The sequence below is a fragment of the Oculina patagonica genome, chromosome 12, assembly GCF_052425735.1.
Source record: "Oculina patagonica isolate OP01 chromosome 12, crgOcupat, whole genome shotgun sequence".
NCBI lineage: Eukaryota > Metazoa > Cnidaria > Anthozoa > Scleractinia > Oculinidae > Oculina > Oculina patagonica.
The window spans coordinates 19489826-19616369 of NC_135769.1; the positions used below are offsets into that span (position 1 = coordinate 19489826).

General features: G+C 40.1%; 7 protein-coding genes and 1 long non-coding RNA gene across 11 annotated transcripts in view; 4 read left to right on the forward strand and 4 right to left on the reverse strand.

Annotated features, from left to right (window-relative positions):
• Nucleotides 1–16916: 16916 nt before the first annotated feature.
• Nucleotides 16917–21945, reverse strand: LOC144631679 (uncharacterized). 2 transcript variants are annotated; one of them, XM_078490173.1, is made up of 3 exons: nt 19660–21945; nt 18645–18703; nt 16917–17379 (listed from the first exon to the last, which is right to left on the reverse strand). In XM_078490173.1, the coding sequence occupies exon 1, from the start codon at nt 21922–21924 to the stop codon at nt 19939–19941; it is 1986 nt and encodes a 661-aa protein (XP_078346299.1). In that variant the 5' UTR covers nt 21925–21945; the 3' UTR covers nt 16917–17379; nt 18645–18703; nt 19660–19938. The 2 variants fall into 2 exon arrangements, with proteins under 2 accessions (XP_078346299.1, XP_078346298.1); XM_078490172.1 differs by lacking the exons at nt 16917–17379; nt 18645–18703 and adding an exon at nt 19532–19588.
• Nucleotides 21946–32805: 10860 nt separating this feature from the next.
• Nucleotides 32806–69730, reverse strand: LOC144633472 (TNF receptor-associated factor 6-like). Its single transcript, XM_078492334.1, has 9 exons — nt 69433–69730; nt 61504–61555; nt 59948–60055; nt 54899–55060; nt 40988–41062; nt 36506–36577; nt 35303–35619; nt 34931–34937; nt 32806–34617 (listed from the first exon to the last, which is right to left on the reverse strand). The coding sequence occupies exons 1-9, from the start codon at nt 69642–69644 to the stop codon at nt 34129–34131; spliced, it is 1494 nt and encodes a 497-aa protein (XP_078348460.1). The 5' UTR covers nt 69645–69730; the 3' UTR covers nt 32806–34128.
• A 12230-nt stretch (nt 69731–81960) lies between these two features.
• On the reverse strand, nt 81961–89876 carry LOC144631666 (uncharacterized). Its single transcript, XM_078490150.1, has 9 exons — nt 89838–89876; nt 87560–87689; nt 86196–86538; nt 86049–86090; nt 85403–85543; nt 84906–85052; nt 84201–84353; nt 83143–83312; nt 81961–82723 (listed from the first exon to the last, which is right to left on the reverse strand). The coding sequence occupies exons 2-9, from the start codon at nt 87671–87673 to the stop codon at nt 82556–82558; spliced, it is 1278 nt and encodes a 425-aa protein (XP_078346276.1). The 5' UTR covers nt 87674–87689; nt 89838–89876; the 3' UTR covers nt 81961–82555.
• Nucleotides 89877–91565: 1689 nt separating this feature from the next.
• On the reverse strand, nt 91566–95496 carry LOC144631668 (evolutionarily conserved signaling intermediate in Toll pathway, mitochondrial-like). The gene is made up of 3 exons (XM_078490151.1): nt 94530–95496; nt 92972–93164; nt 91566–91798 (listed from the first exon to the last, which is right to left on the reverse strand). Exons 1-3 carry the CDS (start codon nt 95379–95381, stop codon nt 91659–91661), a joined length of 1185 nt encoding a protein of 394 aa, XP_078346277.1. The 5' UTR covers nt 95382–95496; the 3' UTR covers nt 91566–91658.
• A 121-nt stretch (nt 95497–95617) lies between these two features.
• Nucleotides 95618–105568, forward strand: LOC144631670 (small ribosomal subunit protein uS2-like). 2 transcript variants are annotated; one of them, XM_078490153.1, is made up of 8 exons: nt 95618–95672; nt 97856–98027; nt 99018–99136; nt 100735–100878; nt 101531–101761; nt 102667–102795; nt 103400–103426; nt 105262–105568. In XM_078490153.1, the coding sequence occupies exons 2-8, from the start codon at nt 97895–97897 to the stop codon at nt 105487–105489; spliced, it is 1011 nt and encodes a 336-aa protein (XP_078346279.1). In that variant the 5' UTR covers nt 95618–95672; nt 97856–97894; the 3' UTR covers nt 105490–105568. The 2 variants fall into 2 exon arrangements, with proteins under 2 accessions (XP_078346279.1, XP_078346280.1); XM_078490154.1 differs by lacking the exon at nt 103400–103426.
• A 7620-nt stretch (nt 105569–113188) lies between these two features.
• Nucleotides 113189–115723, forward strand: LOC144633634 (uncharacterized). The gene is made up of 2 exons (XM_078492474.1): nt 113189–113233; nt 113758–115723. Exon 2 carries the CDS (start codon nt 113950–113952, stop codon nt 115708–115710), a length of 1761 nt encoding a protein of 586 aa, XP_078348600.1. The 5' UTR covers nt 113189–113233; nt 113758–113949; the 3' UTR covers nt 115711–115723.
• A 3005-nt stretch (nt 115724–118728) lies between these two features.
• LOC144631662 (uncharacterized) overlaps nt 118729–126544 on the forward strand; it is a 55503-nt gene continuing 47687 nt past the window's right edge. Inside the window, exons 1-2 of the mRNA XM_078490146.1 lie at nt 118729–118774; nt 120118–120842. Coding sequence (XP_078346272.1) covers nt 120140–120842 — 703 coding nt within the window. The 5' untranslated portion in view covers nt 118729–118774; nt 120118–120139. The remainder of the gene's footprint in view (nt 118775–120117; nt 120843–126544) is intronic.
• LOC144631675 (uncharacterized) lies at nt 121343–125470 on the forward strand. Of its 2 annotated transcripts, XR_013566790.1 has the most exons (3): nt 121343–121806; nt 122112–122238; nt 123492–125470. It is a non-coding gene; the product is annotated as an uncharacterized LOC144631675 (long non-coding RNA). The 2 variants fall into 2 exon arrangements; XR_013566789.1 differs by having other exon boundaries at nt 121343–122238.

The following is a 126544-nucleotide window of genomic DNA, read 5'->3' on the forward strand; positions in this document are numbered from 1 at the left end:
TGCCTACAATCCGTTGAGATCTCACTCGTGGATAAGGCTGGTCAAGTGAGTCCACCTCATGTTGTATTACCGTTGACGGTTGAGCTTACGAAGCCTAGATTGTGCCATGATGCGCTGTACTTACGACTCGTGGATGCTGGAGAAGCCTTTCTCCTTGGATAGGGTAATGGACTTGCCTGGTATGTCTTCCTGGACTCTTATAAGACCGTCCTCGACAACAAGTCAGGTTACGACAACCTCTTGCTGCCTAAAGATAGCTGCACTTATTTCGGAATCCAGTTGGGCGGTTGGTTCTTTACCTACAGTACATTACCATTTGCTTTTGGATGGAAAATTTCTCTTTATGTAGATCACTCGACAGTCCTTATGGCATCGAATTTTCTGCGCTCCGAGAGTATTCCGTGCACGGCCTGTTGTGTGTTGATGACGGTCACAATGGATGGAAAAACCTAGGTCCACCGTAATAATTGTAAGTACATTGGCGAAAGGGAAGATATGTCGGTTGTACCGGTAGACTCTACGTGGTAAGCTACGAGCCTTTTTCCACTCTCTCGGATGAGATGGCGAGTGGAACAAGCGTCTAGGCCTAGCCAACCAGCGACCGACATAACGGTGAAGGATTTTCTTGAGGCTGAACTGGTAACTGCGGAACAGTTATAGGCAGGCAGGCTGGCTGCCCCGTTCTTTGTTGATAAGCTGACGTAATTACGTTTACACTTGGATGGAAAATTGCGAGACTCCAGGAAAGCGATTGACGGATTCGTGATAGCTCGCGATCAAGAATATTTTCAACTAGCCTTCTATAGGGGGGTGGGGGGGGGGGGGAGGGGTCGACCAGGAGACGCGACACATTAAAAGGCCTGAAATGCTCCGATTTCCCAATGATGACAGGTTTCTTTTCAACCACATTTTGGGGAAGACGTTGTGGAATGGGGACGAGAATGTGTGGTAAGGAGAAAAGCGGAAGCAGCAATCTTCCCTATTCGAGAGGCATCGAGCGCTATATCAGTCGGGAGAATACACCTTATTCATAAATAGCGGAACGCGCGGAAGAGTTTGGGTCGAGTGCATGAAAGCGAGGCGAGTGAGGCTTCGGCTTAGAACCAAAACAAAGAAAAGTATGGCGTATTTGATAATTCTTGAAATATCTCGTCGGTAAGAAAGCGATTCTTGGGTTTTGATGACTGCCATTGGAATCCCTGATTTGAAAACTGCATAAACGGTCGTATGGATGCGAAGTCAACACAAATCATGGAAACATTTCGTCGCAAAACCGCATCGATCTTCTTATAATCTCTTTACTGCCTTGTGTACAGTTGTTATCCGTATTACTATAGTATCGTTTTAATGGAAGACTTTGGGAGCTTGAAAAATATAGATATTATAGACACTATAGCGATTTTGCACGTCTCTGGATATGGAAAGTAAAAAAATCGCCAACATTGTGCGACTAGCGACTACGCAAACAGGTTAAAAATATTTCTGTTCAGTCTATCGTTTTACAAAACTTTCACCCACTAACCTCGGCATTCGAACCCGAGCATTCAAATGTATACACAATTTAAGAATCACAAATGGATCGGTATATATGGCATCAAAGGAGTGCTTAAAATTCTGAATTCAGCAAATGTATCGGAATATTTAAAATTGCAAGAATCTTACCGCTGTTAAATTTATTTCAATCTGAAAAGTTTAAAATTTGAAAGCTCGCTCTTTATACCCTATTTCTACTTTCCTTGGCTTTACTTCTTCTTCAATTGAAAGATTTGATACAAATATGGTCTATAAAGAATGATCAACCGTTGTGAACAACATTTTAGCTTATTAATGTGTTCGAAGACAAAATACTCAAGAAACCTTGTGTCTTTACATAATCGCGATTTTTGCTTACCGTATCGAGAGTACAGTGGAACCTCGATTTAACGAACCTCTATATAACGAAGTCCTCGATATAACGAACGATATTTTTCGTCCCAGTAATAGCAAAATATATGGAAAAGAACCTCGATATAACGAAACCTCGATATAGCGAACACATTTTGCCAGTCCCTTGGCCCTTCGTTATATCGAGGTTCCACTGTAGTGTTAAATTTTTTTTAACAGGCTGCATAGTCTTTTATATCGTGTTTCTTTCCTCTGCCTTCCTGCAAGCTTCTAGGGTCTTCCATAAAAAGGAAACTTGAAAGTAGTCTGGATTACAATTGTACACGAGCTGGCAGTGAAGAGACTGAGAGGATCGATGCGGTTTTCCGACGAAATTTTTTCCATGATTTGTGTTGAATTCGAAACCATACGGCCATATCTGCAGTTTACAAACCAGAGATTTCAATGACAGTCATCAAAACGTAAGAATCGCTTTCTAACTGACGATATATTTCAAGAATTATCAAATACTACTTCAATTCGCCATACTTTTCTTTGTTTTGGTTCGAAGCCGAAGCCTCACTCGCCTCGCTTTCATGTACTCGACCCAAACTCTTCCGCGCGTCCCGCCATTTATGAATAAGGTGTATAACTGCTGGTTTTGGCAAATCTTCGTTGAAGCACTCGAAGAATTTCCGAATTATTAAATCCAATCAAAAACTAGCACGAGCGTTAACGAGTACTCCGAAAGCAATCGCGCGTACAAATACGTCATGTTGCTGGGACGAAAACCGCGGGCTCAGTCACTTCCCGGAGAAGTGATGTCGCCATCTTGGCACTTGTTCCCCCGACTGATATGAGGGTTGCGCGCGAGATAAGGGTCACATCAGATCTGGGCATTAAGGACGCGATTAAAGAGTTACCTAAACGAAATGAAGGCAGATAGCGGCGAGACTCTCCATGGCTTTTGCTCTGGCTGTGCGATCACCTTAGCTCTAACAGGTGCGGATCTGGCCGAGGTTGTGGACCATGTTGACTGGACACGGCGAAACACAGCCCTATACTACATACAATGAGCCAAGATCTTAAAACCCAGCTGGGCTTCGGTACCGAGTCGACTAGTACATGGAAAGAAAAACCAATTGAAACGGTTTGTGTGTGTGTTCCCTGCGTAAAGCCATGGGAAGAGGTCGCATGAGGAGGGGCGTCTGGTGGCATGGTGGACAATATCCCCTACAAGCGTAAAAGGGTTCGGTCTCAGTTTTGTTTGGGGCGTTATGACTTGGCTTGTGGGTAGATTCCTTGAACAGCCTAGCGATGGCCTCCTTAGGAAGTTATTAACTGCGCTGCGCAGTTCTTGCTCTGCACGGGGTTTATTAACTGCGCTGCGCAGTTCTTGCTCTGCACGGGGTTTATTATTAACTGCGCTGCGCAGTTCTTGCTCTGCACGGGGTTTATTAACTGCGCTGCGCAGTTCTTGCTCAGCACGGGGTTTATTATTATTAACTGCGCTGCGCAGTTCTTGCTCTGCACAGGGTTTTTTTTGTCGGTGAGTAGACTGATGACCCCGCTCGGCCAATCCTCGAGTCACGCAACGTCACGAAGCTTTGGAAATTTTACGAAAATAAGGTCTTTACTTAGCATGTTTAATGTAAAATGTTCGATTTTTAAGTGTTTGACTCAACGAAAATACTAAATTTTCATGCTATGAAAGAAAAATATATTTTAGCGGACTTGATACTGTGCCTAAATACCATTACGTTCGTGTCAAAGAATGTGCTGACATGACAACTTTCACTTTTACAAGGCCTTGCTTGTGATCGGCCAGTCACGCAATGTTTTAAAGCTGTTATTCAGCTACTTATGTAAAATTTATGAATCCTTTGGTCTTCATTTAGCACGTTTAGTGTGAAATATTCAATTTGAAAGCGAAATGTATTTTTCTTTCTTCACTCTGCTAAAAACGGCTCAAGTGTTCTTCTCAAATTTGATTTAAATCTTTGCTTTAATATTCCATTCTAGGAACGATTGTTCAGTGTTTAAACATTAATTCAATACAACACTGGATGGATTAAAATAAATCGTCTGGCTTCACGGATCAGGATCGTGGGAATCTGGCTAGCATTAGCATACAAGAAAAATAATAAATTGCAGATGGAACTAGTCAACCATGAAATGTCACACAAGGTGTTCTCTTACCATCTGTTTGTCAGTCGCAACATTTTTTGAAAGAGAAATATAATTCAGCGGGCCAGAATCTGTAATGAAATACCATTACGTTGGCGTCAAAGAATGTGCTGACATGACAAGTTTCACTTTCGATCGGCTAGATCTTGAGTCACGTAATGTTTCAAAGCTGTTACCAGCTACCTTTTAAATCTTTGCGAATCCTTTGGTCTTTACTAAACAAATTAATTGCGAAGTATTTCTCTTTTAAGGGTAATCTTTTTTTTTGCCTGTGTCATTGAAAGGATTTTAAAGATATCAAGAAAAATTCCCTTCACAAACATGCCCTGACTTGTACCGCTTACGTCATTCGGTATGCTAGGGAATTACCCTCTGTGCTAGAAACAGCTTGGGAATTCGGCCAGAATTTGCCTATACTGTCGAAATTCTCACGGATACTTTCGTTCCTAACGTGAAGCCAGACGTACTTATGAATTGATCTTGCAGACCCAGGGGCAGTTGTTGTAAACTTTCGCCCGAAAAATCCCGTTATCCAGTTAAGCGATTTTTTGGTTTCTCGGATAAGGATCGTGGGTATTAAATTTGGCCAGCATTAGCAAATAAGAAAAATAATTAATTGCGGATGGAACTAGTCAACCATGAAATGTCACACAAGGTGTTTTCTAAACATTTTGTTTTTCAGTCGCGACATTGTTTGACGCGGGTATAGAGGATGGGTGGTGCATTTTTTATTCCCCCCACATGGCTCCCCAAGGGTGGTCACGTGACCAGCGCAGTTTTAAGCCCAGAGCTTCTTGTTATTATTATTTTGTTTTGTTTTGTCGGTGACCAGACGCAGACCTCCACTCGGTCGAGGTTATGTCACGCGATGTTTAGAAGCTATAAATCAGTAACAAATGGAAACAAATGGTTATTCTTTGTCTTTACAAAGAATGTTTAGTGTGAAATATTCGAATTTGAAGCCTTTGACTCATGAAAAATACTAAATTTCCACGCTTTCAAAGAGAAATATAATTCAGCGGGCCAGAATCTGTGAATAGATACCATTACGTTGGTGTCAAAGAATGTGCTGACATGACAAGTTTCACTTTCGATCTTCTAGACCTCGAGTCACGTAATTTTTCAAAGCTATTAATCAGCTACCTTTCAAATCTTTGCGAATCCTTTGGTCTTTACTAAACAAATTTATTGCAAAGTATTTCTCTTTTAAGCGTAATCTATTTTTAGGCTGTGTTATTGAAAGGATTTTAAAGATATGAAGAAAAATTCCCTTCACAAACATGCCCTGACTTGTACCGCTTACGTCATTTGGTAGGCTAGGGGAATACCCTCTGTGCTAAAAACGGCTTCAGCGTCCACGCGTGGGAATTCGGTCAGAATTTGCATAAAAGAAAAATAAATATAAAAACGCGTCTGGAACTAGTCAACCATGAAATGTCACACAAGGTGTCTTTTTTTATCATCATGTTTGTCACTCGCTACATTTTAACAACCGCCTATTGTAATACAGAAAGAGGGGCAAAAAATTTTGAATTGTTAAAGAGATTCAAAAATAATACTAACAGTCTAGAAACTAGATTGGGAAACATTGTCATTGAGCAAAATTTCAGTTCTGTGCATAATCTCGTTCCCACATCTCGCAGGTAGACAAGCCGGAAGGCGAGATCTGGCCAAGTAAGAAAATTCAATTTTTTTGATTGGCTGTTTCAAAGCATGGCTGTCACAGCGCTAAATTTGAACGTGCGATGCGGCCCCAAGGGAATTCAATGTCTGTTTTTTATGCAAATTATAGATCATGCACGCAATCATAATATATTCGTTTTTGAGACGTTTCGTTGTTTACAGTCGGCCTCAAAAGACAAGAAGATTTCGTTTTAGTTGTTTGTAGCATTATAAAGCTATTTCTGACGAATAACGATGTTTAAAAACAGAGAATCCGCCGTAAGAATATTTATGTTTGATTACGTGACCGGATCTAATTTGCATAAAATCTAGACATGTCTCGCCGCCAAATGAACATTTTTTTTAAATCAAATAAATATTTTTACCCGACCTAAAGCTTTCATGATTGCCTTCTGCTTAATTCTTTAGTAAAATACTCTGCTAGACATTATTCCATGAAAGACGAGAATGGTAAAGCATTCGTTATTCATTTGGTTGAGGATTGGATATTCATTTGATTGCCATTTTCTTACAATTGTCTAGGGCATGCGCAATTGACTCGCCTGCCACATTCCTGACAAGCAATCACGTGGTGCAAATCGGATTTGACCAGATCTCGCCTTCGGCTTCGCCCACGAGATCTGGGAACGAGATTATTCTGTGCAAAGAGAGAATACTATCGAAATTCTCACGGATACTTACGTTCCTGGCGTGAAGCCAGACGCCAGACGTAATGAAATCAATATTCGGGGTTTGTTTCGAAAGCGGGTGTTTTTTTTAGGGCGACCATAATTTGTTTGAGGCGGGTTAGGGTAGGGGGGGGGGGGTCAACTTTTATGGCAAAGGCTTTTTTTTCCACTGTCAGGATGTGGAATTTTTTATTTATTTATTTATTTATTTTATTTTTTCCCCATTTCACTTCAAGTTGTTCAATATTTTTTAGTTATCTTTTTTTCATTCCCCCGCCATGGCTCCCTTAGGGTGGTCACGTGACCAGCGCAGTTTTAAGCTCTAAGAGCTTCTTGTTATTTTTCGTTTTGTCGGTGACCTGTCCCAGACCTCCACTCGGTCGAGCTTGAAGTCACGAGATGTTTAGAAGCTACTGTACAAATCAGTAACAAATGGAAAAAGGTTCTCTTTTTTTGTCTATATAAAGTATGTTTATTGTAAACTATTCCATTTTGAGGCGTTTGGTTCATGGAAAACACTAAATTTCCACGCTTTCAAAGAGAAATATAATTTAGCGGGCCAGAATCTGTGAATAAATACCATTACGTTGGTGTAAAAGAATGTGCTGACATGACAAGTTTCACTTTCGATTGGCTAGAACTCAAGTCACGTAATGTTTTAAAGCTATTATAAGCTACCTATCAAATCTTTGCGAATTCTTTGGTCTTTACTAAACAAATTTATTGCAAAGTATTTCTCTTTTAAGGGTAATCTATTTTTTTGGGCCTGTGTCATTGAAAGGATTTTAGAGATAAAAAGAAAAATTCCCTTCACAAACATGCCCTGACTTGTACCGCTTACGTCATTCGGTATGGTACTGGGAAATACCCTCTGTTCTAAAAGCAGCTTCAGCGTCCGCACGCGGGAATTCGGCCAGAATTTGCATATAAGAAAAATTATAAATCGCAGCTAGAACAAGTCAACCATGAAATGTTACACAAAGTTTGTCAGACGCTGCATTTTTACAACCGCCTATTGTAATACGAAAACCGAAACAGGGTCAAATAAATTTTGAACTGTTGAAGAGGTTCAAAAATAGTACTAACTTTTCAGAAACTGCGAAACATTGTCATTGGGCCAGTTTTCAGTTTTATGTAAATAAGGAATACTGTCGAAATTCTCGCGGATACTTACGTTCCTGGCGAGAAGCCAAACGTTCTTAATTATGAACTGATCTTGCAGACCCAGGGGCAGTAGTTGTAAACTTTCGCCCAAAAAATCCCGTCGTCCCGATAAGCGATTTTTTGGTTTCACGGATCAGGATCGTGGGAATTAAATTTGGCCAGCATATAGATTAGCATATAAGAAAAATATTTAATTGCCGATGGAACTAGTCAACCATGAAATGTCACACAAGGTGTTTTCTTACCATTTTGTTTGTCAGTCGCAACATTATTAGACGCAGGCAAAGGGGATGGGGGGGGGTGCATTTTTTGTTCCCCCCCCCACATGGCTCCCCTAAAGTTCTTGCTCTGCACGTCCTTTTTTTTTTTTTTTTTTTTCTCAGCGACCAGACTGATGCCCCCGCTCGGCCAGGCTGGGGTCACGCAAGGTTTAAAAGCTAGAAAACACTTACTAATGGGAAATTTTCAAATGCTTTGGTCTTAATAAGCATGTTTAGCGTGAGATGTCCGATTTTGAAGCGTTTTATTCAAACAAAATTCTAAATTTTCATGCGTCGAAAGAAAAATATATTTCAGCGGGCCAGAATCTGTGAATAAATACCATTACGTTGGTGTTAAAGAATGTGCTGACATGACAAGTTTCACTTTCGATCGGCTAGACATCGAGTCACGTAATGTAAAGGGAATCCTTTGGTCTTTACTTAACAAATATATTGTGAAGTATTTCTCTCTTAAGTGTAATCTATTTTTTGGCTGTACCATTGAAAGGATTTTAGAGATATGAAGAAAAATTCCCTTCACAAACATGCCCTGACTTGTAACTCTTACGTCATTCGGTAGGCTAGGGAAATTCCCAATACCATTACGTTGTTGTCAAAGAATGTGCTAGCTGACATGACAACTCTCACTTTGACAACTTTGCGTATCCTCTGATCTTTTTCTCCTTTTTTGTCTTTCCAAAGACTGTTAAGTGTGAATTATTCGTTTTTGAAGCGTTTGACTCATGGAAAATGATAAATTTCCACGCTTTCAAAGAGAAATATAATTTAGCGGGACAGAATCTGTGAATAACTACAAATACGTTGGTGTAAAAGAATGTGCTGATATGACAAGTTTCACTTTCGAACGGCTAGACATCGAGTCACGTAATTTTTCATAGCTATTATTAGCTACCTTTCTTATCTTTGCGAATCCTTTAGTCTTTACTTAAAAAATTAAGTGTGAAGTATTTTGAAGCGTTTGAATCAAAGAAAATACTAAAATTTCATGCTTTAAAAGAAAAATTCGCTTTAGCGGGCAAGAATTTACATTTATTTACATTACGTTTGTGTCTTGGAATGTGCTGGCGTTAGCAAATTTTTACTTTTACAAGGCACTGATCGGCAAGAATCACGCAATGCTCGGAAAGGTTTAAATCTGCTACAAACGGAAACTAAACAAATCCTCTGGTCTAAACTTAGCATGTTAAGTGTGAAGTTTTCGACTTTTTAGCGTTATTTATTTTTGAAGCTGTGTCATCTAGAGGATTTCTGAAATCTGATGGAAAACCACTGAGACAAACATGCCCTAACTTGCAAGATTTACGTCATTGGTAAATTAATTCCCCGGGGAATTCCCATTCAGCAAAACACCGGTCTAGTGTTTTTCTCAAATTTGATTTAATTATTGGCTCCAATATTCCATTTTCGGAGCTGGTTATTCAATCTTTAAACGGTAATTCAAGACAACACTGGATGCTGATTTAAAAGATTTTTTTGTTTCACGGATCAGGATCGTGGGAATTTTAAAATTTGGCCAGCATTAGCATATAAGAAAAATATTTAATTTCGGATGGAACTAGTCAACCATGAAATGTCACGCAAGGTGTTTTCCTACCATCTTGTTTGTCAGTCGCAACATTGTTCGACGCAGGTAAAGGGGATAAGGGGGGGAGGGGTGCATTTTTTGTTCCCCCCCACATGGCTCCCCTAAAGTGCTCACGAGACCAGCGCAGTTGTAAGCTCTATGAGCTCTTGTTTTATCTCAGTGACCAGACTGATGCCCCCGCTCGGCCAGGCTGGGGTCACGCAAGGTTTAAAAGCTAGAAAACACTTACTAATGGGAAATTTTCAAATGCTTTGGTCTTAATAAGCATGTTTAGCGTGAGATGTCCGATTTTGAAGCGTTTTATTCAAACAAAATTCTAAATTTTCATGCCTCGAAAGAAAAATATATTTCAGCGGGCCAGAATCTGTGAATAAATACCATTACGTTGGTGTTAAAGAATGTGCTGACATGACAAGTTTCACTTTCGATCGGCTAGACATCGAGTCACGTAATGTAAAGGGAATCCTTTGGTCTTTACTTAACAAATATATTGTGAAGTATTTCTCTCTTAAGTGTAATCTATTTTTTGGCTGTACCATTGAAAGGATTTTAGAGATATGAAGAAAAATTCCCTTCACAAACATGCCCTGACTTGTAACGCTTACGTCATTCGGTAGGCTAGGGAAATTCCCAATACCATTACGTTGTTGTCAAAGAATGTGCTAGCTGACATGACAACTCTCACTTTGACAACTTTGCGTATCCTCTGATCTTTTTCTCCTTTTTTGTCTTTACAAAGACTGTTAAGTGTGAATTATTCGATTTTGAAGCGTTTGACTCATGGAAAATGATAACTTTCCACGCTTTCAAAGAGAAATATAATTTAGCGGGACAGAATCTGTGAATAACTACAAACACGTTGGTGTTAAAGAATGTGCTGATATGACAAGTTTCACTTTTGATCGGCTAGACATCGAGTCACGTAATTTTTCATAGCTATTATTAGCTACCTTTCTTATCTTTGCGAATCCTTTAGTCTTTACTTAAAAAATTAAGTGTGAAGTATTTTGAAGCGTTTGAATCAAAGAAAATACTAAAATTTCAAAAGAAAAATACGCTTTAGCGGGCAAGAATTTACATTTATTTACATTACGGTTGTGTCCTGGAATGTGCTGGCGTTAGCAAATTTTTAATTTCACAAGGCACTGATCGGCAAGAATCACGCAATGCTCCGAAAGGTTTAAATCTACTACAAACGGAAACTAAACAAATCCTCTGGTCTAAACTTAGCATGTTAAGTGTAAAATGTTCGACTTTTTAGCTTTACAAATTTTTGGAGCTGTGTCATCTAGAGGATTTCTGAAATCTGAAGGAAGACCACTAAGACAAACATGTCCTGACTTGCAAGATTTACGTCATTGGTAAATTAATTCTCCGGGGAATTCCCATTCAGCAAAACACAGGTCTATAGTGTTCTTCTCAAATTTGATTTAATTATTTGCTCCAATGTTCCATTTTCGGAGCTGGTTATTCAATCTTTAAACGGTAATTCAAGACAACACTGGATGCTGATTTAAAAGATTTTTTTGTTTCACGGATCAGGATCGTGGGAATTAAATTTGGCCACCATTAGCATATAAGAAAAATATTTAATTTCGGGTGGAACTAGTCAACCATGAAATGTCACGCAAGGTGTTTTGTTACCATCTTGTTTGTCAGTCGCAACATTGTTCGACGCACGTAAAGGGAATAAGGGGTGGGGGGTGCATTTTTTGTTCCCCCCACATGGCTCCCCTAAAGTGCTCACGAGACCAGCGCAGTTGTAAGCTCTAAGAGCTCTTGTTTTTTTTCTCAGTGACCAGACTGATGCCCCGCTCGGCCGGGCTCGGGTCACGCAAGGTTTAAAAGCTAGAAAAAACTTACCAATGGGAAATTTTCAAATGCTTTGGTCTTAATAAGCATGTTTAGCATGAAATGTCCGATTTTGAAGCGTTTTACTCAAAGAAATTTCTAAATTTTCATGCGTCAAAAGAAAAATATATTTCAGCGGGCCAGAATCTGTGAATAAATACCATTACGTTGGTGTAAAAGAATGTGCTAACATGACAAGTTTCACTTTCGATCGGCTAGACCTCGAGTCACGTAATTTTTCAAAGCTATTATCAGCTTCCTTTCAAATCTTTGCGAAGCCATTAATCTTTCCTTACAAAATTCAGTGTGAAGTATTTTGAAAAGTTTGAATCGAAGAAAATACTAAAATTTCACGCTTTAAACAAATACGCTTTAGCGGGCAAGAATTTACATTTATTTACATTACGTTTGTGTCCTGGAATGTGCTGGCGTTAGCAAATTTTTACTTTCACAAGGCACTGATCGGCAAGAATCACACAATGCTCTGAAAGGTTTAAATCTGCCACAAACGGAAACTAAACAAATCCTCTGGTCTAAACTTAGCATTTAAGTGTGAAATGTTTGACTTTTTAGCGTTATTTTTTTTTGGAGCTGTGTCATCTGGAGGATTTCTGAAATCTGATGGAAAACCACTGAGACAAACCCTGACTTGCAAGGGTTACGTCATTGCTAAATTAATTCCCCGGGAAATTCCTATTCAGCAAAACACAGGTCTAGTGTTTTTCTAAAATTTGATTTAATTATTTGCTCCAATATTCCATTTTCGGAGCTGGTTATTCAATCTTTAAACGGTAATTCAAGACAACACTGGATGCTGATTTAAAAGATTTTTTTGTTTCACGGATCAGGATCGTGGGAATTAAATTTGGCCAGCATTAGCATATAAGAAAAATATTTAATTTCGGATGGAACTAGTCAACCATGAAATGTCGCGCAAGGTGTTTTCCTACCATCTTGTTTGTCAGTCGCAACATTGTTCGACGCAGGTAAAGGGGATAAGGGGGGCGGCGCATTCTTTGTTCCCCCCACATGGCTCCCCTAAAGTGCTCACGAGACCAGCGCAGTTGTAAGCTCTAAGAGCTCTTGTTATTATTATTATTATTTTTTTTTTAGTTTTGTCGGTGACCAGACGCAGACCTCCACTCGGTCGAGGTTATGACACGCGATGTTTAGAAGCTATAAATCAGTAACAAATGGAAACAAATGGTTATTCTTTGTCTTTACAAAGAATGTTTAGTGTGAAATATTCGAATTTGAAGCCTTTGACTCATGAAAAATACTAAATTTCCACGCTTTCAAAGAGAAATGTAATTCAGCGGGCCAGAATCTGTGAATAGATACCATTACGTTGGTGTAAAAGAATGTGTGGCATGACAAGTTTCACTTTCGATTGGCTAGAACTCAAGTCACGTAATGTTTTAAAGCTATTATAAGCTACCTATCAAATCTTTGCGAATTCTTTGGTCTTTACTAAACAAATTTATTGCAAAGTATTTCTCTTTTAAGGGTAATCTATTTTTTTGGGCCTGTGTCATTGAAAGGATTTTAGAGATAAAAAGAAAAATTCCCTTCACAAACATGCCCTGACTTGTACCGCTTACGTCATTCGGTTGCTAGGGAAATACCCTCTGTTCTAAAAACAGCTTCAGCGTCCGCACGCGGGAATTCGACCAGAATTTGCATATAAGAAAAATTATAAATCGCAACTAGAACAAGTCAACCATGAAATGTCACACAAAGTTTGTCAGACGCTGCACTTTTACAACCGCCTATTGTAATACGAAAACCGAAACAGGGTCAAATAAATTTTGAACTGTTGATGAGGTTCAAAAATAGTACTAACTTTTTACAAACTGCGAAACATTGTCATTGGGCCAGTTTTCAGTTTTATGTAAATAAGGAATACTGTCGAAATTCTCGCGGATACTTACGTTCCTGGCGTGAAGCCAAGCGTTCTTATGAACTGATCTTGCAGACCCAGGGGCAGTAGTTGTAAACTTTCGCCCGAAAAATCCCGTCGTCCCGATAAGCGATTTTTTGGTTTCACGGATCAGGATCGTGGGAATTAAATTTGGCCAGCATATAGATTAGCATATAAGAAAAATATTTAATTGCCGATGGAACTAGTCAACCATGAAATGTCACACAAGGTGTTTTCTTACCATTTTGTTTGCAGTCGCAACATTATTAGACGCAGGCAAAGGGGATAAGGGGGGGGGGGGGTGCATTTTTTGTCCCCCCCCCCACATGGCTCCCCTAAAGTGCTCACGAGACCAGCGCAGTTGTAAGCTCTAAGAGCTCTTGTGTTTCTTCGTAGTTTTGTCGGTGACCAGACGCAGACCTCCACTCGGTCAAGCTTGAAGTCACGCGATGTTTAGTAGCTACAAATCAGTAACAAATGGAAACATTTTCTTTTTTTTTGCCTTTACAAAGAATGTTTTGTGTGAGATATTCGACTCTGAAGCGTTTGACTCATGGAAAATACTTAATTTCCACGCATCAAAGAGAAATATAATTCAGCGGGCCAGAATCTGTGAATAAATACCATTACGTTGGTGTAAAAGAATGTGCTGACATGACAAGTTTCACTTTCGATCGGCTAGAGCTCTAGTCACGCATTGTTTTAGAGCTATTATAAGCTACCTTTCAAATCTTTGCGAATCCTTTGGTCTTTACTAGACAAATTTATTGCGAAGTATTTCTTTTTTAAGGGTAATCTATTTTTTGGGCCTGTGTCATCTAAAGGATTTTAGAGATATGACAAAAATTCCTTTCACAAACATGCCCTGACTTGTATCCAGGGGGGGGGGGGGGAAGCAACTTCCCATACATTCTCTTATATGAAATCTGAGCGATGCTCTCACAACTTGCAAAGCAATCATCGGGGCGGTAGTCAGCGGATGTCTCTAAGGCGCATGAGCAGCTCCTTTCTTTGTGAACTTGCCAAAACAAAAACATGGGACCAGTGAGAGAGTTCGATTTTTTTTATATATGTAGTAATAAAAAAGACTTTCTAAGTTTTGACTTTAAAGCGGCGAAAATTTCTCCGGAAAGGTTCTTGGTGTCAATATGTGGTGTTTGTTATGAAATAAAACCATCACGGGAATGGTAATGAAAACGTGGCGATCGAATATTCCCGCGCTGGTCGGAGCTATTGTTCTTGCTCTATTGTTTGAGGTTGTTTGTTGACTTGGTCTTTCTTTGTTTTACTTCATTTACAATCCCCATGTGGGCCAGTTGAAAATCGTGGTACAAAAATGTCAAACATTTGCATTTCAGCACTGAAAAGTAGCACGGCATCACAAAATTCTGCGTTCTTAAAACTACACGACGATGACGAAATTTTCGGATTTAAACACGCTGCTTTTAGATTTTTAGTTAAGAAAATTGAACCCCTTTATAATAAGTGATTCCACGACATAGCAGCTTCCATTTCGCGGGAAAAGATTGCCTGTTGCATCATCGTCCAAAAACCGCTGACTACATCGTGAATTGATCGCTTTGCAAGTTGTGAGAGCATCGCTACTCGGTCCCAGACCTCGTTTCTTCCCCCCCCCCCCCTTCCTGCTTGTATCGCTTACGTCATTCGGTATGCTAGGGAAATTACCCTCTGTGCTAAAAACAGCTTCAGCGTCCGCGCGTGGGAATTCGGCCAGAATTTGCATATATGAAAAATTAGGAATAGCGGCTGGAACAAGTCAACCATGAAATGTCACACAAAGTTTGTCAGTCGCTGCATTTTTACAACCGCCTATTGTAATACGAAAACCAAATAGGGGCAAAAATAATACTAACAGTATAGAAACTACAAAACATTGTCATTGGGTCAGTTTTCAAAGAGAAATATAATTCAGTGGGCCAGAATCTGTAAATAAATGCCATTACGTTGCTGTCAAAGAATGTGCTGACATGACAAGTTTCACTTTCGATCGGCTCAAGTCACGTAATTTTTCAAAGCTATCCAGCCTCCTTTGAAATCTTTGCGAATCCTTTGGTCTTTACTTAAAGTCTGTGAAGTATTTTGAAGCGTTTGAATCAAAGAAAATACTAAAATTTGATGCTTTAGCGGGCAAGAATTTACATTTATTTACATTACGTCTGTGTCCTGGAATGTGCTGGCGTTAGCAAATTTCTACTTTCACAGGGTATCGATCGGCAAGAATCACGCAATGCTCTGAAAGGTTTAAATCTGCTACAAACGGAAACTAAACAAATCCTCTGGTCTAAATTTAGCATGTTAAGTGTGAAATATTTGACTTTTTAGCGTTATTTATTTTTGGAGCTGTGTCAGCTATAGGATTTCTGAAATCTGATGGAAAACCACTGAGACAAACATGCCCTGACTTGCAAGGGTTACGTCTTTGGTAAATTAATTCCCCGGGGAATTCCCATTCAGCAAAACACAGGTCTAGTGTTCTTCTCAAATTTGATTTAATTATTTGCTCCAATATTCCATTTTCGGAGCTGGTTATTAATCGGGCGGGGCCTGGGCCCGATTCATAATCTGCACGGAATTTTTTTTTTTTTTTTTTGTCGGTAAATCGATCCAGACCTACGCGGCCCAGCCGGCTCTTCTGTCACGGTCACGCAAGATTTAATATTTAATAGTGATCAGCTGATCACTCGCGTTTAACATGAACACTCTGCTCTCTGAAATGTATAATTTTGTTTCATTCCATATTTTACAAGAAGAAAAGGCTGAACATAATCACATAGCGAAAACAAAGACCGCTTGGACATGTCCAAGCTATTTAAAACTACCACTACGTCGGACCCATGTCACGCTATCTCTCGCTTGTAGCTATAAATAATCATTCACCTATTTTCTGTTTGAATACTCTGCGCTCTGCTTGTGTGAAATATTTATTATTGTGTGTCAAGCGAGTACAAGTCGTACAATTTACCCGGAACGTGTTAAATATTGCAAAACGACGACTTATTTTCTGGATATCCCAATTTTTGTTTTGAGTTTACGGCATTTTGAGAATCAAAATGTTATCGAAACGCTATCGAAACGTAAGTTGCAAGCTCAGCAAGAATGTGTCAAAGCACGGGATACACGTCATCGCACCAGGGGAATTACCAAAAGCTTGTCGGAAGACGCTAAACGGAGAAACACAATGGGATGGCCTTAATCTACTCTTTATTTTGGGTTTATTTTATTGAACATTCGGAACAAAATAAATATTTGCATGCGTAAGCAGGCATTTTTCCGGCTAGGCATGTGGTTTTAAAAAGCAAAAGATGACGTGGTAAGGAAATTCATGTCGCGTTCACTCCGTGACTAACGCAAACACGACTTGTGTGTTTCTCAAGTGACTGCTTTTCTAAAGATTTTACTGTGCGGCACCGTGCCTTTAAGCCAAAGCACTGAAATAGGTCAGGTGGTCAAACCCGCACGATTATAAACTGCTTGCAGTTCTTGTTCAATCTTTAAACGGTAATTCAAGACAACACTGGATGCTGATTTAAAATATTTTTTTGTTTCACGGATCAGGATCGTGGGAATTAAATTTGGCCATCATTAGCATATAAGAAAAATGTTTAATTTCGATTGGAACTAGTCAACCATGAAATGTCACGCAAGGTCTTTTCTTTTTTCTTTTCGCAACATTGTTCGACGCAGGTAAAGGGGATAAGTGGATAGGGGTGCATTTTTTGTTCCCCCCACATGGCTCCCCTAAAGTGCTTACGAGACCAGCGCAGTTGTAAGCTCTAAGAGCTCTTGTTAGTATTGGGGGAGACTGGTAGACAGAAAGGCACTGACTGACACTAAGGAACGGGAGCCAAATTTATCCCAAATCTGATTGCGATGCAACAATGGATGCCCTCCAAACTTGCCAGGAATCGCAATTTTTTTAGACTTTCGTAAAGCTTTTGACACTATAGAATGGAACTACTTATCTTCCGCAATCAAACTCTTCAATTTCGGCCCGGATATCCAAAGATGGATAGAAGGTATCTACCACAACGTGTCTAGTTGTGTCCTGAACAACGGCCACGCTTCGCCCTTTTTCCAACTACAGCGAGGCGTCAGGCAAGGATGCCCATTATCAGGTCTTCTCTTCGTGATCGGTATTGAGCTTTTGGCGAAAGCCTTGAAAAACAACAAAGACATTAAAGGGATTACTATTGGTGGAAAGGAAATAAAGGTGACTCAATTTGCAGATGACACAACAGTATTTGTAAGTGACAATCGCTCCGTAACCAATCTATTGAAACTTCTACACAAATTTAAACTCGCCTCTGGTTTAGAAATTAAACACGAGCAAAACAGAAGCAATGTGGCTCGGGACTTGGAGAAACAGGACCGATACGCCATATATAATTTTAAATGGCCGCAAGAACCGATTCAAGCCCTCGGCATTTTCTTTTCCTATGACTCTGAAGCGGCAAATAACCTGACAAAATTAGCAAGCTAGAAAACACCCTTAAAAGTTGGAAAAGAAGGAAGCTCACCCTCCACGGCAGAATCAAAATAGTAAAAACTCTTGGTTTGTCAAAGCTAATTTATAACACCTCTGTGCTCGAAATTCCGGATTTTTATGTGAAAGAGATTAACAAAATTTCGTTTAATTTTATATGGAAAGGAAAACCGCCAAAAATAAAAAGAAAGACAATAATAGGAGACATAAGTCACGGAGGCCTTAGAATGTTGGATTTTGAACTAATGGACAAAGCACTCAAAATAGCTTGGATTAAGAGACTAACCGACGACGATGACCCCGCATGGAAAGTAATTCCAGAATTCGCCACTGCCCACTACGGGGGTTTGTCTTTCCTGACAAAATGCCAGTACGACACTAAGTATCTCAACCTAAATAACCTCCCCCCTTTTTATCACACTTAACTTAAGAATTGGCAGGAATATAATTCTTTTAAATTTGCAGAAGACCGTCATATCCAAGGCGAAATTATATGGAACAACCGTCGCATCCTGATTGGAGGTCAGCCAATTTTTAACAAACCCTTATTTCAAGCTCGGATCACACGGATTAAAGATCTTCTAAAAGACGATAATACATTCCTTTCACTAGAAGAAATCAAACGCAAAGTGAACAATAAAATCCCGTTCACACTCTATCACGGCCTCATCGCTGCTATTCCATCAGAATGGAAGCAAAAATTGAAACAAAACAACTTACCCCAAACCACCCCTCCCCAAGACCTTCCATCAACACGAACGGCCTACGCCACACCCCTTAGCAACAATGTAGATCCACCGACTTCAGAGAATAGAATCCTAAATTATGGTTTCACCAAAGAAAGCATCCACAATGTGTACTCATTGCCTTTCCTAATAACTAGAGATTCTAAATTAATTGCTTTCCAGTATAAAATAATTCACCATATTTTACCTACCAGATCCAGCCTTTTTCGAGCTGGCATTGTTGAAAGCGATATTTGTACTTTATGCGAAACTGAAAAACAAACAATAAGCCACTTACTGTACCAATGCACTGTATCTAAAGCTTACTGGAATAGATTCACGTGCTGGTGGCACTCGAAATTTAAACAGACTATCACTCTGACTGAATCCGCTGTCCTATACGGTTGGCTTCAGGACATCCAAAACAAATAGGCACTTAATGTCACCCTTCTTATTGCCAAATACCACATTTTTGCGACGAGTTCATGTGTCGGCAACTTATGTTTTGAAAGCTTTCTTCTCCGCCTCCAAGACAAACTCGACATTTTAAAACAAAGTCATATCGCCCAAAAGAAGTTGCACTTGTTTTTGAAAATATGGGGAAAACTGATTTGAATCAAATCTATAGATCGAAAAAACAAAACAAAAGCAATTTTAGTTATCTATTTAAAAATACCTATGAAATGAACTATATTTAAAGCCTAATTTATTTTTTGCTTAGTTTACTGTAAGTTTAGTTCTCTTTTGTATTTGCAAGTCTTTTTAGTTCTGTAATACCTATTTTTTTCTTTATAACGTCTGCGTTGCAACCGGTTTTTTTCATCCACTGTAAGTTTTGTTCACTCTAGTACTGTAAATCTTGTAATTTTGTAATACCTACTATTTCTTCTTTTGTAACGTCCGCTTTGCTACCGTTAAGTTAACTGTTTAATTAAGTTTTGTTCTCTTTTTGAATTGTAACTTTTGTAATTGTAGTGTGAAGTCATGTAACCTTTGTGTGAGCAATAATAATAAAAAAAAAAATAAAAAAACAATGGATGCCCTGTGGAATCACTCTGCATATTGTTTCCTCTGCCGCAGATAAAGTGACCAGCCAAAGTTTTCAAAGGACTCTCTGTTTATTCATCAGTGTCGGTAACACAAAGTCTTTCGAAACCTGACAGTAACGATAGTTAGATGGTTAATGATTAGCTTACAATTATTCAATACATTCACAAAGATAGTTACCCGATGGCTTCACTACGAGCTTTAACGGCAGGAAAAGCGTCTGAGCCGGAGTTTGATCTTTCCGTTTGGATCTTAATTAACGACTATGACGTAAGCGAGTTAATTAGTGATTATGATGTTAATAAATGCACTTAATTTCGTTCACCGACGAAACACTCCCCCCTCTCTTGTTATAGTCTTTAGGCTAAGTCGCCCACTATCATTAAAAGGTAAAGTCATTGTAAGTCTATCGAGTTATTTGTAAAGTCATTGTAAGTTTATCGAGTTCTTTGATTTGCTTTATTTTGTCTCGTCCTTATTGTTCGCTTGGGCGTGGTCCACCGGAACGACGATTACAAGACGTTGAACAGGCCGTTCCACGGTTACGAATCCCCGACCAGCGTATGTCCTCACCGGTTCATTTGGCTTTGGGTTCTTGTACTGAACTTCAACTTTTCGTACTTTCCCATCTTTGCTTTCATGAGCTTTGGTGACTCGTCCAAGTTTCCAGTTTCCCCGGATCTGGTTTGAATCCTGTATCAAGACGATGTCTCCAACTTTCACGTTGCGATGTGAGGTGTGCCACTTTTGGCGGACTAGTAAGCTGGGGAAGAAGTCGCGCGTCCATCTTTTCCAAAACCCATTGACAATGTTTTGCACGAATTCGAAACGATGACGAGGATTTGCACTCTCTCTGAATGGGCCGCTTGGCACTCTTGGGGTGGATCTCCCGAGCAAAAGGTCGTTTGGGCACAGGTATGCTCCGTCATCAGTCGTCGTGGGGTGCCTTCCTATAGGTCTTTCGTTAACGAGATTAGCGGCTTCAAAGCATATAGTTTGAAGCTCGGAAAAAGTAAGCACGTTTTCTCCGATTGCTAACGTTATAGCTCTTTTGATGGATTTGATCAATGCTTCTGATATCCCGTTTTGCCAAGGGGCATCGGCGGGGATGAACTCCCACTGGAAACCCTCAGTTACTCCAAATTCGTTAAGATCTTGCCAGTTCCAGCTCTTGGTCATCATCTGCAATTCCTGATTAGCCGCTACCAGCTGCGGTCCGTTATCAGAGTAAAGTTTAGCTGGATAACCTCTCAGTGATACGAATCTTCGTAAAACAAGCAGAAATTTCTCCGTACTGTAGTCAGGAGCCAGATCCACGTGTACCGCTCTTGTGCTCATACAGTTAAACAACACTCCATAGCATTTTCCTGTGGTCCGCTTCTTTACTTCATCTCGTATCTTGAAGGGTCCAAACAAATCTATAGCGGTGTTGTGCCAAGGTGGAGATGGCTTAAGTCTCTCTAGGGGTAGGTTTCCCATTGCTTGCTCGCTCGGCTTAGCATCTAGTATCCTGCATGTCATACAATTGAACTTGATGGATTTTACCATGTTGTGTACCTTGGGTATCCAGAAGCGGGTGCGAATTTTACTGACTGTCGTCGCTACTCCGTGATGTCCTCTACGGTGTATGTATTCCGCGTAGAGTCGCGTAAAATGGTGTCCATAGCGTAGTAGGATTATTTCGCTTTTATCGTAGCTCATCTCAACCCATTCTCGAGCTCGGTTTCCGACCACGATTGTTCCATCTTCTCGCATCCTTGGGCTGAGCCGTTTGAATCTCCCCTTTTGGATGGCTGGATGAATAAGTTTCTGACAGTCTTGAATCCAAAATCTTTCCGCGTCACTTATGTCAGAAGGAGTTAATGGTCGGACTGCGCTTTTAAGTGATGGCTTAGGATCGTGCTTATACATGGCAAGCACTCTTCCTGTCACCCGCAACAATCTTGTATAGCCGGAATACTTGTGGATATTCATCCTTCCTGCTAGGGTGTCTACGATCTTAGCATCTGCCACCATCGTCGTTTTCAGTTTATCAGGTAACTCCTGCGTTATGGACACTTTGCTGATTGGCCATTGAGATTCCGGTAGCTGTAGAAAGCTAGGGCCTCTCTGCCTAGCACTGTCGTGGTCAATTTCTTTCGACGTCTTTCCGCGAGTTATCCAGTCAGCGATATTATGTTTACTCTCAATCCAATACCAATCTTTAGGGTCCGTCCCCTCTTGGATTTCTCCTACACGTGTGGCGGCGAAGGAGTTAAAGCCATACGATTGCTTCTGGATCATGCCGTATACTATCTGCGAATCGACGATGTGGTAGAATTTTGAGAACTGGTATCGAGATTCTCTTTGGAGGAAATTCTTAAGCCTTTTGCTCAAGACTGCAGCACACAGCTCAACTCGATCTATCGATACTTTCTTGTTCGGGGCAAGGCGATTCTTTGACATTATCAATCTGCTGTCATATTTCCCTTCTGGTAGGCTCCACCGCGCGTATGCGCAGGCGCCATACTAGTTGTCCGACCCGTCGCTAAAGATTATGAGCACTGGTTGATGCGAAGCTACATTCGATGGCTTTAGGCATCTTGGGAACATTACTCTATCCATCCCGCGGAGGTCTCTGAAAAACGTAATCCATTCGCGCATATATTTCTCGGGGATGGGGTCGTCCCAGTCTAGTTTCTCTTCACTTGTCCACAATTGTCTCATCAGGATCTTGGCCCTAACCGTAAAGGGGGCGGCGAGTCCCATTGGATCATATACTCTATTTATTTGCGACAATATCATTCTCTTGGTTAGTTTTGTCGGCATTTTATCGTCTTGCAGGGCAGGATTTTTTCCGTCCGGTGTCTTTGTGGAAAATGTTAGGTTGACTTTGAATTGGAGTTGGTCTTTAATTGGGCTCCAGATAACTCCTAGTACCTTTTCTGTGGACGTAGCGATTTCATCGAGTGACAGGGATTTCTCACACGTCATGGGGTCGTTTGACAACGACCAACCTTTAATCTTGAATCCGCCTTTATTTAGCAACTTTTCGATCTCGCTGGTAACTCGATTCGCTTCGCTTTCGTCTTTAACACTGTCTATGATGTCGTCCATGTACGAGTTATGGATTATGATCTTTGCGGCTTGGGGATGAGCAAACAATAAGGCAAAGGCTGAAAGACTTCACGGCACCCCGTTGGAGCTCACCCTTGTTAAGGTTGGCGCGGATGAGGAGAAGATATCATCCAGAAAATACCAGCTCCCATTAATTGACGTCCAAGGAAAACGAATCCTTTTCGAAGTATACGGGATCGAGAAAATAACATCTAATATTCAAAGCGTCAACGTGGACAACATATCGCATCTCTTCAGCGTCCCCAGCGACGACATTCAGAGACCTACGGGAACTGTCGATGTCTTAATTGGATATGAATATGCAGGATTCCATCCGGAGAAAGAACAGAGCGCAGAACATCTTTTACTATTAAGGAATCGGTTTGGACGCTGCATCGGGGGAACCCACCCTTCCATCAGAGAAATGACGGAACGACCTAAACTTGACAAGGTTCATCATACCAGAAATGTTAAGATAGACGACTTCTACAACGTAGAGCAGTTGGGAGTCGAGTGCACGCCACGATGTGGAGGATGTAAATGCGGAAAGTGTCCGCCCGGCGGGAAGGATTACACCCTCAAAGAAGAAAGGGAGTTGCAGTTGATCGAAGGAAAACTTCAATTCAGTGAGCAAGAGAATGCTTGGGTAACAGAGTACCCTTGGATCAAAGATCCGTACTTGCTACCAAACAACAGAAGGGCCGCGTTTGGAAGACTCGTCTCCACTGAGCGACGGCTCGGGCGGAATCCCCAGCATGCGAAAGTTTATCAACAGCAGATAGAAGACATGATTGAAAGAGGAGTCGCCAGAAAGTTAACAAAGGAGAACTTGACTCATATGAGGGTCCGATCCATTACATCTCTCACCATGATGTTTTAAAACCAGATTCAAAATCTACCCCAGTAAGGATTGTATTCAACAGCAGCGCGAATTACATGGGTCATGTGTTGAACGACTACTGGGCAAAGGGACCAGACCTCTTGAACAATCTTCTAGGGATCCTTATAAGGTTCCGAGAGAATGAAGTAGCCTTTATCGGTGACGTCAGGAAGATGTACCATACTGTTAAAACGAAGACCGTAGAACAGCATACGCACCGCTTTCTCTGGCGAGACATGGATTGTTTCAGAGACCCTGATACCTATGTTATACAACGCGTCTCGTTTGGGGACAAACCATCAGGTACGATAGCAACTGTTGCAATGAGAAAAACAGCTGAGATGGGAAGTAACGATTATCCCCAAGCCGCAAAGATCATAATCCATAACTCGTACATGGACGACATCATAGACAGTGTTAAAGACGAAAGCGAAGCGAATCGAGTTACCAGCGAGATCGAAATTTCGTCAGCATCGATGTGATTCTCCAGTTGTTCTACAAGTTCGTTGTATTTGCCTTGAACGATTGCAATCCATTTTATTTCCGTTTCTGCTGATTGCCTGTCCAACAATTCAAGTAGCTTGTCATGGGCCATTTTGCATTGGCTAAATGTATCCCCCAATTGGCTCTGGAGCTTCTTCATGAGCGAAACCGAGATCCTTTCGCCCTCTAAGGTATGTGCAGTACTATCACATAAAGTGTCGAATATCGCGCGCGCAGTTTCTCTCTTCACAAAGGCTTGTTCCGCCGCCCTTTGTATCTGCTCGCGCTCCTTTCTGTTCGATTCTTCGCGATTCTCTTCGGCGCGCGCTCTGGCTTCTGAAACCCTGATATCATTTACGTAGTCTATTTTCAAGGCGGTTGCCTGGACGAACAGGTCTTGAAGTTCGGTGATCCAGCTGTCTGTGGCTTCTGCCTCTTCATCTGTGAGATGCATTACGTAAATGTCGTGCTTACCTTCTAGAATGGCCCACGCCTCGGTAAGCTGAGCGTAGTTGAGTTCTACGACTTCGATACCTCTTCTGTCAGCGGTCGACTTCAGAAGTTCGTTCCGTTTGCGTGTGAATCGTGCTTTCGCCGATCGTCTGATACTCTTGGCTTCTTCTGCCATCCTGGTCCGGGCGATGAAGTATGCGGGTTTCGAATGTTTCCTCTGCCGCAGATAAAGTGACCAGCCAAAGTTTTCAAAGGACTCTTTGTTTATTCATCAGTGTCGGTAACACAAAGTCTTTCGAAACCTGACAGTAACGATAGTTAGATGGTTAATGATTAGCTTACAATTATTCAATACATTCACAAAGATAGTTACCCGATGGCTTCACTACGAGCTTTAACGGCAGGAAAAGCGTCTGAGCCGGCGTTTGATCTTTCCGGTTGGATCTTAATTAACGACTATGACGTAAGCGAGTTAATTAGTGATTATGATGTTAATAAATGCACTTAATTTCGTTCACCGACGAAACACATATGTTAAACCAAAGCATATTAGATTCGTACATATGAATAAATTATTACTTTGGCTCAACTGCAGTGTGGCGGGGGATCGTGCGGGTTTGGGGTGATGTAGTCCAGTCTCTGAACTCTCTCTTCCGCGCGCCCTTTATAAGGGGTTCAACCCCTATAATAGGGGCGCGCAAGAGAAGAATTCAGGGACTGGACTAAGGGTGATGGGGTATTAACGGGCAAGTCCTTGGAAATGGATGGAGTGTGGAATAGTTTTCTTTTGCTGTAAAAATCCGCCTCTGCCACTTCGAAATAAAGAAACATTGAAATTTAGTTTTGAACGTTTATTTTAGTGCTTCATGTCAATTTTCATTCATACTTTGACGTAGCCGTAACCACATTTCAATCAAATAATAAATCTTAAATCTGAAAATGATAAAATAATCAATTTAAAATTTGTTTGACGGAGGAAACAGGTGAGGCCAATTCAGTGCAACAAATGCATCTTTAGCCAATCAGGAGAAAGAAATCAAAGCAAAATGCCCTTTGTCTAAACCAATCATCATTTTCTTTTGAGTGATTTTGTCGTCTATGTGATGAGACTGTAATAGTCTAACTCTTTCTGTTAAAATCATTAAGTGCTACCGACTGGAATTTTCGAGAAAAAAATTTCAAAACTCCTAATTCGCACTTCTTCATATTCAGTCAAAAGAAACCCTTTGGTGAACTATTTACGAAAATGACATTTAAAATTTTCAAAGGGTTTTTATATTTGAGAAAATCGGCAAAAGGTTAAAAGGCCGTTTTCGCGTCCCCGCCGCCATAAATTTTGTCGAATTTTTGTGGGTATTCAAAACACTCGTACGGAAAGAAGGTTGAACGTATGAAATTTATCTTTGGCAGGTATGCGGGGCATCCAATATACTATACAGAAACCTAAAAATATTGCAAAACGATGCAATTAAACAGATCTTTTTTAAAGCCCGAAAATTGGTATTTTGAGCACTTTGGTAAACACTTGAAACAAGGGTAACTTTGGTGGCAAAAATCGTGTCCTGGTACATCGAAATAGATGGGCGTCAACTACTATTATGGTGCTGTAACATATAAAAAATCCAGCCCGGGTATGCCTGCCCATATGTAGCAATATTTAATCCTTGTTTATTTACATTAAATTTAAACTTCCTTTCCTTTAAATTTAAACTTCATGTCCAAAATTTATTTCAATTTAAACCAAATTCATATTTAAACTTAATATATTTGATTTAATACTGTAGTGAAATCTATTCAATCCTAATTTGAATTATCGTTTAAACTTTTTACATTTTAATTTAATCTTTTTTCATTTAAATTTAAACTTTTAGAATATTTCTTTAAACTGCTAAAAGTTTGATTTAATCCTTGTTGTTGTTTTTTTTTTTTTCATTTCAATTTAAACTTTTGAAATTTTATGTAAACTTACGAATGATTCTATTTAATCTTCCTGGGGCGAGCTCGGCCACTGGCGGCCATTTTGTTTTGTTTTGGCGCGCTTTAGATTTATCGTCGATCGTCAGTAAATATGGACGAAGGCACCAAAGGAAGAGTGTCCGAATTGCTGAGCGAAGCATCCAGGGTTTTGTCTTCGTCCTCCAGCTCTGCTGCTACGAACCCTGCTGTGAATTTGAGTCGTAACGCAGGCGACGATCAGTGAAACTCTCAAGCGTGTTCAGAGAATAGGACTGCGGACTACGGACTACGGACTGGGTATAAAAACGGACTGAAGTATAAAATACGGACTCAAACTACGGACTAGGTATAAAATACGGACGACGGTATAAAATGCGGACTAAGCATATAAAATGCGTCTAAAAGCAAACCACGGCTAGAAATAAGGAAATCTCTTCAAGGATGTATACTTGAGCAAAAAATTATTATTGTTCGCGCCAAAACTGTGCGGCTCGTAGCCGAAAACAACAAAATGATTTTTCTCAAGAGTAAATTATTTGGTCTAGGAATTTGATTTTTTTTCAACATCACATTCTCGAAATTTATTATTCCTTGTTAAAACGGCAGCTCGATATCGCGATTCAAAACTCCGGTTTCAAACTCGAATGTTGAGTGGATTATCGTCTGGATTCACGCAACAGACACGTCCGAATTTTGCCAAAATTTGCTTGTTTTCGCTACACTAACACACGGTCACGTTTCGCCATCCGCTTATTTTAACGCCCCTCAGACTCCTGTAATACCAGGTAGGTACGAAATTTCAGGTACTGAACAGGCTAAAAAATTCTACTGGCAGAAGAGAAACATACGGGGAAAAAACGTTTGTCATGCAAATTAAGGTTGTTTGTCAAATTCTCACGTGCCTGCCGCTTGAGGCTGGCCAGATATACAGTTGAATAACGGTAACTCGAATCATAAAGGGAGATCAAAAAAGGTTTGAGATATCGGGAGTGCGAGTTAGCGAGGGTAATAAATACCTGGAGGAGAATCGGAGAAGGTTCGAGTTTAGCTAGACTGTCCACAGCCCTCTATTTTTTCGTGTTTTTCGATCGATGAGCGCGCGGTAAGAACGGCGAGAGAACTGGACGCCAGCGCAAAACGGAAGAAGCAAGAGGGTGGGGGGCGGGGAGCGAAAAAAATATTTTTCCTTCGCTCGCTTCCCGCCCCCCTCGCCCCGCTTCGTTTGCTTTTTTGCGTTGAAAAATCGAGAGGCTGTGGACAGTCTAGAGTTTAGCAGGAGGTTCGAGTTATCTTAATGAAATCGACATTATATAAAGTTTTGAGTCGAGTCTCTACTGCAACCCGATCCAAGAATCGAAGACAAAAGCGAAGGAAACAAAAACAAATTTTAAGTTCCTCACAATTGGAGGAATTCAAAGGTGTTTTGACAGTACTTTGTCGTAACCTACGAGCAGGCTTTCTGCAGGAAAAAGGCTATAACTTTATTGAGGTGAGACAACTTTGATGATTACAGACTTGCTTCTAGTTATTTTTAAAATCAGGTCACGTTTGCAAGCATTTTGCATGCTTAGTCCGCATTTTATACCGTAGTCCGTGTACAACAGCGCAATACGAGCCGACAACGATTACAAAGGTCACAAAAGCCGTTTTGGCGCGAACAATAATAATTTTTTGCTCAAGTATACATCCTTGAAGAGATTTCCTTATTTCTAGCCGTGGTTTGCTTTTAGACGCATTTTATATGCTTAGTCCGCATTTTATACCGTCGTCCGTATTTTATACCTAGTCCGTAATTTGAGTCCGTATTTTATACTTCAGTCCGTTTTTATACCCAGTCCGTAGTCCGTAGTCCGTAGTCCGTAGTTCGTAGTCCGCAGTCCGATTCCCTGAACACGCTTGAGAGTTTCACTGATCGTCGCCTGCGTTACGACTCAAATTCACAGCAGGGTTCGTAGCAGCAGAGCTGGAGGACGAAGACAAAACCCTGGATGCTTCGCTCAGCAATTCGGACACTCTTCCTTTGGTGCCTTCGTCCATATTTACTGACGATCGACGATAAATCTAAAGCGCGCCAAAACAAAACAAAATGGCCGCCAGTGGCCGAGCTCGCCCCAGGAAGATTAAATAGAATCATTCGTAAGTTTACATAAAATTTCAAAAGTTTAAATTGAAATGAAAAAAAAAAAACAACAACAAGGATTAAATCAAACTTTTAGCAGTTTAAAGAAATATTCTTAAAGTTTAAATTTAAATGAAAAAAAGATTAAATAAAAATGTAAAAAGTTTAAACGATAATTCAAATTAGGATTGAATAGATTTCACTACAGTATTAAATCAAATATATTAAGTTTAAATATGAATTTGGTTTAAATTGAAATAAATTTTGGACATGAAGTTTAAATTTAAAGGAAAGGAAGTTTAAATTTAATGTAAATAAACAAGGATTAAATATTGCTACATATGGGCAGGCATAGCAGCGTCCGAAAGTAAACCTTAGGAAGCTAAGTTAAGACAAAAGGCAAGTAATTTAATTCATATGTTTAGAAACCGAAAGGCTAGACTTATGTTCATATGTTATTGCATATATGGTTATTGTAAGTACTGTATGTAGCGCATAATACTATATTAGTAGGGTAAATAATGTAAGTATTTGTAATGTAATGTAATATAATGTATTGTAAAGAATGTAAGAACCTGTACGTTAAGTAATGTAACTGTCATGTAAGTAATGTAAGTAGTGTAAGTAGTAAGTAGTATAAATAAATGTCACGTAAAGTAATGTACGTAGTGCAAGGGGTGTAAAGAATGTAAGTAATTATTTAATTGTACATTAAGTCACGTAGTAGTGTATGTAATTGTTCTGTGAGTAGGCTTTCTTATTTTGTGTGTGTTGCAATAAAAAAAAAAAAAAAAAAAAAAATTATCTGACCGCAAAAATACAAAGGTCAAGTTTCGTGTCATATTTACCGACTTTGCCGCTCACACTGTGTAACTCGCACTGTGAAAGAAATAAAACAATTCAAAGCGAAATGTCTTCACAAAGTAGTCTCGAAGCGTGTCATATTTTATCCTGGTGGTTCTGTTTCATTAAATTACTAACTATTTAACACTGGTAAAAGTTATTTTTAGTTCCGGCTGTATCGATTCTGTAAAGTTTTTCGAATACCTCAGTCTGTGTGTCAACAACATGAATTTTGCAAATACAGTATGTGTTCATAACCAAGATGATGATCTTATCGACAAGCGTATCTATAGGAGAACATCGAAAAATGAAGTAACTGTGTTCAACTGCTTGTATATTTTCCTTTTTAGAGTGCGGGTCCTCGACTTGATATTATACGCCAGAACTGATACATGTACATGTTTACCAAGAACTGCAAGAACTGGAATTAGATGTCTGTCTGAATGTCTGTTGATTTCCTGTCTAACAATAACAATAAAAAAAAAACACTCTTGGCTATAAAGCAAAAGATACTATACCACCACCAGCAGCTTACCATACATGTCCAAACGTAATAAGTAACGATTCTCGGCTGGTTGAGCAAATACCAAACACATTCGAAAAGGCGAACTCCACAGCCGTTGTCAGCCGTCGTCACGCTCTCCCCTTCGCTCCACTGTTCCCAAGCTGTCTGCCTTTCTCCCGTTTGCAATTTTTACACAGGTTCTCTGACTTTTTACCGCATTCACAACCAATCTCGACTCACTCTTTGTACCTCCAGACTCTTAAAATCAAATTCCATCCTTTGGACAGCGGGGAAAGGGAAGGTTTTATGCGGGTGTTGGGTGGGGGGGGGGGCGGGGGGTAGGGGGTCAAGGTTTTTTTTGTGATTGATCTTATTGTCCTACGAAGTGACTGACCAGATTACCTGGTGTAATCAGTTATCCTAAGGTTTAAGATGGTAGTAATTTTAGCGATTTTTTTGAGCAAGATTTAGCGACAATGTAATTTAGCGATTTTCAGATTTTTTTAAAAAAAAAAACAGCAGGAGGGGTATCAAATGGTCTTTGCGAGCATTTGCGAGCACAGCGTTTTTCTTTGCGAGCACGAGCACTGACAAAAATTAGCCTTGCGAGCAACGAACACGTTTCAAAAAGCTACCCCACTAAAAACCGAGCATGCGAGCACTTGTAAAAATGTGCGAGCACGAGCATACGAGCACCCACTAAAATTTTGCGAGCATTCCGAGCAAAAGCCTAATTTTGCGAGCACTGCGACATTTTGAGGGACCATTCATGACCCCTAGCAGGCCCTAGAAAAAAAGATACCCAGTGTAAACCAGTATTTCATAAAGTAATAGCTAAGATGGAAATAAATGTTCAGTAAAAGAACAGAATCACTAGACGGCATTACCTGAAATTAGCTCTTGAAGATGATTTTTCTTGGTCCCGTGGGCCTCGGTTTAGCCTAAAAATAATGGGGATCAGGGCCCAATGGCTTCTCCCCTTGATCCGCCACTGTTTTTAATAGTTGCAGACGCAACAGAACACAGAGCATTTTAACTTGGTCCCGCATTCATGCAACTACATTCCTGGACAAGTTCTTGCAACAGGACCACATAAAGAGCCCTTTTCCTCACTTGTGGAACAGGAACAGCTAGTCCAAGTTCATTGCAAAAGAATTGTAGCTGCTACAGTTTTTGCTTCGAAAGAGAGTTTGCCTAGACCATTTCCCACACAAGGGCCTGGCCTAAAAAAACACATTCTGAAATCGCTAAATTAAATAGCCACTAAATCTTGCTCAGAAAAATGGCTTAAATAAGTAGCCGCTAAAAATAGCAACCTTAAGGTAACGATTACTTCTGCAATTCTGGTAATCTGGTCAGTCACTTTGTGGGACAATAAGATCAATGACAAAATAATCCTTGACCCCCTACCCCCCCCCCCCCCTACCCCCACCCAACACCCGTATAAAACCTTCTCTTTCCCCGCTATCCAAAGGATGGAATTTGATTTTAAGAGTCTGGAGGTACAGAGTGATTCGAGATTGGTTGTGAATGCCGTAGTAAAAAGACAGAGAACCTGTGTAAAAATTGCAAACGGGAGAAAGGCAGACAGCTTGGGAACAGTGGAGCGAAGGGGAGAGCGTGACGACGGCTGACAACGGCTGTGGAGTTCGCCTTTTCGAATGTGTTTGGTATTTGCTCAACCAGCCGAGAATCGTTACTTGTTACGTTTGGACATGTATGGTAAGCTGCTGGTGGTGGTATAGTATCTTTTGCTTTATAGCCAAGAGTGTTTTTTTTTTATTGTTATTGTTAAACAGGAAATTAACAGACATTCAGACAGACATCTAATTCCAGTTCTAGCAGTTCTTGGTAAACGTGTACATGTATCAGTTCTGGCGTATAAAATCAAGTCGAGGACCCGCACTCTTAAAAGGAAAATATACAAGCAGTTGAACACAGTTACTTCATTTTTCGATGCTCTCCTATAGATACGCTTGTCGATAAGATCATCATCTTGTTTATGAACACATACTGTATTTGCAAAATTCATGTTGTTGACACACAGACTGAGGTATTCAAAAAACTTTACAGAATCGATACAGCCGGAACTAAAAATAACTTTTACCAGTGTTAAATAGTTAGTAATTTAATGAAACAGAACCACCAGGATAAAATATGACACGCTTCGAGACTACTTTGTGAAGACATTTCGCTTTGAATTGTTTTATTTCTTTCACAGTGCGAGTTACACAGTGTGAGCGGCAAAGTCGGTAAATATGACACGAAACTTGATCTTTGTATTTTTGCGGTCAGATCAATTATCCCATCCAGGTCGAAATGTGTTTACTAGTGTTGCGTGACCGTGACAATTTTTGTAGTCAATACATGAAATATTCACTATGCGTTTACTTCTCTCAACGGGTGGTTTTTCAATTGCCCGGGCTGGATTTTTTATATGTTACAGTACCATAATAGTAGTTGACGCCGATCTATTTTTTATTCCAAATTTCGATGTACCAGGACACGATTTTTGCCACCAAAGTTACCCTTGTTTCAAGTGTTTACCAAAGTGCTCAAAATACCAATTTTCGGGCTTTAAAAAAGATCTGTTTAATTGCATCGTTTTGCAATATTTTTAGGTTTCTGTGTAGTATATTGGATGCCCCGCATACCTGCCAAAGATAAATTTCATACGTTCAACCTTCTTTCCGTACGAGTGTTTTGAATACCCACAAAAATTCGACAAAATTTTATGGCGGCGGGGACGCGAAAACGGCCTTTTAACCTTTTGCCGATTTTCTCAAATATAAAAACCCTTTGAAAATTTTAAATGTCATTTTCGTAAATAGTTCACCAAAGGGTTTCTTTTGACTGAATATGAAGAAATGCGAATTAGGAGTTTTGAAATTTTATTCTCGAAAATTCCAGTCGGTAGCACTTAAGTCAACATACCTAAAAGCATGCATTTCTAAGAAAATTGTTATTAAAATGTACTGGGATATGTATAAATAAATAAAATAAATCAACTTTGTTTAACGAGGGTTGCACATAACAGTCTTTCGACTGACAAACCTGTGGCCCTCGGATTCCCGATCGAATTGGAATTTAGAGGTGTTGGTTTTTGTGGAGGGAGGAAAACCGGAGAACCCGGAGAAAAACCCTCGGAGCAAGGACGAGAACCAACAACAAACTCAACCCACATATGACGCCGGGTCCGGGAATCGAACCCGGGCCACATTGGTGGGAGGCGAGCGCTCTCACCACTGCGCTATCCCTGCTCCCCAATAATAATAATAAACACCTCTACACGGTAGCTTTACAGTTACCTAGACCTCTATATACAACACAATATACTAAATACTATACACAATACTATACTCGAAGCTAGCCTATATTAATTATAGTAGATAAGGTGGCTTACTACAGTTTTGAGGGGGTAAAACAACCCAACTTTCGACTCATTTGTAAAATGTTCAGAAATGCTTAAACTTTCTCTTAGTACTGTTTGTTACAGACTACAACCATCTAATGCGACATTTGAACGATAAAAATGCCAATAGACAATCGATAAACAGTGAAATATGCACGACCGAGTGCTAAAGAGAGGACTGGGAATGAGTAGTTTCAACGGCGTTTTTCTCAAAATCTGCCCGTATGACCCTACCTCAAAATTTCATAAATCAGAAATTGGCTCTGATTAAACATTCATGCAAAATAAAATTAAAATCTGTATTACAGATTTTTTTAGGAAATAGGAAAATGTGATATTTTGGCTATTTAAAAAATAGTTCAAAATCTGTCTTGCAGCTATTTTTTTTAATTTTGGCTGTGGACGCGACTCAGCCCTATAAAGTAATGATGAAAGTTTCATCATAGGTTTTACGGTAGGTTTTTGAGAAATTTTCGGTCAAAAACGGGCTTTTACAACCTTGGACGAGAATCAAATTGCACATGCCTTCTTATTTGAGCGCACTTATCTGACGTCATGAGTTTTCGTGCGATAGGAAAGACCAAAATTGGAACTCCTTTGCTGGTTATTCATCTCTTTTTCTTTCCCCTTTTTTCTGTCCTAGGTTTAAACAAATGTCTGAAAGCATTTTCAAATTTTGAAACTTGTTTTCGTTTTTTTTAGAGTTGCTAGCGCATTTTTTATCCGCAATATTGACGTCAAGCAGAAAATCGTGGTGCGCATTCTTGAGTCTCGTAAAAACTGTAGTAAGCCACCTTAACTTAAACGTGTCTGTCATTCTTTGTAAATTCCTGATCAGGGCTATAAGCTTTTAGCTAGAATGTTTTGAACATCCTACGCCCCGACCATCAGGCAGTCCTGGACTAATGATTCATCTCAAATTTCACCAGCAGTGTATTGTTCTTTATATACCGCGGCTCACAGATTTCTTCAAGGGAAGCAAACTCTTCGTAGCCATAACCAAATGTGTTGTATGGTGCTGTTGGTCGTTGAAATGAGTGTAGATTGGGATCAGCATTAACAGTTTTGCTTATGTGGCGACGTGATGAAACATCATCAGATTGATCTAAAATGGATAGGGTGAACTTTCCAGTAAAGGGCCAATCCAAGGTATCATCGTAATCACCTTGCACCATGTGGACATAAAGTGCCACATTTTTACCCACTCCGCTGTCGACACCATTCAAGTTGATCCGCATACACAGCTTGTATCCATTGGGTCTGGTGTAAAAGACCAGGCTGTACTTTTTTGTCATCACTCCAGTGATAGCCTCTTCACGACTCTGTGCGTAATTTTCTATTCTCCAAATGTATGTTCCATTACATAAAAAGGTCTCTCGTTTTCGGATGACCTGCAATGTCAGGAAAATAGTTGGGACACGAACATCAGGACTACAACACGATCGCCCCTAAGAACGACTGCGCGGGAGGCTACATCAGGACCTGACAATGGAGGGGAGGGGGATCTCTTCCCATTTGTACCACCGCCATGCAGAGTAAAACCTGCACATTTCTTGTTTGTTTTTTTTTTTTTATCTGACAACGTTAATTTGTTGATTGAAGAAAAACTGAAAATCGTGCTACATCAAGTTTTGGTTTAATGGTATCTCAAATAGAGAACTTTTGATGTAGCAGCTTGCTAAACTCTTACCAGATGCTGCTGACCGAAATCCTGAAAGGGTTAAAGTTAAGTTTATTGTAATTAACACTTAAAGGGGGTGAACCTTCTATGCAATTGCAAATAGGGACATTGTAAGTTAACAGCTGAGTTACACGTCTAGTTATGTTTTTTAAAACTTCCTTTTAATCCAGTATTCCTTAACTGGGGCTTGATTTGCTAGTTGGTAATATCCTCCACCACATTCGCTGAAGGGAATAAGTTGAAATGAAGTTGGCATGCTCCAACAACAACAAAAATGTAAACTATTTTCTCTTGGGAATTTTTGTTCTCCTTGCTAGACGTACTAAAACAGTGGGACCGTCCGCAGTCTACGTACGTATTCCCCACCAATCTTTTGATGGGTCCTACAACATTACCTGATGCTCAGTTCTTGCAATGGTCTGTCTTGCCTTGCACGTGACTCCTCTTGCTGCCGCTCGAGATGACGTACTGTATTAGAAAGACTCTCCATAACTCGCCTCATTTCGTCAATCTCATTACGCTGTTGCTGGGTTCTGGTTGACAACTCATTCCAACATCCTTCCTGGCTGGCCTGTTCCTGGGGAAGAGATTCATTCTGACGCACCTCTTTGTCAGCAAAAGCTGATATTAAGCTGTTTAGTGATTTTGCTAAATCCACAACATGGTTGGGCAGCTGCTCCTTAATATGGTGATCCATGTGACGTCGAAAACCCTTTTAAGAAAGATGTAATATTTATTTAGTCAGCAACAACCCCTAAAAGTCTTAATAACTGTATTAAAACTCAGATAGGTAACAACCAGCTGTTAACCCTTTGACTCCCAAATTTTCCTCAAAAAACGCGTTTTTTTAGCCGCTAAACTGAAATTTTGGTGCTATGGTCTGGAATTTACCTCAACTTTGCTAAAGAAGCACTTTTTTACACTTCAGCAACATTTTCATAAAGATTCTGTGTAAAAATGTACAATATTTTACTTTGGTACATGCGCATTTTTTTTTTTTTTTTTTGCTGAACCGTTCCAAATTTTTTTTTTTGCCCCTTTTGCTTCCTTTTTTTCTCGCTTTCTTATTCTCGTTACTTTCTACTCTTCATATCCTATCTTTTGGCCAAAAAAGTTTTGACATTATCAATGGAAAACCCTGAAAAGGGGACCTTGACCAATTACAGGTGTACTGGCCTGTTTAACAACGATTTTGCACCAAAAATGGATTTTGTTTTTCTTTGATTAGCTCTGTCAGAATGCAACTGATATTCAAAATGAACAGTCCTGTAGAAAGGTCGATTCAAGCTCTATCAGATTCTTATCACGAAATTCCACTGACGTGCTAATTAATGACGTCACAAGTGAATCAATGACTGCACCTCCAAATAGCGCCTGAATGCGCGTTTAGGAGTGAAAGGGTTAACAGAACTTACAGTACTCAGTGTTTCTGAGCTCTCTAATGTAAAGGTCGTTTAAAAACAAATCATAACCTCATTTCTTTCGATGATATATCTTAACCTTTGAGTAATTGAGAGAGACTTCTTCAGACATAACAACAATGCTTCCTGACCAGGTCACGCAGAGCTATTAAATCTACATCAATTTTGTTCCCTTACCTCAAATGTACATCCCACTATTGGACATTTGATCGTTACATTAGGGCAGTGCCGCTCCAAGTGGAATTCCACCTAATAATTATCAAGGAACACAATGTAATTGATAACACTGGTACAAGTCGGGGACACTCACTTGTGTATGCCTGCCCATATGTAGCAATATTTTATCCTTGTTGATTTATATTTGATTTAAACTTACTTTCTTTTAAATTTGAACCGTGTACAAAATCTATTTGAATTTAAAAATAATTCCTATTTTAACTTCAAATTTGATTTAATCTTTTTATCCATTTAAATTTAAACTTTTAAAATGTCTTTTCGACCTTTCTTTAAGTTTGATTTAATCCGTATTATTCATTTATATTTATACTTTTAAAATGTTATGCAAACTTACGAAAATTCTATTTAATCTTCCTGGGGCGAGCTCGGGCAGTGTAAAACACGGACTGCGGACTACGGACTGGGTATAAAACACGGACTGAGTTATAAAACGTGGGCTAAGGACTGCGGACTAGGTTTAAAATACTGACTAGGGTATAAAATGCGGACTAAGTATACAAACTGCTTACAGACGTGAACTGAGGAAAAAATAACTAGAAGCATGGCTATAAGCATAAAAGTTGATTGACCTCGACAAAGTTAGCCTTTTTTCCGCCGAAAGACTGCTCGTTGGCTACAACAAAGTATTTTGCTGTAAAAACAGATCACGTTTCGTCCAAGTGTGAGGAACTTACACCTTCGCTTTCAGTGTCTTTTATTCTTGGAGTTGAGGTAGAGACTCGACTGAAACTCAAAATGTTGTTGATTTAATTATGCCTGGCTTCTAGTAGCCTTCCATGCAGTCGTTTTTAGGGACAACAGTGAAACACGATCGCCTCTAAAAATGACTGCGTGGGAGGCTAGGGGTGCGTTCCTTTGGGAAAATCCAAAATTGGATCATTGATCTCAGATCACGCGGATACGTTGCTGCCAAGGAAACGAAGAATCCGAAAATGGATTTTTTGCCATGACAACCTTGTAAACACATTTCGCACAGAACATAAAATATCAGCACAAATTTATTTTACTTTGAATGAATCCTAGCTAAAATCATTTCAGCATACAAAATCATTCACAAAAATCATATACGTCGAAATAGTTCTTTTTTAGCCACAAGCACAATGGCGAAAACGCATCTGAGAGCGAAGAATTTTTGCGAAATGATCATGCAAACTTTACTCGCGACAATTTCAAAAGGATACAACTTCCGTAACTAGCACACAGTGGCTGTTCTAGAAAACCTGCATCCAGTTTCAAATGACACATCATACTGATCAAGCTACCGTTTCCTTTTATCGTGAATTATTTTTTGTATTTTGATCGAAATAAGCGCCAGGGGGTATGACATTGTTTACAAAGAGCGAACCCGTATTTTCACAGCAAAGAACGCTGGCCCAATGTACCTTTTTCGAATCCTTTCCCAAAGAAACGCACGAATCATGAATCTTAAAAATCCGGATTTAGATATGATCTGATGTATCCACTCGGAGTGCAGATTCTTCAGACCATTGATCCGAGATTAATCCATTTTCGGATATAGCTAAAGGAACGCAAAATCCGTTTTTGGATACAAGAACCGGATTTGGATTTTCCCAAAGAAACGCACCATAGGCTTCTAGCGGCAGGAACGTGAGAATTTGAGAAACATCCCTAGTTTGCACAAAATAAAAATAGGGCCCCAATGGGTCCATGTGTTTTGCTGCTAGAGCAAAGTCTTAGGGAACATGTTGATGAAAGACAAGTGAGTCGAGATTGAAATCCAACGTCTTTTATTGTCTGTCACTTGTGTGCAGGTTAATAATTGCACTATATTGTAGTCACTTTGTGTTAATTCAATCCTGATAATTTTACTGATCAAAATTCAGAAATTATAAATAATCGCACGCGCACCGGCGTACAACAACAGAAAGACGGCGTTGAACGTAACGCAAAGTTCATTTTGAAAGCGAAAGTTTACAAATAATTATTATCATTCGTCAGTCATCCCTTCACGCATGAACACTCGTCGAATTTCAGTGTCTTCACAACAAGATCGGAAGATCGATAAGGACCAATTTTTGATTCTGCGAAAGTTCGTTTTCTTAAAGTTTTAGAAATTTGTGAAGTTGGAGGATTCACTGAGGACTGCGTAGCCGAAGATGCAGTGGCTCGCTGGACATCAAATTCTATTTTTCACGGCGTTTAATTAATCTTCACAAAATAAACATGTGGCGCCAGCGCGTCTGGCAGTCAAAAATTCATTTTTCAAAAAACTTTCCCTTTCCAGCTATTTTAGCGGGGCTTATACTATAGTACCTACCTGTCAGTCGTAGAAAAGCTGAAATTTAAGGATGAACTGTTTATTAAATGAAGACCGTATTATTTTTTAATAACTAGTAAACAAACTGGTCGCCACGCATTTAAACACGAACTGACGAATGTTGCATCTGATGCAGTGAATCTGGTGAATGAGAACTTCCTTTAATATTTCTTTGTTTTCGACGGTGTGCACCACTGAATAAGTTTCTTTCCCATTGTGATGTTACTAGTATTAATTCGTTTCTAGCTGTCTTTTATATAGCTCGAATACAGCTACAATTAGCGGTGCAGCCTACCAGCATGGTATATTCCTTTCCAGCTGTCTTTGCGTGACAAGTTACACGTTCATACATTTTATTTTAAAATATGAAGTTCCGAGTTAATACAGTACTAGTATGCTGTAGACAGTGTAGACAAGGTGAGGGTAAGTTTATTTTCAAAGCGAAAGTTTACAAACTGTGCACTAACCGGTCCTTTGGAGAAAATATTTATGACCTTCGGCGAGGTTCCAAGTCTTCGCTCTTTTCGTAAATGATGAAAACTGCAGAATAATTTTCTCATAAAACTGGAGTGGTCGCGCCACAGTTTGTTTTCTTTCCCAATGCGATATACTTTTAAATCGGTTTTCTGTTTTCCAACGTGTCCAACGTGGTTTGCGTTCGAATACTTTGGCCCGTAACTTCGAATGCGATCAGCGCTACGGTTCATTGGTTTCGATTTTGTTTGTTCATGGATTTGATTGACATCGGTAGTTCAGATTTCTCCTCTGTTACGGCACTTACACCTTACGGACCTTACGGCACAAACTTCAGCTCTCAATGTGTTTTGCTTGCAGCCATTGCGGCTGCAGCAAAACACAAAAAGATTAAATCAAATTTGAAGTTTAAGTAGGAATTTGTATTAAATTTAAATAGATTTTGTACACGAAGTTTAAATTTAAAAGAAACTAAGTTTTAATTAAATATAAATCAACAAGGATTAAATATTGCTACTTATGAGCAGGCATACTTGTGTCATTTTGAGTCAATTTATTAAAGTAAGCTTTAAATTTGTTTCTCTGACCTATAAAACCAGTGGAGCAATGCACATTTGTAAATTGTAATGATGTAGCGATTTAGTAATTAGATGGCAATTTTTTGTCTTTCCAAGTCAGTGCATTGTTTTGAGTTTATTTTTCTTCTAAATTAGCTTTACCAGGAGGTAAGCCAATACATGCACATCAGAATTGTTTTCAAAACAAATGTGACATCCAAATTTCAATGAACAAAATTCCTGTCCAGTATTACCTTTTTTTAACTAACTAATCTCATCAGGTGTTTTGAGTTGGTGATATTAATGCCAGGTAAAGAAAATACTCCAAAAGGATGAATGGTCATTGATCACATTAATTCAGTGAAGAAAGCGACTAAGCGCCAAGTTCTTTTGCGTGTTTAGTTATGGACCGAGACGAAGTCAAGGTCAATAAGCTTGCTCAATTAAGGATTTATCACATGGCCAATGAGAAAACTTTTCCTTGTGGGACTGACGTGGGAAATCCCGCATGGACAAGAAATTTTCATTTCCTGTATACAAAAGTTTGTTAATTCTAATTTCTCTTTAAGCTTATTTAAGTTCTTTAATCTTTACCAACCTTGAATCTGGTAATTAAATCATATTCTGCTGTTTTAAAATAACGGGGGAGAATATTTACCACCGTCAAACAACAATGTTGGTTTTGGGGTGAGTGCAGGCGTGCTGGACTCTGGACCAAGTGATCTAGGCTCCAGCCCTGGCTGAGGTCACTGTGTTATGTTCTTGGGCAAGGGAACTTCACTCTCAGTGTCACTCTCCATCCAGGGGTATAAATAGGCACCAGGGCATTCAATCCACGGCGGAGTAGAAATACTCCAAGTCACTTTGTGCCTCAGAAACAGAGATAACTTCCGATCTGATGGGCCACTAGACACAAATGCTGACTTAACCTTACATCACCTTACGACCGTTGCGTTGTCACAACCGTTGCTTTACAGAATGACCAAAAATTGGCCACTTAAAACCCCAAGGATAAATTGAAATTTATTGTTTATGCAGTGTTGATTCAAGTGTTATCTTCCGATTGAAACAAATTAACCTGAGTTAGTTGTGAAATATTTTAGACATGGTTACCTTGTCTCTTTCTATGCCCTCCTCTTCACACTTCTCACATTTTTGAGGATACTTGGAACAGCTTGATAAGTGATTCTGACAAAAAGTATAAAACAAAATTTACAGTTACAGTAACCAACTTTAAAGCATTAAGTTGCATGAGAAAAAGGAATAATTGAATGGCTTTGTGCAAGAGAATGCTAAGTGACTTGGGGTGAATTTTTTTCCTTTTGAAAGTGCCTGAATTTTTGCATGCGATCTTCAATTAGAAGAAAAACATTGTCCTTTTTGTTGAGAAAAAATATTAATTATTGTTGCTGTACAATCTGAGATAATAAAAAGTTTTAAATCGACATTAAGAACTTTACATGGCTACAACACTAGACATGGATACCTACCTAGACTGCCTAAACCTAAAACGGAAAGCGGAAAGAGAGTATCCTACTTCCGCTTTACAAATGACTGGATGTCTCTCCCAGTATTTTTAAGAAAGCCAATGCCATGCGCGATTTTTAAGAAAAACCTTACAAGGTTCTTACTGGATAAACATTTTTAGACGAACAAATATTTTTAGTTGCACAATGTTATATAATGTTAATAGATAACTATTTGTAATTAGTTTTTTTTAGGACAGTAGGTAGTTATTTTATATTTTAGATCTGTGACATTTGTACTTCCTTTTAGATTTTAATACTTTTTTGTCTCGTGTCGTCATGACGTTGTCATGACGACACGAGATAATTCTACAGGGGGAAAGGTGCATTCCATGCGTGTTTGCCTTCTGAGGCCGCCGAATTTTCCTGCCATGTCAACATTTTTCCCGCCATGTCACCATTTGCTTTGTGAGGCCGCGGAATTTTCCCGCCATGTCAACATTTGCTTTGTGATCTGAGGCCGCCGAAAATTTCATATCAAAGAACAACAAAGGTCGCAACTAACGCGCTAGTTTATCAAACTGTAGGTTATGAGTATTTATTGTAAAGGCCTTATTATGTTAAAATACAGGAACGTTTTACTGTTCTTAAAATTTATTTCTTTTTTTTTACGTTTATTGCTGTAGTTAGTTCACAGTCCTATACGGGTCTTCTGATCGATGTATCAAGCGTTACAAATTCGGTGCACTCCCACGATGATATTAAGCGTTGACCTTATCTGTTAATAAACAACACGCAATGCACGCAGAAGAGATGATGTTTTTTCTGAACTCGCAGCAAACGAGCAAATTCTTAGTTGTCCAACAGGCAATATAAATGGAACAGAAATAAAGCCCCTTTTAGCTGGCGACAGTGCCTATCCACTAACGAACTGGCTAGTGAAACCCTACCCGGACGCCTGACTCAGGAGCAGAGAAAGTTTAAAACCTAAAGTTCGTTGCGCTACGATCTGAAGTGGAACGAGCATTAAGCATGTTGAAAGTACGTTGGAGAATTGCGTTGAAAAAGGTTGAACAAAAAACGAGCATCCTTAAAAAAGACTATGATTGCTACGTGAGTTTTGCACAACATTTGCATTGAAAGGGGTGACAACGATAACAATGATTCAATAACAGAAGATAAACGATTAGATAAAGACAATTATTTTGATGCTAAATCTTTAAAATGTCAACTGTGGCATTTTTGCTCTGAGCGACATGGAACATTTCAACCGATCGTTCAAATCTTGCGTTGTGCTGTTCCATACTTTCTTCCCACATTTCAATAAAAGAACTCTGCCAGTCTGGAGTCGTACTTTTTTGCCTTTCTTTTCTCAGGCGGTTCTGATTCATCGAGAGAAACATTTACACTTTCGATTTGCGAACCCTCGTTTACACTCGGCTCTGAGGTAAAGGTAGAAATCATTGCCATTTTAATAATCGGCCATAGGGATCGGCCATTTTAGAGGGATCGATGATGTCGCGGTGTCCTATCACCTCAACAAAGATGTCGAAATTTTCTGAATTCCATCTTCTCCAGTCGAGCGAGATCGCTGCTTGAACTCGTGCTCTAGATTCTGCTGCCATTTCGTCACCAGCTGTAGCACTCTCTGGCTTTCTGGACACCTTTCTTTATACAAAGATTATATATCGTTCCAGATTTTGATTTTTTTTCTCTTTGTGAAACTCCCCACAGCTTACTGAATTTGGGGGCCCACGCTTCAAGACGTTCATGTGTTTCTTTCTCAGTCTTGATAAGCTGGCAATCGGGCATTTCACCTGCTATTCCGAATACTGCGCCGGCTACTCAGAATATTAGTAGGTCAGTTCTGAGTGTGTATTATCAAGTTCTGAGTGTTTCCTAGCCCCCTACTTTTTGGATGAAACCTGCTACTCAAAAACCCACTGACAACCCTGCTCTGCGCCACTTCTTTCTTGCACTTAGACTTGGAATCCACTCCCGTAACCACCTATGCCAAAAATGGCGAACCAGTTCCTGGACCCGACGCCACCTCTTTCTTGGGTTAAAGTCGTCAGTGTCAACACTGTCCGGTGCAAATCTCCCTCCCACTTGTCCATGAAGGAAACGGTTGGGGGTGAGAGGAACAAGGTCAGATGGGTCAGCTGATCAGGGCTCAAGACTAATGTTTTTGCTAACTAGCCAAGTGGCTAGTGACAGCTTTGATTCCACTAGCCAAAACTGATTTTCTACTAGCCAGAATTTTCAAGTATACCGGCAGTTTCGTTTTTTGTTTTCTTTTACCATGGGGGGGGGGGGGGGGGGGAGTGGGGGGTGAAAGGGGACATATTTTAACATTTAAATTATACAAAAATCTCAAGCCATCTAGATGTGTACACACAACTTCATCAGGTGTTCAGCTTTATCGGAAGTATTTGTCGTGTTTGTTTTTTACCTCGCTCTTTCAGCTTCTACCCGCAGTTATATACCCTCGGATATCCATAACATGCGCGTTGTGTCAAATACTAAATGATGCTTCCATTACATCAACAGTTTACTTGTTAGTTCGATTCTCTCAGAGACGATTTTTATAATAAATGCATTTTCTTTGCACTTTTGCCTGAAATTTTCACTAGCCATTTTGGCTAGTGAAAGTCCAAAACCTACTAGCCAAAAATGCATTTCTACTAGCCTTTGGCTAGATGGCTACCGTTAGTCTTGAGCCCTGGCTGATTGATAGGTCAAAGGCCAAGAGTTAATTAAACCTTCCACACCAACAACTGCACTTAACAGTTCTTCATCAGTGATATCCGCAGAGCCCAAGATCGCGTAAATGGCTTTCTTTGCTGCTTTGATCATGATCTCATGTACACCGCTGAAGTGCAGCCCAGCAGGTGGGTTGAAGTGCCAGTTGATTCTGTGGCTCGATGTGGTATCTTGGATCTTGTTCTGGTCTAAGGCTTCTAATTCTGTCAACTCATTACTTCCACCAACAAAGTTAGTTCCATTGTCACAAACAACATCTTTGGGAACACCAGGCTGTGACGTCATTTAAAAGAATGCATTTAGGAATGAATCAGTGTCAAGGCTGTATGCTACTTCGAGGTGCACAGCCCTAGTCTCTAGGCAAGTAAACAGACATAGGTATCTCTTCTGGCATGTCTTTCCTCTTCCCTGTTTGGTCATGAAAGGTCCACCAAAGTCAACAGATATGTGGCTAAATGCCGAAAGGACTTTCGTGTGCGTAGCTCTGGCAAAGAGGCCATGATCTGTTTAGCTGGAGAAGCCTTCCTTCTTCTACACTGCATGCATTCTCTTTCCCACTCTCAAAATGCTTCTCTTGCAGAATTAGGTCCCTGCACGATGATCTTGCTCGTGTGCATGCTTGACTATGAGCCTTATGACACAATGGCTACGAGGCAAGATGATGGGGTAACGGGTCTAGAACAGGTCACAGCGGCAGCAGTTTACTTCCACCTGGAATTTCCCTTCCAGCCTTCAATGCTCGAATTTCCTCCACAAAAACTTCTTGTTGCGCCTGCTTTAAGGCTCCTTCTTTTCGAAGAGCTGCTGGTAAACGACAGTTCTCAAGGAAGCAGTCTACACTTGCAGTAACTCTTGTGAGCTTACTCCAACTTGAATATCTTTGTGGTTGCAGGCGGTCTTCACTGGTCAAGGAAAGGAATGTCTGCCCCTTTGTTTGTTGTGCTTCTTGGTACTGTTTACGAACTTCAATGTCTGGCCCTTTCTTGACCTCAATTCTAGTCACAGGCCACTCAGTCAAGTCTTGCTTTAGGAATGTTGGCCCATTCCACCATTTCTCTTCCGTTAACAGCTTAGAGACACTTTCTCCTCTGGTCAGTAGATCAGCTGGATTCTGTCCAGTTGGCACATACCTCCACTGGTTTGGACTTGTCAAGGCTTGAATTTCTCCAATGCGATTAACTACAAAGGGCTTGAACTTTCGACTGCATCCACAAATCCAGTAAAGCACATCCATGCTGTCAGACCAGAAGTTCCGGTGACGACTCTCAATGGCAAGGACTTGTCCAACTGTCGTGCTGAGCTTAAGCCCTACCACAGCTGCCATCAGTTCTAACCGTGGTATACTTACAGCTTGGAGTGGTGCAACACGAGATTTTGAAGCCATAAGACAACAACTAACAGATTCATCTTCATTCAGATGTCTAGTGTAGCAGGCTATGCCATATGCTTCAACAAAAGTGAGTAAAGTGTAGCCTTCAACGACAGTCTTCTATCCACCGGCTCATCCCAGTCCACACCACTTGCCCACACCTCTTGAATCAGGACTTTGGCACGCATTGTGTATGGCGACAGCAAGCCAAGAGGGTCAAACAACGTGGCTATCTTCCTTAGGAAACTGCGCTTCGTATGATCATTGCTCTTGGTAGGCAGGTTGACTGAAACTTGAACACATCCTCCATGGGACACCACAGAACACTCAGTGTCTTATCAGAGGGAAGTTCTCCACTGTCGAGGTTGACTTTGGTCACACAATCTGAAGCTGGAATGGACTGTAAAACTTCTTGCACGTTTGATAGCCATTTCCGGGCATGCATTCCAGCAGATTCCCATAACCTTTACAGCTGGCTGTACAACTCTACACTGGTTTTGACATCAGGAACAGAGTCCATGCTGTCATCCATGTACGTGCTCTCCAAAACAGTTTCCGCTGCTAGGGGAAGTTCCGATTGATGTTGTCTGGCATGTTCTTGAGCAACAAAGTGTGCTTGGAATGGGGACGAGTTCACTCCGAATACAACTCTGTCAAACTTGAAGACATCAGGTTCTCAGTCGGGCTGCAAGTCTTGCCACAAGAAGCGATGATAAGGTTGATCTTCAGGTCTTAGCTTAATCTGCAGGTACATTTCCTGGATGTCACACATTAGGGCCACAGGATTGCGGCGAAATCTCAATAGTACGGCAAACAACCTACAATGTGATTGATGAATCAACTTCTCTCGAGCCTGCTACGTTTGCCGCCTCAGTCTTCCTTCTTTCTTTGGCTCTTCATGAAGCATCTGGTGATGGTGAGATCGACATCCATTTAACCCACAACCTCTGCACCGAGAGCATGCTTCTCCACGGTGTCCATTACTGAGGCATCTGAAACACAATTTCTGCTCCTTAGTGACATTCCACCTGATATCTACAGACATCTTCTTAAAGTTCTCACAGTTCCACATTCCATGGGATCCCTTACACAACTTGCACTTATTCCCCTGTTTCTTCTTAGGTTCAGGATCTACTTCAGCTAGGAAGGTTCTCTCTCTCTTGGACCCACTGAGGACACCTGTTATGGTCTCAGAAGCTGTGGTCAAAAACTCAGACTCGCTGTCAACAAACTCTCTCAGTGTTCCTCCATTCTCAATTCGATGGTTGTCACTAACCCACTGCTTGTACTTAGAGAGAAGGCCTTTGTTGAACTTCTGTTGAAGAGTGATGTACAATGATCCATTGCCTAGCTCGGCTTGGTTAGCATCCTTCCTGAAAGTTCACAACAATTCCATCAAGCAGTTCTGAAAATCTCTCCAGGTCTTTCTCATTGTTCTCTTCAGGGTTTTTAATTTAAAAAAAGTAGGAAGTGGAGATTTGAAAGTACCTGGAACACAACTGCGGCGCGCAAGCGGCGCCGTGCGGCGAAGCCGCACGGGGGGAGGGTGCGGGAGGGGGTACCCCCTCCCTGCCGGGGGGTCCGGAGGGCCTCCCCCGGGAAATTTTTAAAATTTACATCCCCGGAGATGCATTCTGGTGCATTTTCAGTGCCAAAAAGTGTTTTTGGAGGCCCCCGGTTAACTTGATTAAACCACATCAAAAGAAGACGATACACTGTTTTCTGAGATTTACATTTCATTGTTTTCTGAGATTTATTTCACTTGTTGAAATACTTTAAATTACAATTGATGTATGGATCATTTATCAGTGGATCAGCATTTAGATATTTCTAACTAGTAACATTGCCATTAGCTATAGCCTCACACTGCACAGTCACTGAGAAAGCTTACGCAAGATCATGAAAAGGAAAAAAAGCGGGTATCAAATGTCTAAGTATACGGGGAAATGCAAATGGTTCCCGAATCACGCTAAACACTGTTGGAACAACCAAAATCATCACTGAATAAAACTATAAAAAGCCTGTCAACAAGCAAATGATGTGGATTAATTTAATTATTACAGCAAGAGTTACAGTCTGTGCAAAAAAATCTTTCCCTAAGTCTTGAATCAGCTACATCATTGACGTGAAGTAATACTTTTGAGTACAAAAAGTAGCCGACGCAAATGTTAAAAGTAGCCGGCGACTTGCGTCAGGCGTCGGGTGCTTTTGAAAACACTGTCTCTTTTATTGGCTTGAAGGCATCCAGTTCTTCAAGGCAAAGCGTTTTCCGCCGTACTTCCACTCTAGTCCAGACTTTGCAGCTTCATAGGCAGCAGCAGAATGGCCCAAATGCTCAATAACTTTGAGGACTTCCCCTTGAAGGCATTCACCTAACCTCAACAACTTGTACTCAGGTGACGCTTTCCATGTTTCATAGTTCTTCTTAATAATAATAATAATAATAATAATAATAATAATAATAATAATAATAATAATAATAATAATAATAATAATAATAATAATAATAATAATAATAATAACAACTTTATTTAAACACGGTAAAAAAGTTTAAAGCTAAAAAGCTTGTGGGGCCGTGTACATTCTTTTGGCCAAAGAACTTCGGAATGGTAACTCTTTTCAGTAGAGCAGAGTCAGTGCTGATCTGGTCTGAAATTGAGGATGAAAGCTGTTGACTGTTCCCAGTAGGCATAAAGTGAGCTTGGCCTCCACTGATAGGTAATTGCTGTGTTGCTGATAGTACAAAAGACATAGTACTCGGTGAAGACGCAGTTACTGTGGAAAACGGTAAATAATCCGACCGATTCACAAAGCTTCCGACTAAAACAACAGGTAAAACTGAAGTTGCTGCTCAACCACACCCGGCATAGATGTGGATGGCACTGAATACGGAGGGTAAAATGGAGTAAACGATGTAGACGAATAAACAACTCTGCCCATCGAAAGTGGAGACAAACCTGACATCTCTCCAACAGCAGTCGAAATAATTGGCACATGTGTAGACGAAGACACAACAGGCTGTTTTTTAACACCAGAATTTTGTTCCTTTATTGGTTCTTTGGAGGAGAGACATTCGTTTAATTCCCCCGATTTCTTCTTCAATTCTTGGACTCGGTCGCGTGGTTCAGTTTTCCACGTTTCTTGCTCTGGTTCTTTCGAATGTTTTTCGCTGCGAAGTTTCTGACCAAGTTGCCTCTCGCATTCCGCATTTTTGTCCGATTCGACTCAGCTCTACTTCTCAGGTTCAAAGTTGAGCAATACAAAAGCACTCGTTAGAACATACAAGCATTTTAATTCCTATTCAACATGGTGGACATCTTCGCCTCGTGGTCCAACAACAAGGTCTCAATGTGCATGTGCACCAAACCTCTACTTACAGGGGTACCCTAGTGGGTTTTAAACAAATCTTTTCTGCAGAACAGGCTTAAGGTCATTGCCCCGAAATAAAACTGAACATAGACTTTTAACCAAACTTCGCCTACTGGTTTATTACTTCAAGGGAACTTAAATTTTGAAATAAAAAAGGGGGGTCACCAGATTCGTTTAGGAGCAGGACGACCATGTATATTCCATATAATTCCTTTATAATTCCTCTGCGAGTACTGGCAAAGTACACTTTTTTAGCGATAATTTATTTTTCAAACACATGAATTGATCTGTTTTCATTTTACAGAAAGAATTTGATCGCTACACCCAAAATATGAGAAAAAATTGATAGGTCACCAGGCTCGTTTAGGAGAAAATGACAATTTACTTCTCTCGCGGACTAAGCCGCATAGAAAAAAGCCGCCATTTTGTTGATGTGCTCGCGCGCGCGCGCTAATTATGCGTAAAATTCTGCGCAGTAAGGATGCGCAATGCAAAACAGGGCAATGACTTTAAAACAAGCTAATGACCAGGCTCTTGCTCCTTGTCATTAACTATGTTAAATTACGTTTAACTGTATGTTATGTAATAGTTTGAACTGAAGGTAGTTAACTTAGTTATTTTAGTACATTTGAAAGAGAGTAAATAAACTGACTACCAGTCAAATGCTTTGTAGTATTCAAGCTTGTAGTCCTTGACGCATTTTTCTTGACTTCAAGAAGGATGCTGTAAGCTGTTAGCTTTTTCAGTCTTAAATAAAAGTTTCAAGAAATTTCGGTATTGGCATTTCTAATGAGAAGAAAATCTCTGTTGATTTCTTCAAGAGATTTTAAAGTAGATGTAAGGCCTTAAAATGCATTTAAATTTGTCCTGATATTTTAGAAAGTAAAATAGGTGTTAAGGTCTTTTGGCATACGATGCACAACACTTTGTGTGCCTTTGCCAGCTTGAGTTGCTCGAAACTTAACTACACTTTAACAGTTCTATGCCTAGATACAATAAAATTACTGCCCTATACTCGATTAAGAGCCGTTTGCCTTAGGGGCCAACTTAGGGTATGCAAGATAGGAAAAACTGATTTCTCAAAACTTTGCCAGAATAAAATCCTTGGTGAACTAGTTCTAAAAATACCATCAAAATTTGTGTTAACCACTGCCTCGCGAATATGGAGGATGGGTGCCTGGGATACCCGGGAGGGCCTCCACTGAGGTCAGCCGGCCCTCCCCAGATAGGATAAAGCTGCCAAGGCTGGCAATCCCAACAAAACAGCCATGAGCCCCCACGCACAGACACCCGTCACACTGATTAAATCAGTGGAAAAATGAATTTATAACTAATAAAAAGAAGCGGGAAAGGGAGGGAGGGAGGGGAAAAAACTCGCAAAACATCCCTGAAAACCCTCCATAGAACGAAGACCTGACACCACACTGTCATGTCCGAGAACGCAACGCACTGAGCCTGACAAGAGCTAGTAACCGCTGACCACCAGGACAGCCGACTACCCACTCGTTGTGGTTAACTTGGTTAAATTGCTTTATTTAACTTGGTTAAATCGCATTTAACCTCATTTAACCACTGCCTCGCGAATATGGAGGATGGGTGCCTGGATACCCGGGAGGGCCTCCACTGAGGTCAGCCGGCCCTCCCCAGATAGGATAAAGCTGCCAAGGCTGGCAATCCCAACAAAACAGCCATGAGCCCCCACGCCAAGCCGAAGGGATCTCTGTGCTGACCACCAGGTCAGAACAGAGCAAGGGGCTCATGGCTGAGAAGCCATAGCCCCGAACACCACCCACATCCCGAGGCACCCATCTGCATGATTAACTGATACAACACTATCACGCCACACCCGCTATAACGCCAAACACGCTAATACGCCACACACGCTATAACGCCACACACGCTATAACGCCACACACACTATAACGCCACACACACTATAACGCCATACACACTACAACGCCACTACAACGCCTAACTGCAAACAACTGCAGCATGCTAAACCCAAGCTAACAGGCAGATGTAGAACCCCTAACGCCCTGCTATGCCTGGCAACGGAACAGGCAGAGTTCACTGTAGTAATGCTAGATGCCACGCTATGCCTGACAACGAAACAGGCAGAGTGCACTGTAGTAATGCTAGATGCCATGCTATGCCTGACAAAAACAAGGAACAGTAAACCCCCTTGGAGTCCCACTATGCATGACAGACATGACACATCGGGCAAGCTAAAGCTAAGCTAACAGGCAGATGTAGAACCCCTAAATGCCCTGCTATGCCTGACAACGAAACAGGCAGAGTGCACTGTAGTAATGCTAGATGCCATGCTATGCCTGACAAAAACAAGGAACAGTAAACCCCCTTGGAGTCCCACTATGCATGACAGACATGACACATCGGGCAATGAGTAAACATGACCCACACACACGCTAAAACAACACAGGCCACACATGCTATAACGCCACACACGCTACGCCATTACAAGGCCTAACTGCAGCTTGCTAAACCCAAGCTAACAGGCAGATGTAGAACCCCTAAACGCCCTGCTATGCTTGGCAACGGAACAGGCAGAGTACACTGCAGGAATGCTAGATGCCATGCTATGCCTGACAAAAACAAGGAACAGTAAACCCCCTTGGAGTCCTGCTATGCATGACAGTCATGACACGACAGGCAATGAGTAAACATGACACACACCACACACGCTATAACGCCACACCCGCTGCAAACGTTACGCCACTACAACATCTAACTGCAATAGCTGCAGCTTGCTCCCAGTCATAAACTATGTAAAATATCATTAAACTATATCTAACCCCCCAAGCAGGACACATACTAAAAAACAGTATGCTAAACCCAAGCTACCAGGCAAATGTGGAACCCCCAAACACCCTGCTTTGCCTGGCAACAGAACAGGCAGAGAGTAATCAAGCTAGATGCCATGTTATGCCTGAAAAAACATGCAAAAACTGTAAGCTATGCCTGAGCCCCCCCCCCCCCCCCCCCCAAAAAAAAAAAAAAAAAGGCCTAGATATACCTGTGCCTAAGCTTGCCCACAAGGTACAGGAAACTGTAAACCACTCGAGCCCCAAACTAATGCCTGGCTAGACCTGTAAGCAAAGTAGACCTTATGGATGCTATCCCCGTGAATGCCCTGCCATATCAAGGCTGAATAGGTAACCAGACACATGCCTGCCTGAGCTGACCTGTAGGCTAGGTAATCATACAGCGAACAAGGAACCCCTAAGCACTACGCACAGTAAGACTACAAGCACACGGACTGGCGCACAGATACAAACGCGACTGCACACCACTAACGGTAAGTGCCAGAGCCCGTCAAAGTATGCTGATAAACACCCCGCCAATACCAAGCTGACGCCAAACAAACCCATTACTAGCTACAGACTCTGTATCTCAAAGTACGCTAATGAATGCCACACCACGCCAAACAAAACGCCTCACCAGCTACAGAGCAGCTAGCTCCTGGTTGTTACTAAGTTAAATAAGTATATAAAAACCTAATTAAAAATATCTATATATAATTATATCCCCGTGAGAGCCCTGCCATGGGAAGGCTGAATAGGTAACGAAGCCTGAACTAAACAAGCAAAGTAACCCCCCAAAATGCTACAACAAACAACAAACTAAAACGGACGACAGTACCCCCTTAAAATGCCCTGCTATGGTTGAACGAAACAAGTAAACAGTAAGCCCCTTAAGATGCCCTGCTATGTCCAAACTAGACGGGCAACAGAAATCCCCTGCTATAAGTCTGCACAAAATGGGAACCAGTAATCTGTGAAGGTACCCTAGTGCCATGCCATGCCTGATCTAACAAGGCACCACTATTAAAAAACATACCATGCGAAGCTCAACTAAGCAGACAACTATAAATCCCGAACTAAACAAGCAAAGTAACCCCCAGACTGCTACTACATACCAAACTAAACACAGATGACAGTTCAACCCTAAAATGCCCTGCTACGCCTGAACTAAACAGGTAAACCGTAAGACCAGTGTGAAATGCCCAAGAACGCATGCCATGCTACTCCTTGAGCTAACACACCCCAGCTGAGGGATCAAAGACATGATAAAGACCCGGGATAAAGATAACCCGCTGCGATAAGTAAACAACAGCAAAACCCGTAACGCTGAAAGAAATGTGCCACTACAATGCCTGAACTACAGTAAACATACAACAGCGAACATACTAAAAACTCAATAACAATGCCAAAACTGGCACAGCAAACACTAGCTAAAATGCCAAGCTACCCCATATGAACTAAAGCAGACAACAGCGCACACACTAAAATGCAATACTTGAATGCCTGATCTAAAAAACATAGCAAATGCATAAAACGATGTACTACCAAGCCCGAAATACAAAAAACTGGCAGTAAACATGGGCAAACAAAAAGCCGTACTACAATATATCCGCATAAAATACTGTTGTGCTAAGCAAAGCTAAATAGGCAACACGCAAAAAGCCGTACGCTCCCAAACTACCGTAACTGATTTGTAGAAAATGATTTGCGCGGGAAAAACGAGGACCAACACGGTAACGCGATAACACGATACCTCCAGGCATGACCAAGACCAACGCTACAACAGAGGTTTTTTTTTAAGCCAGAAGACTGCAGAAGAACGAACAACGGAGCAACAAAGCCGCTGGCAACGACGAGCGGAACAACAAATGGAAAGCTAAACCCTAACAGGCAGCGTGGCCAGCCGCTTGTACGTCGACGCTTCTGTGTATAACTATCAAACCGACGTCGGAGCGCGGAGAACCACCTGGAACGAATGGAAACACGGCTGCAAACTACGTGCATGTAAAAGAATTGACAAACTGGGCTAGAGGCCCGTGAAATCCTTCCGTGAACGCAGAAAAAACTCGCAAAACATCCCTGAAAACCCTCCATAGAACGAAGACCTGACACCACGCTGTCATGTCCGAGAACGCAACGCACTGAGCCTGACAAGAGCTAGTAACCGCTGACCACCAGGACAGCCGACTACCCACTCGTTGTGGTTAACTTGGTTAAATTGCTTTATTTAACTTGGTTAAATCGCATTTAACCTCATTATAAGCTGCACTCGTAGATAAGCAGCAACTCCAACTTTGTAACTTGATTTTTAGAAAAAATAAAACTTGAAAAAAGCACTGAGGTAAAGTAGTTGGTTGCCTGTTGGTGATAAGCTTGGCCAGATCTAATGCTGTGTATTTGCTGTGAGCTGAACACATTTTACAAGCTTCTCTTTAATTGAAATCTTAATGTCATTCAATAAAGATGCTCTTTTGACAAGATGTCGTCTTTATTGCTAAACTCCATTGTGGAAAATGATGAAATTCAAACGGAAAAGTACGAACACAGCAAATTGAGAATGATACAAAACGATTGCATACATGTTATAACCACACAGTGATTTAAATAGAGAAGTCTGTGTCGAGTCATGTTTGATTTTGATCAGGTAAACCACACAAAAAGTTTGATTTCATCAGCTGTGTGCACGGATACTTCAGAGATCAGAGAAAAACTTGTTGCTAAACGAGTGTTAAACAAACAGGCAGCTCTCGAGAGGAATGAAGATTCCAGGTCAGTTCGAGTTTAGCTGATCAAGTGAAGAGAAATAAATTGCTTGAAAGAACTGCTGGAAAACAATTCCAGTTCAGAACCTGAAGACTGAGACAAACGGCTCCTTAACTAGAAATCAGGACTTTTACCAAAGGCAATGGTTGACAACAGGTTTTATGTTAAATGTTTATTTACTTAAGGATTTAAGGGCTTCTTCTGACCCCAGACTAGTCAGTTCACCCCACCCAAAAGCAATGGTCTCATAGATAAGCTCCACCCACGATTTTGAGCCGAAAATTTCAGCAAAAAGGTGTGGCTTATACGCAGGTTTTTACAGTATGTGTTTCGGGTCATTAAGAATTTTTTAATTTTTAATAGAATTTTTTATTAATAATTTACTTTACAGTAATAATTTTTTCTTGTATCAGTGCTGTGTGGCACAACATGGCATTATTTTGCAGTACCCTTCATTATAACTAAAGCCTACCTCAGTGTCATTCCATAACACTTCAGTCTCACAATATTCACAAGGCATCTTCCTGAGGTCACACTCTGTCGCCATATGCTGCTGAAGATCTTTCCTTGGTATTTGCTCTCCACAATTATTGGCACAATTAACAGAAACAAATGGACAATCATTCAAATGATCCTAACATGACAAAGTGAATTCATAATGGTTAGTATTTAAGTTAACATACCAAAATTTCAATGTGACCCTACATTCACATATTAATGTGTCCTAAATGAGCCCATTTCAACATATTTTATCAACTCTGTTTGAATTTCTGATTGCACCACTCCAAAATTATTTTTAACACAGAATCCTCTATACTACATAATCATCTCAGCCACTATTTTCCCGTTCAAACATAAATTATTTTCTTTTACATGAATCAATTTTGATAGTGGTTAGCCGAACGGCACTCGCACAGTTGGTTGGTTGGTTGGTCCATCAGCTGTAAACATTTTTTGCAACTCCGCTGACAAGCAGATATAATAGTAGAAAGAGTGTAGCAAGGCGGCCTTTTAAATTGAAAGGAGTTTTACAAGGAAAACAAAAAGCAAAGAACAAAATGTGGCTGACAATTATGTGTGGAAAGTATTCGACTGCCGAAAAAGTGGACATTGAGAGCTGCAAAAGCAATGTAACGATCGATCTTTTTTCGTATATTATCTGTCGACTAGCATCGTACATGTAGGAGCATTCGAAAACTAAATCGGGTTTCACATAAGCTTCATTAACGATGGATCTATCTAGAAACCAGAGCGTTGGCTAAAATCAAGTGCGTGGATGCTTGTTTGCAAGAAAAGGAAAAGCTTTTCAGCGGAAACAGCACAATTACCGTAAAAACCCGCAGATAAGCCGCACCTTTTTTCCAAAAATTTCCGCTCGAAAGCGGGGGTGCGGCTTATCTGCGGGAACATTCGGAAAAGGTGCCGTAAATTTTCGTGAACTGATGCTAATTTATGGAAAATTATGTAAATTAATATAACATAAAACTACAAGAGAGTACCGTTCATTGCTTTTGCAAGTTTGACAGCTCCTACTACTGTTTGCAGTGTCGACAATGGCCTATAACTTTAACAGTAATATTGATACTTTACGAGCCAGAAAATACCACGAGTATTCACGAGTAAGATGGCCAATTGTTTCTTTCTCATTTTGCACTTTGATGGAAAATTTGTCGAACTGATTACGAAACTCTCTTCATGCAACGAGTTTATCTCCAATAAATGGCTCCCAAATCTCTTTAATTTGTCGATATCATTGCCACGAAACCCGAACGCCTCCATCGCCATCTTGTTTTGCTTCACGTTCTCGCCCTAGTCCCATATTTCGCGTCCGATCAAATACCTGGTTACTAAGCTACGAACGTTCAGCAAACGCAAGTTCTTGTTGTTGTGACACAAAAATCTATGGAAAAACTGCGTTGAATGAAGAAATACCTGTCAACAAATGCCAGAAGAAGATCACTCATAATATGTCAAAGTTGGTTTTCATTATATTAAAGAGCTCAAATTGTGGGTAAGACTGAAGTATTTTCTGTTTCAATGTTCATTGAGTTTACATTCGATGAAGAAGACTTCCTAAAGACTCAACTTTGGATTTTTGACTGGACTTTGGATTTTCTTAATTTACTTTCAAAAAACTTTTTTTCCAACATTTGAGTTGTTAAACTCCGGGTGCGGCTTATCTGCGGGTGCGGCTTATCCGCGGGTGTTTACGGTACATTTGTACCTGAATCAGTCTATATGTTCAGATCAATATATTTATTTACAGCATTATTACTTAACGGCTTACATGAAAATTATTCTGCAATGCATACCTACGGAGCGATATAATAAACAAACCATTTTAGTGCTTCGGGTTAAAAAAGAAAAAAAAAGAAAAAAGAAAAAAAACTGTCTCCTATGGGATTTGACCTCGCGACCTCCTGCTCCCCAGTCAGATGCCTACACGAGTGTGCTAATCAGACATACTCAGTCACGTAAGACGAAAATATCTTATATCAATGTAATAGACATAATCCGCCGTTTATCTGTTATCATGTGCATCAAAGAAATGTTTGAATCACCTGCTGCTCATATATTTCCAAGGAATGAAAAACTAAACTTTTAAACTTGGCAAAAAAAAATTCAGTCGTGGCTCGAAGAGCTCTTTGATTTAGTTTTGTCAGTGACCAGACCCAAACCTCCACCTGGTTGGACTTCAAGTGTTTCAATGTTTAAAACCTATAAATCAGTTACTAATGGAAACTTTACGAATCCTCTGGTCTTTACATAGCATGTCTAGTGCGAAATGTCCGATTTTTGAGAGTTTGACTCAAAGAAAATACTATTTATTTATGCTTTTTATGAAAAATATGTTTCAGCGGGATAGAATGTTTGAGTAAACACCTCATTATGTTTGTGTCAAAGAATGTGCTGACGTTGCGACTTTCACTTTCACAAGACATTGAATTAAGATTGGTCAACGAAATGTTTAAAAGCTAAAAATCAATTACTTATGTCTTTGCTCAAGGCATGTTTAGTGTGAAATGTTTGATTTTGAAGCATTTGACTCAAAGAATATACTAAAACTTTATGCTATGGAAGAAAAATATGCTTTAGCGGGCCAGCATTTATCTTTATTTGTAAAATTCATTAACTATTCATGAGGGTGCAAACCAATTCCAGCACAGTATTCAGATCATATGTACACAACAGTACTGTAAACCCTGATACAAATCAAACAAAAGAATTAACTTTTGATACAAACTCCTGCTCAGCTAATTAGTATTCATTAACTTTTGATACAGATCTCTACCGAATCGAATAACAATACTTTACATTCAATTTATTGTTTTCATTTCACAAGTAGAATAAAATATTCGCATCCAATCTCTATGGCCGTTTACAATGGCTCGCCTATTGGCTCGCCATTGTAAATGCCCATACAGATCTCCCGCTCATACATGTATTTATCTACTACTAAACACCATTACGTTCGTGTCTAGGAATGTGCTTGCGTTGCAACTTTCACATTCACAAGGCATTGATTACAATCGTGCAAGGCAGTTCATAGAATTGAAAATAAAAAGACTGAATAAACAGCCGTACAGTATCTTGTCTGTCTCTATGTGATCTTGAACACACTAATTTTTTCAACATAAACAGGCACCATGCTTTGATATTAAACAAAGTGCTTGTATTGGCGACCAAATCTAAGTTGCGTTCAGGCTGCATTCACATTTAACCCGAAACATGTTTAGAATAAACATGTTTCAACGAAACATGTTTCACCTAAACATGCTTGTTATTAGAGTGAATTCGTGTAACCCGTTTTTTATATGCAAATGCGCCGTGTATTATTTAAATGAGCTGTACAGGAAAACAGAAAATTGCGGACAAATCGTAATTATCTGCATGTGGAAGTCAGGTTAAAATTCAAGCATTTACCAATATGTAAAAACCAAAACAGATAACGGGGCTTAAAATTTTTCATGCCTTGAATTGTCTTGCGATTTTAGACAAACATTTTATATTCAACATCCCGTAAAGAAAAACAAATTAAACTTGACTGTAACACAATTCTGCGAGAGCAATCCAATGGGGATCTTTAGCAAATCACGATGACAAACACTTTTTGTTTAGCAAACAAAAGGTTTAATGAGCAAGAAAATAGCTGTGCACGTGTTCTATTACTCTTGGCAAATTTCTTTCCCATCTTCTGAAAAACAACAACGCGAAATGACTAAATCCTGTGTGATTTGAACCAGACCGCTAATTTTTCGATTTAGGTTGAACATGTTCTTGAAGTGCTTAAACGTCCTGTTTATACTTATTTTCTGTATAACTAGTAAAGTGATTTCTTTGAGGTTTTCTGACCACTCGTGTATTGTTTTATTGTACACGAACATTAGAATATTATACGACTCATTAACATATAAAAAACGGGTTACACGAATTCACTCTATTGCATTGTTCACATTAGGTGTCAGTTTCAATTAAACTTTACTCTTGCAAGTTGCCAAGTTCTGGTTTCAACAATAATTTTTCCTCTGCTTCAAAAAAGGGGGAAATAAATTTGCCCTATTGTTGACTGTTTATTAACAGACTGCAACAAATTAGCAACAGGCTCAGTTCAAATCCCCCCAAAAAAGAATTGCACTTAAAAATTCAAATTTGCTCTGCAAGTTATGCCTAACTTCAAAGCCTGTTTCCCAGTTTGGTGATTTGATTGAACTACCGGTAAACCTGTCTCTATATATTTCCACCATCTGTTGATAAACAGTCGACCATGGAAAAATTGTTATTTCCTTCTTTGAATGAGAGGTGGAATTAATATCTTTTATGTGGGGAAAATGAAAACCCGAACTTGACAACTTGCTAGAACAACTTTGAGTTGAAAGTTGCAAGTTGTGCTGTGCAAACTGCCAATCAATATTGCAATATTGGAACATTGTGCCACAACATTGCTGAGAAATCCCATCAAAAAAACATCCAGTTTAACTGTACTTTCCCTATCTACACTAAATGTGCAACACGATTGAAGGGTCTTGACTCTTTCACTTTAGAACTGGCCTAAACTGCTAAAGATTCTTCTCAGGTGACAGTGCAATAATAAATTATATATTAAATGATACAAGAATGAACTTATTTACCAAAACTACAAAATTTCAATGTAGTGGATGTGGTGACTATACATACACATAATAAAAAATAAACGATATCCATATCATGCAATCCAAGTGAATACTGAAACACGGCATTATATCTACAGGGCTGCAAATAATTTTTTTCACTTGAAAGGACATAAAATTATGTCCTACTAAGACGTCACCTTGGTCAGACAAAACAAAATTGTGGTCGGACAGATTTACATTCATTGTTGCCATAAAATGATTTACGATCAAAAAATTGTTCAGACATCATGTCTGACCACACTAGGGATTTCATCGGACACGAGCAACTTTTGGTCGGCCAATGTCCAATAACCGACTGTTATTTGCAGCCCAGTATCTAGGATAAAATGTAGGTGTACCCACACATGTACCTGTAATTTCTCAAGGGGTCCTTTCCATGTGCAACCATGCTGTGTCTTTGCTTGACAGAAAACCTCACGAGCCATTACTTCCCGCTTAACAAAATGGTCTGGGAAGATCTGAGGTTTGAGGATAATGATAAAAAGAGAATATTATTTAATTCTTATGTCATAATAATTACAATGTTCAATCCACTACCACAAACTCAAATGCTGGCGGTGAAGAAACTCATTTGTTTATCATCGCACAGAAAGCTGACATTGATCACGTCTCTCAGTACATGGTGGTTTCACAGAAATTTGAGGTGACTGAATTGCAAATAATTATGTTGAAAAAAGTTTGGAAAATGATTAAGTACTGTGAACGAGAGTGATTTTGATGGTCAGGTTTTTCCATGGTGGTATTTTTCAGCTTTTCTTTAGCAATTGTACAAGAGCGAGAGTTGGTCTGATAAAATTTTTTAGCTCTAAAAAATAAGATTTTAGTGAGAGTTTACACCACTAGTCAAGAGCTAATGACAAGAAAAAGAATAAGTGTAACCCTTTGTGCAAAGGGAGCTAATAAACATTCCACAGTGAGGCTAAATGCACCATTTTACAATTTAAGGTGCATCAAAGAGAATTCCAGGAACAATCTAAAATGGCTTTTTCCGTTTTCAAATATCTGTTTTAGATCTGGAGATATTTGAGCTTAAAAATTCTGTAAAAATTGCAAATTATAGGGGACTGATGAAGCCATCTACTCAACTCAATATTTATGTCAAATACAAAAATTTGCTGCAGAAACAAGAAACTTGGCAGACTAACAGTTCTGTTACCATGGCAACTCACCTTTTTCAGTCCTCACCAATTTGTTTTCAATATTTTAGTAATTTGGAAAAATAAACCAGGCCATAAACCTGGACTACATAACCCATTTATATGCATGGCAGATCACGCACATGAGGCATCAATGGCAAATATCAACATGAAAGGGCAAAATTGGCCAGAAACGCCTTTAGCATCAGGGGGTCTGGCATGCAGTGTGTTGCCATGGTAACAAAATTGTTAAGCTCATATTGTGGAACACACTTAGCAGTGTGTTACTACATAGAATCAAACATTTTCGATACAAATTGGTTGAGATATCCGCTTTTTCATATTTGATCCAAATTTGGTTGAGTTTGTGTCATCATTTAGCCAATTTGCATATTAATTTTTAAAAACTTAAATATCTCTAGAAAGAGGCCTCAGATATTTGAAAACAGTAAACAGCATTTTTCTTATCATACAGATTGCTTGTTAATGTCTTAAAACGGTGCAGATAGGACAGAAGCGTATTTCATCATATTAGAACTTTCAGACTAGTCCAAGGTAAGCCTGAAGGGCAAAACATAAATTATATTATTATATAAACAGAATACCTTGAGTAATGAAAGTTAAAAAACTGAAATCAAACTTCACACTAATATCCTGGTTTACCTTAATCGTGTCTGAACCAGGTTGTTGTGCACAACTACATTTTTGTATTCAATGCTTTAGTTTCAAACCAGTTTGACTTTCTGCATCTTTAATTTACATATGTTTACCTGCGACTCTGAAAAACACTCCTCATCCTCAGGACATTTTGAATCGCCATTCCTAGAAAAGTGAGGGTAGTACTTACTAGTTTATACCAATGACTGATCGATTACTTTATATATTTATTAGTTTTGTTGCTATGCATGGTATACCTGCCAACTGTCAACCTTCAGGTTATCTAGACTTTTGGCCTCTTAACAATGTTACATGTAAATTTAATCCAATTTCAAAGAATTTTAAATGCCTACTAGTGTTTGATTAATCCTCAGACTGTGTCCAATCCAAAGGCATTGAACATCTTTACCAGAACTTCTTCGAACTATCTGATTTCAACTCCACCCTGGAAATATGGCATTAATTCGGTTTGGCGTTTTGTATCAAGAGAATATAGTATACATGAAGCTGGCTGCATGGTGCAACTAGAGATGCAGGGTATTCTTTCCGCCTATTTTGGAAATCATTAGATTGTCTCTAGAAATCTGGGTACTCTTTTTTTAAATCTGAGTACTCTGAAGACAAAGAACCTCACGCTTGACTGAAAACCGGAAACTGTGAATGTAAGGACCACTAGAATTACAAGCTTTAATACGAGAGCTGCTACACTACTGAAATAAAAAGCCTACCTGTCACCCAAAGTACTGAAGACAGAGTAGTAAAGGGAGCTCATTAACCGTGCGCAGCCGGTTCATAATCTGGCCGGCATTTCATTTTGTCGGTAAATCGTTCCAGACCCGCGCGGCCCAGCCGGGTTCTTGGTCACGGTCACGCAAGTTTTGATGTTTACTAGCGATCACTCGTTTAACATGAACACCCTGCTCTCTCTTTAGAGTGAAATGAATATTTTTGTGTCATTCGAGTGTTTACCAGAAAAGAGGACTGAATAATCACATAGCGAAACCAAAGACCGCTTGGACATGTCCAAGCTATTTAAAATTACCACTATGTCAGACCCATGCCACGCGATCGCTCGCCTGTAGCTATAAATAATTATTCACCTATTTTGAAAATATTTACGAATACTCTGCGCTCTGTTTGTGTGAAATATTTATTTTTGTTATTCACGCATTTGGCTCGGAGCGAGTACAAGTCGTACAATTTACCCGGAACGTGTTGAATATTGCAAAACAACGACTTGTTTTCTGGATATTCCAATTTTTGTTTTGAGTTTACATGTATTTTGGGAAATGAAACAAAAATTGCAAGCTCAGCAAGAATGTGTCAAGGCACAGGATACACGTCATCGTGCCAGGAGGGAATTAAATTCCTGTTGAATCACACAGTCTGGTATGCTTTATTTATAGGTGGTTTTCACTGTCACGCCACTGTCACGCCGCGAAAAAATAAATCCAAAACCACTGAGTCAAAAAAATCAAGAATATTACAGGTTGTAGAAATCTACTAAATAAACTTTTTGTCCAAGTCTCAGGTCAGTATGTTGTTCCGTACTTGAGTTATCCGTGAAAATGTTTCACGCAAATTTAGAGAGCACAGTATGGAAACTCCATGCTGGAGTCAAACTGGTTGGACTCCAACATGGCCGCCGCAAATCAATGAAAAAATCTGGCATTGAATTTTGCTACAAAAAGCGGTCAGATCACCCTCGTGAACAAGTTAACATTCACATAACCACTTCTAGCAAAACCTCAACTGTTCAGATTGCTAAAAATCGCAAGATAAGGCATTTTTAAAGAGAATGTGGCGGCCATCTTGGATCTTGTGTGGCGTGAAACTCCGAAATTCAAAATGCTCTATCTTAAAGACGGCGATTGCTATCGAGTTAAAACCTTCAAAATGATATATATTAAGGACGTCTAATAGCCAGTAAAGGATAAAAACTCACGGGTCTTGCGATTATTGATTTTAGAATTTTAATGACGTCACATGAAACCAAGAATACTTGCAAAAGCTCATCGGACGACGCTAAACGAAGAAATACAACGGGATGGCCTTTGTCTACTCTTTATTCTGGCGTAAAATGGACTTCTTTTTAATGCCATTCATGAACTGGTTTGGGTTTATTTTATTGAACATTCCGAACAAAATAAATATTTGCATGCGTAAGAAGGAATTTTTCCGGCCAGGCATGTGGATTAAAGCAAGTGACGAGGTGAAGGAAATTCATGTCACGCACACTCCGTGACTCACGCAAACACGACTTGTGTGTTTCTCAAGTGACTGATTTTCTGAAGATTTTTTTTATACTGTGAGGCGCCGTGCCTTTCTCGCCAAAGAACAGAAAGAGGTGGTCAAACATTAACCGCATGGTTATAAACTGCTTGAAGTTTTCTTGTTATCTTATTGCAAACGCCAGACTTTCAGCTAGGATTTTGAAAGTGGGAGTTCAAAGTTAATGTGGGCTGAAGGCCCACATATTTAATATGGGGCCACAGGCCCCATCCTCCTAAGGGGGTTTGGGGGCATGCCCCCCCCCCCCCCCCAGAAATTCTTGAAAAAAATTGAAGCCTCTTAGATGTTATTTCCATGATTCTGACAGCTGTAAACGCCTTTCAATTAAGTTATTACCCGCTGTTTTTCCTTGAATATTTTGCAAAACTATCCTTTCTTCAAATTAGCTTGTTTGATTGAATCATATTCAGGGAAAAAAGTTTTATTGTTGTGAACATAGCACTGTGAACAGTGATAGCGATGCATAACATGGGACACTATCCATAGGCATACATGTCATAATCAATGGTAGGTTTGCAAGGCATTATTGGGCAATTTCGTATCTTTTGCAGCAAAGGAAAAGGTAGCCTGCGTTGCAGACGCACACAAAAGTTTGTTCCGGCCCCCTGCGTGTTACCAGGGTTTTCTACAATAACCTCTGATTGGCTCTTGAATAAGGTCGTTCTTTTGTGCACCATAATTATTGGTTGAGTGGATCTCGTGAAACCATAGTTACGCGTTCGATGAGTACCAGATACCAGATCGATACAGGAAAACGTTAGTGTCACAATTTGTACATTTGCCGTTCTGTATTGGATTTGGTCATCCAATTTATTTCGCTTCTCACTAGTTTAGAAAGGGCACTATATGCTGTCGGGGGAGGCATTTTAAGTTTAATAGAGCCGTAAAACCGTCGCTTTTTCAAGCTATTAAAATAGCAAATGTGCCGGGCAAATGTGTGGAGGTCATAGGTCTGCACAGTTTCCCATTTGTATATTTTGACACCTCTGTTTTAAACTTGTCATATGTACAGTCAACTCCCGATAACTCGAACCCTCGCTAACTCGAACCTCGCGCTAACTCGAACCAAAATCGATTTCCCCTGGATTTCTGTTATACATTTACTGTAATTTTACCCTCGGTAACTCGAACCCTCGATAACTCGAATCTCCCGCTAACTCGAACCAACTTTCGTTTCCCTTCAGGTCATTTTCTATATAATTTTACCCTCGATAACTCGAACCATGTCTGTCAATACGTGACAACTCAAAACAAACAGTGTGCTGTAGTCCAAAACGTTGAATTTATTTTAAAATAAAAAACGTCCACGAGTTAGAACACCCCTCAAAACACGATAGTATAGCATAGTCTGCGAATACTACCGCCTCTCATTCGCTCCCGCAACGAAGAGCTTTCGCCCTTTGTTGTGGGGGCGAATGAGAGGCGGCTGTATTCGCAGTCTACCTATAGCATTAGCGTTGTTCTGTCTTTGAAACCTGCAAAGTTCGCAGCTAATTTGCTTTGTTTTACGTTACGCTCTGATTTATACCTGAGAGTGATTTAGAAATATGTTGTTCCTTTTTTTTCGTTCAGTTTCTCTATGCTCTTATTAGATTTGTTTATTTAAAATGTACATTGGTTTACACTGTTGTATGAATAGAAAATCAGTAAACACCCTTTTTTCCTTTATTTCCGGTCATTTGTTTTCAACTCCCGATAACTCGAACTCTCGATAACTCAAACCATTTTTAATTTCCCTTGAAGGTTCGAGTTATCGGGAGTCAACTGTAGTTACCGTACTATTGTGGTTAGTCTTGGATCATTCATATTGCGATATATTATTTTAAGCTCTCAAAATGTTCTCTCTGGTCCTAAATTTTCTGTGAAGATGTTGACTACTTGCATTCTGCATTTGTAATGCCTGGTCCAGCTCTTTATAGTGTTGCAAGGCGTGTTGCTTCTCATCACAGATGGTGGATGTTCGTTGTGTGACATTCTTTCACCACAAGACAAAATTTGTGTAGATTTTTAATGTAGATTATTTTAAAAACATTTCTATCACGACTTTTTTGCTTGTCAGCTGTGTATGCTCCTTGTCGTTATTGTTTTCTTTTTTTATCAGGTAGTTCGAACTGGCTGCTTTTTTACCGCTTCAAATGCTAATTTCCACTGATGTCACTGATCTGCTGTGATCACCGCCAAGTTTATTTTGTATCTGTTATTCATCAAAAGTTAACTATTGTTTCACAAGATCCATTCGACCAACCGCGGTGCATGAAAGAACGGCCCTATTCAAGAGCCAATCAGAGGTTATTATAGAAAACCCTGGTAACACGCAGGGGGCCAGAACAAACATTTGTGCGCTGGTTCGCAGACGGACCATACCAGGGTTTTGTTCGTCTGCAACGCTAGGATGGATTGACTTCTTTTCTTATTTTGAATGTTTTAAATGCAAAGATCTTTCAATTTAATTTCCCAGAAGGACCAAATGTCTAAGAAAATCACTGTATTAATCATCAAAACAGATAAATGTAATGGCGGCTTAATGCATTTGAACAGCAGCTTTGTTTGTGATTCTTTAATTGTAGAGCGCAGGGAGAGAACGGCCCCTGGACTTTCTGGCTAAATCGAACATCATCAAAACAGCTCCAAATTGCGCATGCAGGTTTGTTTACGTGTGCTTAACACTGTCCTGTCTTTCATTTCACTGGTCTTTGTTTCGTTTTTGAAAAATTACACATGCAAAAAGACAAGGTTTTTGCTCGCGCAGTGTCTTTTGTCTTTTCTTTTACAAATGATAAACAAAGGAAACCTTTTGTTTCTCAAAACGATGAAGTCAGCTAAATTTTTAGGGTTACAGTCCTAGCCCTAATGCAAAAGGTAACCCCAAGGCCTTAGGGTCGGGGTTAGAGTTTCAGATAAGGGTTACAGACTTAGCCCTAACGCAAAAGCCTAGCTCTAACGCAAAAAAAAAAAAACTTAACACTAACCCCAAGGGATTAGGGTTAAGCCGTTTCAAGTTAAGTTTAGGATCAGAGTCAGCCTCAACCTTTAGATCACGCTTTTAATGCAGTAAGCTTTCACGCCAGTTTGCTTGCTTGCAGCTAGCTTTTTCTGCAGTCTGCTTGCGGTTAGCTAGTTTCTGTTGTTTCGGGCAAGACTATTTTACTCTGTTACCGTTAGCTGTAATTTGCCGAGGTGAAGGTAAAATAAAGACTGTTTGTTGATTGAATACGTTTGCTCGTGTTGTCACATTATACTAGTTTTGCTTTCAGTTAAGTGCCGCCGGCTTGCTCTCACTTCTATCTCCACTCCTTACATCATCACACATCTACAAAATCCCGCGAAAACAAGATAAACTAAGGCACGAATCGATTGATTGATTTATTGATTGATGAATATTTAATGAGGCACAGAAAAAAATTTTGCAAGGGAAGGTCCCCTGCCAAACCTCTAAAGAATTTTTTAAAGTCTAAAACCAGGTCACTTCTCGGCAACTTTGTCGCGGCAGCACCCAAGCGGACCCTGCAAAACTCGCGTTGACAAAGCTTCCTGCAAGAAACTCTGACTTGTTTTAGGCTTTAGGCCGCCAGGCTCAAAACTACCTTGGTTTGTGCAACGTTTTTTTGGAAGCGCTAAACAGCGCTGTTGTACAAAACAAAGGCAGAAACATCACTCAGTTCTTCGAGCGATGCTGTAAACTTACGGGTATTCAGACTTAATGATGTCCTTCAACCACCTGGCAGCCGCACTTGAGCTAAAACTATAAACTTCTTCGTTTTACTTTTAAAGCCGCCATTTCGCTCAATTCAAACTCTGCCGCCTCTACTACCGAATTAGGTAGACTGTTTTTTTCGGAGCCGCACAAAACAGTTGCCGTTGGCCACAAAGACGTGTGTTTTGGGTCACGTGGGTTACAGCTGTCAAATGAAAAGGTAAACGCACGTGAGCACATTCCTTAGCTTGTTGTATAACCTGCGACCAGGCGTTAGTCATTCGACCGTTAATTCATTCACCGGAGACTAGACATGTCTGCGGTTTTATGCAAATTCAGGTCGTGTCACGTAATTGTAATGAGTGCTGTTTTGGGATCATTCTCTGTTGTTAAACATCGTGATACATTAAACATGCTTATTTAAGTGAAAAATAATTGCTCCGAGACTGTTGATGTCGTCCCTAAACAGAAATACATCCAAAAACTGCACAATCTTTGATTTGCATAAAGCACAAACATTCAATTCCCCAGGGGCCAGTACAACCATCCCGACGCACGTTCAAATTTTGGCGCGTTACAGATCGACCAATCAGAAGTGTTTTCATTGTTTCAACGAGCTCTAAGGAATGTGCTCACAACAGCCTACCTAATTCGGTAGTAACATGTGACCTTACGTCACAATGCAGTATCCAGTCCTACTCTACTCAAATCAACAAGAAACATGCGCAGCGAATCGAGGACATGCTTGTAAAATGGTTTCTCGCCTTCCGTAGACGCTTAGAAAACCCTGCAGGGAAAGATGTACACGCGATGCGTTGGAAAACTCAGACTGCTAGCTGACTGGGAGAACGTAAGCTTGCAAAATGCCTTTTTTTGCATACATTATTTCTGAAAAACGAAGAAAAGACCAGCCAAATGCAACACAGGACAGTGTTAAGCACACGTAAACAAACCTGCATGCGCAATTTGGAGCTGTTTTGATGATGTTCGATTTAGCCAGAAAGTCCAGGGGCCGTTCTTTCCCTCCGCTCTACAATTGTACTTTTGATTCACGAGAAGAACACAACAGTTAGAAAACATGCTAAAAAAGCGTAAACAGAAAAAGAAAAACACGCCAGCAAGGCTAAAACAACTCTTGAGAGCAAAAAGGAACGTAATTTTTTAAAGTTATAGACACATGTTTTGTTACATTTAGCACAGAAATTCGTAAAATACCACACAAAACAGGTCATCGAAAATCTCCTATTTCTGAAAAGTGGCCATCCTTTGGACAGACGGACGGCCTCCTGGCTAAAAGCCTAGTGAATGCCTCATGTCCCAAACAACTGAAACAAAACTAAAGCCTGGTTTTCATATGTTGGGAAAATCCCAGACGATCGGGGATTTCACTGTTTCCCCACCAACCCAGATTTTGCCGACTAATGAACACTTGAAATCGTAAATATCCCCGAGCATGTGGGATGGTCAGGGACAAATCTGGAGAATTGGGAGGGTTTCTATTTTCCCGACGCATCCCAGATTTCTGCGATGGTCGGCAATCATTCAAGATATATGAAAACTCCAATTCTTAGTGTTGGGGACGTCGGCTCCAGTCTCTTACCGCCCCTCACAACTAAAAATGGCCTCTGTCACTGCCGATCAAGGCGACTCTGTTCCCAGATTTTGCCGATATACGGCAAAATCTGGGATGGTCTGGAAACGGTAAAATCCCCGATCATCTGGGATTTTGCCGACATATGAAAACCAGCCTTAAACAAATGTCATGATTTCCGATCGCGTGGGCGGTTTTTAATGCTTTGATTAGAGTCCCATGGCAAAAATAATTAGAACACTAACTACTTCTTTAGGTGAGCTAGTTGATATTTCTTTGTCTTTTTTCAGCCTTACAACCGCTCACACACGCAACAAAAGTGTAGGTGTCCGTGAAATAAAGTTTTGATGTCCGACAATAGATCAACTCCTCTGTGACTACGTCTCGAATTTTTAAACAAGAGTCTTGCCGTTTCGCGAAGTCTCGAACTGACCGTTCTATACCCCTTCTTGCAATTTAGCTTACCTCATGGAACTTTCAATGCAGCCTCTACAGAACCTGTGGCCGCAACTTGTTTGGACGGGTTCTCGCAGTCCCAAATGACAGAGAGAACATTGGTATCTGGATTCCAATGGCGGATCAAAGAGCTCGTCGTATCCTTGCTCGGCTTGCTGCACAGCAGGTTCCTCGTTTTTTGTTACTAAGCACACAGAATTTGGTTCAGAAGGAACCGGCATAATTGCGAATATCCTGCCGCTTTTCTGTTTCTCTAGAAACAAAGACGAATCAGAGACACCGTCAATACGAAGACCTTCCAGTGAAAGTCCAGTGGGTACGGTGGGGACAGGCAAGCTGCTGAGAAAGCCGAGCTGCATGCCGGTCCAAGTTCTATAAAAAAACACGTGACAGATGTGACGTATTGGCCGTTCCGAAAATGAGCAGGGAACTGGGGCGAGTTTCAAATTTCAAGCAATCGATAATCTGACACCACCAAATGAAAGATCATGGTGAGATTGGTCATTTGACCAAGTTTGATGCTTTCAGGATGAACAGAAACGAAGTTATCGACCTTGAAACATGGTTAAAAATTCATACAAACGTCCCGACTCGCGACTCTCATTATCATGGGCAGAGTCTTTGCAAGAACACACTCGCGAAACACGATCTGATAGAGTTCCTTTAGTAATCACATACAATCTAGCACTTCGTAACATTCAGAAAATACTTAACAACAAACAAGCTCTTCTTCACTCCTCTTCCAACTGTAAAGAAATCTTCAAAAAAACACCCGTGGTATCTTACCGGCGCTCTCCCAACCTTCGAGATTACTCCTCCGAGCGAAACTTAAAAGCCCTAACCAATGCAGTCAACCGCCACCCGGCACCTTCCGCTGTAACACAAATCATGGATGCCTCACTTGCCCCCATATCGAAGATGGCAAAACTACATATACCTTCAGCAGTACTAACGAAGTCAGACAGATTAAACATCACATAACATGCAACTTAACTAACCTTGTATATAAAACTGCTGGAGCGATCTGTGGTCATAGCTTAAAATATAAAAAAAATGGTTTAAACAGATCTAAAAATATAAAAGGATACTCTAAATTTTCGATCGCCTTCTGCGGTCTTCTTCAGAGAATGATGGATTTTGCAAGGTTCGCAGAATTCTAATAAGTTGCATTGACGTTATTGTTCGTTGCCCCCCTGGGGAGCAACTAGCGATGCGTAGACCCTTGGGAAGGGCGCTCTTTCGTTTATAGTGTTTTTGTCGAGGAAAGAATGTAAAGACTCCAGAAACAGTCTCGATAAACGCCAACATTCAGTTTACAGTGGAGATGCCTACAACAACTATGGGCAAGAACAGCATAGCCTTCCTGGACACCAACAACACCGTTAATGAGGATGGTAGGATCGAAGTGGGTGTATACCGCAAGACCACACATACGAGCAAGTATTTAGACTTCCATTCACACAGCCCAGCGCAAAGCAAGAGAGCTGTCGTTAAGACTCTAATGGACCGAGCTAAGTGCATTCCATCAACAACCGCGCAAAGACAAAACGAGAAACAACGCGTTATTAATGACTTAAAAACTAACGGTTATCCCGAGAGCTTCATCAAGTCAGCTGGCGAATCAAACAAAACAAACACGCAACCAAGAACCCAGGAGAATCCGAAGGCATACACGTCCATCCCGTATGTGAAAGGAGTGTCGGAGCGCGTTCGACGGATTTTGAACCGCGAAAACACCAAGACAGCGTAGCGCCGACACGGTGGACCGAAGTGGCCCTGCATTCTGTAGTTGCTCCGACAGCGTTTAAACCAGAACGAACGTTAGGAAATATCTTCAAAAAGCCCAAGGACCGACCGAATAAAGAGCGGTTGAAAGGAATTGTATACAAAGTGACTTGCAGGACATGCTTATTTGCATACGTTGGGGAAAGCAAAAGAGGCTGGAAATCGCGAGGAGCCGAACACAAGCCCGGAACAAACGGAAATATCAACTCCGCAATTAAACAACATGCAGAAATCGGCCACGACATACATCCAAGTTACGCCGAAATTCTTGAAACAGGTGTAAGCAGCAAGAACAAAAGACTGTTTCTGGAGTCTTTACATTCTTTCCTCGACAAAAACACTATAAACGAAAGAGCGCCCTTCCCAAGGGTTTACGCATCGCTAGTTGCTCCCCAGGGGGGCAACGAACAATAACGTCAATGCAACTTATTGGAATTCTGCGAACCTTGCAAAATCCATCATTCTCTGAAGAAGACCGCAGAAGGCGATCGAAAATTTAGAGTATCCTTTTATATTTTTAGATCTGTTTAAACCATTTTTTTATATTTTAACCTTGTATATATGATAGAATGTAAAAGATGTAATAAACAATATGTAGGAGAAACAAAACGTACTCTTCGGGAACGTTTCACTGAGCACAGGCAGGCCAGCAATAATCCAAGGCACAAGAAAGCAGCCACTGCAGTCCCTACTCATTTCAACATGCCAGGTCACTGCACATCAGACATGTCTCTAGTTCCTCTTGAATTGCTACCCACTAAAAGTACTTCTCGTCGCAAAGCAAGAGAAGCATATCTCATAGACCGAGGCAAAACTCTTGAACCTAATGGCCTCAATAGACGCTCTGAACAGTGATCTGTTATATCTTTAGATCGTTATATGAAAGTTAGCTTTAGTTTATTATTATTTTTATTTCATTTTTTTTTTCATCTTTTATATATTATTAGTGCGTGTATTTCCTTTATACGTATATATTACACCCTCGACGCTGTATTTTATGCTTTTTCCTTATATGGCTATCGTGTTACGTATTATCCACTTGTATACTTTAATTTAAATTTAAGGAGCCGTTAAGTTTTATCTCACTCTAGCTCTGGCCCTGTAGAAGACTAGTTGACTAGTCGAAATATCGGCCAAATAAATTGTCCAACACAAGTGTCGTCGTACTAGCCGTGCATTTAAAATTACTGTTTTATACACCTCGAGTGAGTTCTAGTACATGCATCTCCAAGCTACGTGAGATCCGACAAAGAATTGTGCCATAGTCTTCCTAACGTTGTGTGGCCCTCTGCATTTAATCGTCCCACATATCTCATTTTGAGACAGCGTCCCCCAAAACCATTTATAATAAAGTGACAATCTAACGAGCGTTCTGATTGGTTTAAACAGCGTGCTTTATTAAAGAAATAAAAAACGATCCCGAGTGCATTGTTGAGTTATATAAGCACGCAGGAATTTTTAAGAACACGAGTTTTTAAGAACACGAGTTTTTTGCACTTCTCGAGTGTTCTTAAAAATTCCCAAGTGCTTATATAACTCAACAATGCACTCGGGATCGTTTTTTATTTCTTTAATAAAGCACGCTGCTTACGAGTGCTCTCGCCATCTTTTACCGTTTGCGTACATGCGTGCGCGTGCAGCTTGTGGATCATTTCAAATCTCGCTGTTTTAGCAAACCGAGGAAAATTTTCAAGGTTTGAGTGGTTAGGCTCTATCAAAAAGTAATGATAAGACCTCAAGTAAAGCTTAACGTGCTTCTATTCCAAAAATTCAGACACGTTTTAAAAAAAAAGAGTTTGTAGATCAAAAGACTTTTGACACCGTCGCGTACGATCCGTCACGCCATTCCGCGCGTGCATCCTGGGATTAAATCTTGTTTAAATCCAATTTCTCTAAAGTTTTAAGCAAAACTTTATTATAAAACAAATAAAAAAGCCTTGGCCGTGCTTTGTTCTGTTATAAAGCACTCAAGGAAGTGATCACGATAGCACTCAAGGGAGAAACACTCGCCTGCGGCACGTGTTTCACCCTACACTTCTTTCGTGCTCTCGTCACTTCCTTGCGTGCTTTATAAAGAACAAAGCACGGCCAAGGCTCTTAAATTTTTTATGATTTTTTTGTGATACTCTTTAAAATGGGCAAACATAGTAATTTCATCTTAGTTTCTTTCAAATAATGGTTTTTTGGCAGGATTTTACAGCTGTTACAAAATGGATAAAAATTTTAAGAGTTTATATGGTTTTGTAGCCTGCGTACTTGTCACGGTTTCGCCGCTTGCTTGCGCGCGCTAAACCCAACAATACCGCCAGCTACGCAGGCTAATGGTTTTGGGGGACGCTGGCTCGCAAATAGAGAGTATGTATGGATTTTGAACCATGTTTCAAGGTCCATAACGTCGTTTCTGTTCATCCTGAAAGCATCAAACTTGGTCAAATGACCGATCTCGTTGTGATCTTTCATGTGGTGGTGTCAGATTATCGATTACTTACAATTTGAAACTCACCCCAGTTCCCTGCGCAACTTCGGAACGGCCAATGACAGTATGACATAGGATTTTAAAGAGCGCGAGCGCGCGTCCCCCTCCCACGATCGCACTTCGCGCTCGAACTTCCTTTCTCCTAGATCCCTCCCCTTCGAACGCCAGCCACGCAGGCTACCCGACCGCTGGTCCAGGGGGACGCGGGCTCTGGGAACGAGAATGATCATCTCTGAGTCCATATATGCCATCTCTGATGGACCCATTCTCGTCCCCATAGCCCTTTCGTTTCTCTTAGCCGGCTGGGCCTAGATTCTAGGACTTCCGGTCTTCATGTATGCAGTCACGATGTTTCAAAAAAATGTATGAGAGAGAGGATCTAGGAATTCTTTGTTCCAAGCAGCCAATAAAAAAAAATTGGATTAATTCAAAAATTCTATGTCCCCAGAGACCTTCGTTTTCTCGTGCCAAGGCCTAGCCTGCTAAGAGAAACGAAAGGGCTATGGGGACGAGAATGTGATTGACCCGCTCGGATCCGCGGGCTCAGGATAGCATCACGTAAGGTAACGAAGTGATAAGGTAGCAAGAAAACAAGGAAACAAGGTAAGAAATAGACGTTTCGTTGTTGTATTCCAAGTAAAATTTAAAAATTTTAGACGTTGTTGTATTCTTTGTTGTTTACCTGCGTCTCAGGTTGTTTTCAAGCGTTTTCGGCGAGTTGCGCTGCGTGGTGGTGTTCTTAAATTTTGTTTTTCCATAACCCGAAGGCGAAAAAAATATTGCCTAGAAAAATTGCCCAAACCCCTGCCCCTAAAAGAAAAATAGCTGTAGTACAATTTAAAAAGCAAATTAGTTTCCGGATTTTTTAGATAACGTTAACCGCGGTAATTGTGCTTTAATCTTTTATTTGTTTCCGTGATAGCTTGACTCAATTTTAGCTGGTGCGTGAATTTAATTAAAAGTAAAAAAAATTAAAAAATTAAAAAATTAAAATCAAAAATTAAAAAAACTCTTAGATATGCACAGTGTGACCTGGAGTCTGCCGGACTATATTTGACCACAGGCAACCCAAGTTCACTAGGTGAATTAATTTTTTGTAAAGTGTAAGCGAACGTGACTCTCGGCTTCGAGCGGTGTTGTGTTACAAAGTTGCGATTTATAAGGGTTTGTATGGGAACTCAGGGATTTTGGTTCAAAAGGTATAAAATTAAATATTTTATAAATAAAATCGACTTACCTTGTTTCCATGTTGTATTCTTTGTTGTTTACCTGCGTCTCGGGTTTTCGGCGAGTTGCACTGCCTGGTGGTGTTCCACTATTTAATAAAGAAACCAATATTTAATTTTATACCTTTTGATAGGGCTTTCCACAAGTTGCTCGAGATTTCCCAAAAAGTTGCCCGTAATTTCTCAAAAAGTTGCTCCAAAACTCCAAAAAAGTTTCTTCTGATAATGAAAGTTGCTCGAAAGTTGTACCAAAAAATCCAAAACGCTGCTTCTAATCAAGAGAATTTCTCTAAATATATGCTTACTTCCCTTTAAGGGTAAGATTTCTAACCAGTTTTATGCAATTTTACAGCAAAAGAAGTATCTAAATAACATTTAAATGGGAAAATTTGTTAAATACGAGGATTTCTTTAACTGAGAAAAATCGTGTAGATATCGATGACGTCATTTTTGATGACGAGTTTTGAAATGTTTTAATGCAGAATGAGCCGAAAGTTGAAACGTCTTCATATGTTCCCCGAAAATCTTCGGCAGACTTCGTTAATCTTCGGAAACGTTCGTATTGCCTTTGAACAACACTCGGATAATCTTCGGAGATCTTCGGTACGGAAATTGCTCAAAATGCAACAATTTGCTCGAGAGGAAAAATTAAAAAAGTTGCTCGAAGGGGAAAAAGTTGCTCGAAACATGAAACGTTGCCAAAAAGTTGCCGAGCAACTTGTGGAAAGCCCCACCTTTTGAACCAAAATCGCTGATTTCCCACACAAACCCTTATAAATCGCAACTTTGTAACACAACACCCCTCGAAGCCGAGAGTCACGTTCGCTTACACTTTATAAATAATTAATTCATGTAGTGAAGTTGGGACGCCTTAGTGAGCCTTAGCACTGACCTCAATATTTTCCAAAAACAATACAGAAATAAAATACACTGCTACATGCTAGCAGTGCTAAACTGAAATAAAATCTTAAAATAATGCTCGTTTTGCTAAATTTTTGTTAAAACTATGCTAGCACAATCTACCAAAGCCTAATCTCTTACCAATCACAAAAACATCTGTTCTCCATTTTTAGAATCTTCGATAAAACTAGTGGTAACCACAGGTTAGAAAGTGCGGGCCTTGACGCACTTAGAAAAGGCACAGGCGGCCCAGGCTCTCTCGTTAATTATTTGCAACGGTCGTTGTCGGTTCGACTCAAGCGATCGAAAAATATGCTTCATAAATTGACGAATTTGAGATCTTTCGTTCCTAAATTACAATAAACTGTAAGCCATATAAATAAAGATCACTTACCTATTGTTGATTGTCTGTTATTGTGTGATTTTCAGGGGTTTTGGGACGTTTATTCCCCACTTGCCGCTGACGCCCCCTACTAATATTAATATTGGTATTAGTAGGGGGCGTCAGCGGCAAGTGGGGAATAAACGTCCCAAAACCCCTGAAAATCACACAATAACAGACAATCAACAATAGGTAAGTGATCTTTATTTATATGGCTTACAGTTTATTGTAATTTAGGAACGAAAGATCTCAAATTCGTCAATTTATGAAGCATATTTTTCGATCGCTTGAGTCGAACCGACAACGACCGTTGCAAATAATTAACGAGAGAGCCTGGGCCGCCTGTGGAAAAGGTACTGGTACGAGAGTGCGTAATTTTAGATGGCAGTGTCGATAAATAAATGATTAAATGGACAAAAGACAATTATCCCGAGTAACGCGTCACGCAAGGAATGCATGTTTTTATCGTTTTGGGAAGTGTAATCGAGCACGCGGTGTGAATTGAGATGTGATTTTTCTCAGTCGGTAAACTCGCTATGTTGTGCTTGCCTTTTATTAACGTGGCGCGATTAATGATAAATCACGCTTAATTGCCGCTAACCGGCTGCGAACCAGTCAGAGTTGTTTTTTGTCGGATTGACAGTTTATTAGTGAACTAGTCGAGCACGCGGTGTGAATTGAGATGCGATTTTCCTCGGTCGATAAACTCGCTATGTTGTCAGTGTTAAAACGAATTTCTCGAATTTCTCGAGAATAATCATTCGCTTTGCCGTGGTTTATGCGTGATACAATCAGAGCAAATTTTCGCAAAAGCACCTGGGAGCCATTCTTGCTCCTGTTTATAAACCAGTGATTCCACTTCAACATGCTTCAAGTTGCAGCTGTTCCATTTACTAGCAAATTACGTTCAACTGAGATTGCTCGACGACCAGTTCACTAAATTGAAAATACAAATGCCCGGGAAAATGCTATTTCAAAACGCACGACACGTAACATCTGACATCTGTCCCTTTTCTGTTCAGGCTTTAGACGCGTTCTCCCTCTCAGATCTTTCCTTCCTGTTTTGCAAAGGTCCTGGCAGGGTCGCCTTAAGCCTGGTTTTCACTAGCGACGTAAGCACAAGCGCAAGCATAACAGCTGTTATTTCTCGTGAAAACGGTTTCGACTCAACCAAAAGCACAAGCGCATTGCATTTTGATGCTTGTTCTTGTGCTTGCGGCAAGCACAAGCACAAGGATCAAAATTTGTCCTTTTTGCGTGATCGCGCTTGTGCTTTTGCTTGTGCTTGCGTCGCTAGTGAAAACCAGGCTTTACCGGCGCTCCGGTTGGCGTTCTAAATAACATTCTAGTAGAACTTCTTTCAGTCGAGTATTTATTTTTCTAGAGAGTTCTTTGTTACTTAGATAACATTTATACAGTGGAACCCCGATATAACGATATGCCAAGGGGGCAGTAAAATTATATCGTTATATCGAGGAATCGTTATATCGGGGTTCCGTCCCATACATTTTACTATTGCCGGGACATAACATATTCATCGTTATATCGGGAATATCGTTATATCGAAGATCGTTATATCGGGGTTCCACTGTACTCATGTTTACATCAAGGCTTGTGTTTCGTGAAGCTAATAATAGCAAGACCTGACAGCCCGAAACCTTCCGGTTCACGAAAACAAACTAAAACTTAAAGTCACGAAACGTCTGTTCACTGTGAATGGTTTGAAATTGAACGTGAGGAAAGGCTAGCCGGACATTTCAGTGCAGTGATGTACATACGACATTCCTTTGTCATCTTGGAGCATGTTATCTTGCTTCTTGTGCCAGAAGTACCCCGGGGGTACTCCCCTAAAATACCTCCACGGGTATGTGCCGCCCAACGGGGTCGTGATTTTGGAACTCCCGTTGTCGAGCGGGGTACCTGGACGATTTCTAGACGGGGTATGATATTTTGAACGCACGAAAGTTTCAACTTATCAACAGCCAGAATGAACCGAAATTTTGAAATACAGTAAAAACTAGGGGCGCTTTCCATTCGACCAAAAATTCCGGAAATTTCGGAACAAGGACGAATGGTACAGAAATTTCCTGGGAAAGTTTCCAGAAAATCCGGAAAGTGTCGACTTTCCGAAATGCGAACCATTCAACCGAAAACTCCGGAAATTCCAGAAGCAAAATCAAATGGAACTGAAAGTTCCCGGAAATTGTTTTCGAAAATTTGGGTCTACCTTGCGAGGTTGTCCTCTTTTCTGGAAATTTTAGAAAAAGCTACCATTTTACACTCAGCCTAAGTTCCTTTGTGCAGCTGAAAGCAGCTACATATGTTAAGGAAGCATTCTTGAAACTCCAAATAAAAAACTTAGGTGAACTCGGTTGTTTTTCGTTGCTGTTTTGCAGGCGGCAGCAAAGAAATGTACAAATATTTATAACGCGCGTACAGGCCACGCCATTGTTTTGCTCATTAAACTTTTTGGGTTGGCGACGTTTTCGTTGCTTGTAGTGTGCCTTTTGAAAGGTCCCTGTATTTGTGGCCACGATGTCATTCATGGCGTTTATTTTCAGTGCTCAGTGCACCGTAGAAATTTCCATATTAGACGCACTACCTGACCATATGCAAATTTTGTTTTGCCTTCCGTGCAGTCAACTGGAAAAGTTGGAAAATGCTGCTCCATTCGCCACTGGAATTTTCCGAAACTCAAACCAGAATTTTTGGTCGAATGGAAAGCGCCCTAGATTTCCGCAGGTTCCACGAAAACGTTTCCACAATGACCGCGCACTGGAATGGAGCGAACTTTGAGTTTTTTGACGTCATAATTGGTGTTTTTGATGGACTTGCGATCGAAGTGCACGTGCAAGTGCACGCCTCTAGGCTAATTAACATTTGGTGAGAATACTAAACCAGCGAATTGCAATTCTTAGGCTACGTTTACACGGGTCCGGACCGCAACCGTTTGGAACCGTACAGGACCAGAACGGCCTCTGTTTACACGGAACCGTTTGGAACCGATCCATGTGTTTACACGGGGCCGTTCCGGAACCGGTCCGGAACGGTTCCATAACTGGACCTGCAAAATAGTAGGTCCAGTTTTGGATTCGTCCCGGACCGGTTCAAGAACGGTCCCGTGTAAACAGAAGGCCTATGCGGTCCGCAAATCGGACCGGATCCGTTCCGGAGCGGTCCCGTGTAAACATAGCCTTATTATGAAAGCTTAACAAGCTATCAACGAACTAAAAGTGCTAATGATCTGATGATCATAACAAATATTTAGCTAGATTTTAAGCCGATTTTAACCGTTGCAAAATCCTTTCTTCCAACGTTGTATTGAGATTAATTAAACGCCCCCGACGTTTCTTTCAAACTTGGTTGGGTGTACGCGGCGTTTATTTGCAGCCGGCGTTTAATTAACTAAGACCCCGTTTACACGGGTCCGGACAAAGTTTTGCACGGACAAAAACTTGCACGGTTCCACCTTGCGTTTACACGGGACCGGCGGAACTGGACGAATTTTTGAACGGCTAAGTGTGCAAGTTTGGGACCTGAAAAAAGCAGGTCAAATTTTTGACCGGCACGGTTCCATATTTCGTACGGACTCGTGTAAACACCCGAACCGTGCAACTTTTTGCACAGATAGCGCGGTTAAGGCCTGGAATCTAGTTATATTTTGTCTGGCTGCTTAGCAAAAATGAAATATTTTGTTGCATTATGCCCCTATTTTGTTACATTTTGTTTTAAAAATTTAAAAATTTGACGCAAAAGAAACCCAGAAAGCAGTTCACAGATATGAGAAGACGAGCGGCGGCAGCCTGCATCGCTATTTTGGCGGGATTAGCTGGGCTTTTGTCGAACACGTTGCTGCAAATGGCCATTGTTTCCCATCTTCATCGATCGAGGCAACGTACACGATTGAATTTCTTGGTCAGTATAACTACATTAAGCAACAAATTTATTTCTTCATCAGACCACGTAAAGTTCTTGTCTGCCGCTTCTGCCGCCATGTTTGATTTGCCGCGTGCTGCATTAGCTGCAACATGATTGGCTTAAAACATTAGCGATAACCAATCACAACAGACACGTAAAAAAGCCATTCAAATGCCGCGACTGGTCTAAAATTTGTACGGTTCCGTGTAAACACCACTGCAATCTGTAACAAAATTTGCACGGATCCATGTAAACAGGCGGTCCAGGTACAAAATTCGTCCGTGCAAAAATTTGTCCGGACCCGTGTAAACGGGGCCTAAATGGACTGTAATTTTCTGTCAATTTTTCAGATTGATTTACTGTTACCGATCTCCGAAACCAAAGGGCAGTTTGTCAAGGCGGGGCTATTTTTGCCCCGAAAAAATGTGTCCCTGGGTCTCCAAAGTTGATAATTACCCAAAGGCACATTATTGCGGATTCATGACTTGTTTATGTTGCAATCAAGATTGGTGACAAAAGGGACATTTATTCCAATTTAATGGCAATTAAAAAGCTAAGCCTTAAGGCATACACACAATCAAAGCCATAAGGACTGAATCTGTGAAAGAGTGGAACACTCCATGAACATATCACCATAAACGGTAAATGAACAATAGAAGAGCATGCAAGTAAAGGTTATGGGTACAAAGTTTTAAGTTCATAAACGCATACCCTTAGTTTGCAAAATGCTAGATGATGACGAGCAACGCGTGGAAATGGAAAAAATTATAGACTGTTATCTCGATAGGCCATCGAAATTGCCTGCCTTGTATCTTTGCTTTTGTTGAGGCCGCAGGCAGCCATCGAGAAATTGCTTTCCATAGATAACAAACCCATCAAATCGACAAAACAGAACACAACCAACAAAAGGTAAGTGAACTATTTTCATCTCGCTTTCAATAGATAACACTTCGGGATCAGTAGTGATGACGCATTACTATTGAGTGACGTTTTCATCACCCACAGCGAAAAGTATTCCCTTGAGAAATTTAAATATTTCCTTGAGGAATTAAAAACAGTCCCTTGAGAAATTACACGAAGAATGTGGTATGGGGAGTGAGTTCTTTCCCCACTATTGTTACTATTTTACTTTAACAAGCAAAATAGTCGAAAAAAGTGCTACGGAGACTAGAATGAAGAATGGGCGAATGGTCGAAAAACTCATTCTCGTTCCTCGGCCGCTTGTCCCTCTTAGCCAGCTGGGCCTGGGGCACGAGGAACAAGTGGCTCTGCTGTGGCTCTGGAGACACATGATTTCATTGGTTAGATTTTTAACAAAGAAAATTTTAATCTATCCAACCAAATCATCCGTAGCAAAATCTCTTACAACAAAGGTCGATTTTAAAACAGTTGATTTGTTTTTCTAAATTTAAATTTCCTTTGTTGAAGATATAGCCAATCACATCATCTGTCCCCTGAGTCACTTGTTTCTCGTGCCTCAGGTCCAGCCGGCTAAGAGGGAGAAGTGGCTATGGGGGACGAGAATGTCGAATGACTAGGAATGGCTCTTGAATGGCTCCAACTCCATATTTCTCCAAATGCACTGGGAACGAGTTAGCTATAAATAGCACTCCGGTTGGCCTACTATTCACTTCGGTTACGGTTAGCTTTTTATATTTGTGACGGTTCCACGATATTTTCTTAAAACTAGGAATTTCAATGTGAAAGTGAGTGCTGGTTTTGAAACTGGAAGATATTTACTAGATTTAGCTGGATTTAGTTTACAGATCGTAACCAACCAAACTTGTTACCTTAGAATATTTATTCACTTACAATTACATTGACACCGTGAAACATGCGTCTTACATATACTGCTACTATAATGCAATATCCAACAGCCAAACAAAGTTTTTATTTTAAGCAAATGAAAGATCATCGCAGTAATGTACTCAACTTACAAACAGTTGAGAAAAGCAAGCCTGAAAGAAAAAAGAAAAAAAGTAGTACATTACTGCGATGATCTTTCATTTGCTTAAAATGTATATCCGCAGTACAAATATATGAATTTGATATATTCATTTCATATCTTCTCCATCCACGGGTATATTACGAACTCACAAGTGACCAGCTCCCAGTTGGCTTGATAGCTCAGTTGGTTAGAGCGCTGCACTAGTATCGCAGAGGCCATGGGTTCGATTCCCGTTCAATCCTGAATGTTTTTTTAAGTTGAGTACATTACTGCGATGATCTTTCATTTGCTTAAAATGCATATGCCCAGTACAAATATATGAATTTCATAGATTCATTTCATAAAGTTTTTATTGTTTGCCGCAACCCCCCCAAAAAATAATTCCTGCACGCATTGCGTGCCTATGTTCTCAACTTCGTCGTAAAACCATTAAAATATCTGCATGTCAGTTTCTTTAACTTAAAGTGGCACTTAAGTAACAACGCCGCGTAGGCTGGCTACTGCGTGACAGTCACTATGATTGACTTGGTTGTAGTGCCATGACTGTTTTTAGCCGTGCAGCTGTAAATACCAGCGTCGGCTTGCGTGACTCCCGTGATGCGGAGCTGCAGTTGTAAGGCGCCTGGCAAGTTCGGAGGGCTGTTTGGAAGTTTACTAAGGATCACCTTAAAAATACGATCAAAACATATAATCATTTTAATTTGTGAAGCATAAACAGAGTAGTAACTATATAAAACAAATCAGGTGAAAGGTAATGTTTGCGTCAAGCCATGTGGCCCATACCGCCGGAATCTATCCCGGTTTCTGTAGCATTGAGCGATGAGGAGTATTTCTACTCCCACCTGGATGGGTTGCTAGTCCATCGCAGGGTTTTCTCTCAGCATTTAATACTCGCTGGTATCCGTTTAATATGCACCTGGGTGGGGAGAGGCACTGTGGAGCAAAGAGTCTTGCCCAAGAACACAACACAATGATCCCAGCCGGGGCTCGAACCCGGACCGCTCGACCCGAAGTCCAAATCAACAACAACGAATAGTTAAATACAACTGTGGCATATAAAGTACAACAGTTCCAAGAAACAAACCTTAGTTTTTGCTGCTGTTGTAATTATCTGCTGACCATAACTCCACGTCATAGTGGGCACAGGCATGGCAACCACGTGACAGTCAATTATGACGTTATCACCAACGCGATACACGTGACTTATGGTGTGTTTACCGTTGACCAGAAACTGAACCGCCATCAATGGCTTAGCTGTGTTAAGAAAACAGACTGGTTGTCATGATCAGGCCCTCTCTTTGAGTATTTATTTCGCATTATAACCTCAAGCTACCTCAGGCTCGGGAGACTGGGAAACCAATCGCCACGCCATCGACGTATAACTAAGGCGGGGGTAAACGCGAATTTGAGTGAAATTTAAGGAGGTTTAAAGAAGGGCTAGAAGAAAGAAAATTATTTTTGGAATGCCACCAAACAGTTTACTTCCCCACGCAAGAGCACCCCAGGTTGTCATGATCAGGGGACTGTTTTGGTGTCGATCTACAAAGTTTTAACTTCAAATTTTAATTTTAAAACTACATTAAAACGTCAGTATTTCTTAGTTCTCTAATTTTTACAAATCCTTTGAGAAAAACTGCTTCCTCCAAAACATCCCCAAAATTCATCTAAAAATTTACACTGAAACCACCTCAAGACATAAAGTTATGAGACGAGCAGAGAGTTTTTGCGTTATTTGAAATGTGAACGAGATATTCCAATGCCAGTGAACCCATGTTAATATGTTTATCTCCGCCTTAAATATCGTATCTTAACAAGTCAACTACAAATTACACCATCAGTGAACAGATAAGGAGGCGAAGGTGGCGTTGGATAGGGAATGTATTGTGCATGGACCACCAACAGAATCTGCACATTGCGCTAACCTGGGCACCGGAGGGAAGGAGGAGCAGGGGGCGTCCTAGGGAAACATGGAGGAGAACAGTGGAAGGTGAGAGGCCGAAGATGGGTTTTGATACCTAGGCAGAGGCAGTCAACGTTGCGGAAGACAGAGTGGAGTGGAGGGAACTAATCAATGGCCCTACTCTCCCAGAGGAGACTTAGGATTCAGATGATGATGATGACAAAATAAGTAGAAAGACTCACACTCGCTGTTAAGGTTGTGCGAGATGTAGGCACCAAAATGAGCGTTCCGCACGATGCAATAGTATTTCCCAGCGTAGGCGTATGTAACATTCGTGATTGACAGGTCGCCATTGTCATGAAGTGTCAGACGAGAGTTAGCGGTTTGCTTCGCACCTGATGACAGGATAGGAATGAACAGTATCAATCAATCAAAATACTTCAATGTGATTGGTTAATTAGAGCGATTGCACTTGAGTCTCGAATGTACTTCGCATTTGCTTTGGTTTTGAATTTCTACGCCTTGAGATTGGTTTGAAAAACTCGCGCCACCTTTCTAAGCCAACCAAACGAAAAACTAAAACCAAAACCATGGTGAGTCACTCTTCCCGCGCTTCGTCCCAAATGCATGTACTTGCTTCTAGTTTTTATTGGCTTTGCATCACTATGCTTAGTGATTGGTTTAAAGAACTCGCACCAATTACTTAGGCAATCAGAAGTAAAACTAAAAGCAATCGTGGCTTGCTCGCACGTTCTCCCGCGCTTCGCGCCGGCTTCATGTAATTACTTCAACTTTTGATTGGTTCACTGGATTGTCCGTGCCTTTTGACATTGGCCAGAGTGATAAGTTTGGTTTTGGTTTTAAGACACTCAATTGAAAACCGCTCTAAGATACTCCATTGAAAACCACTCTATAGGGCAACTGGAGAGGCAAATGTTCTGACTAACCATTTAGTTGTTTTATGGCGATAAGCTTGTTGTTGACTTGCCATTTTACGATGACTGGACCAGAAGCACTGTAGCGGCAAGGGAGGGTAACAGCCTGGAAGAACATCACCGTGTAATTTTTTGAAGGGCTCAAAATCTTCGGAACATCTGCAAAACAATAATCAGAAACTTTGGCTTAAACCACAATTCGTACAAAGTCTGAAATACTTGAAAAAGTATAAAAATCTCAATCATTGGAAAAATTGTGAAACAATTTTTAAATAAAAAATTTTAAAAATTGTTTTTAAAAAGATTTGAATTTTGTATAAAAATGAGTGCGACGTCTGTAGTTTCCTAGATATTAATTCTATTTACTGATATGGGGGATTGGGATGGTGGTGGAAAATATTGGAGGAGGGAAATTGCCATTTGATTCTTTGATGCAAGTAGGTTTGTGAATTTAGTGGTGCGTCTCGCGTCCCTTGATAATAAAGTTATTATGCTATTATTGTCTTTACCTGGCTCACAAAGACGGAAATCCTTCGAAGACACTTTATAACCAGGCGGACACTTGCATTTATAGCTACCATGAGTGTTCACACAACCTTGTTTCCACTGGCATAGCTGTTTATCTTTATGCACGACACACTCGTTAATGTCTGAAAAAAAAAAGGTTATTCCATGCATGTTTGTTAGCCAAACGGCACATAACGTTGTATTTGGTTTTTAGTGTTGTATACTATTTTTTATACCATGCCATAGAAAATACAGCCAATCAGAATACAGGAAAGCCGTTGTATATTCGACGGTATTCAACCCAACCTTCCCATAGTGCGCTGCGACTGTATTCTTCACGAAATTTAGTAAGCGTATTTTCTATGGCATGGTATAAAATAGTTACACGACACTTTCTCGTGGTATACTATGGAATATCCCACTTGTCACTTGTATTTTCTTGGCATACACACTCGCCTAAAGGCTCGTGTGTATACCGAGAAAATACAAGTGACTCGTGGGATATTCCATAGTATACCACTCGAAAGCGTTGCATAACTAGTATGGTTTTACCTTCTCTTAGCTTACGTGAGTTATTTCTTGCACAATTATTATATCTGTAATATCTTGATCACTGTACAGTAATTTTGTGGGGGCTATGCTGCTTACCTTGGTCGCAATTGTAACCTTGAAAACCAGGATTCGGGCAATCTGCGGAGCAAAATAGTAAAGCGATCAGATACGAAAAATAAAGCTAAGCTGACATTATGAACAAAAAAGAACAAAACAAAGTAGGTAAAGAAGTGTTTGTAATACATGGTTTGCCCTGCATCAGGAAAAAAGTGGAGGGATGTCTTCCTATTTCCACAGTTATTCTGCCAGACCATGGCCTCAGATTTCGAGGTATGGTGCATATCTTTCGTTTATACGAAGCAAGTCCTTGACATGATAATATTGCGCCATTGAACTTGGCCAGTATTTGTCCTGTGCCATCTTGTTCTGTTTGGAACTGGACGTCAACGTTTTGCTGCACGGCGCCATTGTAAGAGAATCCGTTGGTTTTCACCCATCCTGGACCAATGAACACGTAGATTACTTTAATGCTCCCTGGCTTGCAGTAATACGGGAACTGTACGTTTGCACTTAATCGTCTTAGTTGCTGTGGTAAAAAATATGCGATAACAGAAACGAAGTTAAAAAGACGAGACAAACATAGAAAGCCTGTGTATGGTTCAAACGATACCTTGATTGAATTGACTTATCGTGGTGGTGTGACCGAACTTCAACCAAATCTCGGACACAAAAGTCTTTCCAAAATATGGCCTCCTCCTCCCGCCCTCTTTAAAGGGACTGTGTCACGGCTTTGTGACTTTATTTATTTTATCAAGTTTTTCCAAATGCTCGGTATGAAATTTAATGTTTACAAGAAATTATCTCTATGGATTTAGCTTCATTGCAAACAAATGTGTCTCCTGGGCGTTACAAATTAAATTTATAAGCAAACGAGATTAACTTTGAAAACTGTTTAGCCCACCAATATTTTAAAAACCCATATCGCAATCTGTTACAATTTTTGTCAATTTTGGCCATCCGTACCTTATTTTGTATTTGCTGTGTCATTGAAGTGATCCTTCGCTGTTTTAAAAAGTTATTTTTTCTATATTTTTTCCGGAATTGATCGTCATTTCCCAAGCCTAATTTTGGCTACAAACCGTGACGCAGATGCCATAGCTTACTCTGGTTGACCATTTTCACCGGGAAACCCTGAGTTGGTTCATTGTTTGGGCAAATTGTCAGCAAAACGAAAGAAACTCCCGAATGAAATTCGGTGCGTTCCATTTACCAGAATTTACTTGGAGCACCATATACATCCCAACCGAAATTTTCGGCATTTATACAGTAAAATAATCCAAGATCTTTTAACTTTGTTCTTCCTTTGACGACTGTGGAGTTTATCTTGTTTCATATCATTACTGATGTTCCAAGGCCTTTCATTTTGTTGCAATGACTGATCAACAACGCTCCGTGATTTACAATAAAAATAGCAATAGGTATTCCAATATTACAGATGTTAAGCACCTCGATCCCACCCACCTCTCCGCCGCCTCGAAAATAAGAGCAAGAAAAACAGATAAAAAGAATAACAGGTATATCTAGATGTCATGACTCTAAATCCTTACCGCGCATTTTGCTTTCTGCCATCCTTCCAGACTAGGCCTTAGAAATGGATCTCCAAACACATTCACTGAGCATTGCAGCATAGCAAAAACCAAGAGCATCGTAGCCGAAAACATTGTGTCAAGCGTTTCTCTGAAATTCGAAAAATGCGTTCATGAAATCCAGATTGAAAAGTTAAAAAACAATTGTCCTGGACAATCAAGGCCTCTCTTTTCACAGAGAAAAACGCTGTGGGGATCAAAAAGGCGAAAAATTAACGGCTCTACCTTGGAAACTTGCTTTTGCAGCGAGCTTCGCAGTCATTCAAATGTGTCCACTGCCCTAATAAGCTACGCACTTATTGGAATGAAAATTTGTAACACTTTCAAAATTGTAAATGCTTGTGTAACAAAGACTCTTTATGGCACATTAAGATGCCTCTTTAGAACTGAAGATTTTATCAAAGCTCTCAAGAGCTAAATGGTTGCCTGCGACTGATAAAATGTGTCTTGATTTTTCACTAAGTGTTATTTTAAAAACTTTCGTGCGCGCTCAAGTTAGTACTCTGATAGGATCACTATCCGCGACCCTTCGCAATATTTACCTGATTTACCAGTGCATGTGCCGGATTTCAAACCTTTGTTTCTGCTAGTTGTTGTAGTGCTAGTGCTAGTTTTAGGTCAGTTAAGTCAGTTACACGCATCGTCTTTTAAAAACAAAGCAAGTAATGCCACCTTTATCATAATCGTTTGACTGAGTGCTGCGATAATTATCTGTTTATATCTGCTTTTGCGACACGCACACCACAGTTATATTGCTATATGCCCTATATAAAAGAAATAAAACGTGCGGCACGATATACGTAGCATGAAAAAACTTCCCTCGTATTTCTTATGCTTTTGGTTATGATTCATCTATTTCCTTTTCGAAATAAAACGAGAGAAAGACCAGCAAGCCTATCCAGGAAAGACTAATTGGGCTCAATTTCGGAAGACTAAGAGCAGTCAACTTTTTTCCATAGTCCGTCAAGAAAGAAGAAAAGATATTTCGTGCTGTCATTTTCCCACTAGTTTTTTTTCTCTTCTCGCGAGACGAACTGAAGGGGAATAAGCGGGACTACTTGTCACGGGAAAGGGGGTATGGGGAGGAAGACCGAAGACAAAGGAGCAACACACCCAAATTTTTACTTTTCACAAGATACGTCAGTGCTTAGTAATGTGTTTTCTTCCCCCTTCCCTTATAGGCCTTTTCAAACATGTCATCAAGTGTGTCGTGCTAAAAAGGCAAAGCAAGTGTAAAAGGTTTTCTTCTGCCGACATTCTTCTGCGCCTTTGCGGTAGCTGGTAGCGACTAAGATCGCTAGAATTTTTTACTACGTTTTTACCACGCCTAAATGTTAAAATGACTGCCTTACTGCCCTCGACTTAAAACTTATATTTTTTTGCGCATTTGAAGAAACGGCGCATTGTTGAAATAATAATAGCTTTTTGATTTTATTTATTGTTTATTATCATGCCAGAAATAGTCAACACGCCAAGATCTTTCACACACACACACACACACAAGCAAATACAAAATGGATTTCAGTATTTTCCTCTCATTTTCCCTTGTTCAATGCTGTTTCACAGGCCTACCAAATAATTAAGCATATATTTTGGAGCAAAAAATGTAACTGATATAGAACAGGGGGCTCAAAAAATAGGCGCCATTAGTCATTTAAAAAAAAAGCAAACTGGGGATACAAGCTTAAGTCGGCAAATAGCTCTCCTCAGGACCGTAGCCCGCGCCTTGAGGCAAACCGAGGCACTTGCCTTGGTCATTTTCCCCTTTTTTGTTGTTTTTCTTTTTTGCAGGGGGAAAGTAAAAAAAAACTGGGAAAAGAATTTAACCATGGACATTGCCTCAGATTTTTGTGTATGAGGCGTTTACCGACGATAGTAGTTAGATCAAAATACCCCCAAGAGCGAAAGAGTTTTCTATCTGGACTAAAAGTAAAGTCTGTCTCCGAGCCATGAGGCCCATACAGCCGGAGCTTATCCCGGTTTCCGTAGCATTAAGCGACTAGGAGTATTGCTACTCCCCCCTGGATGGGATGCTAGTCCATCGCAGGGTTACCCCCCAGCAGTAAATTCGCCGGTACCCATTTATACACCTGGGTGGAGAGAGGCACTGTGAGAGTTAAGTGTCTTGCCCAAGAACACAACGCAGCGCCCCGGCCAGGCCTCGAACCCGGGCCGTTCGACTCGGAGTCGCGCTAACCATTAGGCCACCGCGCCCCCCACTTCTATCTGGACTACTCACCTGTTATAAGCTAGCGGTTCCAATGCGGCACTGTTTAGAGCGAAGAACACTTCGTATATGAACAAAATGTTGACTTGAATCTCAGTTGAATACACGTACGAATGAAAGCTCCACCTTTACTCAAACAAGCCATCAAATTTGTCTTAATGTTAAAAAAGGAGCTAGGCAGCTGTTTAACTTTTCATTCTGCTATCAAGCCCTTCATCAGGCTAATGGTTTCTAATTGATTGACTGAATAAAAGCAAATAACATTAAGGAAACTGTTATAGATTTATCATAAGGCAGGTGCACAAGCAATTGGACACGAAATAGCCCCTACAAGGCTAACAAAGCTTAACCAAACGCTCAAAAACACAATGCGTAACCCAACACGTAATTATACCTTTTAAAAAAATAAACACTTTCATGACAACATCGCATTACCGGGGACATTTTAGGCAGACAACTTAAGACTTATAAGACCTTATATGCTCTCGTTAAAACCGTACAAAAGCGCCTATAAAAAACCTGAATGGTGACTCAACGGTTTTAGCAGGAACAGCATTCCGAACCAAGTACTCAGATACTTCAGATAGAATTTACATTTGTATATTTCTTCGTGTGCAGCCCTAAACGAGATCACTATGGCTAAAAATATTGGCATTTTGCCCGGAGCACCCCAAGTAAGACCAAAAGCCTAAAATTTACACCCGTAAGCGAGATGACGAGCATCCCCGCCCCTTTGACACGCAAGTCCCCCCCCCCTTCCCCCCCACCCGTGACAGTCGCATTGCGATCGATTCAGATGCAGGTAGCGTTTTGGATTTTTTTTGTGTGTAAAGCAACCCGGCCAAGAATTTTAATTTGTTCATGTATAGTTCTTTGTAGAAATAAAACCTTCTAGCACTCGCTTGCCGAGGAGGAAAACAAAGCCTAAATATTGGAAGGGTCGTGGATAGCGATTATATTCTTAGTTTTTTTGGTATCTTTTAGGGTTCAAAAAAAGCTTGAGCCACACCCAGATTGGTCTCTTTTAAGGGTTCTTTTCAAAATTTCCGACAAGCTAGAGTTGTCTTGCACATTTAACTTTGAACAGCCCCTGTTGTCCTTCTAAGACTCTTGATTAATCACAATCTTTAAAATATTTTGCGAACTCGTTTCTAATATGATCTCAAAACTGATACTCCAGTCATTATGTCCGATTGTTCCCACAAGAACATTTTACCCTAATTGTGACCAGTTGGGGCTTCCTATTCGAGACCAAAATATACGATTTTATACCCTTAAATCTGTACCTCATTTAAAAACTTATCTTTTGAAATCTGAACACCTTTTGTGATGCGTGAACTTGAAGTTATACTTTTGCGACACTAATATTTGGGCTGTGTATTACTCATTTCATCATTTTAGAAAATTTGGTCGGAAATGTGCGGAAACTCGGGTACGGAAAAGAGAAAGAGAGATAGAGAGGGGCGAGGGAGCACCCAAGCCTTCTGAGGATTAGAAAACTGTGTCCCGATTGTTGTTGTTAATGTTGATAGATGGAAATGGTTTTATTTACCCCAAAAAATAAACAAGGGTTTGATACAGTGTTTATACGGAAAGGCTCCGCCGTAAGATGTCACAACTGAGAATAATGAAAACCTAAGAAAGATACAGTAAATACATCTAACACCAATGCGTAAAACATTCTGAAACATGTTTATTTTCTATAAGCCAACATTAATTTCTTGTCCCTTTCAATATGGAACACATTCGCTTTCCTGTAGCAATTTAATCTGGACACCAATGAAACGGACTAAAAATTCATTCAATAGGCAAATCATACATTTGTTCAAAAAGTTATTGTGGAGTTTGGCTGAGGTTAAAGATAACGCTAATGTTTGCTAACTGTGGGTTTTCACTCTGAAGATTTGTTATCCACGATCTAAGTAATTCTTCACTGGCATTGGCGTGGCTCATGCAAATTGCAACAACATTTCCTAAAAGGAACATGAAAATACAGTTAACTTTTATACTTCCAAAAGTTAAAGGTTAACTTTGCCAAGTGGCCCAAACTGTTGGGGGTAACATTAAAGTGGAGGGAAACAGGGGTCAGGAGCCCAGGAGAAGAGAGGGTGGGAGGGGTATGGGAGGTGGGAGAATAGAGGGCGGGTAGTGAGATTTCAATAGACTGTCCACAGCCTCTCGATTTTTCAACGCAAAAAAGCAGACAAAGTGCGAGCGCGCGGGGGGAGGGGGGTGGGAAGCGAGCGAAGGAAAAATATTTTTTTCTCTCCCCGCCTCCCACCCTCTTGCTTCTTCCGTTTTGCGCTGGCGTCCAGTTCTCTCGCCGTTCTCACCGCGCGCTCATCGATCGAAAAACACGAAAAAATAGAGGCCTGTGGACAATCTAGGATTTCAAAGGTTGCAGGTACTGAGAGAAATAATTTTGCAACATTTTGTAATACCGGTAGTTTGCAATAGAAATAAAACAGAGGCGGGAACCAGATGGGAGACATATAGGACCCCCTGTTTCCCCCATTCAAGGTGGTATTGCAGTGGTGGATCCAGGGGTGCTTAAAAAGCACGGTTGATAGACACTCTGTTCAAGAGTTCAATGTAACACATATAATTCATCTAGGCAGGGGGGACAGTTTTAAGGGGACTGACCATGTTACTTATGCTACTCCTTAAATATCAAAAGATACTCAAAACCGCATCAGCAGCAGGACTACTTACAAGTATCGTCAAAATGGATTTTTTGAGAATAAAAATGTTTTTCATCAGCTTATACCCATGTCCATTACTGCCCATGCCATCTTTCGGTGGCAAAATATTGCTTGGTTTTCCTGTACTAATAGTTAGCCCTCTCTAAAATGAACACCACCAGGACAGGCTCAACTGTCCATCTTATAGGGAGTTTAGTTACAGTAAAATGACTGAAAAATGGCAGGGGTGGCACTAACACCAGCTGTCTGTCTAGAGGTGCCCATTAGAAAAAAGTTGACTGTCTTAAGAATTCAAGGACTATTTATTTATTTTAAGGGAGAACATCTTTTTTCGTTTTTAGGCTAATTTTCAAGGACTTCTAAAGGCCTGTGCCAACCATAAGCAACTAACATTAAAATGAGAGTACAGCAATATGAAGAGGCATTTCAAGCTTGTAACCTTACCTTCCCCATTTTCCTCATCAAACTCTGCATCAGTTCTGAGAGTGAAGAAATGTCTTTGGAGTCGACGGACCCAGATGAAGAAAGGTCCCTCAACATACAGTGGTTTGTCTGACATGTAATTTTCCAACATTTTCTTCTGGTCCTCTGTCTGAGAACCAACTAAAAACTCTTGTACTTCACCACCAGAATTATCCTGTAAATATCAGAAATAAAATAATTTGTTTGAGTAAAAAAAATCTTTTAAATGGCATCCATGTACCTTCCAACTATTTCTTTTGGTTCCTTTCTGGCACCTGTGTTAGTGCAGACTTTGTGCGTTATTGCGGTTTTTAGTGAAATGCGCACTCTGAAATTTAAAATCCAACTAACGATTGCTTTTTTTTACTGCCGTCAATCATAATTATGGCGACTGCCAACGAAGAATGACAAACAGAAACAAACAAAATGGATCAAAATCTACCAATCACAACTGACAGACTTGGCCTTTTGATCTGGCTGAAGTGAATTTCTGTTTCCCAAGAGGACTGCTAAAATGATTGACGGCAGCAAAAAACGTAAACCAGGGGATCAAGGATTGAATTTCAGAGTTCACATTTCACTGAAAACTGCAATAAGAATTCAACTCACTCCAGGGCTCAAAATAACGGCCGGTCAACGGACAATGTTCGGTCAAGATGACAATTTGTCCAGAGAAAGTTTTGGTTTGATGGTCATTCTGACCTGTCACATACATGGCTTTTATCATGACAACATTTTACTGATGACCAGAAAAAATAAATAACATTTTTGATACAAATTTATATTTTAAGTGAACTTCAATTCTAACGACTTTTTGATTGACTTGTTGCTATCACATCTTGCAAGGGCATTAAGAAGCGATCTATTCAAGAAATTGCAGTCAAAACTGAAGAAATAGCAGGTCTTTTTATGCAAATAAGGACGATCTAACAAACAGCAGAAACAAGTGGGAGTTTAAAATTGCTATTTTCAATATTCTGACTGCAGGGCTGTAACTAGTAAGAGGCAACATGAGGCACTTGCCCAGTTGAACAAAATTGATTTACTTTCAAGAAATACTTTATAAAAAATGTATTAAAAAGTGTTTCAGAGCTTATAGATTTCTTAATTTTTTAGAGGGCATGCCCCCAGAACCTCCTAGTACGATCTTTCCTCCTCTCTGCCAAAGGTCTGGTTACGGCCCTGGACCGGTCACAAATGACATGTGACCGACTTAAAATCTGTTTGGATGGTCAACATGACTGGCAACTGTCTGAAAAATTATTTTGAGGCCTGCACTCTCAGTCAAGACCCACGGTCCCTGCTTGGGTAAATTCCCACAGGTGACATGGCCCCAAAGGGAGCGACAGCACATAAAATGAAATTGCGACAAACAATAATCTTCCTCGTCAAATTCTGACAAGTGACGAAAAGGCCTAGAATGACTGATGAAAAAGTGACGCTGGAAGGGTCTTACTGAATCCCTACTTTTCTAATGAGACGTAAGGATCACCTGAGCCTTAGGACTTTTCCAACAAGTTATTTAAACTTAAGGGATTACCTTGTAGATTGTAATAATCTGATCATCTTTGGTCATTCTAGCAAGAACAAGTTTGCTGAGTTCTGAATCACTTTCTGGCAGGATCTTTGGGTAAGGATTTGGAAACATTTCCTCGAGCTTCTGATACCAATAAACCAGCCGTTTACACTTTTGTAAAGGTTGACTTGCATGGCCAAAGATTTCATACAAAATGTCATAAGTGTCCTCATTAGGCAAGACCCAGTTGTCCTCCATAAGCGTCAAAATGTCCAAAGCAAGTATAGCTTGGGGGTGTTGCTTTGCCCAGATGGCATCAAACAGAGTTCTGTTCTCAAACCTACCCCTAGGAAATACATCTAGCATTTTGTTATATGTTTCAACGTCTTTCACAAGGCCAAATTCCTCCACATAGTGCATAGCTGCCTTTAAAAACTCCATGTGCCCTCTCCTAGTGCGGTCTTTGACAAGGAAATTGTCAATCACTCCAATAAAGTTTTCTTTTGTTTTTCCAAAAGAGACAGCTCTTTCAAATGAATGGACGTATTTGGATACAACCGCTTTAGAAATCTTTACTTCACCGGGATTGATTCTCAGATGGACGAGTTTAGTGCTTGCTGCATCTTCTGCCCTTATTTTAGCAAGTCTCTCTTCGTAATTTTTATCTTCCTTCAGCTCCTCCTCGGACTTACAGCGTAAACTTCCAGTGGAGCAAATCTGCCTTCTTCGCAAGCACGTCCAACTCATCTGAGGGGTGTAAAGCTTTGAAAGCTTGTGTCTGGAAGCAGCGAGAACGGAGTCATTACAGACCTTCCTCGCTACCATTGCCAAATTCCATGCACGATACATCTTTCTGTTGAAGCTAAATGTCGACATTTAACCGATAAAACTTTCAACTCGGCAGAATGAGATGGCTAAAAGCCTCAAACATTCCGGTCTTCTGTGCTCCTCCGTCCGCCATCTTGAATCTTTGTGACCCAAAATTTCCCTGTAGGTGGAGGGTAAGAAACGCCTTGTGGTCTTGCATTACACTGTACCTCCCCTCCCACATCATTCATTAAAGCCCTTGGAAAAATTATCTGTCCACCCCTAAAATTGTATTACAAGTACCACGTGGTTTCTCTCGTTCGCTCTCTTTTCTTCCAGCCCTCGTTGGCTTTTGCAAGAGTAAGAATTTGTCTGTTTTCCTTTCTCGTTATTGCTGTATTTTAGTGTCTTCCTTTCCTAAAATCTCACATACCATTATTTCATTGTTTCGACTTCATGTTTATCGTAATTTATCACCCGTTGAAAGTTGTTTTGCGTCAATAATGTGGTTCTAAAATTCTGTTGTAGAAACAAGCTTCTGAGCTTCTTCAATTTTATCATATATTTTAAACTTTCATTAATCAAGAAATATTGATCATAACAACAGATTTTTGTTACTTGAGTGATTTAGTCGTAGAATAACATCTGGCAAGAAATGAATAAGCTCATTTTACATCAGTGATCCTGTGAAAGCTATCACAGCAGAGCTGTAAACGTGTTGTTCGTGCCAGAGTGAAGTGTTTGGGTTGAGTTACCGGTACTTTTATTTGGCACAATCTCTAGATAATACATACGAAAATGACAAAGTAATGTGAACTCAATTAATACCAATGGTGCAAGTATGTGCATTGCTGTATTAGTACTATTTCAAAAACGAGTGCGAGGGTTTCATCAGGTTTCCAAACGCGAGAAGGCCGAGTGGTTTTATTGTTTTCGAGCGTTTGGACCTGGTGAAACCCGAAGCACGAGTTTTTGAAATTACTTCTCCAACAAAGAAAATTAGATAATTTTTCTATGTAATTAGCAGTGCCTATTCGGACAGGTTTGTTTTCGTTTGTTATATTTTTACAATGGAACTCGATCATGTCACATACTTGCTAGGTTATCCAATTGTTGGCTTTGTCAAGGCTATCTGACACCCACTTGTTAGATTTTCACAACTTTCTGTAATAATTATTGATTGTATATCTCCCGCTTCGTTAGTTGTTTGATCGAAACGAACGCTCTGCTTAGTACTTTGCTTCGCCGTGGCAAATAGATTTAGACAAGGAGGGTTTTGCACAGAAAGGGCCCGGTTCCAAAGTGTAGCCTCTGCAAAAACAAATGGGCGGCTTCATTTTTTGGAACGGCATAGAGTGGTGGACGTTGAAAGTGCTAACGTTGGAACCACGTGGCTTCTTCAAAGAAAGTAAACCTAAAGAAGAGATAGCATCGAACGAGAAAGCAGTCAATTCTCAGTAAGCCCTTTTTATTTTGTGGACTTGAAAAACTGTTCGATTCACTAACAAACAAGAAATGTGTGTAAGTTTCGTAATGAAATGTTTGATGGTGAAATTTATTGTCTGCATCGGAAAAGCTTTTTTGTTGTGTTGCTTTATGAATATGCAGATTAAGAAACATTTTACACACGGGTTTAAAATCGTTTCCAAACACGTGTGGTTTTCAACTCGTTTTTCATTGGGTTCCTAAACTCATCCACCTGACCAGAATGGGGCATTCTGGTAGGCTAATAACAATATGAATAATTAATGAGTTTGAGAACGACCTTTCTTGAGTGACTGATTTGAGACGTGATGGAATTCCCCCTTTCAGAAAGGCTGGGGATGCCCTTGCAAACTAAGTATCACTTGACAATGTCCGAGTACACATGTACACCACCATTGTAGCTACATTTGTATGAAGTTAATCCCAGGGGTTGCCCTTGGGGTTGACTCCTGGGCTGACCAAGGGGATTGTAAAAATGCTGAATTATTATTCCTTTAGGGACTTTAGGGACAGGGAAATTACAGGAGGAAAAGTCCCATAGTTTTCATTTTCCCTGCAGACAATCCTCCTATTCCTCAACTTAAATCTTGCAAATTCTCTTCCTCTATCATTTGAATTTCTAACAGAGGCTTGAAGTTTCCCCTTCCCGGGGAGAAAATTTCTTGCAACTACTTCCCAGGTGTAAAAACACCAAGTTATTCCCTGTATTTCCATCATATCCTACTTGTAATATGTGCATGATATATCAACACCATCTCAGACTAAAAATGTGAGTTTGGTACTTCGTCCCAACATGGACATAAGTTTATATCCCTTTCACAATCACTGAATGGCCTGAAAGTTCCATTTTTCAAGGAAAAGGAAAAAACAAACAGCTGCGAAAAAGTGTCAAGACATTGAATATGAACACTGACCCGAAAAAGAAGGGGTCGATAGTGCGACTCCATCTGGCACATGCCTGAATAGCCCGTGTGTGTGGGACTCTTCTTCAATTCTTGTGATGGAAGCCTTGCAGTTGAGGTGGTTTTTGACTTACAGTTTTGTCTTGTGTGCAACAGGTTGTTCCGTCGTAACTTTTTTTGGCACAGCGAAGCATAATGTCTGGGGGCATCGAAGCTCTACAATTAAAGGAAGAAGATGTTGTAAAGCTACTTGCTGCAGGAGTTCATCTTGGTGCCAGCAATGTAGACTTTCAAATGGAAAGTTATGTTTACAAAAGAAAACCTGATGGTAAGAAATCTGCAATTTCACTCTTTGTGAGGTGTTTTGAAATGTTTTGGTTATGTTACCCAGTGTTGTTGATAAATGGCAGGTAGTGCCATCTGTTTGAGTTCAAGATACCACCTATTTTGTCTTCGTAAATTTTGAGCCCTGACTAACTTTTTTGCACGCTGTAAAAACGTACAATTTTGTAATTTCCCTCTCTCCCCCTCCCCATACGATGTTGCCCCAGACATGATTCTTGATTAAAAGCAATAAAAATTGAGCAGTTGGAGAGGGAGCAAAGAAAAGAAGCATACCGTATTTTCTCAATTAAACGCCGGACCCCAATTAAACGCCGGCCTCGTATAAACGCCGGGTCAAAATTGCTAGTTTTTAAATATCGAGGTCCCGGCGTTTATTTGAGGTCAAGCTAACAAGTAAATATATTCTGTTTGTCACAAATCTCGATTGCAACATAAGCTATCCAATCCGTAATAGTGCACCTTTGGGAAATAATCACCTTTGGATACCCAAGGACACTTTTTCGGGGCAGAACGAAGAGAAAAATCATCCCGCCTTGACAAACTGTCCCTTGGTCTCGAAGATCGGTAAAAATAAATCAATCTGAAAAAATTGGCAGAAAATTGCAGTCCGTTAATAAACGCCGAGTCCCGATTAAACGCCGGCTTCAAATAAACGCCGGGTTCATGAAGCCAAGTTTGAAATAAACGCCAGGGGCGTTTATTTGAGAAAATACGGTACCCTTTATAACCATAAATATGTCAGGAAAATGGGCATGTGACTTGACAGTTCTGTCCACGATTGAAGCTCATAATCAGAAGCCTGAAGTAAAAGGGATGAAACATCCTGCACCAGCATCTTACTCCAGTTGCAAACACAAAGGACTTACATAAAACTTACTATCAAGAAGGACTCTACACAATAATTATGATGTAGTATAATTGTTACTGTGAAGTGACCATGGTTGGTAATGTAGAGCTTTTGTCTTCAAACTAGGTGTTCACATCATCAATTTAAAAAAGACATGGGAGAAGCTGCTTCTTGCAGCCCGTATCATTGTCAGCATTGAAAATCCTGCTGACGTTTGTGTGATTTCGGCAAGGCCTTATGGTCAGGTGAGTTGATATCGTTAGGGACCTTCAGATTGGAGTACGAGTATGGGATCCAGTACAAGTACAGCTTTCCAATCTCAGTCAAGTTACATTCCTAGAGCTCTCACTCCTCCCTGTTGCTGACCAATTGAAAAGGAGACTATCGGTATGAGATCGTGAAATGTGTGTGCGTGAAATGCTATAATTATGGGTTAGAGACTGTTGTGAGTGTTTTGTTGACAAATACATGCACGCGCTGGCCGCACAATGAACGAGAAATTTTCAATACTGCACGAGGCGTAGCCGAGTGCAGTATTGAAAATTTTGAGTTCATTGTGAGGCCAGCAAGTGCGTGTATTTGTCAACAAAACACGAACGAACAGACTCTAACCCTTTTAATATACAATCTGAGTACACTGCATCGAACTGCAAGCGATCATCGACTTTACGAACTTCAAACAACAAACTTAATGTTTAAAAATAAGAAGTGTAGTAGTACATAATTACACGGGATTACATCAATAATATAAAAATCACAAATTAGCCGTACAGAAATAAAACTTAAAATGGTTCATAAAATCGTTCATCAGCTGTGGTCGTTCATAAATACAGTCAGCGAGAAGCTTGTTCAATGGAAGTCGATGGCTTTCACAATCAAGCAACTACAAGCAAGTCAATCGCACACAAAAATGTATTTATTGAGCTGCAGTTTACCTTTGAACATGAAAGCGCTTCAAGTTGTTATCCTCTTCGATTTTGTTTGGTATTGGATCGTTGATAATTTGAGGAATATACTTTTCTTCCACTTCTACAAGCTTTGAAGCTGAAGACACCTTCAATAATGCACGATTTTCGTGCATTATTGTCAATACTGCACTGTCTGAGTTTGCTGACGACAGGTAAAGCAAAATCACGTGATCTATTTTAACCAATTGCGCGCGTGGATTTTGGACAGTGAACGAAGATTGTATATTAATCAGAAGTATAAGCACTAGGTTTGAAAAGTTATACTTGTACTCAATCTCGTACTCTTACTCTTACTAGTGATCTAAAGGCCCCTATTATTAAGTAAGTTGGAACCACTGTGTGCTTGCCTGAAGGTATTTCTCAGTGTCCTCACTTTATCTACCAACTAAAAAGACCAAAAATGTTACTCGCCCATTGAGCAAGTGATGGATAAAATGGACTAGCATGACAGGAAAATCCACTAGCCCTAGGCTTTCTTTGCATGTTGCAAATACTTTCTGCCTAGGCACAAAATGTTAAGTGTCTCTGCTGACTGCCACATGTTTCTTTGGTGTATACCCTAGCTGAAACATTTTTTAAACAATAAAAAAATCAGGCACTTTTGAAGGAAAAAACGATTTCTCATCCAAAATAGTCACTTAACATAGTTTTGTATCTAGGCATTCAATCAATCTTTTGATCACTATTGGAGAGGCATGCGTTCAGTGCTTTTACTGTTTTTTGTTGTTGTTTTGCCCCAAAAATGTTATTTCGATTCTGTAATGTGTTGAATAACCATTACATGAAGATTTGTATAACAAAGATTTTTTCTTCATTTGTAAGCTTACTTTTGCCTAGCAACAATAAAATTAATGGTTGTGATTTGTTTTTGATAGCGTGCTATTCTGAAGTTTGCAAGCCACACTGGAGCTACTGCCGTTGCTGGACGTTTCACTCCTGGTACCTTCACCAATCAGATCCAGGCTGCCTTCAGGGAACCACGACTTCTAGTTGTTTGTGACCCACGTACTGATAACCAGGTAACATAATTATTATAAATTTCCCTTTTCTTGCCTTAGTGAATTTTTATGATTGGAAGTGACATTTTAACAAGTGAAACACACAAGTCACTTCCCAAATTTGCATGTGTATGTACATGTAAGCCCTTGATAATTGAAATATGGTATAGAGAAATACAGAATTTTGTGCAAAAAAAATTAGCCTATCAATTTGGTGAAAAAGCTTCAATTCAAAACATGAAAATGTGTGTCTTGTTTGAATTGTAACCCATTTCCATCCTCTTTAATGTTATTGCCAAGTTATAAAGTCCAGTAATGTGTGGCTTGCATACTTTACAAGGGGGGAGGGAGGGTTCGGGGGCCTTACTGAGGTCAGTGCAATCCCATCAAAACAGCCATAAGCCCCCACACACAGACACTCGTCACACTGACTCAGTCAGTAGAAAAGAAGGGGGAGAGTGGATGGGAAAGTAAGACCTCACTCAACATTCCTGAAAACCCGCCATGATACGAGGACCTGACTCCAAGCTGTAATGTAGGGGAGGGTAGAGTGAGTTGAGCCTGACAAGAGCTAGCAACCGCTGATCACTAAGTCAGCTGACTACACACTCGTTGTTGGTTAACTTGGTTAAATATCATTTAACCTCGTGATAACTTTGTCACTTTTTTTCAGCCTGTGACTGAAGCATCCTATGTGAATATTCCAGTAATTGCCTTCACCAACACGGACTCCCCACTGCACCATGTGGATGTAGCCATCCCTTGCAATAACAAAGGTGCTTACTCTGTCGGTCTGATGTGGTGGATGCTGGCAAGAGAGGTGCTCCGCATGCGCGGCAGCATCAGCCGGCAGATTGCATGGGAAATCATGCCTGATCTCTACTTTTACAGGGATCCAGAAGAGGTGAATATAGACTAGACAAATTTCGTCAACTTTCTTTCTATGTTTATCTGCTAGCTTATATAATTTTTTTTTTAAAGAAAAACAAAGTTTTTGATACTTTTAGTTTGTTTACAATTTCCTTTGTAAATTCTGTCTGATTAGTGAAGGTAATTGCATTTGATTCAACATCCAGAGATAGAGACAGGGTTTTCATTAAGAATTGTAATAGGGGTAGAATAGTGTAAAGTAACCGGAGGATGATTTTTCAAGGTTCTGCATCTTAATAAAAATAGGTACAGGCCTTTGAAATTTAGCCGGAGTTATTCTACGTAGTAGCTGGAGAATTCTGCGATCTCCGATGCCTAATGAACACCCTGTAGAGAGGGTCCAACCCATTCTCGTCCCCAGAGCTGCTTGTCCCTCGTAACAGGCTGAGTCTGGGGCATGGGAAACAAGTGGCTCTGGGAACACATGATTTCAATGATTGGCTTGATTTTTAACAAAGAAAATGTTAATCTAGCCAATCAAATCAACTGTAGTAAAATCGTCTACAACAAAGGGATTTTAAAATGGTTGATTTGATTTGCTAAATTTAAATTTCCTTGTAAAGATCTAGACAATCAAATCATGTGTCCTTAGAGCCACTTGTTTCTCGTGCACAGGCACAGCTGGCTAAGAGTGACAAGTGGCTCTGGGGACGTGAATGAGTCTAACCATTCTCCTCTCCAGCAAACAACTTCTCTCCCTAATCCCTCCCTCATCTGAGAATGACAGAGGGAAGGGAGTGAGGTAACTTACTATGAAATAACATGATGCCTAGGAAGAAAAGTAGAGCCTTCTACTTACTATAAGCGATGGAAACAGGGCTAAAAGCTCTGCTGGTGTGGGCTAGTGAGGAGTTTAACTTTTTCTTACCTTCTTATCAGGCTGAGAAAGAAGAACAGGCAGCAATCCAACATCAAGCTGAGGAGCAGCAGCAGCAGCAGGCGCAGCAGCCTGCCACCACATTCACTACTGAGTGGGGTGGTGGTGCCACTGAGCCACAAACAGGCGAGGTGAGTAATGTTGCTATCCGTCGAAGGAATCGTTGTGATAAGTGTCTATTTTATCTCTCCCTTGAGAGAAATAAAGTTTTATATTTTCAGCTGAGCATTGTCCAACAGAAAATGCAGCATTCCATTGCTGAGAATGACACTATAGCACTTCATAGTTTGTTGCAGTTTTCAGTGATACATGTATATGTGAATTCTGAAATTCAATTCTCAACCAAAGGTTTACACTTCTTGCTGCGGTCAATCATCTAACGGAGCTTTTGGGAAACAAGTTCACTTCAACGGGGTCAAAAGGTCACGTCTGTAAGTTGTGATTGACAGATTTCGATCTATTGGTTCATTGGCGGTCACCAGAATTATGATTGACAGCAGCAAAAATTGCAATCGTCAGTTGGATTTTGAATTTCAGAGTTCGTATGTCACTGACAACCGCAATAAGAGCCAGTGGTTTGTGCAATTTACAACTAACTATTTCCTATATTACAAGACAGCTGTACAGAAGAATGACAGGCAAGACATCTCCATTGTGATCTGTGATCAGATCTTTATTTCCCCTTCATTAACCAGTTGTGTTTGTTTTTATTTTATATTCCACATCATTGGCCAGACAAACCAACAATGGGTTTCTAAAGAGGTACAAATGATCCGTCATTCATCATGCATCACTGTTGCATGAAACTATCAACAAACCTTGTTGCATGAAAACTCTAATGTCCAAAACCAAAGTCCAGTTTCGAAAAAAAATGCATCCCCCCCCCCCCAATGGTGACCCTCTTCCCAAAAGTTAGGATAAAACTTGGTGTTTCTAAAGGCTGATTTACACGGTACGATTTTGTCCCATGCGACAAGCTTACAACACGTCTACAACAGTCATAAGCGAGTTGTAGGTTTGATTTACATGACACAATTCGTGTCGTAGGCCTGTCGTAAGCATGTCGCAAGCATGTTGCATGCAACAAAATTGTGCCGTGTAAATCGGGCTTAAGAAATCCTGAAAGTAGTGAATACACAAAACTAAGATTTCGAAAGCGAGGACCTGAAATGTCACAGAACTTTGTGTTTTTTATTTTCCTATTTCTATTCACAACTACGTTATTAACAAACAAAATGGGTGTGCAGCTCCAACTATGAGCCTGGGTATTAAATGCAGTCCTCACAAGGTTACATTGTTCAAACATACAAAACTGTACTACTACTTGGACTGCCTGATATGAAAACCCCAATAACCCAGCGGGGAAATTGGGAATGTATTCCTCAACCAAATGCAGGCGCACCAATGGGGGGGTTAAAGGTGAAGTACAACAATAACAATAGTGTAGTGAAATAAATGTTGAAACGTTTTAGAGCTGAATTGATACATTACAACCGTCAGCCCTTATATAAGTAACAAGAATCGGGTCAATTGACACCATAACGGCTCACACATGTTCATACCAATAGGAAACTATTATTAACATTTTGTTCTCTGCCACTTTCTAGTTTAAGGAAGTTCAGCCGAATGTAAATACATGAGATAAACCAGAGGCATAATTCTTGTGCAGTTCCTGTACATTTCTTAATAATTAAGAAATTTACAGAAACTACATAATTGTTATGGCCATTGCCTTATGTCTTTCTTTTGTTCATTGTAAAGACAAAAATAATTTGTATTCAATATCAAAGGACAAGTTTAAAGTGCCAGAAAGTAATGATTACTAGACTCGCAGGAAGTGACATTACTCAATGAAGTTGTTCACGTTTTTTAAGGTTTCACTGCATAAAAAAGGCATTCTGCGTAAAACTTTGTGTTGTTTCTAGCTTTTGACCTTTAAATAGCTCTGTCTGGGTTGAAACAGCTCATTAAAAGCAAGAATGTTTTTCATTAGAAAGTCTGGTAAATGTGACCAGTGACCACACATTAGTATAGTGTTATATGCACCTAAAATTCTTCAGACCCCCAAATCCCTTTTTATATTATTTGTAAAGCATTCAAATTTTAGTTTTAAACTGAATATTTTATTTTATTTTATGAAATCTATTCATCCGGAAAACCCGGGTTCACTTGAAATGTGCAGCCATTTTACTGAGAATAAACTTTCATTTTGAAATGCCCATATCTCTCCCTTACTCATCATAGCTACTGGAGCTTGATAACAATAGTTGCATAAAAAAATGATAGTTGCATAAGTTACAGCACTGAAAATGTTGGTTGTGATAACTTTTTCTTGTCTAAGATTTAACAATTACTTCATGAGCGCGCATTGGATATGAGATCCAACAAGCACGAGTAGAATAATATTGTTTGATTAAAAACAGCCAAAGAATTGCAATATTTGAGCTTCCCAGCTGTTCACATTGACTCATACACCACCATTTTTTTGTGGTCCATAGTATATGAGCTCGTATACCATGGCCTGTAAACCAGTCAAAACTCAGGAATCGCATTATACCATGGCTAGTTTTTAATAATTGTGCATATTTCATTTCCAGCATTGGGGTGCTGAACAAATGGGAGCTCCTCCTGTACTCCCCGCGACAGGTGCCACTGACGATTGGAATACAGCAGCCAAGGTCGACTGGTCTGAACAAACAAGCTGGGATACTACAGCTAAAGTGGGAGACTGGGGAGCAGAAACTGAGCATACTAGTGATTGGGGTGGAACGAAACTCAGCATGCAGCAGGAGCCTACTAAGGGTGCTGAAGCAGACTGGTCCTAAGCTGAGACGTACAGCGCACTGATGCCGAATGTAATGCCTTGTCAGAAAGGGACTCAATAAAAACTCCCACGTTGTCTGAGTTTGCTTGTGTTCATTAATTTAATATATTAATTTCAGTTTCATGTTATTTTGTTTCAGATCAACTTGATATAAAACATTATGATGGTAGCTTGATAGGCCAATAATAATTTTTATCATACCACGGTATCAGCCCGCTGACAGAAACATAGAAAACAATACCACGAGCTGACACTTGAAGGTTCTGAGAGGAGGGCCGAGCTAATCCATCCTAACACATATTAACAATTATCCATTGTGAGAAAAAAGATGGCGGCTGTACTTTTTACCACAGTAACTTGCGAACCTAACACAGCCACATGCACATAGGAAAGCCACATTTTTTATAAAATTTGTTCCTGTACTTACAACATTGTGAATTGTAGGTTTGAAGTTTTTAGAACTTTTCTGTGAGTTTTTATGTGCATTTTTAGGGTTTCCGTGTGTAATCTTTTTCGGCATGGTGGATTGAGAACATTCACCAAAAGCCATTTTTTACAACTTTCCAGCAAAATCAAACCCAATGAAGGTGGTGTGATAAAAAACTCTCTTTTACTTTAAAGTCCGTGTGGATGAACCCGAAAGTGAGGAAGCGTGATATTTGCCGCAAGAGTCTAGTAGCGCATTTGCCCCCACAGACTTAAAAAAAAAAGAGAGAGACAGCTCGCAGTCTGTTATTGACTATGTTGGGGCTTGCAGTCATTCACAGGGAATGATATTAAGCCAAGGCACACCCATTCAGTAAGCAATCTCATCCCCAGTGCCTGCTTTTCTTTGATCAGCACCAAGAACGCAGGCTCTGGCCAAGTCAGATTTTTTTTTTTTTGCGTGGGCAGAGTACTTGTTATCAATTGTCAACCAATCAGCTTTGAGTGTAAATGACTGACAGTCTGTAAATTGTGGACTTTCAAATTCGACTTGGCCATTGCTGGCGACCAAAAGAAAAGTGGGCTCTTAACACAAGATTGGTCAATATATCAACAATAGCCTCAATGATGATTTTGCCTTCTGCAAGTTGCATTGTTCCTTGCCCAACCTTGTTTCCAGGGTCTCTCCATCACCACCCCCAGTGTGTTTCATCGATGCCTATTATATCTATAATAGTGGCAGATCTAGGAGAGGGGCCCTGTTCCCCACCTTATTTTTGGGCCAAACTGAGGCTTGAAGAGCCGAGAAAATTGTTTTCGAGAGCTCCCCCCCTTAATTGCAGGGTCTGGATGATCGGGCCCCCATTTACCTGAAGGTGTGCAATGTTGTCACTTCTGTAAAGTCCCGGGGGGGGGGGGGGCACTCCCATATGTGAGCTGTATAGGTATGTGCCGCTGTGAAGGGTATGGTTTTTAAGGAGTTTAGTCTGGGATAGGGTATAGAAATCAGAGAGTTTTGGTCTAGAATAGGGTATCATTTGACGAGAAACTGATCAGTTGTATGAAGAATTAAGTCCATAATAGGAATAGGAACCCGGAAGAGAAAGAGCCTTCCCTACACGTGAATAAAATCATTGTGACAACGTTGTTTGACAGATAGTTTTCCATTAAAAACACTTATAGTGATGCAGTTTTAAAAAGAAGCACGTCTGGGATAGGGTAGGGATTTTCGGTATCTAGTCTAGTATAGGGTTGCAAAACCGGCTGAAGATGGTTTGGTATAGGGCAAGGGTTTCAGAGTCCCAGCGGCACACCCCCACCCAAAAATATACAGGGTGCCCCCCCCCCCCCCTGGGTGTAGTGTCCTTACGTTCCAGTTGACTATCTTCATGGTGTATTTAGGGTATCCTATCCTATCTGGCTTAGATCGTCCTGGGGACTTCCGGTTAGCCGTAATAATTCTTTTTTACGGGAAAGGGTTATCAGCCCTCTGCCCAACCCCCAACCTGGAGGGCCAGTGGGATCACTCTTCGTCAATAACATGCTAGCCACCCCACCACAAACAAGGTGGTGATCCCAATGGAGGCGGTATATTTAACATAGACAACTGAATTTTAAATTAGTGCATAAAGCTCTGTATAATCCTTTTTGGCCGGAATACTTACGTTTAACTGTTCACAATCCGTCCAGAATCTTAAGGTCAAACAGATGTATTCAAGTAGAAATCCCACTAATGTCTAACACCTTTCAAGATCACGCCGCTACCCTATTTAACAAACTTCCAACGAACCTTAAAAACACTGTGGACCATGATGCATTTTGCAGGGAAGCAAAGCGCTTCCTTTTGAAAAAAACTAAATTAACAGATTGATCTCCTGTAGCTTTTTATTTTTATTTTTCTCTTAGATATATATAGTATAGTATTTTTTTAAACGCAGAAATGTATATAGTATAATATAGCATAGTAGTATACAGTAATTTAATGATTATAGAGTTTTAATTGTAAATATCATTTTATTTGTTAGGTTAGGGTTAGTTTAATTGGTAAATGTAGAGCTACTATGTAGAAATGTTACCGCAATAAAACCATTATTATTATTATTATTATTATTATTATTATTATTATTATTATTATTATTATTATTATTATTATTATTATTATTATTATTATTATTATTTGTTAACATATTTCTGTAACGTGCGTTGTCGGTTGACTGGCCACATGCAAATACCGGGGGATACCGGGGTAGCTTTGCTTGATGTTATTTTTAAGGATGGGCCGATACTCGATACCAAATATTCGATACATCGATATTTTGACAATTTTGAAAAGTATCGATACTTTCGAAAAATATCGCACTTTCGATACGTTTTCGATACTGCACACGTGACCTGAGCCTGCGGTCTTCTGGTCAGCACCTGAGGTTTAAAAATGTACTTTTGCGCAAACAAATTTTGATTTTCATGTAGGCCTTTCTCGATTATGCTAGTAAAACTGGCATTTAATGCTACTAGAAATTCTCGCATAAAGCCAAAAAAATGCTAAAATAATGCCTGATTTCTTTAAAAAATGCCACTTGAATTCCAAAGAATGCTTTGTTTTATTTCAAACAAAACGTACGAACTCTTACATTATATGCTCATATCAACAACAGGTGATACTTAAGTGCGACTTCCTAGAATTATCAACCAGACATCGATACAAATGGAATGCACGTTTTCGCTCATATTTTGTCCATAGATAGGTCCTGGTGAGAAACTAAACGGACCGTAGTTAGTTTTACCTAATACATTTTCCTTTCGTAGAAAAATGTCAAAAAAGATTTCGCCCCAATTGGGCTCAAAATCCACTTCCGGTTTGACTGATTTTTTTGAAAATTTGATCGCCTCGCGCATTTTACTGCCGCTGTTTATGGATCTTTCAATAGTATTTATATTCTCTTTAGGTCTTGATTGTACAACTGAGCGAAAAATAAAACAGTTCGAGATTAATTTTGAGCCTAGAATGGGGATAAAATGATAGGCAAAATTTGCAATTGGGTCGCGAGCGAAATTATGCAGTAAAACTTTGCCATTTTTTTCTATGTGCGATAACTTAAAATAACGTGAATATACATTTTATGGGTTAAAGAGACACCCATCTGATAGGATATCGTAAGAAATCTCTGGGTAAAAGTTTTTAAGTGGCCCGCTTTGGCCTGTACTTATTACTAATTTCGCCGAAAATCTGCCGTTTTAGCGTGACAGGAATTACGTGACAAGGCTAGTAAAGCGCGAGGGAAATTATCTTTTTGAAACAAATACTTTCAAACAACCCAAGTATAAAAACGGTCATGTGCTAAACTCTTTGAAAAGGTAAAAGCAATAAGAGATTTTTCCTTTACCCGTTTTGAAATAATTGCGTGATCTTAACATGCTCTTTATCACAACATGCTAGACGGCCCGTCGGTAAGGTTTAACCTAGCGAAATTCTGTGTTAGTAGTTTTAAGCTGTTATCGAAGCTGTTAACCCCTCGATCATTTTCAAAAGCCGGTCGTATAAATAGAAAGCATTCTCAGTTCAATTATAAAACGTAACAACGAGTCAATATTGTTTGGTTTATTTCTTTACGTGATCTGAAGGGAACTAGCAAATGATTAAATTATAAGTATTTGCCGCCGGAGTGCAATGATGTTGATTTTGTTCGTTGATGCGTTGTTGTTTCTTTTTGTATCAGATTGCCGATATTTTCCCAATTATTATCCTATAAGCGAAGCAAAAATATAAAGCAAAAAAATGTTGGTTAGAATTATTTACTAACAGGTATCAACACTGAAGGTATTACTGAGGACTATAAACACCTTTATGGTATAAGATCGAACAGAAAACATACAATTGCCTTATAGCTTTTTAAGTTATATTCAGAGTTCTACGTTTTTTGCCTGAATAGTACATTTCAATGAACTGAAACTTCGAAAATGATTAGCGCCAGAATTCAACGCAATATTTGGATCAGTCCTAAATAGATTTTACTTGCGATAAGCAAATTGTTAAATTAAATTAATTGTTAAATTAAGTTTGAAAACACGTCCTTATCCGACAATTCCTCACTTCAGTAAACACGACTCTTCGAACAAGATGAATGCTTGTTGTTCTTTTAAGTCATTAGTTGGTGGTCAGTGCTCCTTTGATCGCAGAGACAGAAAGCAGTCAACGGAGATCGTCCCACTTTTATCGTGCGCTAAAAATGTAGCACAACACAAGTCACTCTTTCAATTCCATGATGTGGAAAGTGAAATTGAGTTAATACTTGCTCGTGCGGCGATGTTTAACACTCCACAAAATGTCGACGTGATGACTGTTTGCCCATCACATCGCTCATCCCTTGGTCTCGGCTGGACAAGAGGAACCGAAAGATGTAGGGTCCCTCAAGATATATCTCTACATAAAATGGTGAGAGGAAAATATCCAAAAGCCGAAAGAGGGGTAAACAAGACCTTCTCGAAGTTAATTCTCAAAAGAACGGGACATTTGGTTCCCGTTGGATCAGGTATATATCGACTTCTCACTCGTGTTATCGCTTCTTGTCTTATACAATACGTCTGATAGTTTTCCTTCTGTTTGCATAAGATATGTGCAGATCATGCAGGGAAATTTTGAGTTCAGCGTCCGAAGAAGAGAAGTTGTCAAAATTAGCAGCAAAGAACTCGCCTCCACTTGTCGACATAGATAACAAGGAAGAAGAAGTTGTTAGTCAAATGAAAGAGTTGACATTCAGGGTAAGAAAACTGTGACAATGATAAGCCTTTACTTAAAAGAAATCCATGGCGTTTTAAGCAAGTGTAAAATTTATTTATTCCGGACAACAATGCGAAAATATATATAACAGGCATGCACAGCACCTCTTGGGGGGTGGGGGAAAGGGATACTTGGGATTTCGAGTGACGGGGATGATCGAATGGGGGACACAATCAAACCTAGGGCTTCCTTATCCTTAAAAGTTTCAGAATTAAAGGAGTAATGGTGTAACACAAAGAAAAAATGAAACAATTCACGATTAAGCATCAGAGCATGTTAAGAGCCTGTTTACATGAAAGATTTGTTTTTAATTCAGCCCTCTTGTTATGATCTACAGTCAACTCTCACCTTACGGACACCCCGCTATAGCGGACACTCGATATTACGGACAAAATTCAGATCCCCGCCGAAAGAGGTTTGACTGTAAATGACTCCCGCTATTACAGACTCTCGCCCGACCGCCCCCCCCCTGAGGGGGGTTACTCCCTCTTATGGTATAAAGGAGGAGGCTTCGCCCGAAAGGGGTACCTTTTTCATGCTTCAGGTATATATAAAAGGGTAGGGATTTCACAAGTTTTGGTACATGAAAGGGTAAAGACATCGGTCATTTAGGTTTTTAAAAGGGTCTTCAATTTAAATAATTATATTGAACAAACGCACCTTATAGCTTTATTTTTAAAATTTATTAAAAGCCATGTAAAACTGACATCTAGAATTCCTGTTTTAGGCATATGTCATGCATGTGTTTTTTTGGTATATGAAAGGGGTACCTTTTTTCAGTAAAAGGTATACAAAAGGGGTGCCTTTCCTGTCAATATGGTATATAAAAGGGTACTTTTTTGAGTAGCTCCCTTGGGTTTTTCGCTATACCGAGCAGTGAACGACGCCCCGAGCGTGTCCAGTAAAACGAGAGTTAACTCTACGTGGCAATAACATTTTGTAAAATGTAAATGTTGTTTTATAGTGGTCATGCACTTAGCTTCGAGATTGTCACTTTGTAAGTCTAGAAAACTTCAAACCCGAAAGTGTTCTCGCTGGGCTCAGCACAGAAATCCTTTGACAAATTTTCTAACAATGCCCCAGCAACACTTGATGTGCAGTGTTATTGTCAGCCTTCGGTATGGGTACAGCGATATACACTTACTTGAAAAAAATGAAAAATGAAAAGATAAGTTTGACCTACTGACTGATCGTTTGCTTGCTTGATTGATTGATTGACTGATGGATAATCTGACTGATTGATATGATGGCTCCAGTGTAACCACGTGCCCAATGTATCGCAAAAAATACATCGAAAATTTCGTTTCACAAAAATGTTTCAGCCGCCTCATTTTGATCGATTACTAAAGAAGGTTCAATCCCCGCCATTCCGGTTGATCATAGGTTTATGAATATTGGTCTTCATGTAGTTGTACGCGGCATTGCGCTTAGGGGCGTAAAATAGTAAAGTGGATTTATTTAAATTATCTCCCATTGCGTTTTTTAGGAAATCAGTACAGTAACAGACCAAAGTCATTTCACGAGTACCCCATTTACAGAGGCGAGGTCAAGCATGTTTTCACAAGCCGATACCCCTTTTGGAAGTCTGTATTTGCCTTCAGATACCGAAAGTCTTGATGACACCTGCCAAGACAGAACTCCTGTCGACAGGTCAAGATCTGCACTGAATGATTTTCTTGCGTCAAGAGACATAAGTCCTATTCGATCTTCTTTAAGGACAACCTGGGATGACGTCGGCGAAAGAACCAAACGTTACTATGTAAAGAAGGCGAGTGAGGCTGTAGCCGCCTCATTGGAAGTTATAGCTGGCGAAGATTCTGATAAATTGTGTGACAAACTGGTCTCTTCAAAGGCAATGAATCAGCATTTTCCCTCAACATCCTTAGAAACAGAAAAAGTCGATTCTGTTTTACTGGAATCTTTAGCAGAATGCTACAACAGTGCTACCCAGTGGGATACGCGTCGTCAGATATTGTCTATCATGGTTGACAAGATCAGCTTTAAGTCTCTTCAAAGGTGGATTCCAAACCTCACACAGTATCGATTCAAGATTGCCAGACAGCACCTGCTGATCCATGGTAGAGGCTCTCCTGTTCCTAAACCTATCCAGAAGAGAATGTACGTTTCCCCGGAAATGGTTGACCACTTTATTTGTTTCATAACCAGTCAGCACATCATTCAAGATTTACCATTTGGACAGAAAAACCTTACTTTGAGTTCCGGTGAAGTGATCGCAGTACCCAATGTTATCAGGATGATGATTCCAGAACGTATAGCACAGCAATATCAAGAGTACTGCAAGGAGTCAGGCATAACCTGCTTGAGCCGAAGCTCTTTGCTTCGAATTCTTGACGTCTGTTCTGCCTCCGTGAGGAAATCCTTACAAGGTCTGGACTACATCACTGCTTCTGGCGCGAAAGCGTTTGAGGAACTTGAAATTGTGGCTGAGCGACTGGGTGAGCTTGGAATGGGTATATCCTGGGCGAAACAAAGAAAGGAGCAACTGAAATTGGCCAAGCGTTACCTGAAAAGTGACTTCACGGTAAGGACAACAAATAACCCTTAAAACATTGCAACCCGGGGGGAGGGGGGTACTCCCTATAATGGCTTATACGGGGAGGCTCCGCCCTTTTTCAGGCTTCAGGTATATAAAAGGGTAGGGATTTCACAAGTTTAGGTATATGAAAGGGTGAGAAAATCTGTCATTTAGGTGTTTAAAAGGGCCTTTAATTAAAATTTTTTGAACAGACGCAACTTATGGCTGTATCATTTAATTTTTTTTAGCGCTGCATGAAGTGACAATAAAACTTCCTGTTTTAAGTCTATGTGATGTCATGTAGGTATATGAAAGGGGTACCTTTTTCAATAAAAGGTTTATGAAAGGGGTGCCTTTTCTGTCAAAATGGTATATAAAAGGTTAAGGGGTCGGATCTCAGGGCGGAGCATCCCCGTATAAAACTTTTTGGAGTACCCCCTCCCCCCCCCGGGCATTGCAACAGCTTTGAGACTAACACGTGCTTGTTTTTATATCGTAATTTCTCATACGATCCTCTTTGATTTTTTAAGGTACATGTTTCTGAGTCGTCGACTGTCCCAGACCATTGTAGATGTTTTGCGCTCAGTGATGCCAAATGTTCCGAATACCAGGGAGAATGTAGTCATATCCATGATGGGGTGTGTGATCGTTGCAGCCTGGTGGAGGTGAGCATTGGAGAAATAGAAGACGCCCTTAAGCTAATTGCAACAGAAAGCGAAGAAATGGACGAGTTGACCTTTAACACTGAACAAGCAAGGCGTAGCATCAGTGCCTGGAAAGCTCACCTTCTTCGTGCAGTTAACCAAGATGAGGCCAGAGTCGATGTAATGGAAATGTTAGAGGAAAATTCTGTTTTCTTGGTCCAAGATTGGGCCATGAAGTTTCTTCCCAGAAAGTATAGAGAAAGTCAAAGCGACTGGTTTGCCAAGCGAGGGATACCTTGGCACATCACAGTGGCACTACAGCAGCGACCAAACCGACAAATCGAGACGATGGCATTCGTGCACATTTTTCAAGCTTGCGACCAGGACAGTCACTCAGTGCTTGGCATAATGGCGGATGTTCTCACAAAGTTAAAGATTGGTATGCCAAACCTTGAATCAGTATTCTACAGACAGGACAACGCGGGGTGCTATCACTGTGCTTCGACCATTGTTGGTGCTAAAGTGGTAGCAGATAAAGCCGGTGTTACCTTAAAGAGAATGGATTTTTCAGATCCACAAGGTGGCAAGGGAGCATGTGACCGAAAAGCGGCGACCATTAAATCCCACATGCAAATCTACCTCAATGAAGGCAATGACATTGAAAATGCTGCTCAAATGAAGGCTGCCATCGAGTCTTTTGGTGGAGTTCCTGGTGCAGTTGTCACCTTGGCAGAAACGCCTCAGTTGCAAACGCAGAAAGCCGTCACATGGGAAGGTGTTAGTTTTGTTAACAACATCCAGTATGAAAGCGATTGTTTGAGGGTGTGGAGGGCATACGGAATTGGCCAGGGAAAATTAATTCCTTGGAGCAAATTCCAGGTGACTGATAGCGATGGCGAACGTCACTTGATTGTCGATATCGGAACTGATAATGAAAGGAGCACGCATTTGCCATTTGTCGATTTGAAACCTCGGAAGGTTAAATGCCCTGCAGAAGTTACCTCGTCTGACGGCGATGATGACGGAAGTGCCAGCGACGAGGGAAACGCCAATTCTGGATTGTTTTCTTGTCCTGAAGAAGGTTGCATCATGACATATCAAAGATACTCCAGTCTTGAGCAACACCTTCAATGTGGAAAGCACAAACGTGCTTTGGAACAGGAGACACTTCTGGACAGAGCAATGCTAAGATATGCCTATGAGCTTGAAAAGGGTGGATCCAAAGTCGAGGAACTAGGCGATGTGGCGTGCCTCGGAAAAGATAGCAGTTGTGATGCTCAAAATCCTCCTATGTCCATGGGCTGGGCGCTCAAGAGTTCCTTTGTTGGGAAAAGGTTCAATTCCAATCAAAAAGATTACCTCATTAAGAAATTTGAGATAGGGCAAACAACTGGAAGAAAGCTTGACCCGGCCACTGTGTCCAAAGAAATGAGGACTGCCAAAGATTCCAATGGCAATCGTCTGTTCACATTCAGCGAATTCCTGACAACGCAGCAAATCCGGGGCTTTTTTTCCAGACTGGCTGCCAAACGAAGTGTTGATGTTGTGACCGAGGAAGACGAGGAAGAAGAGATCTGTGCACGCCATGAAGAAGCGTTAAGTGAGATGCGCAGAGATGTGTCCAATTTAGTAGCTCTTCAGCATCCCATTATGCATGACACTTATAACATCTGCGAGCTTGCCTCCAGTGGCAAACTTGCAGCTACTTTTCGTGTTACCGTTTTGCGCGACATCTGCATCTTTCTAGGCATTGATGTTTCAAATGTCACGATAACCCGCAAGAAGCCTTACATCGATAAGCTTCAAGAGGTGGTGAAGTCTTGTACCTGCTACAAGTGAAAGCCTACAAAGAAGCCGCATTTTCTCCGTCCAATGTTAAAGTATTGACAAATACGTTATCTCATCATTTAAAGAAGACCATTTTGTAACAGTATTAAGTATTAAGTAGAAGCTTTCTCGTTGTCTTTAAAATAGTTAAAACTATTAGCACCCTGCTCCACACTCCTTTCAGATATTTTATCTTCCACAATCCGGTTGCCTTGACCCCACCCGGCTCCAGCCTTGTTTAAAAAGTACAAACTTTCAAGCTAAGCCCTGCTTAAAACAGGCTTAGAGCGTTAGAGGGGGGGGGGGGGGCTTTCACAATGGAATATCACCCAAATGCGTCAGGAAACGCTATGTGTAGACAGCAAAAGGGGAACAAAGGGGACGCCAAAGAAGCGGTGAAGAAGGTGGGCCTTTCCCTTTCTATAAGAGGGATGGGATGTGGAGTCTAGTAGGTACTGCTAAAAAAGCTATTTTTCTCCGCTTTATCAACAGCGAGGTAACGTGGCTACAAATATAATGTGTTTTTAATATGAAAGACTTATTGGCAATATCTAGCGATATTGGTGCTTCCCATGTAATGATCATGATAACTTGACCCAAAAGAATCCTTACATCGATAAGCTTCAAGGGGTTATGAAGTCTGGTACCTGCTTCAAGTGAAAACCAGCAAAGTTCGTGCTTTACATACACGTAGGTTTTCGCAATATTTTAAAACTCCGCTCTGTAAGCCCTTTAAAACACCCCCCCGTCCTTCCCGGCCACTGATATGCCACAGGCTCGTTACAATAATCCCACCTACGAATTTGTAGAAAAGTTTTGCATTTAAAACAATGTTGATTTCCTTATGGAACTGAAACCGCTTTATGTGGACAGCAGGATGGGAGGTGGGCATTTGAATCTAGTTGGCACTGATTTTAGGTAAAAGTAGAGTTGAAAATACTTGGCAATTTTCAGTGATCTATACTAGAACAGAAATATTACTAGATCTAAAAATATCCCTACAATGATCATGCATGAACAAAAGGAGTGAAAGAAGGGACATCTATAAAAGTATGCCTAGAAAGGCATACTTTGTTTCCAATATTCCCGGAATATTGTGTGCTAATCCATGTTACCTTTTATAGTTTATTCCGTGCCAAAGCTAAACGCTGTGAATTCTCTATCTAGCCAAAAGATTTGAACTGCTAGCAGATCCTTTTAAAATACTTTCATATCGTTGTAAGTGACAGTTAATTTCACCATAAAAGTTGTAACAAATTGAAGTGTGAGAAACCATTGTAAGTTGTTTAGTTACGCTATTAAATCTGCCAAGTATAAAAGGAGCGACAAAAATTATCATTTCCCTTGTAGCAGAACGCCCTGGTCACAAACTCTGTCATAAGTGGTGCAATAGGAAAGAAAAAAATCCTAACTAAGCCCTTTTGAATTCTTCTGAATTACTTTAATGAAAAGTAGACAAAGCACGTACATTTGCCTGGTTCTGAATTTCAGCTGAAGAACACTTAACAGCACAGCCACTCGCGATATTGGTATAAAACAAGTAAAAGTTTCCTTTCCATTTACATTTGGCATGTGACATCTATCTTTTTCGTGTATTTTAAAATGATTAGATTATTTAAAATACAGGAAATCGTGAAACTGTCAGCGGGTATTGTGACAAGCAGTGTAACGCAATTATTTACATTTTTTCTGATTTACGGCAAAACTAGTGATAAACAAAGGCCAAAGCGGGCCACTAAAAACCTTTCCCCCAGAGATTTTTTTAAATATACTATTAGATTAATGTCTAGTTAACCCATAAAAATTGTTTTTACGATATTTTAGGTTATCGCACATAGAAAAAAATGGCAGAGTTTTACTGCATAATTTCGCTCGCTACTCATTTGCAAATTTTGCCTTTGGATTTATCCCCGTTTCAGGCTAAAAATAAATCTCGATTTGTTTTATTTTTCGCTCAGTCATACACGAAATACCTAAAGACATTATAAATGTTATTGAAATATCAATAAACAGCTGCAGTATAACGCACGAGGCGATCAAACTTTCAATAAAATCAGTTAAACCGGAAGTTGTTTTTGGGCCCAATTTGGGGCAAAATCTTTTTTTGCATATTTCTACGAAAGAAAGCTATATTAGGAAAAACTAACTGCAGTCCGTTTAGTTTCTCACTAGGGCCTATCTATGGGCAAAATATGAGCGAAATCGATTTTTCCAATTTGTGCCAGGGAAAGGCGATATTAGTCGATTTTTGGAGAAAGCCGCACTTAATAATTGTTTGTTTATAAAAATAAGAAATAAAAAAAAATATTAAATTTAAAAAAAAAATAAATAAAAATAACACACACGTAAGTAACACAACACGTGTAACACAACGCACAAACAGTCGAAACAGACAGAAAACAATCAAATTAAGTAATCAAAACTGTAAAACTTTAGGATTATTTATCCTTCTGAGTTCTGAGTGCTGAAATCTGGATCACAGTCATGAAAAATGACAGAAAATGCTAGCAATTCTTTTTCAAGAAAACGAAAAAAAATGCTCGTTTTCCCAAAAAATGCCGAAAAAAATGCTAGCATAATCGAGAAAGGCCTATTTTCATGTCAATATTTGGATTTTTCTATTGCCTTGACTTGATCTAGTCCACAGTGAAACAAATGACCAAAAATCAACATTCTTGGCTAATATTTATAATGCCAGGACTGTCCTTTGTATGGTCAGACAAATCACGTGAAATACCAATGACGTCAGTACGGAAATGACGTCATAATATCGATATCGATATCGATATCGAGAAAAAAGGCAAATATCGTATCGTTATCGTATCGTTTTGAAAAACCTGAATCGGCCCATCCTTAGTTATTTTGTGACCGCGAGAGAATGGAGAGACCGCACGCGCGCACGCGAGTCACAATGGGACATGTTGTGTAGCATATATGACAATGGTACTGCTTGAAAAATCTCAGAAACTGAAAAATTTGAAAAGGGTGCTGACGTCTGTTAGTCATCTGACTGATCTGACTTAAAAGGAATCATTTTAATTCCAGTTCTTCGTTCAGCTTGTCTGCAGAATATCCGGTATTGTATTGAATAAGTAGAGCGACTATTGTTTCATGTCTTGTTTTAGAAAGCACTCTATTGTGTTTATGCCTCGTTTTACAAAGCATTGTACGCACCAATGAAGTTGTTTGTCGAGGGGCTTTGTTTGCCACGACACCTATTGTTTAAATGAATTATGTTATCATTTGCGCCAGAGATCTATTACTGTTGAATCAAAGTTGGTTAATGGTTTTGACTCCGGATCGAGCGGTCCGGGTTTGCCATGCCTTTCTCACTCAGGTGTAAAATGGTTACTGCAAATTTAAGCTTAATTCTGGGGGTAACCCAGTGCGATGGACTAGCAACCCATCCAAGGGGAGTAGAAATACTCCTAGTTATTAATAATGCTACGGAAACTAGGATAAGCTCTGGCTGAACGCAGACTTCACCTACCTATATATAGACTTTACCTACCATTTGGGAAATTCTCGTGGGAGGGGGTGTCTAGGACTGGAAATCCTTATGGGAATGAGACACTTTCGGTCTAAAAATTCTTCCTGGGGGGTCATTTTCAACCATAACCTCAATGTTTTCTATATTTTGAAATAATTTATGTCTTTGAAGAAAATGTTCTGTTTAAAAAGGTAATATTCTTTCTAACTATACATTTCTTACCTCATACATTCTCAGTTCTTATCACAGGTTCTGTAGAATTTCATTGAAATGGGCCCAATGAAAAGGGGACATTAATTTACAGGCTTTAAAAAAATTATGGAAATCTGGGTGGGAGGAAGGTACATTGACCAAGGAAATCCTGGCTAGAGGTGGGGGGGGGGGGTAGCCTATGTCGCAGACGAACTAAATCTCACTTGAGTCCGTCTGCGAACCAGCGACCAAAAGCTTGTTCTGGCCTTCTGTGTGTTACCAGGGACTCTAGCAGGATTTAGTGTGTCTGCGATGTAGCCAAGAGGGGGGGGGGGACTAAAAAACCTTGCCATCCATTGGGGAGGGGAGGGGGTAATTGTTTTGGAATAACCCATTCATTCTATGGTAACGTTTAATACATGTATCGCTCATGATCACAAAGCCATTTTGATGTTCGTAATTAAATATAATTTGATCATCCTTTTCACAATGCACTGCCTGATGAAAAAACTTTTCATTTGTGATTAGACCAAACATGTTTCAGCCAGTATGAACACACTTAAGAATTTCTTCTTGCCACCCCCCAGGCCAGTCAGTAGAGGCTTCATAAAATAATATCCAACAGCAATAGACCAATCCATCACAGCAAATTTTCTGCAGATTTGTATTATAGGTGCAGGCTATTAGACCTCGTGCATGCTGGTAATTTTAATTTGGATTTTTTAATATCTGATTAGATTGGCCAAACACAGCAGTTTCATGGCTTGTTCGACCCCAATAGTGACTACTGGTACATCTACTAAAGAGAGAACCAATTATGCTCGGCTGTGTCGTCTTTTAATTGATATTGGATCTCAGGCCCTGAGAGAGACATTTAATAAAATACATGCACCAGGAAGCCTTCATATTGATTTAAAAGCAAAAAGACCTACTTTACAAAAACTGAGGAAACAAAGAGTCCTCAATGCAATACAGTGGAGCAAACTGTACCCTGCCATAGCTACTTCAGTGTCATCTGCAAACTTTGATATCACGCTTGTGATAGTTCTCTTAAGGAGTATTTGTGGTTTGGCACCACCTGCAACAACGGGATCATGGGACAGATTTCCTCCTTCAACAGATGTGAGTCATGAGGCTGACATTGTCCGCCTGAAGTGTTTCAGAAATGACATTTATGCTCATGCAGAGAAGGCGTCTATTCCGGATTCAGAATTCAGTACCCATTGGCAGAACATCCATGATACTCTGGTGAGATTAGGAGGAAAGAGTTATGACAAAGAAATCAACAATCTTCAAACAGAATGCATGGACCCTGAGACTGAGCAATATTATAAAGAGCTTCTTGACGAATGGAAAAAGGATGAGGACAGCATTAAGGACACACTCAATGAACTTAAGAACGAAATAGGAAATATCACAAAGAAGCTGGATGATTTTGCAACAGCAAACACCTGTTCTAAAGGTTAGTAAATAGATATGATCTATGATAATAAAGATAAGATGTTCTACATGACACGAGCATAGGACAAAGAAAAATTCTGAGTCCCCGACGGGAATCGAACCCATGGCCTCCCAGAATACCGGTTAGCGGCTCTAACCAACTGAGCTACGAGAGACTCGTTGTGAGCTGGGCCATTTTACTAGGTTGATATGTGACACGCATCCTGCATACTGCTAGGATCAGCAATGTCGAATTCATCAAGTTTTGTAGTAAAAAATTCCCGTCGGGGACTCAGAATTTTTCTTTGTCCCATGCTCGTGTCATGTAGAACATCTTATCTTTATTATTTATTAGCGGAGCTCCTTAGCGGCCCGTAAGGGCCGCAGAGCGGAGCACCATACCCATAAAAAAAAACACATGAAAAAAAAAAACACATGAAATAAAATAGGTAACCTATGCATCCGAGTTTTCATGGTCATCATGGCTAGCGGCATGCCTCGCGGGCGCGTACGGCATACGGTGTTGCGCACATCCGGGATCTTGAAAGGTCTTGACAACTCGCGCAGTACTGGCGCGAAATAATTTTGCAGTGTGAGGTCTCTTGGCAAAGAAATTTTCAAAATTACTACGTATTTTTAAATCCTATTCAGCTAGTCTGAAAGTTAGAACTTGAGACAAACATATTTATTTTGGCTCCTTGTTATGCCGATGACTACAAACGAGAGCAGGGTAAACTTAACTTCGAGGAAACAGGGTTTAAGCGATTTGCGACGGGAAAGAGATCGCGAGAGATCCAGAAAACCCGGACAGAAAGCAGGCGAAAAAGTATAGCAAAGCGCCTGTCGAACCTGGTAGCAAAGTAGCGAAGAAAAGCGACTAAAATAGCAAGAGAGGTGCCGAGAAAACAGGCAAAGAAATAGCGGAGAACAAGGGAACGGAGATAAAACGAGCAGACGAGTGTACCTACTGCGGCCAACTGGTGAAGGTGAGTACAAAACTGCAGTGTTTCCGTCATTTATACGCAAAGCTGTAAGCTTATATTTACGGCACATTTTACTTGCTTTCGCCACTAAGCATTTGCTTGTGACATGAACAATGTTGAAAAATACTATTCGTTAAAATTCAGTTTTACCAGGTTTTACTGATCAAATAGGAGGATTTGATTATGTAAACAAATAATTGTTGGGCCTTCGAGTAACGAATTCACAAAGAATATTACTTCAACACATCTCGAAGAAAATAAAGCTTACGATTTTTAAATGCTTGTGATATGATTATTTTGTTTTACAGTGCTGGAAGAGCAGCTGAGATGAGAATGAAAGTGATGTCAGTTTGCACGAAGCACCTGGAATTTCGTTTCGTTTCGAGTGAAATAGATCGATTCAGTGTATGCAGTTTATTGATATTCATGATGGAGGTAAAATTACTGTTCATTTAGTCAGAGTAAATAAACTTCAGCTTCATTACTTAGCTCTTTCGTTCCCAAATATATTAAATAATCCACTTGTCATGTAGTTCTGTTCACTATTGAGCGTTCATGTGGATTACATAACAATGTCACCAATTTTGAGATTTTGAGGTCTGTTTTGCTGGTTTCATTCAGAATGTCAACAGTAAATGTTATATTTGTCATAAAAAAAATCACAATCTTGTTGTGGAATTTGGAAAATGCACACAACAAAGGTTAATGACTACTGGAAAACTGGAATCTTTGTGAGTAAATTCATGCCATTTTAGACACTGTATGCAGCTGTGCATGCAAACTTATTATTAATTAAATGTGTATCTTTAAAAATCTTAGTATTACTGTTAAGAGAAAAGCTTTTAAGATGTGGCAATGTTTTTCCTATGCATGTACATGTATATATAGGGGTAGAGGGGAGGGGGAGTATTTAAAGGCCAAACCTTTTAATTAAGAGGGAGTGTAAGGGTTTGCAGTGGTGCTTTGAGTTTATTAAAATATTTACAGTAGAACCCTGCTAACTCGAACTCTGAAGGGAAACGAAAATGAGTTCGAGTTAGCGGGGTTTTTCGAGTTAGCGGGGTTGATTGAATATTTTATTTGCCAAGTTAATAATTGATAGTTTACTGATTTTTAAGCACTTCAGTATACAGTACTGTGCAAATTGAACTTATCTTGCCAGAAACTCTAAAGCGACCACACATTCTTTTGTTAAGAGTGGAAAATGACTGTCAAATACATGATCTGTTCATTGCTATAATCAATGGGCAACCGTTGCGAGTTGCAAGTTCCGGAATTCGAGTTATCAGGGTAAAAAGTTTGACCCAAATTTTGTTCAAGGGAAACAAAATTTAGTTCGAGTTAGCGTGGTTTTCGAGTTATCCGAGTTCGAGTTAACCGAGTAAAAATGACTGAAAAGTGGGGTCAAATCCAAGGGAAATGGAAGTGAGTTCGAGTTAGCAAGGTTGTTCGAGTTATCCGAGTTCGAGTTACCGGGGTTTTTTTCTGTAGTTGACTTCGCAGTTATCAGTAAAAAAAAAATAGTCTGTGCTGATACATCTCTGTTAAATATATAAGGTATCCTTTCGCATCCAGTAGTTTTGCTTCACTTTATACAAGCTTGCGTTAAGTGTTTTGTTTTATAAATTATTGATATTCATGCCAATTAATCAATTTTAATTTAATCTGTGGCATTTGACTTTTTTCAGGGTTAACATGAGTTTCAGAGACACAAAAACAGAATGTGGACAAGGACATCAAAAGAAAACAGGAAGGATTAAGATTATCCAGCTTGATGTTTGGGTGTCTTCATGATGCCATTTTCAAGAGACTAGTAAATTACATGTAAATTGAAATCAAGAAAAGCTGCAAATGAGCAAAGTTTATATTTTAAATGTTAACGTATTTACAGTGTACTTCAGAAAACAACTTCTTGATTGACCTGTCTCTTTCACATCTTTTTAGATGTAACAAGGGCATTATGAAGTGATCTTTTTAAGAATATGCAGCCAAAACAGTAACAGCAGAAATGAATGGGAGTTTAAAATTTCTATTTTCAATGTTTTGGCTGGTAAGAAACCACATCTGACCAAGCTAAAATCTCTTTGGCCGGTTAACATGACCTGTAAGTGTCCAAATATTTTGAGCCCTCGACTACACAGGACTTACATGTAGTTGTCTAATTACTGTATATCATAAGATCTTTGGTTGATCTTGGGGGAGGTAGTGGAGTTAAAAAGCAATGTAATAATTTGAATTTGGATTGGTAATGCTGAAACTGGTGGTACTGTAATTCTAAAGTATAGACGTTAAAATCGTGATTGCAAGCAATATGCAATACCAATTTCATTCTTATGTGTTGTATGCTGTGTACAATTTATAAGAACAGCTATAATGTTAAAATTAGTGAAATATTCTAAAGCCAGATAAAATTTGCAGTATCCATTAGGTACCATGAAGCAACCAAATTGTGACTCATTTGCTTACTTTGTGAACTCCATGACGAATGGGCAACATGACTCCACAAAAATGTGTACAATAAAGCATACAAATTTTTAAAAGAGCAGTTAAAGTATTGATGCTATATTTTTTTCTTGCATAGTTTTATACACAAGCAAACATGATTCTATTTTTTCTGCGTAATCAAAGAACAAAACTGAGTTTGAGACTCACAAACAATATTCTATCTTCCCAGAATTTTTTTTTTTATTTCTGTAAGTGAAGTGAAACCCCTTAAGAGGAAGGGGACTCAAAAAGACATGTAAAAGTAAAAAAGGTGCTATCATCCTTTTTTTTTGGGGCGGGGGGGTGAGATGGGGTTACAGAATGTCCCTTCTTTGCTTCCAGTTAGTTTCACTCCGGTTTGCTTGTAGTTAGGTTCACCCCTGTTTGCTTGCAGTTAGCTTAATTCATCCGGTGTGCTTGGGATTAGCTTTTACTCTAGTTTGCTTGTGGTTAGCTTTCACTCCGGTTTGCTTGGCATTAGCCTATGGCAATATGCTGTAAACCCTTTGCTACATGTATGACCTCTGCCATTTCCATTCAAAATTAAAATATAGGCAAATAGTGAAAATAAAAACGAATGAATGAAAAAAAGAAAATTAACCATATTCTTAATTTAGATGTATATTATTTCCTTTATACTCTAAATGTTAAGTGATTTGCTAATTTACCACGTGATATGCCTATCTACCCCAACATGCAGCCCTACTACCCCCTCCTTATCTACACGAAGGTTACATAATTACCCGTTTTGCAGCATAATTTCCCATCCAGACTTCTGGATCATAATGCTGTCGGTGGAATTAAAACGTTTTGATTGATTTTGTTTGTTCTCGGCTTATTTGGTGTTGCTGTATACGGTACTCCCATATAAGGGCTATACGGGTATGTGCTGCTCAACAGGGTGTGCCTTTTGCCTCTCTGACTCTGAAACAGGGTATACAAATCACCCTTTTGACTGTGGAACACTATCAAGTTTAGCTATGAAACTCCGCTCCTCTCATTGGTTTTTCTCCAAGCCACAGACAAAGTCAAGTGAGCGCTTTGTGATGTACGCTAGTGTTTTTATATCTATCTTCATATATTTTTCATTGTGGATATTGTCTGGAACAGGGTACCTATTTTGCACTGTTTGTCTGGAACAGGGTCGCAAATTGAGCCGTTTTTCTCTGGAACAGGTCCAGAGTCTCAGCGACTCAGTGGCACACCCCTTTAGTAAATTTTAGGTAGTACCTCTTTCCTCCCCCCCCCCCCCCCCCCGGGACACGGTAAAAAAAAAAAGTAAGTAACAATATTAATATTTATAAAAAAAACCAAAAAAAAAACGAATATTATATTCTTAGCCTTAAAATTGTACAATGGCTTGAATTCAGGTTTCAATAAAGTGCAAAATAATTAACTGGGGAGCTCCGCTTTTAGGCTTGCCTAAATCTATATATTACCGAGCTTAAAATTTACCATCTTTATTATTTACTACAAAACTTGATGAATTCGACATTGCTGATCCTAGCAGTATGCAGGACGCGTGTCACATATCAACCTAGTAAAATGGCCCAGCTCACAACGAGTCTCTCGTAGCTCAGTTGGTTAGAGCGCCCAACCGGTATTCTGGGAGGCCATGGGTTCGATTCCCGTCAAGGACTCAGAATTTTTCTTTGTCCCATGCTCGTGTCATGTAGAACATCTTATCTTTATTATTTATTACCAAGCTTAAAATTTACCATCTTTATTATTTACTACAAAACTTGATGAATTCGACATTGCTGATCCTAGCAGTATGCAGGACGCGTGTCACATATCAACCTAGTAAAATGGCCCAGCTCACAACGAGTCTCTCGTAGCTCAGTTGGTTAGAGCGCCCAACCGGTATTCTGGGAGGCCATGGGTTCGATTCCCGTCAAGGACTCAGAATTTTTCTTTGTCCCATGCTCGTGTCATGTAGAACATCTTATCTTTATTATTTATTACCAAGCTTAAAATTTACCATCTTTATTATTTACTACAAAACTTGATGAATTCGACATTGCTGATCCTAGCAGTATGCAGGACGCGTGTCACATATCAACCTAGTAAAATGGCCCAGCTCACAACGAGTCTCTCGTAGCTCAGTTGGTTAGAGTGCCCAACCGGTATTCTGGGAGGCCATGGGTTCGATTCCCGTCGGGGACTCAGAATTTTTCTTTGTCCCATGCTCGTGTCATGTAGAACATCTTATCTTTATTATTTATTACCAAGCTTAAAATTTACCATCTTTATTATT

Excerpts from the sequence above, each read along its gene's own strand:
- LOC144631670 (XM_078490153.1), top strand. The coding sequence starts at position 97,895 with ATGTCTGGGGGCATCGAAGCTCTACAATTAAAGGAAGAAGATGTTGTA. Across the intron at positions 98,028-99,017 it reads TTACAAAAGAAAACCTGATG|GTGTTCACATCATCAATTTA; the intron begins GTAAGAAATCTG and ends TCTTCAAACTAG. Across the intron at positions 102,796-103,399 it reads CTGAGCCACAAACAGGCGAG|ACAAACCAACAATGGGTTTC; the intron begins GTGAGTAATGTT and ends ATCATTGGCCAG.
- LOC144631668 (XM_078490151.1), bottom strand. The coding sequence starts at position 95,381 with ATGTCGACATTTAGCTTCAACAGAAAGATGTATCGTGCATGGAATTTG. Across the intron at positions 93,165-94,529 it reads AGATTATTACAATCTACAAG|GATAATTCTGGTGGTGAAGT; the intron begins GTAATCCCTTAA and ends TGATATTTACAG. Across the intron at positions 91,799-92,971 it reads TGATGAGGAAAATGGGGAAG|GAAATGTTGTTGCAATTTGC; the intron begins GTAAGGTTACAA and ends TGTTCCTTTTAG.
- LOC144631679 (XM_078490173.1), bottom strand. The coding sequence starts at position 21,924 with ATGTCAAAGAATCGCCTTGCCCCGAACAAGAAAGTATCGATAGATCGA.
- LOC144633634 (XM_078492474.1), top strand. The coding sequence starts at position 113,950 with ATGGACGAGTTGACCTTTAACACTGAACAAGCAAGGCGTAGCATCAGT.
- LOC144631666 (XM_078490150.1), bottom strand. The coding sequence starts at position 87,673 with ATGTTTTCGGCTACGATGCTCTTGGTTTTTGCTATGCTGCAATGCTCA. Across the intron at positions 86,539-87,559 it reads GGCAGAAAGCAAAATGCGCG|CAACTAAGACGATTAAGTGC; the intron begins GTAAGGATTTAG and ends TTTTTACCACAG. Across the intron at positions 84,354-84,905 it reads CGCCATAAAACAACTAAATG|GTGCGAAGCAAACCGCTAAC; the intron begins GTTAGTCAGAAC and ends TCCTGTCATCAG.
- LOC144633472 (XM_078492334.1), bottom strand. The coding sequence starts at position 69,644 with ATGCCGGTTCCTTCTGAACCAAATTCTGTGTGCTTAGTAACAAAAAAC. Across the intron at positions 60,056-61,503 it reads AGTGTTTTTCAGAGTCGCAG|ATCTTCCCAGACCATTTTGT; the intron begins GTAAACATATGT and ends CTCAAACCTCAG. Across the intron at positions 35,620-36,505 it reads TAGTGGGATGTACATTTGAG|GGTTTTCGACGTCACATGGA; the intron begins GTAAGGGAACAA and ends CTTTCTTAAAAG.